General features: G+C 57.3%; 8 protein-coding genes across 13 annotated transcripts in view; 3 read left to right on the forward strand and 5 right to left on the reverse strand.

Moving 5' to 3' along the window:
- The window catches only part of TBC1D10A (TBC1 domain family member 10A), a 25,691-nt gene extending 2,014 nt beyond the window's left edge, over positions 1–23,677 (reverse strand). Inside the window, exons 1-6 of the mRNA XM_079763244.1 lie at positions 23,375–23,677; positions 7,312–7,411; positions 3,301–3,408; positions 1,295–1,401; positions 570–684; positions 425–490 (exon numbers count right to left, since the gene is read on the reverse strand). Coding sequence (XP_079619370.1) covers positions 425–490; positions 570–684; positions 1,295–1,401; positions 3,301–3,408; positions 7,312–7,411; positions 23,375–23,583 — 705 coding nt within the window. The 5' untranslated portion in view covers positions 23,584–23,677. The remainder of the gene's footprint in view (positions 1–424; positions 491–569; positions 685–1,294; positions 1,402–3,300; positions 3,409–7,311; positions 7,412–23,374) is intronic.
- A 7,097-nt stretch (positions 23,678–30,774) lies between these two features.
- Positions 30,775–48,192, reverse strand: SF3A1 (splicing factor 3a subunit 1). Its single transcript, XM_079762910.1, has 16 exons — positions 48,017–48,192; positions 45,772–45,893; positions 42,014–42,221; positions 40,415–40,672; positions 39,373–39,447; positions 38,002–38,152; positions 37,464–37,657; positions 36,512–36,629; positions 36,051–36,236; positions 35,269–35,390; positions 34,922–35,167; positions 34,188–34,395; positions 33,527–33,681; positions 32,362–32,463; positions 32,197–32,268; positions 30,775–31,430 (listed from the first exon to the last, which is right to left on the reverse strand). Exons 1-16 carry the CDS (start codon positions 48,077–48,079, stop codon positions 31,329–31,331), a joined length of 2,382 nt encoding a protein of 793 aa, XP_079619036.1. The 5' UTR covers positions 48,080–48,192; the 3' UTR covers positions 30,775–31,328.
- A 58-nt stretch (positions 48,193–48,250) lies between these two features.
- CCDC157 (coiled-coil domain containing 157) lies at positions 48,251–62,168 on the forward strand. Of its 2 annotated transcripts, XM_079762912.1 has the most exons (12): positions 48,251–48,424; positions 50,754–50,911; positions 52,405–52,663; positions 54,549–54,720; positions 55,438–56,083; positions 56,809–56,886; positions 57,235–57,425; positions 58,517–58,693; positions 58,841–59,009; positions 59,935–60,074; positions 60,685–60,773; positions 60,860–62,168. In XM_079762912.1, exons 3-12 carry the CDS (start codon positions 52,416–52,418, stop codon positions 61,107–61,109), a joined length of 2,160 nt encoding a protein of 719 aa, XP_079619038.1. In that variant the 5' UTR covers positions 48,251–48,424; positions 50,754–50,911; positions 52,405–52,415; the 3' UTR covers positions 61,110–62,168. The 2 variants fall into 2 exon arrangements, with proteins under 2 accessions (XP_079619038.1, XP_079619037.1); XM_079762911.1 differs by lacking the exon at positions 50,754–50,911.
- Positions 57,490–70,426, reverse strand: RNF215 (ring finger protein 215). Of its 4 annotated transcripts, XM_079762921.1 has the most exons (12): positions 70,040–70,426; positions 69,625–69,768; positions 67,506–67,577; positions 67,337–67,422; positions 66,764–66,920; positions 63,924–64,043; positions 63,707–63,850; positions 63,396–63,498; positions 62,199–63,309; positions 60,883–61,003; positions 59,923–59,999; positions 57,490–58,204 (listed from the first exon to the last, which is right to left on the reverse strand). In XM_079762921.1, exons 1-9 carry the CDS (start codon positions 70,328–70,330, stop codon positions 63,287–63,289), a joined length of 1,140 nt encoding a protein of 379 aa, XP_079619047.1. In that variant the 5' UTR covers positions 70,331–70,426; the 3' UTR covers positions 57,490–58,204; positions 59,923–59,999; positions 60,883–61,003; positions 62,199–63,286. The 4 variants fall into 4 exon arrangements, with proteins under 4 accessions (XP_079619047.1, XP_079619048.1, XP_079619046.1 ...); XM_079762922.1 differs by lacking the exons at positions 57,490–58,204; positions 59,923–59,999 and adding an exon at positions 60,172–60,190; XM_079762920.1 differs by lacking the exons at positions 57,490–58,204; positions 59,923–59,999; positions 60,883–61,003; positions 62,199–63,309 and having other exon boundaries at positions 63,323–63,498; positions 63,924–64,040.
- An 11,582-nt stretch (positions 70,427–82,008) lies between these two features.
- Positions 82,009–106,990, forward strand: SEC14L2 (SEC14 like lipid binding 2). The gene is made up of 12 exons (XM_079762918.1): positions 82,009–82,179; positions 85,240–85,315; positions 91,725–91,768; positions 92,651–92,710; positions 92,977–93,165; positions 94,997–95,092; positions 95,284–95,344; positions 95,695–95,778; positions 99,175–99,281; positions 99,365–99,504; positions 99,651–99,820; positions 105,414–106,990. The coding sequence occupies exons 1-12, from the start codon at positions 82,126–82,128 to the stop codon at positions 105,542–105,544; spliced, it is 1,212 nt and encodes a 403-aa protein (XP_079619044.1). The 5' UTR covers positions 82,009–82,125; the 3' UTR covers positions 105,545–106,990.
- Positions 106,991–109,058: 2,068 nt separating this feature from the next.
- MTFP1 (mitochondrial fission process 1) lies at positions 109,059–111,785 on the forward strand. Its single transcript, XM_079762929.1, has 4 exons — positions 109,059–109,175; positions 109,978–110,105; positions 110,510–110,742; positions 111,671–111,785. Exons 1-4 carry the CDS (start codon positions 109,109–109,111, stop codon positions 111,741–111,743), a joined length of 501 nt encoding a protein of 166 aa, XP_079619055.1. The 5' UTR covers positions 109,059–109,108; the 3' UTR covers positions 111,744–111,785.
- Positions 111,786–116,904: 5,119 nt separating this feature from the next.
- Positions 116,905–127,320, reverse strand: LOC307094239 (SEC14-like protein 3). Of its 2 annotated transcripts, XM_079762923.1 has the most exons (12): positions 127,228–127,320; positions 124,990–125,065; positions 124,682–124,725; positions 124,500–124,559; positions 123,261–123,449; positions 121,910–122,005; positions 121,254–121,314; positions 120,199–120,282; positions 119,317–119,423; positions 118,829–118,968; positions 118,558–118,727; positions 116,905–117,456 (listed from the first exon to the last, which is right to left on the reverse strand). In XM_079762923.1, exons 1-12 carry the CDS (start codon positions 127,279–127,281, stop codon positions 117,335–117,337), a joined length of 1,203 nt encoding a protein of 400 aa, XP_079619049.1. In that variant the 5' UTR covers positions 127,282–127,320; the 3' UTR covers positions 116,905–117,334. The 2 variants fall into 2 exon arrangements, with proteins under 2 accessions (XP_079619049.1, XP_079619050.1); XM_079762924.1 differs by lacking the exons at positions 123,261–123,449; positions 124,500–124,559.
- A 4,945-nt stretch (positions 127,321–132,265) lies between these two features.
- The window catches only part of LOC307094236 (SEC14-like protein 4), an 11,235-nt gene continuing 7,237 nt past the window's right edge, over positions 132,266–136,263 (reverse strand). Inside the window, exons 8-12 of the mRNA XM_079762917.1 lie at positions 135,528–135,611; positions 135,101–135,207; positions 134,887–135,026; positions 134,620–134,789; positions 132,266–133,539 (exon numbers count right to left, since the gene is read on the reverse strand). Of these exons, the coding sequence (XP_079619043.1) occupies positions 133,400–133,539; positions 134,620–134,789; positions 134,887–135,026; positions 135,101–135,207; positions 135,528–135,611 (641 nt within the window). The 3' untranslated portion in view covers positions 132,266–133,399. The remainder of the gene's footprint in view (positions 133,540–134,619; positions 134,790–134,886; positions 135,027–135,100; positions 135,208–135,527; positions 135,612–136,263) is intronic.

Below are 136,263 nucleotides of genomic sequence, written 5' to 3' on the forward strand. Positions count from 1 at the left end.
AAGACATGAGTCACAGGAGCAAACAGACGAGGGGGAGCGGGAGGGGGACTGAGTGCCTAGAACATGGCAGGAACAGGAACCTGGGTGAGCATGTGCCAGAGTCCCACTTGTAAGGGTCAAGGAAAGCTCCCTGAGGGCAGAAAGGGGGAGTTATGAGAAGGCAGGGAAGGAAAGGGACAGAGGTTTAAACCTGTGCCAAGGTCAAGGCAGGAAGGCACATGGCACACTGGAGTGGCCAGACAGCTGAAGGCTGAGATGGAAACAAGTGTGGAACCGATGATGCTGGAGCCTGGGAGACCTGGCCCTTGCAGGCCTGGGGACTTAGCTTGAAAGCAACAGAAGGCTGAGAAGGTTTCAAGCAGGGGCAGGAGTGCCTGTGGAGAGAGAGGCTTGGAGACAGGTCCTGGGCCCAGCAAGCACTCACCAGTTTCTCGCTGTAGTAGCCGGGCAGGTACTTCTCACAGATCTGCACCAGGCACCAGAATGCTTGCTGTGGGTGAGAGAGACATAAGGCCTTGCTGCTGGGTGTTCCCTGCCCGCCCGCTCGCCTGCCCAGGGCCTGGTGGTACCTCAGCAGGCATGTGCATGAGCAGAACAGCGGCAATGGGTGCCTGGGCCTGGCAGTAGCCCTCCTCAGGTCGGTACAGCGTGTAGGCCTTCAGCACACGAAATAGGTCCTGCTGACTGTAGAAATGCCAAGCATTGCAGGAATGACAGGTGTGACTCTGCCCCCCACTGCCCTCATCTGGGCCGCACTAGACCAGACCTGTCTCAGAATTTGTACTTCTCTGGAGAGGGGACGTGACCTGGTTGTGGTCACGGAGGGGTCAGTCTCCCATTGCAGCACACAAACTCTCACGTGGCCAGAGGATGGAGGAAGAAAAGGGCTTCCCCACTTGATAGGTGAGAGCAGAGCCTCAGAGAAAGCAGGGGGCACCTCAGCCAGCCCACCTTTATCCCAGGTATCTGTCTTGGTCCCCTGGCCTGCCACCTCACTCCCTACATACCCCTGTTCACCCCACTATCTCTAACACTCTTTCTCCCCACTAAAACCTGTTTCCAGAAGATGATCAGGCCGGGCAAGTTCTAACACTCTGTGGAGTAAATGATGAAAGTTGCCCCAGAGGTAAGAGATGCTAAGAGGACCATCAGACCCAAACCAAAGAAGGAAAACTCTAAAAGTATAGTTTTAGCTCCTGGGCCCCATAATACCCCCAAACTCAGTTTACCTCCTCTGGCTCCTGAGGGACAGGGCCTAAAGCCACTACCAGACCACCACACCCAGCCTGCTTACCCATGCCCTCCCCGGGACACAAACATCTCGTGGAAAGGGAACTGCCGGTGCAGGTCACGCTCGATCACGTCCAGCCACTTGGAGTCCCCAGGGGACATATCCAGCTCCTGGAAGCAAGGTCAAGGGGATATATTAGGAGTTTGGATGGCTAGGATGATACAACTGTCCCAAGTATTGGAGAGCCCCGCGCCAGGAGCAAGGCCACCCAATCCCATCATGGACTGGGCCTTCCGCAGGACAGGTCAGGAAGCCCAAATGAAAAAGCCTGGGAGGGGCAAAGAGGCAAGGGTGGGGAAGGACCCTGGAAACCCTGAGGGGTGATTCTGGCTCCAGGAAGACCTGTGCGGGTAAGAATGTCCATCATAGCCGTAGCTGGAAGTAACGTCTAGGAATTTCATTCAGGACTCACCTTATGTCACATCCTTAAGATGGCAGGCTACCATAAAGGTCCTATCATCATACTGTTCACAGATGAGGGCCAGAGAAAAGCCATCTGCCCAGGCTTTGTGATTAGAAAAATGGTGGCGTTGCATTGGGCCTGGAAGCTAGGTTGACTCAGAGCTGTCAATCCCAACTCTTCTGCTACCTGTCTCCCTGTAGGGAAGGTGTGGTGTGTGTGTGTGTGTGTGTGTGTGTGTGTGTGTGTGTGTGTGTGTAAGAGAGAGAGAGAGAGAGAGAGAGAGAGAGAGAGAGAAGGAAGATTGGAGCTGATCACATGTCTTCCTCTTTGTTTTGGTCAAGAATCCCGTCTCTCCTGCTCTCCCTAGCACTGAGCTCCCACCATCAGCAGCCCGGGGCAGAGGCAGGTGTGCTCACAAACCACTGTTCCAGCCCCTAGGACGGCCTCGGGGACCCACCCTCTGCTTCAGGACATCTTGAAGACCTTTCTTAGCAAATCTACCTTCTTCCACAAGCAACCTTGAAGACCCCACAGGGGTGGCCCTTTCCTCTCGATACACCACTCAACACACACATAATGCACACACAGCTCTGTGCTCTGCTGCTCACACAAGTTGCACTCACAGTTGCTAACAGGAGGTTGGCCAGGATGCCCAAGCTCTCAGATCTCATGCGGTACCTCTGACGGTCAGAAGTAAGCTATGGATTTAGGTGGGGCTCCCCCTCTGTCCAGGATGCAGCTCCCTGAAATTGAAGGTATGTAGCCACATTGGGAGTAAGACCCTGAAATTTAGAGGCTGCTTGAGTGGGGCCAAGTATTGGTATCCAGTCCAATTGCCCTAATTCAGAGCTGCCCCCGGGCAGACACCCCACCAGACTTCCTGACCTCCAGTGCCAAGTGTTGCCTGCAAACATCTCTCACCCTTTCCAAGTAAACAGCAGACACTCCAGGCTGCCCTGCTCTGCCCACCGTTCTCTGGGAACAGTGTTCACTGAAGCAAGAAGTATGTTAACAGCTCTCTCACTGTCTTTCTGTCACCAGTCCCAAGAGCCAGGGAGAAACCCAAATGGGTTTCTGGTAGGTAAACGGGGGTAACCCCAGGAAAGCCAACTGCCTCCCACAGTTTGGAGCAGGCTAGAGGAGCTGCCCAGCCCAGGCAAGCCCAAGAAGCCCCATGAATGGAGGGTGTTCTTATCCTGGCCACTAAATGGCTTCTGACCCCTGATATTAATGTGTCTCTGCCATCCCCAGGCTGATAACCCCACAAGCAACACAGCTGGGGTTGGATGAGACAAGAGAAAGAGTGGAAGATGGGAGGCCAGGCAGACCCCCGAAGGCCCTAAGCACAGGGCCCAAGGCAGTCAGGGCACTGGTCTAAGTGTCCCTTCCTGATAAACAAGAGCTGGGAGGGGCCCACTGAGCCAAAGAAAGCAAACCTGAGTGATTGTCCAGAGAAAAAGCTGGAATGGGCAGTCAAGTACTTGGTGGGTGGTTCTAGCCATTGCTCATAGTGCTGAGGTCTGGGTGAATGCGTGGAGGATCACGGCCATGGGGAACATGCCAAGAGAGGAGGAAGGAAGGACAGGGTGGAGGAAAGGCAACTCACATCAAACTTCCCAGGGTTCTGCTGTAGCTTCACCTTGCCTCCTGACAGGTACTGCCAAGCACGGCCCCGCAGAGAAGGCGGGATGCCCTTCTGGCACCGCAGACGGATCTGAAAGTGAAAAAGAGGCATGTGCCAATGCATCCTCCCAGCAGCTCCCTGGAGGCTTTGTGCCAGCCCAGCCCCTCTGCTGGGCATGGCAGGCCCTCAGTGAGCACATTCGCAAGGGGAGAAAAGAGGACTTTCCTACTATTGCTACAGGCAGATCCAATGATTGGGGGAAGGGGTGGCTGCAATTAACTGTGCTGCCACCAGGTGATGGCAGAGTCCTCACATCCCCCAGTCCAGTGACAGTGCAGGTATTCCTGAGGTCTACCACAAATTCTGAATCCGTATCACCATTTTCGGAATCAAAATGGAACAATACAAGTTGGAGGCGCCCCATAGGATGTCACCAGGAAGGGTCTGCACAGTGCGGGGCACAGCTATAGCCACACGGAGGGTAGCTCATGAAATGACCAAGAATGTGGCTGGGACACTTTCATGGGGGTGTTTAAGTAGCCATGTAGCAGGACACAGCCAGCCTAGAGAGGAGAGATCTCAGCACAACTTAGAAGGAAGATCGGAGCTCATCACAATGGCTTCCTCCTTGTTTTGGTCGAGAGTCCCTGCCTCTCTTCTGCTCTCCCCAACCCTGAGCTCCCTCGATCAGAGGCAGCTAGCCCAGGTGCTAAAATGGCACAGGTCTGCCCCACCACTCAAGACCCGGAGAGGTGAGAGAGGAAGTGTTTGGGGTGGCACATGACTCAGAGCTAGTGTTCAATTCATATCCTGGCTATTTTTATCAGGACAAAAAGGCTTCCACTGCCAAAGCCCACTCTGAAAAGCCATCCTATCTTTCACAAATGGGGAAAATGAGGCAAAGAGTGGGAAGAAGAATAAGGTCATGCTGTCAGAGGTGACCACACCATAGAGGACCCCACTAGCTCCTAGCTATACTACCCAGGCTAGAGGGATCCAGTCCCGTGCACTTTTGACCTCACTGGCCTCTCAGAGCCAGGCCGGAGGCAAGCTCACCCTGGGCTTAGGAATGAATGAGGCTCTGAGGCAGCTTCCCTGACCGTTAATATCAGAATGACACCACCTAGGATTCTATCAGAATGGGGTGAGGGGATCTTTTGGGTTAGGCTTGGCTCTTGGGAACCAAGGTCAGCCGTTGGAAACTAGCTCCGGCTCTTCAGGGCTCGGCTGGACTCTTTGAGGCTAGGCTAGTCTCTTAGGGGCTAGGCTTCGCCCTTCAGGACGAGGGTCAGCTCTTCAGGTCTAGCCTTGGCTCTTGGGGGGTAGGCTCCGCCCTTCAGCACTGGGTTTGGCTCTTGGTTAAAAAAAAAAAAAAAAAAAAGGAATGGGGGTGTGAGGGACCATGCCTAGTAGTCTATCTTCAATAAACGCTGGCTTCCTCTCCACCCCTCCATCCCAGGAGGATGCCTGACACAGGAGCTCCAGGGCCTTGGGATCACACCTACCTTCCCCTCACCTGGAAACCCCCTCAAACAATCCCACTGAAACTCTCAGAGGAGGGGACGCAGAAAGCCGGGCCTTCCTGATGACCAGCACAAACAAGAGAAAACTTTCCAAGGGTCAGAGAGAGTCAAGAACCAGGAAGGAGGCGAGGCTGAGGGCAGTGGGGGAAGAGCAGAGGAACTGGTCACAGGAGCCAAACTGAAGCTTCTGGGACTGCCTGCAAAGTGGGGAGAGAAAGGGAGCGGAAGGGAACTGCCCCAGACTCTGGGAACAGTTTCCTCTGCTGTGGGACAAGGGTCTCCTTAAGGAAGCCACTTGGTCTGGGCAGGTTTCGACAGAGGGATGTAGTGTAGCCCAGAGTCACAGGCCTTCAGGCTCCCCTCGGGGTCATCAGCTGAACCAGCCCCCCATCATCACAGCCCTGTCATACGTGGTCCGCCCCAGAAGCCTCCTGAACACCTTTAGCCCACTCAGGTTCTCACAGAGGCCACACCCTCGCTCAGGCTCAGGGCTGGGGAGCGAGACCCAGCAGTTCAGCTAGCCTTCCCCGTTGTGGCCTCTGGAATCCTCCTCAGCACAGAGGTGATCTCCACTGCCTACCTTAGGGAAGAAGGCAACGATGGGGATCAGTAAGGATAAAGCAGAAGAGAGTGCTCGGGTAAACAGAAAGCCTAACGGGTTCTCATTCTCAGAGCAACGCCTTGGGAAAGGAGGCCGCTGTGACTGCAGTGGGAGACCACTGCCTGCCTGCCGAACTCACAGTGCTCAGCAGAGCCATACGGGGCAGACGGCATTCTAGCCACAGGGCTGGGCCCCCTCCTGGGGACTCCGGAGAAGTCCAGGAGAAGTGCTGGTCTGAACACACTTCCTGAAACAGGTATTGCCCTTCCTGTGCCATGACTTCTTCACCACAGGGAGAGCCCAAGCCTGCAGTCAGGCAGGCAAACCTCCCAGGGCCAGTGTGGCCACAGCCGAGGGGGCAGGCGTAGAGCAGAAGGTTAGGGCCTCTGGGTAGGGGCGGGTGAGGCCTCCTGTGGTGGCTCCTGCTGGGCAGGGGTAGCCCTCAGCCTCTAACCACAGTGTAAGGGAAGCAAAGGGGAAGAGGAAGTGCTGCTGGTTGCTCTGCTGAGAGGAAGTCCCCAAGGCACCCCTCTGGAATCCCCATTTGCGAGGGAGGCTGCAGCAAGAAGTCAGAGCCACTAGTCACCACAACAGACAACGGAGGAGCTGAAGCTCAGGCAAGAGCCTGAGGGGAGAGGAGGCAGGAACACAGACCCCAGAGTCTGCCTTAAAAAATAAAACTTAAAAAAAAGAGAAGAGAAAGAGAGAAAGACATTCTAATAATAAGCAAAAAATGAGTGCCCTAATGCCCACATAGAACAGCAGGCAAGAGCCCAGGCCTAGCTGCACCTCTCTGCCCCCAGGCACGGGGCTGTACAGTCACCACCTCACAGGAGAGCCTGGCAACAGCACTGTCACTCCCACTTGACAAGTGAAACTGAGGCTGTCAGGGCGAAGTCACACAGCTAACCTTGGACATGAAGCGAGGAAGGCAGTGGGGCTGGGCCCCAGCTGTACCTGACCTTTGATCCTGAGCTTTCTGCTAGGCCCTGCAGCTAGCTGGGCCAGCCTGGACCACACCAGTGTGCCAGCTGATGACAGTGAGCCAGGGGCTCACTCTCTGCACTTGGAACTTATGCAGAGACCCCAGCTGTGAGGCTCTGGACAGACCTCCACTAGGCAGAGAGTAACTAGAACCTGCCAATGGGCCAAAATACCAATATACACACACATATAAGAGTGGTGGACATTCCTACCAGACAACAGAGTTGGTGCCTAAAGATAGCCGGACTACCCAGGCCACCCGCATTTTCGTTTTTATAAGACTACTAAACTGTGAGATTTCTTTCTTTTTGCTTTGGCCAGGAGGCAAAAGGAAACTCATCAAATTAATCTAGAGGGTGAAGAAATCCCCTTATTGTGGTGATAAAGAGCATAGGCACTAAAATTATTAGATACCGGGGTTCAAAGTTTAGTTCTGCAGGTCATCTGTAAAGTGGGGATACCACTACTACCAACCTCACTGGACTGTTGTAAGGATTACCCAAGTCAAGTGTCCAGCACACGACAAACATTCAACAAGTTAGCTATGGTAAGTACTATAAAGTCCTCCCCAGACGTAAGCAGCAGTCAGGACTCCCCCAGGAGGGGGTGGAGGAAGGCTGCCTATGAGGGCTTTTAGCTGAGAGCAGCTTTGAAGTTTGATTCCAGGACAAACTGCATGAGTCTGAAGTCATGTGGGAGGACCAAGCGAAGGCTGGGCACTGCCCTCCAAACAGCTTCTGCTCCCACTGCAGACCTGGTAGATGGGGCACGCCTAAGGCAGCTGGCAGCTGGCGAAGCCCCTGCTCCTCTAAGCTAATACAGTTTCTCCCTCTTCCTCCCCCGGCTACTAACTCCCGGCCCAAGGCCCAAGGCTAGGCCCCTCACCTTTTTGTGCTTCTTGGCCATCCACTTGTCCCAGTTGTTGAGCATGTCCAGCCACTTGGACTCCCTCTGCCTCAGCACCTCCAGAGGGACTTCCTCCAGCCTGTGGAGCAGAGGGCAGGGCCGATGAGAGGTGCCAAGAGAAGCAAAGGCCTTGGCTTAGGCCCTAGCCAGCAGTCGTCAGTCCTTTCTTCCCCCTGCCCTCCATCCCTGCCGTCCCCTTTGGGGCTGCTAACTCATGAATGTCCTGACACAGATGGGAGGAAACTCTGCCCCCTCCCTGAAAGGCATAGTCCAGAGAGACATCAGGTTCCAGTGCCTACTCCCCCAGTGTGTCAAGGGGCCAAGGGTCACCATGTCTTTCTGAGGCAGAGGCCGGAGTGCCTGCATTTGTGCACCAAAGCAAAACATTCCTGTTCTAGATCTGTCTTGATAAATGAGCCTCTTCAGAGGGCCTTCTTGCAAAGTGCAGCGCTGGATGAAAAAACTAGTCTAACAAGTACAGAAATAACATGCTCACCTCTTCACTCCAGCAAAACTAGTTACTCATAGTTTCCCCAATTACATCCTGGCCCTTTCCCACCTTCCAAACTTTGCTCATGCCAGTCCTTTTGCTGGAATGCTCTCCAAGTTGTCTCTACCAATCAAAATCCTACACACACATCAAAGCCCCAACAAACACCACCTGTATTTGTACATCCATCTACCAACTGCGCAGCTATCACAGCTGTGTCGGCATTGTGCTAGGGCCAGGGCATCTGGGCAGGCTGTGGGGAAGCACTCATGTGACCAGACCGAAGTCCTGGACCTCATGGCATTAACATCCTACTGGCACTGAATGCTCAGTGGGGAGAAGACCTTAGCATGGAGATCCATCCGCCCCAGGCAGGCAGGCAGACATGCACCAAAGCAGCTGAGGCAGGCTGGGGTAGGAATCCCTGGCTTTGCCAGAGGTACTTCGAGTGAGTGGGTTTCCTCTAAGCAGTGAGTCTCCAGGAGGGGCAATGAGAAAGAGGAGACTAGCATTTTTGTCTGAGTATTTACATATGTTTTACTACTTAACCTATAGAGCACTATCAGTAAAACAACAACAAAATGTATATGTATACCTCTCTATACACACACTCTCTTATTCAAGTTATTTTTAAAGTGGTGGATTATGGATCTTTTAAATTTCCTTTTTGGGCTTCTTTTTTTCCCCCAATTTAAAAAAGTACTTGACAATACTGAGAAGTAAGCTCTCCAGAGAGGACATCTTGCTCAGAGTGAAACAGAAAATCAGTGGAAAAACCCAGACTCAAACCCAAGTCAGATGCTAGCCAAGAGCCTGCACTCAGTCCTGCCTGACCTCCCAGAAAGGAGAGCAGGGGCGAAGGCATGGGGCGACTGGGAGGAGGCTCTCAGGAACAGGACATGGTGAGGCCAGGGCTTGGCCCAGGCCTCAATTCTGATTCTCGCTCTGCCGGAAGGAAACGCACTGCTGACTTTTACTGGTTAGAAGAGCAGAGGGAGGAGCCCTGGCACAGCCGAGGCCTCTCACAAAAGGGCAGGTCCTCTTCTTCGGTGCCAGTTTTCTGGGGAACTGCACACGCCTGCGAAGAGCCTCAGAGCTGAACAGCTGAGGAAGGACGACAACCGGAGGCGAACCTGGCCTCCTAGACACACTGACACTGGCCATCCCGGTCTTAAACCTCTGACCCTCTCACCACCTAGAGGCAAAATCAAGGCATGAGGACACTCCCCTTCCCTCCTTGAGAAAGAAAATCGGAGACCACACCTTCAGATCAGGTCCTGCAACCCCCAAGGGAGCGGAAACCAAAGAACCATGCATCACAAGCCATCCTGCCTTTCACCACCTACAAACCCTCAACTACACAAGTCAGAGGATGAGCCTCCTAGATCACTGAATGAAAGGGAGTGTCCACACTGAGTCAGTCAACAAGAAGTTTGGGCAGTCATGGATGTGGATCGTATCTGATCAAATTCCCCCTTTAGCAGATGAGAAAACTAAGGCTCATAGAGGGCAAGGCTTTCACCTGAGATGACCAGTTTTCAAAGAATTCCCACGTCATACATGCCTGTTTGACACCTCAGGTCCGTCTTTGTTGATAAGCTCTAATTGCAGGGCCTCAGAAATACCCACTTTTCCCAAATGCAGATACACAGGGGAGCACATTCAAGTTCTGGGTTTTTTTCTTTAACTGATGACAGATAACAGCTTTGGCAGTTTCAAAGCCCGAACATCAGACCGCAAACCGGAATTTCAATTGGGTACAAAACAAACGACCATATTTCCTGGATTCTAAGACACTACTGATTTTAAGCTACACCATGGATTTGGCAAGATTTTCTCAGAAATATTAAAAAAAAAAAATCAACCACTACTTTAAATGTACATGTCAATGGAAAGATTCTGTTTTGATTTTTAAAACCTTAAACTGAAAAGATTTTGAGGAATTATGGTCCTTTGAATGCCTTCTCCTCCAACAGCAGAGGAGCTGAACCCACCTGGAGGTGGGGAGAAGGGAGACACTGCAGGTCTGGCTGTACCCAGCTCTCAGCACAGCGCATGCTCTCTAACTGCAGGCAGACTTCTTTATGCACAGGATGCACCCTGAAGAGTTGTAGGCTATCTATTTATTAAAAGTCAGAAGGGTCGTGTATCTTTTAGTCCAATCAGTGAGGCCCTCAAAAGGCATCTGATCAAACTGCTGTCTGATATAGGAATCCCTTCCACAACAGGCAAGTCCCTTGCCTTCTCTGAGCCTCAGTTTCCCTGTAGGATTAGGTGGTCTGCATTGTGAACTGACCCTCGAAGGGTGCCCAGAAAGGAGCCATGAGATGAAGTTGAGGCCAGGCTGTCCCTGCAAACAGCATGATGGGATAGAGGCCTTGAGGTGGCTTCTCCCGATTGTGAGAGGAGAAGGTGAGCCAATTTCTAGTGACTGGGAGCTGACCGTGTGGCCAGTTTAAGGGACCAAATGGTCCATGGGGATGCTTCAGGTCTGAGGGCTTCACTCACCCTTCAGAAAACCCCTCTTACCTTAAGGTGGCCTGAAGGAGTCTGCAACCAAAAGAACCCTAGCAGCCCAGGTTAAAAACTGGGGCCCTAGCCGGTTTGGCTCAGTGGATAGAGCATCCGCCTGCGGACCAAAGGGTCCCGGGTTCGAGTCTGGTCAAGGGCACGTATCTCAGTTACAGGCTCCTCCCCGGCCTGGGCCCAGGTCCGGGCTCCTGCAGGAGGCAACCAATCAATGTGTTTCTCTCAATGTGTTTCTCTCCATCGATATTTCTTTCCCTCTCTCTTCCACTCTCTAAAAATCAATGGAAGAATATCCTCGGGAGAGTATTAAGAAAGAATAATAAAATAAAATGAGCAATTCATTACCGGAACTTGCTCATACTGCTCTGCACTATCCCTCCCTCACTGGACTGGGTGTTAACTTCTGTAGCTCGCACCATGCACCTCGCAGGTGTTCATCAGATGCCTGCCTGGGTTTCGCCATGACATCATTACTTTCATCTGCACTGCATTCGGGGCTACAAGCCACTGCTGCCTATAGAAATTTTATTTGTGCCCCTAATAGTGCAGTGAGGTGGATCCCTCATGGATTAATTACTATTTCCATTTGACCCATGAGAAACTTGACCCAATCAGAGAGGTTGTATGACTTGGGCAAAGTCACAGAGCTAATAAATGGCAGGAACCAGGACTTCCCCTCTGCCACAGTGACTCGTGCACTGCCTCTGACTCCCTTGGGAGGGCTGTGGGGAAAGAAGGCTGTTCTAAAGATGCTGCCGTAGAGCTCTAGCTCTGGGCCCCAAGTCCCTAGAGACAGTCTAACCCCCTCCCCCTGACCGCCCCAGTGAGTGGTGTGCCCATATCTAGCAATGCTCCGTGAGCTCAATATGATGAGTGGATGCAGCTTTCAGGCAGACCCTCCGTTGGAGACAGCAAGCCTGGGCAGTGTTCCATTTGCCAGCCGCCCTCTCCTGAGGGAGAGCGGCACAGAGGAGGCAAAGGGGGGCTGCCAGGAAGCCCCTGGTCCCAGGTTCTGTTGGGCTCTTGGGCTGAGCTAGGCTTAGCGGTGCTGTGCTATGCCATGGCCCAAGGTGTCAGCGCACACCACTGACTCCATTTGCTCTGTAGGCTCTCAGTCCCCTAGCCTTCTCCCCAAACCCAGAGGTTGGGGGCTTCTAGGAGCTCAGAGACTGTTTCCCAAGGCTACTGAGACCCCAAGGTGGGGTTCCTGCTTGCCTTGTCCTTCTAGCTGTCTGCTTTCTGCGCAGGCATACCACAGCCCTTCTGGTTGGCAGGCTCCCCTGACTTGGAGGCAGGTCCCTGTGCCCATGACCCCTTTATGTGGCGGAGGAAGATAAACCTAGGTCCCAAGGAACCAATCTAAGCCCTTCCTCCAAGCTTTACTCTCCAAAGGAAGAAAAACACAGCCCATCAGAAAGCCAAGGTCACGGGCCAAAAGGGTTGATCCTCCTCATCTCAACCACTGCGGAGGCCAAACGGGGTGCGGGGGAGAGTGAACAGATGGGGACTTTGAAGCCTCCCAACCTAGGCTTCCATTGCAGATCCTCCACCTGAGACCATGGGCAAAATACCTGCCCTCCTTAAGTCTTACCTTTATCTTTAAGTGGGACCATTACACACACCTCACATTTTATAGGGCTTCAATGAGGAATAAATATGTAAGAGCCCAGCCTGGTGGGTGGCCAGCGAATAGTATTTGCAGCTTACCTCACACTTTCACATCCCTTTTCTCACCTGACTGGTCCATATACACAGCCACATACGCATGCGCAGGGCAGGATTCTCCTCATTTTACACAAAAGCAATTGAGGCCCCAAAAGATTAAGGAATTTATTTAATGACACACACGCTCTAATTCCTGGCTTGATCCCAGCTCTACCACTTCGTGGCTGTGTAAAGGGGCAGACAGCTCCACTCTCTGAGCCTCGGGTTCCCCTTCTGTAATATGGGGACAATGCCACCTTCTCGAAGGGCAGTGGTGAAGATCACACGAGACAGTAAGAGCTGACACATTCCCAGCACTGGCTGTCTCCTGGCTCTGCCAAGCACTACACAGGCACACAATTCCCCAAGGAAGCCTTCATTATCTCCATTTAACAGACGAGAACACTAAAGCTCAGCAGGGTTGAGTAATGTGCCCAAAGTTACACAACCTGGAAGTGAAAGCTGCCACTTGATCACTAAACTGTCCAATAAAGAGAGAGTGCCCACATATAACACCGCTTCAATACCTGTCACATCCCCTTCCCTTCTCCTGCCCTCCCCAGTAGAGAGCCGCTTCCCTCTGAGCAGAGAAGGGCAGGAGTGAGCAACATGAAAATGTGGAAAACTGAGAGAGAACATGGACAATCACAGATCCAGGGAACAACAGGGTCCCCTCTCCCACCAGGAGCTAGAAAAAGAAGTGAGGATAAACAAAGAGCTGACCTACTTTGCCCACTGGGCAACAACTTCTGGAGTTCATTAACCTAAGACTCGGTAATGACTGACAGTATAAATGGCTTTTGTGCCGGTGCCACAATAACCGATCACAGGAAACTGGAAGGCGAGAGAGGATGTGTTGGTGGTGTGCAAATGGCCACAGTGAGGGCTGGGAGGCCTGTAGCCCAGAGGCTAAGTGATCTGCCCAAGGCCACGCTGTGAGTCAGTATGGAAAAGGAAGATGGTGGGTAGCAGCCTGGTGCTCCCTTCTGTGGTCTGGCAGCCCCTGACTTGGAGGCAGGGCAGTGTCCAGGCTCCCTGTCCGGGTGTGAGAGAGTCTGACTTGCTTCATTCCCCACCCCCACACGTCCCCACTCCCAATGCAAAGTAGTTCTGGGCCTGCCTCCCTTTCCCATACGGCAGTAGTTCTCAACCTTCCTAATGCCGCGACCCTTTAATACAGTTCCTCATGTTGTGGTGACCCCCAACCATAAAATTATTTTCGTTGCTACTTCATAACTGTAATTTTGCTACTGTTATGAATCGTAATGGAAATATCTGTGCTTTCCGATGGTCTTAGGCGACCCTGCTAGCGGTTCTCAACCTGTGCGGAGTTCCCTGGCTTTGCTCTTTCCAGCCGTGGGTCAGTGCACAATGGTAAACAGGTTCTCTTGACCCTTCACTGGCCTCGGTGCCTTGGGCCTCTGCCCAGCTCTCCACTCTGCTCAGCTTCAACACCCTCACCCCCACCCTGAGATTCAGATAGAAGAAATGGTTCCTTTAGGCACCCGCCTTGCTGGCTCATAAAGCAAGGACTCCCCCCTCCCCCACAGCTAGGGAAAGGCACTGACCAAAGCAGAAACCCCCAGACCAGCTCTCCCCGACAACTACAGGAAAGTGTGGGGACTATTTACAACTGAAGACATCCCTTCCCCAAGCCCCCATCCCTACCCGGGAAGAATGCTTGAAATTCCCCATCTGACAACTGGTTTCTCAGATCGAAATCTCACTGTGGGTACCTGCAGCCACCCTGATTCACGTAAGGCCCCTCACGCATCCTTACCAAATGTTTTGACTCACTACTTACATAAGGTCCCTCTTCTGCCCAGACTCCTTCAAGGCCCCCTACTGCCTTCCTTGTCCCACAGAAATTTCAGGCTACTCCTATTCCCTCTAAACATCCCTCTTCTCCGCCCCCCCCCATCCAAGTCCTATCTCTAGATAGCCCTCTCTGAGTTACCTTCCCTCACCCCTACCCCCACTCTTACTCAGTCCCACTCATCTTCTGAGACCTCATGCAGAACTTCCTCTCATCTCTACAAAGCCTTTCCTAACTACTCCAGGGACAAGTCACAATCAGCACCTCACTATATTCCATACACATCTCTCTAGGGGCTGTGTTCCAGGCCCTTGGTCTACAAATATGAGAAAATACATTCCTTGTCCTTGAGAAGGTCAATCTGGCAAAGGAGACAAATGTGTGAGTAAATAACTAGCACACATACAAGCGCTGTCACAGAAGCATGTAGCAGGTGTTAGGGGACTGCAAGGAGCCCCAGGGTGAGAGCAGGATGCTGAGGGAAAGCTTTAAGGGGAGCTGACTTTTGAGATGGTCCTTGAAGGGTGACAGGACATAGCCAGACTGAGAAAGGGGAAAGGGCACTCCAGGCGGAAGACCCGGCCTGAGCAAGCACAGCTAACAGAACAGGGCCCGGCTTGTCCGGGGAATGTGAGCAGTCCAGCAGAGCAGGCGCGGCTTCTCCACCCAACTGTCCACTCTGCTGAGGCAGCATTCCACAAAGTCGTCCCTGGGGCAGGGGCTCTGCCCGCCCCCTTCTCTGCCCCGTGTCCCGGGCCTAGAACAGAGCCTCGCTGGCTCTGTGTTGACAGATTCATTAGCTTTGTGACCTCGGCACTCAGTTTGTTTTCTCTGCAGGGAGACAGGAATATTGTCCTCCACCTTAAGATCAGGTGGGTAAAGCAGACAGTGCCTGATAAAGAGCGCTCCCTCTCTGGCCTGATACCAGCTCTGCATCTTCCTGGAAGCCCAGCACAGGACCGAGCACAGATGTACTTGATGATGGCCTTTTACAACATTATAACTCTAATATCCAATTAACGTAACCGAATGTCTGCTGTAACACTTACCAGGCACTTGCTATGCAGCAGACACGGTGCTCAACACTAACTCACACTATTCCATTCAATCCTGACAGGCCCATGGGAAGGTCCTGTAATTATCACTCTCCTCTGCAGATGAAGAAACTCGAGGTTCAGCCAGCCAGTCAGTAACTATCCGAGGCCCAAGGTGAGCAGAGGGCAGCTCTAGGAGGCGATCCAGCCCTGCTCCGCGCCTGCTCTATCGCTCGACTCCAGAACCGAGTGCTGCCCACCCGGCTGAGTGCACACCACCTCTGCTCCCAGGGAGTTTGGACCTTAGTGGATTCAGAGCCATAAACTGTGTGATGCTTGACAACTCATTTTGCCTTTCTGGAGTTTGGTGTCTGCCTCTGTAAAATGGGGGTCACAATGATAAGTAAGTCTCAGAATTAAACGAATTGAATGAGGTGGTGTCAGTGAAAGCCTGGTCCACCAGGCAGGCTTTCGTATGAAATGGCATTACAGTGATTATGCTGGGAGGATGGACGGGGTCACTCAGAGGCAGGCCAGGAAGGCCAGGATGAAAGTCTACAAAAAACACAGGAGGGTGGTGGGAATTATGAAATAAGCTCTGACTCCTTCCACAAGCGACTGCTACTACCCAGGAGGGCGTAGGCCCCAGGCAGCCTATGGCTGCATGCTTTGAGTGACTCTTTCAAGAGACCCACCTCTGTTCTCACTTCTGCTTTGTCTTCACAGGCCAAGGAGAAAATTAGGGCCCTCGGAGTCAGGGTCACCTGAAGACGCTGTTCCAAATGACTCAATGAGGAACTGATGGGGGATTTCCAACCTGCCCTGGCAGGCCAGAAAGCTCCAGACTACAAGCTGAGTGGTATCGGCTCCTGCTTCACCTCCAAGGCCCAAGGGTGAGTGGGCAGCAGAGCACACGGGACAATCTGGATCTTCACACCCATGCTTCCTTATTCCCTCACCATTATGCCAAGACCTGAAGTGAACCTCTGAGTATAATTCATACTCCAATTTTACGAGTCCCTATGCACCCTGGATCCCTTACTTTGTGGCAGAGACTATGCTTTACTAACGTTGCCTTCCTAGATCCTCATAACACCCCCTTCTCCCAATGCTACCACCTGGCCCATTTACAGACTCAGAGCGGTGACATGGCAAGAGAGTGACAGAGCCAGGACTTGAAGCCAGGTCTGCTGGTGTTCTGAACCCAGGCTCTCCCAGGCCCAAATTTGGGTTCTTTTTTGTGAAACCAAGACAGAGAGGGAAGGCAAAGCAGCAGCATCCTCCAAAAGTCGCTAGCCGGGAATGATCACTTCTGGACACACAGTCTCCAGAGCCCAGAGTGCACTGAGGAGGAACAACCGTTCTCGGCACTGTGTTCCTAGGCCCCTCACTACCCACCTGTTTCTGCCTTGTCTTGGGCTGTGAGCGGCTGTGTGTGGAGAATGGGACAGGAAGCATGTCATCCATTATGATAACTAAGCCAAAAAACCGACTCGAGGAGAAGAATAGATACTGAGGGCTGAGCTGAAGTCTTAAGGCTGGGACAGGGAGGGGGAGGAGAAGCCACAGGTGGCCACTGGCTTTGGTAAAACGAAAAATCGGAAAGGAGTAGTCCTTGGTTCCAGGCCCAGGTCCATCACTTGCTCAGTCTCAGTTTCCTTGTCTACAAACTGGGTCAAATAAAACTCACCCTGCTGATTTCCCATTGCTCCTGCAAGGGTTATGCAATGGGACTGAAAGCACTTTGCAGACCAAAGAACTAGACAAATCAAAGCATCTTTTGGTTTGATTACACTCCCAAAAAATATGAGGGCCACTGGCCCTACATACAGAGAGAGATCCTTTCACAAGAGGAACAGAGCATGCCAGGAGCATTGGCCTCAGTAGGCTGCGCCGTGACAACTCCTTGCATGTGTGTGGTACTGCATAAAAAACTTCTCGAAGCAGTTTTCGTATATTCCAAGGTCAGTTTCAGAATGTTAGAAGCAGAGGAACTATTCAACATCATCCCATTAAAACTGCCTCAGTTTATATCTTTAGAAAGCTTGAGCAATTTTCTCAAGGTCGCATAGCAAGTTGGGGGCCCTCTGAGGCCCTGGATGCAGGTCTCCTGACCCCCTGTTCAGCAGTCTTTGTTTACACTTGCTCCTGACCCAGTTATCTCATTTGATCCTCACAATCCTTCCACACACAGGCCATGCCTTTAACTACGTGTTCGATGTCTGACATCCTGCTAGGATCTAAGTTCTGGGAGGGCAGGACCAGGTCTGTATCCCCTAAGCCTAGCACGTGGTTGCACATACAGTAAGCGCTGAGTGAAAAACAGGGAGCATTAAGCCCATGGTCAGGTGAGGGGACCTGCCTAAGTTGCACACCCACAAAGGTCAATGGTGGAGCCGGCAGATCCCTTTCCCACTACTAGCCTAAGTCCACATTTCCAGCCAGAATCGCTCAACTCTGAGAAATGGCTGGTTGTGCTCCTAAGGGCTGAGGTGTTCGCCTTCTTAGAGGTGCTGGACTTGCTTCCACCCATCCCAGCTGAGGCACCAGCTCCAGGAAAACAATAATGACTCGAGGTGAGGTCAAGCCAACCCTCAGCTATCATCTGTTTCCCCTTGACCAGCTAATACTGTGCCCAAACCCCAAACCTACCCTCCCTGGCTGCACACCTCCCTAAGGTAGGTTTTCCATGCCCTTAGACCTTACTCCTCTCTCCTTGCAGCCTTCCTTGCCATCCAATATGTTTACTGGGCAGAGACCACAAAGCTCAGTACCATTCACCCACCCCCTCCCAACCAGGCCAGCTAACCCACTCTCCTACTGGAGAGAGACAAAGAACCCCTTGATGTGCCCTGGGCATGCCAGCCATGCCAGGCACCTTGGGGAGCCCAGGGCTGTGACAAAGCAGAGTCAACAGCAGCTTGCTGTCCACTATAGAGGAAGATCACAGTCATCCTTCCCTCCCTGTGGCCAGACCGCCCCCAGATGGGTTCTGTGCGAGTCCAGAGCCACTTCAGCCTGTCCCAAGCCTTCCCGGCTCCCTATCAGTCCACACAGCCAGTCAGGCACCAGGCCCTACTGATTTGCTGGCCTCTTCATTCTCATAGCTCCGGACCTCTTCCAGGCCTTTCCATAGCCCCTCTGCGCTGTCCCAAACTCTCCCAACTAGTCTCAAGACCATCTTCCATGCCAGCACCAGAATGACCTTGATGAAACATAGAAGACCTCAGTCTGCTATTCAAAGTTAGGCCTGGTCAGCCCAACCTACTTTCCTAGCCTCCTCTTGCTTCACATGACCCTCCGGCTTCCTGCTCTTCTTGTCATCTCTGCACACATTTCTCAAACTTTGTACATGATTCCCTCCCATCCAATGGAATGCCTTCCCTTGCTCCTTCTGAGCCCTGGATCAAATGCCACTTCTTTTTCTGGGCTCCTATAGGTGGAGCTGGCTGCTTCTTCCTCTATATTCCCAGAGCAACCACATACCTCAAGTATAGCCTTTACTGCTCAACATTAGAATGATTTGTGTGTGGTTCATTTTCCAACAAGGCTGTGAACCTCTTGAGGGCAACAAGGCATAGATATCGTGTTCAGTTCTGTATTCCTTGTCCCTATCACAGGGGCTGGCAGAGTAGGTGCTCAATAGATGTTTTGTAAATAAGCCCACTGCTAAGATGGATAAACTAGCAAAAGTAACCTTGGCTTTCTCTCCCAGGCTCCTGAGTCTGCTTCTATTTCCCTACCTGAAGAACAGTGAAGAGCTAAACCGTGAGAGCCTCTGAGGAGCCAGACAGGGCAGAGAATGGAGCACGGCGGGGTGAGAAGAAGGGAAAGAGGAAGATGAAGTCAAGAAAGCTAACGTTGGCAGCCGCCCTGAAATCGCGGATGGGGGCTTCTAAGCAGGTGAAGCATCGGGAGCACTGGTTTGCCAGTGGAGCAGGCAGGACTCCAGAGCTCGATTGGGGAAGGAGCATGAGCACCTTCTTTCCCCCACCCTAGTGGAAACAGACTGGGTGGCTGGACCCGAGCCAGGCCTCACTGGCCCTCTGGAGGTCCTGTTTCAGACACAGATGCTAGGAGGACAAAACATCAAGCAGGCCCCACCACCTTATCTCTTTCCCACAGCTTAGGATTTCCTAACAGGCGGACACACAGGCACCTTCCCAGGGTAGCAGCTGCTGCGCTGGCCCCCTCCTTCATCAAGTCGAGTCTTGTCTGAGGCTCAGAACACCCACAGGGCCACCAAACCGGATTTTCCTTTGAAGCTAGAGGATGAGAAGGAGGAGAGAAAATGGAGGGCCTGTGGTCTAGTCACAGGCCAGGGCCCACATGTGCAACTGCCTCTTTCCAGATGGGCCACCCAGGGGCCACTCTATTGCCAGCTCTATGCTCTCTGGGGAACTATACTAGTTCAAGAAAATAGGATGCTCTGAGCTTGTAAAGTGGAGAAGGTGGTGGGAAGGCAGGGAGGCAGGCTCTGGTCTGCCGAGAGGGCCCTGGCCATACCCCAACAAAAACCTGGCACAGATCAGACTATAAGGATGCCAATTAAGCCAATGATTGAGCTATGATTTACAAAGTCCCAGGGCTGCCGTAATTGGCTAGGGGTAGTGGGGGACCCAAGGGACGGGAGAACTGAATCAGCAGAAGACAATACTGCTGTTCCAGATGTTCCTCCCCTGGGCCCAATTCAGATCCTTCTCTCCCCTAACAGGAAGCCGACACCCACGGGATCCCAGAGAACATAGCTCCTCGCCTCATCTGGCCTGCTGCACGGAGCAGACAGGGTGGGAAGCTCCAGCCTCAGGCCAGTGCTGGCAGTCACATGGGAAAAGAAGAGGGAGGTCGGTATCTCCCTCGGGCCAGGTGGGCTAGTATCTGTATCTTTCTTTCCCTTCCCGACTACCTCCTCTATCCTACAAAATGGACACCCCCCGCCAAAACACACACACACACACACACACACACACACACACACACACACACACACCACAAAACAGGTCTGCTCTTCCCACCCCCAACGTTATAGGAATAGAATCCTGACTCCTCCCACCCTTCCCCGCTGAGGACACTCTCCTCCCCTTCTGGTCCTTCCTGGGCTTCAACGACCAGCTCCGTTCCCAGCCAAGCCAAAAGCACTCACGCTGCCAGCACCCCAGCACCCGTCCGTGTCCACGCCACCCACAGGGCCCGGCACTGGCTGGCTGCTTCCTTTCCTTTCCCCACTTACTGGCTTCTGCTCAAGAGCGGGTAGTGATCACCGCAGTCCCACCAAAGGTTCCCTGCAGAGGAAGCTCAAAGACGGAGAAGGGAAAGAAGGAGAAAAGGCCTAGGGCTAGGGACCAGTTCTGGGTTCAATTCCTGACGTTGCTCCTAATAGACTGAAGAGATAAGGCTGCAATCACTGCTCTCAGGACTCAGTTTATCAGTCTGTATGAGGACAGCCATCTCCAAGGTCACTTTCAGCTTTCTGACTTGAAATGTCTGTCAGTAAATGTCCTTCTGTAAATAAATATTAACTGAGCATTGACTGTGCTGCAGGCCTGCGGATAAAAGGTGAGTAAGTGTGGTGCCAGCCCTGAAGCGGATCGGTCTAATGAACTGGTCACGACCCACACTCCTCCACTGCTGAGGGAGTCAAAGGTGCTGAGCTGAGCCCGGGAAGGTGAGGGTCGGGAGGTTCCTGCTAGGAACCTTGTGTTCTACCTGTCCAGCACCTGATTTTCCGCTAGGACCATACACCGTATGAACGGACGGATGGTGGAGGCGGTGGGAACTGCCCTGACCTGGGAGTCAGAAACCCTGGCTTCAAGTCCTGGTTCTGCTAATATGCTGCGTAATATCAAGTAAGTGATTTTCCTCTCCGGGCCTCAGTTTCTTCATCTGTATAACGTGTAAGGGTTAAGGATCAATCTTAAGATCCCTTCCAGCTCAAAAAGTCTATAATTTTAAGATGCTCTCATGCCAGGCACCTGAGTGGGATAGCCTCTGACCTCCTTTTCTTCCCATACTCCCAGGCCCCCGACAACTGTCAAAACTGACCGTTTTGAGACAACCTTTGGCCCGGGATGCCTGAAATGGACCTTTAATCTGGAGTCAGAGTCCCGCCATCTCCACTGCAGCCACCAGTGCTAATGTTTCACTTCTCTGGAATAGCACATGGACTCCTAGCCCTCAACCACGAGACTGGGTTCAGGGCGGTCACCCTGAAACTTCGCATAACTTCCCCTCTCCGGCTGTGGGCAGGGACTTACTTTTGGCTTTTCTGGAACCACAATATAAAAAACGCAGGAAACATCAAAGCTTTCAGACACCAGAGATTTTAGGGTGACCAACAGGGTCAAGAAAGCGAGGCAGGGAGAGAGGAGGGGACCTGGGACCCCACCTCAGCCCAGGCCTGCAGACGCCAGCGCTGCAGAGGGAGTCTGCGAAGCCTGGGCCTGTGGTTGGAGGGTGGGGAGACAGATGTCTGGCGGCCTGGATGGGGACTACAGCCAAAGGGAGGTGCTCACTGGGGCCTCTCTGTCTCTGTCTACAAATACCAGAGGGACGCCCTCATTTTCCTCCTCAGTTTTCAGACCCTTAGAAGGGAAAGAAAGAAATCTAACATTTTCAGGGCCACTACTTGCGCCAGGTGCTGTGCTAAACCCCTTCACATACCTGATCGCATTTAACCCAGTCATCTTGGGAGGAGGCGTTCCTGTCGCCCTTCACAGAGTCAACAGGCTCAGAGATTCGGGATCTTGCCCAAGGTCACACAGCCAGGAAGTGTGAGTGCTTCCTCAGTCCCCCGTTCCCCACTACAGCACCCGGCTCTGTACCCTGAGGTCTGCTTACCCGCCTGATAAACACGCAGGAGGCTTTCTCATCTCCTAGAATTCACCAGCAAATCCCAGCTCTTCCCTCCAAGAACCCACAAACACAACTGGAACCTCCTTTCCCACTTCTCAAGACCCCATCCCTCCCGGGGTCCGGGGGCCTGGTGACTGCCCCTCAATTCGAAAATACACCTTCAGTCCCCTTTGGGTTCTCACAAGCCAATCCCCGGGGAACTGGGACAACGCGTCCAAACAGGAAGAGGGGGCTGAGTGAGGGGCGCTCTCTGAGTCCCGGATGGCCTGGGGTGAGCAATCGGGCAGAGGCTGGAGGAAGCAGCGCTCCTCGCCTTAGGGGAGGGGCCTACACGTCTCCAGAGACTGGGGAGCACCCCGGAAGTGACCTTGCCGGGGCTGCCCGTGTGGGGTGGAGTTCTCACACTTCCAGAAGTCGCCAGGGAGGCTGCAGGGGCCGTGGGTGGTCCCAACGGGTCGGAGCGGGGGAGGATGACCCCGGGGAGGAGGGTCCCGGCCGGCCGCAGTGCTGTGGGCCCCCACAGGTGACTTTAGGGGGCTGTCTCTGTTGCAGGGGAGGCTTGTCAGTTCTGTGCAGAACGCTGGTCTCGGGCGACAGGACGGCTGGGGTGGGAGTGGGGGGTCCAGAGTCCATCTTCCCTAAGGGGACGGTCAGCCTGTGCACCCCATCTCTCTTGAGGACGGGGCTCTGGGGGTTCCGTGGGGCCGAGTGCGGCTGCCCTGTTTGCCCAGCATGGAGGGAAGGCAGGTGGTGCTCCACGGCCTCCCACTCCCCAGGCTGACTGCGGCCGGCCGGGGTGCTCTGGGGGTCGGGGCCGGGATCCCGCTGGCTCCCCGCCTGCACCCCTGCGCCCGGTCTGTGTTTTAAGAGGAGGCGCCCATTTCCAGAGGATGCACAGACACGGCCGGCACTGGAGGTGAGGCACTGTCACCCTGTGGGTGCTGAAGGTGAGGCCATCTGCCACCCCCTTGGACAGGAAGAAATCTGCCTCTGCGGGGGGCAGGGGAGCACACTGGGACCCTCCTAGGAGGGGAGGGGGCTGTCTGTCCAGAGGTCTTTGTTTCTGTTCTGGAGCGAGAAGGGGGCAGGACAGTCTGTCCCTCTGACCTCTGCCTAAGATGTCCCGCTGGGGAGGGGGCAGAGAGGTGGGGAGGCAAGGGCGTCTGTGGTCCTGGGGGGGAGGGTGTGTGTGTAGAAAATGTCTGCTGGGGGAGGGGCAGCCATCTGTGAGCCTCTGGGGGGCGGGGGGCAAAGTCAATCAGCCCTAAGGCCCGGCGGCAGCAGTGATGCTGGGACAAGTGTCTGTCCTGAATCTGGGAGGAGGACCCAGTCGGCCCTCCCCGGGGGGCGGGTGGTTTGTGGGGGAAGGCGGGAGAAGGGGGGGTGGGATTAGCCTGTGGGTCAACCGGTCGGAAGTGGGTTCCCGGTGAGGGCCCGGGGCAGAATGGGGGTGGGGCGGGGGGGAGAAGGGGTCCGTAGTTCCTGGTTGGGAGAGGGACGTGTCGGTCGGTCCAGAGGGCGCTCGGTCCGCGTGGAGCCCACCCCCCGCCTTCCCCCGCGGGACCCGCACCCGGCCCGGCCCTCGGCCCCCGGCCCCCGGCCCCCGGCGCTACTCACGCGCCCTCGGCGCCCTGCGCGCCCACGATGAAGCCGAACTTGTCGATGCGGCGCTCGGCGAAGCCGTTGGCCTCTGAGTCGGAGCCGAGGGAGCTGAGCTCGTCGGTGGCTGCCGCGTCGGGGCCCGGGGCCAGGTTCTCGCGGGTCCCCGACAGGCTCCCCCCGGCCCCGGGCGACCGCGGCCCGTTCTCGCCAGGGCTCTTCGCCATCACGGCCGCGCCCGCCGCCTCAGCCTCAGCGGACACCTCGCCACCTCAGCCGCCCGAGCCGCCCGAGCCGCCCAGCGCCCAGCCGCCGCCGCCGCCCCGCCCACGCCCCGCACCCATTGGCCGCGGCAAGGCCGGAGGCGGGCCCTCCGGAGCCCTCCTCCCACACCCAATGGGCGACGCGGACCCCGGGGCCCGCCCACCTCCCCCAGGACGGCGCCAACAGGCCCGACGTGAGGAGGCGGGGCAGCCCCACTTCCCCCCCGGGGCTGCCAATCACCGGAGCTCACCTGAAAGCGTTCCTCTGGCCTTTCCGGGTTGGCCGGAGCCGGCTCTGTCTGTCACCTGTGAGGCCATTCCGGCCGGGGCGGCGGGCGTCCGCTGAGGATTCCGCATCTTCCCCCCGGCTCCTCGCGAGACACCGCCCCCCCCCCCCCCCCCAGGACGTGGGTGAGGATCATCTCATCTGCTCCTTTAGGAGGGGCTCTGAGGAGATTCAGGATGGGTTCGGGGACTGGCCAGGAACATGGAAGTGCGGCAGCCCCTTCCCCCTGCTCACTGCTTCGGGGGCTTTAAGTGAGCTCGTGGGAGACCTTTGGAGAAGAAGAACCAGCCCTGGCCGGTTCGGCTCAGTGGATAGAGCGTTGCCCACGGACTGAAGGGTCCCGGGTTCGTTTCGGGTCAAGGGCACGTTCCTCGGTTGCAGGTTCAATCCCCGGCCCCAGTCGCAGGGGTGCTTGGGGGAGGCAACCAGATCATGTGTCTCTCTCACATGGATGTTTCTCTCTCTCTCTCTCTCTCTCTCTCTCTCTCCCCCCCTCCTTTCCACTCTCTCTAAAAACATCAATGGAAAAATATCCGGTGAGGATTAACCAACAAACAAGAATAATAACCAGAGGGACATCTGTAACTGTGTCAGCAATAAAAAATTAAATTAAAAAGAGAATAACCAAAGCTTATTGAGCCGTGCCCTGCCCACTTTCTCGTATAATCTTCCCACACTTACACATAACTTTGAGATATAATCAACATACTGTAAAAGTTACCCGTTTAAAGTGTACAATTCGGTGGTTTTAAGCCTATAGAGTTGTGCGACCATCACCATAATCTAATTTTAAACCATTTTCATCACTCCAAAAAGAAATTCCTATCCACTAGCAGTCACTCCCCCAGCCTTCCTCCCCCAGCCCCTGGCAACCACGAATCTGCTTACTGTCCCCATAGATTTGCCTTTTCCTGGATATTTCATATAAATGGAACTATATATGCCCTTTGTGTGGCTTATTTCATTTAGCATATAGTGTTTTCAATTTCCATTCATGTTGTAGCCTATACCACTACTTTATTCTTTTTTTATGGCTGAATAATATTCCCTTGAATGGATAGACCTCATTTTGTTTATCCATTTGTCAGTGATGGTCATTTGGGTTGTTTCTATTTTGGGGGCTATTTTGAATAATGCTGCTATGAACATTGAGGTACAAACTTTTGTGGGAAAATATTTTTGTTTCTCTTGGCTAAATATCCAGGAGTGGGAATTTCTGGGCCCCCTGGGAACTCTGTTTAAACCTTTTGAGGAACTGGCAAGCCGTTTTCCAAATTGTTCAACCATCTTTCTATATATATAAAAGCCTAATATGTAAAGTATCCCCTCAGGAGTTTGACCAACTGGGAGTTTGATGGCTCGCTATGACATGCGCTGACCACCAGGGGGCGGCGCGGAATGGAGGAAGGCCCCGGCCAGCGGCCAGCGGCCAGTGGCCAGCAGTGGCTAGGGACCCTACCTGTGCACAAATTTTGTGCACTGGGCCTTTAGTCTCTTATAACCTTTTAGCAACAAGGTAGATACTATTATTAGTCCCCTTTTTCAGTTAAGAAAACTGAGGTGCAGGGAAGTGACATCATCAGCCTAGGGTCTCAGAACTAGCTGTGGCAGAGCCAGGATTTGAACCTAGCTCTTACCAACCGCTTATATTGGGAGGCATGAGCCCATTGTATCGACACGGACTTAGCTCCCAGCAGCCTCCTTCTGACCCCAGGGGTTGTCAGCACTTGGAGCCATAATGATAGTTCCTCACTGAAGTCCAGTACCATGTTGTCATCCGACAACCTACTATAGAGCTGTAAGGGAGACAGGCCCAGAGCCGGGAGGGGGCCGAAAGAGCCAGACCTGAGCTGCAGGGCCTGGGACAGGCTGGCTGCTCAGGGGCCCGAAGCGAGCCCCAAGAGGCGGGTCTTAAGACTGCGGTGATCTCACCAGTCATTTCCTTGATGCCGTGTGGCCCAGACATTCTTGAAGCCTTTGCTGTACGGTCTTCACATTCCATAGGCTTCTGGTTTTCCATAAACAGGGCAACAGCAGACATGGGAGTGGGCACAGGCTATTTTGGTCTTAAATTCTCAGTCTGGGAGGATGTTCCCTCCTCTCCAGTGGCTCCAGACAAGAGTGATGGGCTCTCAGTCCCAGCTCCCAGGAGGGGCAGAGTGGGCCTCACATCGGGATGTGGGCCTCTCCCAAGAAAGGGAGAGAGGAGCCAGATACACCTGGAGCAGATATGAAGCCCCAAGGCTGGCAAAGTATCTACAACCCTTTAACTCCATAATTCTGGTCCTGGGGTCATTTCCCAAACATGTTCAGTTCTGTAAAGGCACATGTATACAGTGATGTCCACCCCAAGGGTATTTGGGATGGGGGTGAAGGGTTAGAGGGACCTGGGTGTCCCTTTCTGGGAGACTGGATAGATGTTTCTCAAGTAAAGGCCTTCTAATTTTCTGACGTTAAGACCACCCAGGATTCAAATCTCTGCTCTGTCACTGTGTGACCTTGAGCAAATCATTTCTTTTTGAGCCCATTTCATCTGCAAAATGGAAATACTGGAAAAAATACCTCCTTAGAAGAGCTGTTCTGAGACTTGACTGGGATAATGTGTGCTAAGCATCTGGCGCACGGAGATACCCAGTAAATGGGAGCCAGGAGTGGTGGCATTTGTAGCTTGCAAAGCACTTGCCAATTCATTATTGTCTTGTCTGTTCCCAGCACAGTCTGTGGCTGCAGCAGGGGAGTTTACCTAATTTAACCAACAGCACATGGCTTGGGAGTCTTCGTTTCATGGATGTCCCTTCTCAATAACTGGATGTTCCTATGCAAAATTGTTTAACTTCTCAGAACCTGTTTCCTCTTCTGAAAAGCAGGAATGCCAATAATTACTTGGTGAAGTCAGCGAGCTATGTCGCTGAAGCCTCCAGCACACAGTGGACACTCAATAAAATGTTAGGTTTCTTCACTTCTAAACTCCAGAGCTCTTCAACGTATTTGCTATTACTCCAGGGAACAAAAGAGATGAAGTCCTGGCTCACCAGAGTTTATATTCCAGGGAAGGAGGGAGAACATGAACAAGCATAGAACATTTGTCAGTGTGAAAAGGGGGGGGGGGGGAAGGTAGGGTAAGGTATAGAGAATGCTGGGGGCAGAAGTGGGACTTGTGGGGGGAGATGGAAATGAGGAAGCCGCCCTTTGAGGACCTGGGAGAATAGTGTGAAGGAAGTAGGGCAGCAAGTGCAAAGCCCTTGAAAGGGAAGCAGGCTCAGATGGTGTGGTTAGACCGTAGTGAGAAAGGAATGAATGAAAGATCGGGTTCTTTGAGGATGAGACACTTGAGCAGGGCTACAGGGATAAATTGATAGCCTGGAATCTCATCCAACTGCAGCCATTCCTGAAAGTTCAGCGTGAGGTGCTCACACAGGCCCCCGTGCAGTTCCCTCTGGAAGTGGAGCTTGCACATGCTCAGGAAACCTGTCCGCTATCCAGATGCGATAGCCTTTATTTGTAATGACAGCGATGGTTCAGAAGTAGTCAGCCGGCTGGTCCCCAACAGCCGGTGACGAGTAGGCAAACCATGAAGCCTCTCTGTCCCTACACTGAGGGTAACAGTTAAGCATCTTTTGGTCCAAGTGGCAGAGAACCCAACTCAAATGGGCTTAACCGCAAACTGCATTTTAGTGGGTGCCATAATGGGTGCGTTTTAATGGGTCTTTAGGAAGTTCAAAGGTGAGGAAGCTTCAGGAGCAGTGTGATTCAGAGGTTGCCACCAGGGCTATCAGCCTCGTTGTTGTTTTTCTCCTCCTTTTCGTTCTTCCTATGGCTGCTTCCCCCTCACCTTAGAGCCCCTCGTGGCAGCAGCTCTAGGCTCACGTCTTTTTCACACATCCACACGATGAATGACTCTCCTGATACCTTCCGCTCAATTGTGAATCCTGGGTGGTCTTATGTAAGAAAGTTAGAAGGCCTTTACTTGAGAAACATCTATCCTCTTTTTTTTTTTTTTGTTAATCCTCACCCGGAGATATTTTTCCCCATTGATTTTACAGTGGAAGGAAGGGGGAGGGGAGAGAGAGAGAGAGAGAAACATTGATGTGAGAGACACATTGATTGGTTGCCTCCCGCACACACCCCAACTGGGGCCAGGGTTCAAACCTACAACCCAGGTGCATGCCCTTGACCAGGAATCGAACCTACAACCTGACCCTTTGGTGCAAGGGCCAACACTCTAACTAACCATTGAGCAACTCTGGCCAGGGCGGCAGCATTCTTTTTCTTTTCTAAACATGTGGATAGAGCGTTGGCCTGTGGACTGAAGAGTCCCGGTTCAATTCCGGTCAAGGGCACATACCTGGTTTGAAGGCTCAATCCCTGGCCCTGGTCAGGGTGTGTGCGGGGAAACAACCAATTGATGTGTCTCTCCCCCTCCCTTCCACTCTCTCTAAAAATCAATGGAAAAATATCCTCGGGTAAGGATTGACAACAAAAAAATCTTTAATATACTAGAGTGTATACTCTTAAACATAAGCTATATTGCACTACTTTTGCTTTTTGAATTATAGGGATAAATGAAATATTACATAAGGATTGCTATATACTACACCACATATTTCCATTCAAGTATATGTCCTAACATAATCTAATATAACCTTTATATATATTCTCTAATGCAATGCTGTAATTTTAAAAAGTGAAATGGGTCTAATCATTAGTGGCCTCCTCTGGGCTACAGAAGTGCTCATTTTGAGCAGCTACTGCAATGGAAAGTGAAATTCCTTAACGGCTACGACTCCTGAAGCAAGTCGTTAAAATCACCAAGTTGTGCCTAGTTTTCCTAGCAGTGCCACACCAGGAACATCTGTCCCCAATAACAGTCCCGCCTGGCGGAGCAGTGAGGGCAGCGTGGTCACCAGGAATGGAAGAGCTTTGGCCTTCCAGAGCCCTCATCACTGGCTGCTTGACCGCGGATCTACCTCATCCAAACAGCGCGGCAGATAATCCTCAGAAGATGGAGACGAGCAAAGCTGTGCAAGCAAGGAGCTGCCTACATGCTGCAGGACCTAAGCAAGAAATGCACAGTGCTGGGCCTGTGGCCTCTGACGGACACAAGGCTGCCTTGTGGTCAATGGGCCTTCTGCGGCTGAGCCAGGACAGATGCCCATTCAGGAGCTCTGGGAAGCTGGGTTTGGGCCCCCGAGGGCCACTCAAAGGTCCCATTCACTCACATTCCTCCCAGCAGCATTCCAGGCCTTGTCACAGCCTCAGTCCCGGGGTGCCTGCGGGACCTGCCAATCTGTGGAGGCGTGTCCATCTCCAGAGCCAATCGCAGGAAGAAAGGCGCGAGCTTGGAGTGTGGGACTCCCCCAGGTCTCCTGATCCCTTCCCTCTTGGAGTGAGAGCCAGGGGGATTTTTGGTGTTGGCCACGGAGAAGCAACTAGCAGTGGGCTCAAACTACAGAGCCCACTTCAGAAAGCCAAGTTTTAGCCTAGGCTCCTGGAGAAAACTTGCAGCAACCAGGCAGGAGGCAAATGTCAAAAAGGGTGAGGAGTAACATCCCACAGACCAAGTTAAAAACTTGGTCCAGCAGTTTGTAATGGAGCCATATAACTGGCACTGTAGAAGGGCCACCTGAGCCTTAGGTTGGAGTTTGGGAGCTCTGAACTTGGGGGGTGGGGAGTAGGGTGTTGACTAAAATACTGGTTCTATGACCTTGGAAATGGCCTCACCCCTCTGAGGCCTAGAGATGACCTCATGGGGCAGCTAGGAGGATCAAACAGAGGAACTGCAAAGAAAAGGCTTTGGGAACTCGTGGGGAACACACACACGAGATGTTCAGAATGAAACCAGCTTTATATTTAAAACCAGGAAAGTTATCAACAGGCTTTCACCTGCCTCCCTCAGATCACGTACAGCAGCACCTCCTCCCTGTGATAGCGCAATTCCAAAAATAACAGCCTGCATCTGGCCCTTCCTAGGGGGCAAGGACTGTGACAAGTATTTTGCGCACATTTTCATCTCTTTACTGTGTGACTGTGGGTATACGACTTACCCTCTCTGTGCCTCAGTTTTTACCTCAAGGGTAAAAACAGGAATACTCAGTAGTCAGAGATTCGGAACATGAGGATTCAACGTGCCGTTGCTGACTTTGAAGATGGAGAGGGCCAAGTCCCAAGAAATGCAGGTAGCCTTGGGCCTCAGAGCTGAGTCACCCCCAGCTGACAGATAGCAAGGAAACAGGGACTTCATCCTACAACCACAAGGAACTGAATTCATCCAGGAAGAAGGAGCTAAGGAGCTTGGAGCAGATTCTTCCCCGAGCCTCCAGAGGGAATGCAGCCCAGCCAATACCTGGATCTCAGCCCTGTGAGACCCAAAGCAGAGAACCCAGTCACACCATGTCTGGACTTGTGACTTACAGACTGTGAGCTAATAGGTAAGTGCTGTTTAAACACACACACACACACACACACACACACACACAAACAGGAATACTCACATCAGTATTACATGAGTTAAAATTGATAAAGTGTTTAGGACAACAGGGGGTAAATTGGTTCAACTTTATAGTCCTTGGAATAGTTCATGGCCTCAGCACAGTTAAATACATTTTTTTAAAAAACCTCATGTCCCTGTGCTCACTCAGCATAAGCCACCGGCCCAAGGTCAAGAGCCAATGAGGTGAGGGGTGATTCCACGCCTGCAGGAAACCGCTACCCTCGAGTCTCATCTGCATGTGTCTCACCGCTGTCCCCTGACCCAGGAACTGCATCTCACCCATCCTTGTTCTCCTGTGCTCGTGGCTATTGAAGACATCTGTGTTAGTCTGTTAAATCACAGGGCTGTGCCTTTACAGAGTCCGAATGCTTTAAAAGGATAATAAAAATATATCTTCCCATGAGTCATCAAAGACTGGATGGTGTCAATAAGTTAGTCAAAAACCCAGTGCTCGCCCCTCCTTCCCTCTCCCCCCTGCCTTGAGTCTGGACAGGGTGCAGGTGGCCAAGAGACAAGTCTTATGACACTGGTTTCACAAGGGTCCAAGGGGTTTATTAGACAGCCTGTGGCAAAACACAAAATGATTAATGACAATTACAAGCACATTCTATCAGCCAAGCGCCAATTGGCACTATGACACCATCCCCAGAACATTCCTGGGTTCACATTTCCTAAAGGGCTGCCAGAAGAAACGAATCCCTTCAAATCAAGACTCGAACACAAAGGAATTCCAGAGACCACCGGGGAGGAGGGCGGTGTAGGAAGCCCTCTTACCCATGTGGGAGGGGGGAGGGGAGGAAACCGCAGGACAAGTTAAATTTCCAAACTAAGAGGGAAACCAATGTACAAGGCAGGGTCTCCAGAGTCTGGGCAGGGGGTGAGGGACAGGAGAGGCAAAACGGCTGTGGCTGGGACCTGACAGGTTCCTCTCCTCTACTTCTTTCTCCCGCCTCTCTCCTTGAGGGCCAGGTGGATGATGGCGCCGTTCGCCATGTTGTAGTAAGCCAGCGAGTTGGAGTCCTTGATGAAGATGCCCTGGAACACAGACGGTGTGCTTAGCATGGGCAATGTGGCCTTGAGCACACTGCGCAGCCTCACTCCCAATGTCTGTTCACATTCTGAACTTAGTGAACACAGGAGCCTGAAGGCAGGCCGGGGGCAAGGAGGGATGCAGGCGCAGGGCAGGTCTCTGGTTCCTCCCAGAATGCTTTGCTTTTCCTTCCTTCCTTCCTACCAAGCCATGTTCTTCCCTTCTGTCAACTCTCCAAGAAGCTGGCCCTGACCACCCCCACAGAATTTTAAATCCCAAGACCTTTAGAGATCAACTAGTCCAACAGCCACATATGCAGAGCAGGAAACTGAGGCCCAGAGTGGAGATTTGTCAAAGTCCGAAGTGGGGCAACAGAGCAGCCCTGGAGACCTGGTGGGCACCAGGCCTAGCGGGACTATCACCTCCGTCCACGCACAAAGCCAGGCTACTTGAAACCACACTGACTGGGTGGCTCCACCCCTGGACCAGAAGCCCACTAGAGCACCCCAAAGAACTGTCCCCAGAGGTCCACCTTGTCATTGAGGCAGAGGGTTTTTGGACCCCACACAGGTTCTATTGCGACCCACTAAAGCCTCACCTTGTCAGGCTAACCTGCCCAGCACTCCCTCCCAGCCAGCATCATTCCTTCTAGGATGGACTCAGATGGCCACATCCAGGCATCTCCCCGCTCCTTTGGTTCCACAGGGGACTTAGCTTCTGGGGTGACAGAAGCATTGTGACCCAAGGGGCAGGACCAGACACCCGACTCACCTCATACTGCAGCTTCTGTTTCCCTGCAGGCATGCCCGTGGCTTCGTGAATTTTCACCTTGATAACAGAGACCTGTGGGGCAAGGAGAGGACATTTACCCCTTTGCTAAGGTCAGCTGAAGGAAGCTGCCCCTTGACCCCTTGGTTCCCCTGCAGCAACTCCTACCTGGTCAGTGAGCGGGAGGGTGAAGACCAGCACCTGTCCGTTCAGTTTCCATTCCGTCTTATCCTGCATGTTGGGCACTTGAACCTTGATGGACACTGGACCCTGCAAAACAGGAGGTGGCCGTTATGCCTGGGATCCCTGAGCCGATCAGGAACTATGCTCTCCTATTCCTGGGCCAGTAGACAGTGTCACCTCTCCATCTGGGCTCCTGGACACTAGTCCCTGATGCCACTGGTGACATGGCACAAGATTTGGTTTCTCTTCTTTAAAATGATCTCTATCCTGCCTCCTGGTGAGTCTGGAGCTGAAGAAGTGGCATGAAAATGCTCTGCAAACCCCAAGAATTACCACGGGGGGAAGAATATGAACTGTGAAATCAGAAAACCTGGGTTTCAACTGGCCTCCCCGCTAACTAGTTAACTAGGTCTCTTTGAACTTCAATGCCATGTCTATTCGGCAGCTAATCACAACCACTGCACGGTACTGTTGTGAGCACTAAAGGGACAAGTGCGCGTACAGTATGTCGCTTTACCCTGGCACTTGAGCCCTCAAGAGATGGGAAACACTATTGGGAAAAAAATGGAAGAGAAAAAGATTTGTCAAATGCACTGGGAAATGGGGCTGGGACTGTTCCTGTCTCCTAGTGGAGCTTAACAACTTTCCTAGGGACTGAAGTGCCAAGATTCCCACCTCCCCTTATTTCTAGCACCCCAACAGGATCCCCTCAACAGGCAGACCTCCTAAGGGATGAAACTGGAGGAGAAGGCCACAAAGAAATTAAGAACTGCACCCAGGATTTCCTATAGGGCAGCGATTTTCAACTGGTGTGCTGCTAGAATTTTTAAAACATGCAATACCTGACATCTTTTCCCTCAGATTGTCAAATAAAAAAATGACAACACCAACACAACAACAGCTGTCTGTTGTGAATGAATCAAAATTATACCTATTTTTTTTGGTCGGGTTGGCAAAAAATATACATTTTTGGTGTGCAGCAGAATGTCAGTAATTGTTTGTGTGTGCCATGGCTGACCCAGGCCCTGGAAGCCAACACCATGGGAGCAGAATGGGGGGGGGAGGGGGGGGCAGGCAGTGTTTGCTTGCGGCGGGACTGGACTCCCATTTGGACGCTCGCGGCCACGGGCAGCGCTCTGGGATCACATACCTTGTTTCTGCGAAGGAACTCCTCCTCGGGCATGAGGCTGTCCTCTGTCTTCAGTTTCTTGGAGGCAGGTTCATCTTCCATGGGCGGCGGAGGGTGGACAGGGGGCATTGGGGCTGGGGCTGGGACAGGGGCCACAGGTGGAGCGGGCACGAAGGCTGGAAGGACAGGAATAGGCAGCTGTGTGAGTGGGGGGAGAGCCCAGGAATCAGGGCTGGTGAGACCTTAGAGGGGAGATTGCAAAGGTTTCCTGTTTCTCCCAGTGAGAGGTGTGAAGGGCCGCTCCTTGCTGAGTCTGGCAGCCAGCCGGCTTCCTGGCCAGGGGACCGGGGACGCTGCCCAGATTGGGCAGCCGGGCACTGGAAAAGGGGCAGGACTGATGGATGGAGGGGGTGCCTGCCAGCAGTAATCACTGTGAGGCCTTTGCGCCTTTAGGGCCTGACTCCTCTGGCTGCACAAACCCCAGCTCTGTGGCATCAGACCATCTCCCCCAAGAGTCGTGGCTCCCAGCTCCTGGCTCAGGGAACTCACACAGGGAAGCCATGGCTTTCTTCTGGGCTAGACCCCGGGCCTGACCAGCTAGCACCCCACCAGCCACTGCTCTGCTCAGTGCTTGGCCTGTAGTCCTGACCAAATGGCCTAGAAAGCAACATGAGACACTGACCTGTTGGCACAATCATAGGCGGTGGGCGGGGTGCCATGATCGGAGGGGCTGAGGGAGGCATTGGCACCACGTTGATCCTGGGCGCGTGGATAATAGGCGGCATGGGAGCGATCACCGAGCCTGGGGGCAGTCGGACCACTGAAGCCATCGGGGGCCGGGGCATGACGGGCACTGCGGACACAACTGTGGTGCGGACAGGAGGCGGCATCTGTGGGGAGAAGGGACCCCAAGGTCACAGGAAGCCAAGGCGGGACTCACAGCTGGCAACTGGTCACCTGCAGACTTTAAGGATGGGGCTCCAACTCAGGGCCCTGGGGCTGAGAGATCGCAGCCTCACCCCAGGCTCTGACGGAAACTTCGCCGAGAGAGGCCAGGGACAGCACTCTTTCCACTTGGGACTCAACCAGCCACTCATGGAGACACTGAGAGCCAAAGAGGCTGACCTTGACGGAGCCTCCTGGAGACGAGCCAGCGCTCCTCAAAGGCCCATTAAGCCCTGCAGCCCCTCTGCCCCAAGCCTGCTTTGCATCTGCCACTTGCCTCCCTCCGATCTAATCCTCCCACACAGACAGAAGGTCAGGCTAGAGGCTCTCACTTCCAATTAAAGGGTTCTCTGTATCTGACCCACTCAGCACGCAGGCCCTGCAGTCAGGCAGTTGCCCTTCTCAGCCAGTAGTCTCCAACCCCAAGAACCACGCTCTACAAGACCAGTGACAAGGTGGCTGCTGGCTTACTGCCGGGGGCCGGGGCACGGAGGTGATGGGCGGGGCTGAGCTGGGGATGTTGGTGGCTGAGGATGGAGGCGGTGGCTGCTGAGGGATCTCATTGGGCTTGCTGGGGCCGATCTTCTCTTTGGTATCGTCTTCTGGTACCAGGCCCTTAGCCTTGTGGATGGCCTCGATCTGCTCCTGGAGGGTGATGTTGGCCTGCGCGGCCTGCTGGGTTCGAGCCATGCTGCCTGAGTGGCCATCCCAGGTCACCTGCGAGGGAAAGCAACACCACAGCTTGTCAGGTCACCTAGAACTGAGGCCAGTGTGGGGGTCTGAGGGCAGGGAAGGCTCTAGGAGAATCCAAACTGCACCTTTTCCTCTGGCTTCTGGATCTCCTCCTCGCCGATCTTCTTACCAATGGCTGTTTCCTCTACACCGAAGATGTCGGTACGTCGCTCGGCCAACTGTTTCAAGCTGCTCTCTATGTCCAGACCTAGACAGAGACGGGACAGAAAGGGACTCTAAACCACGTGCCCTTCTGACAAGGCAGCAGCTCTCCGGGTGCAGGGTGGAGGCTGGGCCCATGGGACAAGGCTGACTGAGTCCCACCCCAGCATGCCTGTCCTCTGAGCTAGGGGAAGGCTGCCCAATCAGCTCTAAAGAAGCCTGTAAACCAGAGCTTGTCCAACTCCTTGACGAAGAAAAGGCAATTGAGAGAACAGGGTCACGTGAGTAGCAAGTAGCAGAGTCAAGACGGAAAGCTTGGTCTCCTCCCTCTGGGACAGTTCCCCCGTTGCTGCTTCTCACACAGCAGTCACAGGAGTGCTGTGTGAGTCTCATTCTAAGACAGCCCCAGAATGAGCACCCCTCCCCGCTGGTCAGATCTGGCTCTGGGATGTCAATGGGCACACGCCATCCCTGGCAGGTGCCTGTCTTTGGAGGAGTCCTATCGCTAGTCATTCTGCAAAATGGGGGGCTCTTTTGTGGCATCACAGGCTGTGCGTAACCTTGAAAGCTTTTGTGGAGCTCAACTGCTGCTTTCTATGTTTGCTTACAGCAAGTTAACTGTAGTTCAGAGATTCCCATGGGTCAAAGTGAGTCAGGGCTGAGTCAGAGAAGGGGTGTGGACTGGGTGGGGGCACCCCCACCTCACCTGGAGCGTACACCTCGTCGTCGCTCTGCTTCTCGCGGATGGAGCGATCTCGCTGCTCCAGCCAGCGGGGGTCGAGCAGCCCGATGCGCATGTGTTCCTGCATTTTGCTGGCAGGGATCTTCTCCCCCGTGATGGGGGACACAAGGTACTCATCCGGAGCAGGGGCTGGAGGCAGGGGCTTGGAAGCTAAAAGGGAAGAGATGCTGAGTGAGCACCCTGGGTGGCAGCCTGGGTGAAGAGGGTGTTGCTTCATTCGTGCATCACTCATCCCTGACACAGCCATTCAGTGCCACACGGCACCTGGCGCTGGGGGAATTGTCAGGGCGCCAGAGATGGCTACTCCCTGGGACCCACGGTGAGGCCTGGGATGGAGGGGCTATCGGTGCCTTTAACCAGCCACCTCGAGCCATTCTAGAACCGGGCAGGGCTGAGGAACGTGAGGGCGGGAAAGCAGGTCCTACCTTTGGGGTCATAGTCCTTCCTGACAATGACCTGGTCTGGAGTCGGGGGCAGAGGCGGCGGCATGGGTGTCTCTGGGGGTGGGGGCACTTTCTGCCCTTCTTCTTCATCATCTGAGCCCTGAAACGCAAAGCGGTGGCGGGATTTAGAGGGGCCGAGAAGCCGCCGCTCTACAGCCGAACCCTGAGGCTCTCAGGATGGCAAGGTGCCTAGGCCTGCAGCCAGTGGCCATGTGCTAAGCCTCCCGGGCAGCGAGGCCAGCCGGCAGCCAGCCAAGCTGCTTCGTCGCAGCATGAATGGGAATGCTGGGGGCCGTGGTGCTAACGCTCTGCCCAGGCATTTCCAGCAGCTGGCACCAGGCAGTCCCAGGAGGCCAAGGGCACTTAACATGCCAGGAAGGGTGCGGGGAGCAAGGCAGCGCTCGAGGGTTGCTGCTCCGAGTAATGCTGGGAGGGAGAGAGAAAGTCAATTCCCACAGACACAGGGCCTTTCTTCTCCGGCCGCACGCAGATTCTTTCCGAGGGAAGGAGAGCGGCTTGGCCTGGAGCCTCTGTGCCTGCTCGGGAGGCCTGGCTCCGAGGGTGGAGGTGGCCGAAAGGAAGCACAGGCTGCACTTTGGAAAGCTCGTTTGGGCCGAAGCTCGAATGCATCAAAGCTGAGGTGTGGAGGGTTCCCTAACAGAGCTGGCCTGGGGTGGTGAGGAACAGGGCCTCTGGGGGAAGGCCGCAGACCAGGGCCGGCCCAGCGCTCAGGCCCTTGCTTGTGAATGCCTCTTTGTTGCCCAGGCTGGAAGGGCTCTGTGCTGCGGGGTTCGGGCAGCTGCCTTATTCAGGACCCACGCCTCCTTCGAGCCTCACAAGGGGCTGGATCTCGGACTCTGGTGGAGAGCACCCCCCTCTCCTTGGGCTCCAGGGAAAGGTCAGCCTCAGGCCTGCCCAGGGCCCAGGGGCGCACCTCGTCCATGTCTTGCACTTGGGTATCCTGGTCCAGCTGGGAAGGAGGCTCTTCCGCCTTCTCCTGCTTCTCGTCCTCTTCGTCAGACTCAACCTCCATCTCCACCTCCTCGCTCTCCCCAAACTTCTCATAGCGCTCCTGGATGAGGATCCGCGCGCCCAGCTCCTCCGGGGTCGTAGGGGGAGGGAAGTTCCCTGGGGGAGGGGGAGACGGAGTCAAAGGGAGGCCTCCTCAGATGTTCCCTATAAAGGCCCATCTATCCTCTCTGCACGCTGTGAGCTCTCCGAGGGCTGGGGCTGATGTCTCTCCCATCTCCAGAGCCCACCGGAGTCTGACACAGTGAGTATTTGCTGAATTAAGTTTAGCTGGGACAGTGTGGCAGAACTGAAGGACTCCGGGAGCAGAGGGGAAAGGGACACTGACACAGCCCTCCGAGGAAGTCCGCTGTTCCCTGGGAACGCCCGCACAAGGTATCCCAGGAGGGCTCTGAAGGCCCGGCTTCCCATCTGGCCACAGACCTACCTCCTCGCAGACCTACCTTGCTCGTTGGGCTGGAAGTCCACCGTCTCCACCACCACAAAGTCATGCCAGTCGATCTGCGCGTAGGCCACCCGCTCCTTCTCCTTCTCCTCCTCTTCCTTCTTCCTCTCACGCTCCTGGAATTTGGCCCACTCCACGCGGTAACACACCTGAAGAGCCAGGACACAGAAGGAGCTGAGCGGAATCAGGGTCTGCTCCTGATGGGCCTTGAACAAGCCAGAACCTCCTGCAGGACAGGGAGGAGGCTGCCGTGCCTACAAAGGGGGACTTTGGGGAGCAAACTATGGCACTTGTGTCTAGTTTCAGCCAGGCCCAGAGTTCAGACAGGATGACAACTCTAAAAGCCACAGAAACCGTCTGCCGAGGCCCCCAGGCCAGCCATTTGTCACAACTTCGGAGTTTTTTGCTCGAGGTAGCGAGGAGCTGTGTTCAGGGGAAGGCTGCATGACAACAGAGTGCTCCAGAGAAGCAGCCTGAGAGCCTGAGAAACAAGACTTCATGCGGCCATCCAAAACAGCCATGTTTGTTGAAATATGTATAACACTGCTCTAAAAATTAAACAAATGTCTACTATCTCCTCTCATGAACAGCAGCAGCAGGAGATGGCAAATGTCCGAAGTCTCCTCGATCCATGTCATTCTGACTCCGGGAACCTATTCAGGTGCTTGATGACATGAAGCTGAAGATACTTACGTGATGGTGTCTTGCAATGTGTAGGCACAAAGCACTACAGTGCATAATCACATCACATGAAGAAATGACCACTGCTACCCACAGAACAACGTACTCGTCTACGAAATGATTAAGCTCCTGGTCTAAGCGTAAAAAGACCTGGCCACAAAAGGCAGTGTCCTGAAGAGATGCCTTCTGTCCTCAACTCTGAAAACCTGGGCTACAACAGGCACCTGCTCGGGAGTTGGCTTCTCTGAGGGTGGGAAGAGGGAGGCCTGGTGACGCTGAGAGCAGAGCAGGGGGTTGGGGCATAGAACCCGGTTCCTTTGGCCTTGGTAGCGGAAGGCCTCTCCCCACCACTCCTGTGCCTAGAACATAACAAGGCACTGCCCCGGAGATTACTCACAAACATGAAACACAACCCACATGTAACTTCCACATCAGTAACTGGTTAAGAAAAAATGAGTTTAGCCGAAACCGGTTTGGCTCAGTGGATAGAGCATCAGTTTGCGGACTGAAAGGTCCCAGGTTCGATTCCGGTCAAGGGCACATGCCTGGGTTGCGCGTTCGATCCCCAGTGAGGAGCGTGCAGGAGGCAGCCAACCAATGATTTTTCTCTCATCACTGATGTTTCTCTCTCTTCCTCTCCCTCTTCCTTCCTCTCTGAAATGAGTATATATTTTTAAAATGAGTTTACCTGGTCCAAAACTTCTCGGGGGTTCTCGGCCTCTTTCTTGAGCTTTGTAAATAAGCCTTTAGGCGGAATCAAGATCTGAAACACAGAAGTTATTAAAGCAACAGTCAGCACAGCACAACCCGGGACAAAGAGGGGGCCTCCTGGGCTGTGGAAAGGTGCGGAAGGGAGAGCATGGGATTCTGGATCCCAATCCCAGCTCCACTTGGCTCTGTGGTTTTGGGCAAGTTATTTAACTTCTGTAGCTTGGTTTCCTTCTACAAAATGGTGGCACCACCACTTAAGTTGGCATGATCAACTTAAAAGGCTGCTGTAAGAATCAGCAGGAAAGTATGCAAGACCATGGCAGATCACCCAGCACACGGTCAGTCTGTACAGCTACTTGTTAGCTGACAGACCATGAGTAAGTGACTTCACCTCTTTGAGCCTGCTCCTGCTTTTTAAAAAAGGAAGAAAACACTTTTACCTCATGGGTTCTTGTGAGAATTAAATTAGGTAATAGGAGACAATTATTATAGGCTTGCTTCTTTCCCGTGCCCTATGCTAGGCACCAAAAACTGTAAATGTACTTAAAAGCAGCTAGCATGCCCGGCAGGCATGGCTCAGTGGTTGAGCATTGACCTATGAACCAGGTGGTCACAGTTCAATTCCCAGTCAGGGCACATGCCCGGGTTGTAGGCTCCATCTCCAGTAGGGGGTGTGCAGGAGGCAGCCAATCTGAAATCAGTAAGAATATATATATATATATATATATATATATATATATATATATATATATTTTAAAAAGCAGCTAGCTAACACCACTTGGCCTTGTCATAGCAGGCACTCACCTAATGCAGTTATCAATCACGCATTTCAATTTTCTTTAGAAACAGCAGTCAATGTTGCATTTAAAAGGGAAAACCGAATATAAAGCAAGATTTCACAGGGAAATAAAATGTTAACATCCACCCAGGGGCCCCACAGAGGAACACTGTCCTGTAGACGGTGAGTGGATAGCGTGCTTCCTGGGCCCAGCACCCCGGCCTGCACCCTGACCAGGCACCTTGGTGTACTGTTCCACCAGCTTCGTGAAGTAGTTGAAGAGGCTGTGCTGTGGGCGGAGGAAGTCAAACTGGTAGTTGCGTTGCTCTTTCTGCATCAGCTGAGTCAGAAACTGGCGCCCGTTCCTGGCCACAAACTGAGCCGTCAGCTTCACCACGTCCAGGTCAAAGGCTGAGATGGAGGGGGGGTCTGCGATGAACTCGAACTCAGGAGGGGGCTCTTTGGGCACGATGGTCTCCTGGATCACCTGGGCTTGGACCTAAGATGCAGAAGACGTGTGAGCATGAGGCACAGGAGTGGACTGGCTCCGGGCGGGGAGGGGTGGGGGGGGGCCTCTCAGCTTCTGTTCACGGTGTGTACACCTCTGGCACCTGGTGTGAGAGTCCTGACTCACAAGAGCAGCCATTTCTTGGCCAACTGTGGCCTCAACAACCTGAAAGGCTTCCAGTGAGATCCTGCCCCTCTTTATCTCTGCTGCTGCCCTGAAATCGACGACTAAAACTGGGGAGCAGGAGACCTGATAGGAACAGGGCTCATAAATCCCAACCGAACCCTAACTGGTTTGGCTCAGTGGATAGAGTGTTGGCCTTCGGACTGAAGGGTCCCAGGTTCGATTCCAGTCAAGGGCATGTACCTTGGTTGCGGGCACATCCCCAGTAGGGAGTGTGTAGGAGGCAGCTGATCAATGTTTCTAACTCTCTATCCCTCTCCCTTCCTCTCTGTAAAAAATCAATAAAATATATTTTAAAAATAAAAAATAAATAAATCCCAACCGAGGGCGAGAGGATGCAGGAGGCCCTGTGTGCGCGCAGAGGACCCCACTGGAAGGACTTCCACATTTGTTCCTCCTCTGGTCTCCACAGGAACCGTGGGTGGAGAGGACGGGTGCCGTGAATCCTTTTCATAGAGGAAGGAACTGAGATAGCAGCCTGAGGCCCTAGGGGTGTAAATTGCAGAGCCTACGTCCGCCTCTCCCTCCCCGTGTAAATCGAGGCACCTTTGCCAGAGCAAAGGAGCAGAGAAAGAAAGGGGCCAGTCTAGGCCTACAAAGGAAGCAAAATGTGCCAGCCCTTCCTGTCCCCAGTGACAATCCTAATCACCCCTAGTGCTGGGCCTAGTGCTGAGGGGTATTAGGGCAGGCCAGGTTTTAGGGGGGTGGGGCGCGCGACTGGGAAAGTGAGACAGAATGATGGCGTAAGAAGGGCCCACAAGCCTGGGCCAAGGCAAAGAGAAGAGGCTGAAAGCATGCACTTGAAGTCCTGACTCTGGCCTTGAGTAAAGCACACTTCCTGAGCCTCAGCTCTCTCATCTGTAAAAGGATCACTTTGCTGGCCTCCTCATGCAGCCCGTGAGGTGCCAGTGAGACAAGACCCCTAAAGCACTGAGCACAGAGCTTGACGAGCAGTGCTAAAGAAATGCCAGCTGTCAGCAGGACTCGCTCTCTGAGCCTGTGTCTGCCTCTGTGAGATGGGGGAGGGACCCTCACGTCTCTCCCTGGGTGGCTGTGAGGTTTGGATAGCGAGTTCATTACTCTCCTCTCCCTCCCAATCCCGGCCTCCCTCTCAGGCCTGGGGAAGTGAGGGGAGGGGTTGGCTCCAACCTTCTGGGGCAGCTGCTGCTGGGTGGCTTGCTGCTGCTGCTGCATGACCTTGGGGATGGCGGCTGAGGGCTCCTGAGCCTTCCCCTCCTTGAACTCGCTGACCTTGTGGCGGTAGTAAGCATGGTAAGGGTCATTGGGGTTCAGAAAGTTGAACTTGGGATTGTTGATCTCGTTCTGTCGTATCCTAGCTTCAAATTCAGGTCCATTTCTAGAAGGAGGGAAAAAGAATTAATACCACGACCACTGCAACTGCTGAGACCCAGAACACGGCCCGTTCAAGCCACCTTCTTGCCCACCCATCACTCAAACTGGTCCATCTCTCAGCACCGCAGAGGTCTTCCTGAGACCCCTGCCATCAGCACCAGGGCCATCTGCCTCCTCCGGCCTGACGCAGGCCTCCTCTACCACAGGGTCTCCCAGCTCATCACCTCCGCAGCTCCTCTGTCAGTCTCGCCATTTCCAAAATCCATCTGGACTATTACCTTTTTTTTTTTTTTTAGTTAAGATTTATTTACTTTTTAAAAATGTACTTACAAAGGAAGGCATATATTACTACTTCAAGTAAAAATCAATATGACTTTACTAATAAAAGGCAGGCTTAAAATTAAACTGTTTTGCATACTCACAACTGTAAACCTACTTTTGCCCCACCCTGTATGTAACACCCGTGTCAGTCAGAAAGTGCACTAACCTTAACCCTTTGCACTCGCTTGCTTTTTTCTCGATTCCTGCTACCGATGCTAACCGTGTTGAGTCACACTCAACATCCGAGTGCAAAAGGTTAAAGACACAAGATATGGACATGTTCAAGTTTTGGGTTCACTACTGACTCAACAAGCTACCACACTTCTCTTTGTCTCGATTTCCCACGTGTGAAATGTCGCTAACGCTGCCTTCTCTATCTTGAACTATTAAGATCAAATTTATTAAGGAGATGCCCAAGTCTTCGTGAGCAGAGTGGCCTGCAAATGCGAGTGCTGTCACTTCTATAAAAACTGGAAGAGCTGCTCCTTAAACAGAGATGCCCTGGGTATTAGGAGGTGACTGGACTTCCTCCACCGCTCCTCCAGCCGGAGCCCAGCTCTCACAGATGCCCCCAACACACCGGGGGCAGCTCCAGGGGCTGGGGGGCAGCCAGGTTGCTCCACTTCAGACTTTCACACCCTGGTCCTGTCAGCTGAAGATAGGGGGGCAGACAGGGAGCGGGTGGTGCTGTGCTCCAGATGAGCCACCATAATCTGTGCCGGGGGGGGGGGGGGGGGGGAGGAGGGGGGGGAAGGGGGCCAACACCCAGGCCAGCTCCTCCACACGTTCTGGTCACACTCTGCAGCGTGACTGACACCATGAGGTAGGTCTCAATCTGACGGTGAGTTAGTACAACTGGAACCTCATGCTTGAGGAAGCAGCTGTTGTCCCACTCCTTCCATGAGGCAAGCTAACATGAGGAGGAGTGTGTACACACTGCCAAAACCTGGCCACCACACCCAGCTAATGCCGGGGCAGATAACGGGCTGCTGGAAAGAGGGGCTCGGATTGCCTCCTCTATCGCGGCCTCTGAAGCCATAACCTCCCCACATCTGGGAACAATCTGACAGATTACAACAATGAAAAGGCAGCTCTTCTGTTGCTTTAAGTTAGTCTAATGTTAAAATTGTGTTCTCTCACAAAAGATTTCAACAGAAAAATACAGGATTCTGACTCAACCCAGCTGGTGGGACTTTTAAGGGTAATTTCCACTTCAGTTCCTTGAAAGGAAAATGCAGAGAAGGGAGACCTAACCTACAAAAAAACACACACTTCTTTTGGAAAACCACATTGGTTAGTGATTTTTACGGTATGCTCTGCTTCATCAGTCAATACGTGTGAAACGAAGGGTCCTACGAGTCTACTGTGTTCCAGATTGAAATGCTAGTCCGTCCCTTCATTGCAATGTCAACAGAAGCATGTGCAGAGTTTTAGAAATGCCTACGAGGCAACCATTGTAGCCAACAACAGATCTAGAGATGTGGGTGTATAGACTTATTATTTTTAAGGGAACTTGGATACACTCTGATTTCCGTGGCAGAAGAGGGTGACACAAAATTATTGGAAAGCTACTTGGCAAAATGTTTAAGAAATCTTTAAAAATCCTCCTTCAGCCAGTAATGTACCACACTATTTCCTCTAAAGAAACTACCTAAATGGGAAAGAAAGTGCTCAGAGCCTTCCCCGCAGCTTCACTTGCCAAACTGAAATGTTGGAAACAAATTCGAAGGAAAAGATAGAGACGGCGAGCCAAGGAAGGCCCATTGCCTCAACTCGGTGCATCGTCTCCAGAGCGGCCCACGCAGCACCAGACCACAAAGCAACATGGGAAAATGCTTCTAACAAGCTCAAAGGGAAAAGCAGGATGTGAAAGTCCCTCTGCTGGTGTTACAAGGATCTAAAAAAGGACGCCGAGGGCCAGAAGGAAACAGGAAAAGGTGAAAACAGCTGGCAGAAACTATTCTGGTAGTGAGGTCGTGTCGATGCTTCCTCCAACACCCCTTTCCCGTTTGTTTTTAAAATATGAGGGGAGAAGGGGAAGCCTGAGTGTTGCCATGAGACATTATAAACATTTATCACAGATCCACCGCCTGCTGACCTAAACCTGACATGGGCTGGTAATGTTCAGTCCAGCACAGAACAGTGTTAACCCAATACCCAGGTGAATCAAAGCCCTGAAATGTGCTGAGACCAATCTGCACGGCACCTCCCGTACAGAAAGCCTCCCTTCCGTTTCATTTCACTAGGAGGATGGGAAAGGAATACATCTGTGAAGGAGACATTGCGATGGGGATGCTGCGTGGCCCCCGGGGGAGCGAATGCCCTGACTGAGGGCAGCCGTCTGCTCAGGACCAGCTGCTGCTTCCATGCAAGGAGCTGTCCAGATTTATTGTGCAATCTCCTCATTTTTAAGTAATTTGAGTACAAAAAAAATTGCAAAGACAAAAGATCTGTAGGCTGGATGGGGCCTGCTGGCTGCTGAAGGAATACCTACTTTAAAGACCCTAAACTAGGGGACGTGTTGGTCTCTGGGGTCACGTGGCCATCAAGAGGATCCCATGTGAGGACGTGTGAGTGTGTGTATGATGGGGAGGGACACGAGGAACTCAGACTGCCTTCCATGCCACCTGAGAAGACAGCTGACACCTGCATGAGGTACCCGAACGGTTCCGTCCCCCCATCTCACGCCTGCCTCACAACAGCCCCGAGGAGGCGTCTCATTCCCTCTGCAGAGGGGTCATCGGAGGCTCTGAGGAATGTGGTCCTCGCACAGTGAGGATGACCAACCCCTTTTTGTCTCCCTCAGGCCAGTGGCTCAGACAGACACACATACATCCGTGACAGAGCGCTTTCCAGACATTTCCTCAGGCCTGTTTTGGAAACACAGGTTCCTGGTGACTCTGGGGCTTGTGACTCACACTCCGCCACTGCCATGCTGTGTCAGATGCCAGTCCTGACCACGACCTACCTCACCGCCATGCTGTGGTTTTGGATCAGCCAATGGGCCTACACTGAGAGCGCCTCTCTGTAGGGGTCAAGCCTGTGGCCTCCGTGTCCCTGGCAGGTGAATTAACTGCTCAGATGACTTGTGCTTTCAAAGGTGCATTGACCATTCATGTCAGCGAGTCCCACCCGACAGCCCTCCCTGAAACCCAGTGTTAACCTGTGCGGATTCAGAGCTCTTGGCGCTAAAACCCACTTGTAAGCCACACGAGCAGAAGCGGCTAGGTTACCTGGCCACAAAGCTGGCAGTCTTGTCCACGATATTCCTGACCTCCGGAGGCGGGTAAATGATCCCCACCACGGGCTTGGAAGGGGTAGAATCCTCCTTTGAAGATGCTTCCTCTTCTGTGGGCTGGGAAAAAAGAAAACAAAGTCTTGGAGTTCCTGGTTTGGGGCTGGACATACCTGAGAGCATCAGACTCTCCCGCGGACTTCCTTGGGGCCAGAACCTTCTTCTCCAGAAGGGGGGCTCCTTTACCGGCACTGTGCTTGCGAGGGACCCTCCTGGGGAATCAGTAAAAGCAGCAGCAGCTTTTCTGGCTCCACCAGCTAGACCAGCGGTCGCCAACCTTTCGGACCCCACGGACCACCGGCTGGAGACCTCTGAGCTAGACTGTGTCCATGACACCAGGGATCTGCATTTCTACTAAACGCCCAGGTGATTCAGATGCAGGTCTCGGACCACATTGAGAAGCCACGTTCCAGAATCCAGAACATGGATCCATGTTCCAGAGCAAGCGGCGTGCCTGGCATGGGATACTTAATGATTGTTTGAATAAATTTTAAAAAAGGAACTCCTTCGGGGCAGCTCCTTCTGCCTTTAAATGCCTTTCCTCTCTGCATCCACTCCACAGTCTTAACTATGGAGTGTGAATGCTCAAATGTTTTGTGAAACTGCACTGGAACACTCAACATTAACTCTCGGTAAGTTCTAATCGTCTTTCCTCGCTGGTCTTTCTTTAGTAAACGAAGGGTCAGGTCTCTCATCTCAGAAAAATAGTTTCTCCCCTGCCCTCATGTTCCTTTCTCCTACTGCCTTCTCCCCCACCCCTCTTCCTCTGCTAAACATCCCGAGTTCTCTCAGCCTTGCGTTCCCACTTCCTCACCCCCCACTTGGTCCCCATCCATTTCAAGTGCCCTTGCCAAAGTCAAAAACAGCTGCCTACGGCCAAGTACAGCGGTCACCGGGCTGTGTGAGCAATGCCCCCCCTTCACAAAACTCTCCGCCCAACTCCCAGGCCCCATTCTCACCCGTCTTTCCTTCTTGCTCACCATGCCCCCCGAGAAACCTGCTCTATAACATTAGGCACCCCCCCAAAATCCTGTTCTTGGTTCTCTTCACAGTATTCACACGGTCCTCAGGCACTCACAGTCACCTCCTCTGCTTCCTACCACCTCCAGCCTAAACAATCCCACCCACACGGATGCCCGGGGCCACTCTGCACCCCGGAGCTTCAGATCAACTGCTTCCCAGGCACTTCTGTCATCTCTAACCGCTTTCCTCGTGAATGGCCAAACAGGCACCTGGTCAACCAGGCCAGAAACGTGGTCCTCCTCCTCCTCCCTCAGCCTCCAAATTCAGTGACAACAGAGTAGGTGGCATACACTTTTCTAAGCACTTTGCATATATTATCTTGTATCACCCTTACGAGAGCCCTATGAGGTAAGTAAGTAACTTAATTATCCCCATTTCACAGATGACAAAACTGAGGACTAGAGAGCTTAACTGGCCCATCGAGCAATACACAGTTGTGGAATATTCATGGGTACCTGGCCCCTTACTAGCTTATGAGCTAGCTCTCCGCGGCAGCAGCTGTGCCTCATTCATCCCAGTAACCTGGGACCCAGGCTCGGTATCTGGCTTAGACTAAGTCCTGAGTAGATGCAGGAGAATTAACATTCAAAGCTGTAACCCTGCAGGCTGGGAAATTAGAAATTACGGAGCAATTTACTGGGGGCCGGTGGGCCCAATTGCCACAGGAGATGCACGGGATCTGTGTTTTCCCCAAACTTTAATGAATCACCTTGGGGTCTTGTTAAAATGCAGATTTCTATTACAGGAGCTGGGGTGTATTTCTTTTTTTTAACATTTTAATTTTTTTAATTTAATGTTTCAATTACAGTCTGCATTCAATATTATTTGCTATATAGCATAGCGGCTAGATAATCATATACTTTACAAAGTGCCCCCCCCCCCATATTTCCACCTGGCACCATACATAGTTATTGCAATCTCACTGACTATATTTCCTATGCTGTGCTTTACAGAGACTCCGCATTTCTAATAAACTCCCAGCGGATGCTGAAGCTGCCGGTCCGCAGGCCACACTTTAGAGAACCACGGTTCCAGCGCGCTGCCTCCTGGGACTTGTAGTTCCTCCAAGGCCTCCTAAGCGGCCGCTACTTGCAGCAAAAGTGAGGCGCGCCGTGGCCTAGGCCCGGGCTGCCGGTCCCGGTGAGGGGGGGGCACGATACCTGTTTGGGCTCGGTGGCCACGGGAGGCGGCGGAGGCACCGCCTGCACGGGTCCCGCCGGCATGACTGCGACGCTCAGGGCTGCCAGTCCGCCTCGGTGTGGGTGAGCGGTGCGGCCTCAGAGCGGCTTCCCCGCGGCGGCGCTACAACAAGTCCGCAAGATGGCGGCAGCCGAGCGAGCCGTCACCCGGGAGGCGAGGCTGGCGTACTTCCGGTCCCGCCCCCTTTGCGCAGACGTAATTTCCGCTCCACCCCCACCGGAGTGGCGGGTGCCCGACGCCGTTGCCATGGCAGCGGTCGGGGCGCCGGGATAGGGTTTGCTGGGGTTCCCTGGAGCTGCGGGCGCGCCGGGGGGGCAGTTCCATGAGCCGACCCAAAGCAGGGGCCGAAGCTGCGACACCAGAGACCGGTAAGAAGTTCTGCATCCCCCGCCGGACGCTCCCCGCCCGCACCCCACGGCCCTAGCCCCCCCTCCCCCCCCCCCCCCCCCCCCCCCGCTCCTTTACTCCAAGCCGGTCCCTCGCAGCTCCAACCCGCCTTCCTAGTCCCCAGCTCCCTCCCATCGGCCTCTCACTTTGGAGAGCCCCTCCCCTCGGGCCTGCCTCCTCAAAGCCCCCCCACCTTACCCCCTCAGCCCCCTCTTTCGCTTCAGACCCACCTCCTCCACACCCCCTTCCCGAGTCCCAGGCTCTAATGACAGCTGGGCCCTTTTCCCCGTGGACCTGCCTTGTCTAGGTTCCACCCCCTGCCTCCATAGTCCCTCCTGCAAGCCCCACGGGCCATCTCCAGTAGGGGCTGCTTCCTTTATTTTTTTAATTTATCTTTATTGTTGAAAATATTACAGATGTCCCCGTTGTCCCCGCCCCTCACCATGGGGCCGCTTCTTTGGGCTCCACCCCTCACTCCCACAGGTGCCTCCCTGCAGGCCACTCTCTTGCTTCCCAGATCCCCCAGGAATCCCATCTTTTTGCTTCGACCCCTGGGATCCTCCCCTCCCTGTCCTCTCTCCTCTCCTGCCCAACCCTTGCATGCGGGGCGGCTCTGAGCGCTTGCCTGGACTTTGGCTTCCTCATCTGTGAAATGGGGCCGTGATAGGAAGGGGTGCCTGCTCGAGTCTTCCCTTACATATACCCCGTAAGTAGTTCACGTCAGTGTCATGCATGTAGAATAATAACGATAGCTGGGATTTCTTGAACGTGACCACGAGCCAGACTCTGAGCCAAACATCACAGGCGTTACGTCATTTATTTCTTATAGCAACTTATGGGGTGGCGTGGGAACCCCAACCCAGGCCACTCTCGGCCCTCTACTCGAGCAGTTAACTTATTCCTTGGTCGTCACTCCATGTCTTCACTGTCCCCAGGGATCCAGGCAGTTAGCAATCCTGAGTCAGAGACTGACAGCCGCCACAGACGTGGTTTGAGGGTTTCAAAAGTGCATGTTTACCGCGGTGACCTCAAATCTCGGTGGGCGCGCCCCTCCAGAGCTGGGCAGGCTGGCAGCTACAGAAATTTGAAAGCCTGTGCCCAATGATCCTTCCCCTGACACATACCTACGTGGTTTTCAAACTGCGCTCCTATCTGCACATCTCCCATGTTCCTAGTAGTCGGACACAGGTACACGGAGCTGTTCTTCCTTGTTCTTTGACATTTGCACTGCTATCAGAACCGGAATCTGACACGCATTGGGATCTCGGCAAGCTCCTGAATTCCAGGGCCTCCTCCCAGGGTGGCGTGGCTGGCTCGCCGTCTGTCCGCCCTCTTCGGGAAGGAGAACCAGGACGTGTGTCTGTTTTTCTCTGTTGGTTTCTGCCTCGTTCTTTGGGGACATACAATCTCATGAGCGGCAGTATCTCATGGGAGGCAATCACCGAAGCAACACACGTGTGAGGCCTGTGGGCCTGTGTGTGTTTGCGTGCCTACGCGAGTGTTGGGGGGCGGATACTCTGTGCCCTGTGGGTGGGGCGGACACAGCTGACACACCCAGGACTTGCCCCCTGCAGAGACCCTCTTGACATAGATCGTGGTTCCTCCCTGCACCCCATGCCCAGCACATAGTAGGTACTCAGTCATCGCGTGCTGAATAAACACACAGGATCTGGCCCTCCACACCTACCCTGTCCAAGACGGTAGTCGCCAGCCCATGTGGGGGTGCATTTGAAAACAGTGGTTGGTCCAATTGGATATGTACTTTTAAGTGTCAGATGGATATTGGATTTTTGAGACTTGATGCAAAAAAAAACTTAATTTTATATTTCATGTTTGAGTGATACTATTTTGGGCATATTGGGTTAAATATACTGTTAAGTTTAATTTACCTGTTTCACTTTACTGTTTTTCGTGTGGCCGGTAGGAAATGGAAAACCCCATATGTGACTCGCATCCTATTTCCTCTGCACAGAGCTGCCCCAGAGCAGCCTGGCCGGAGATCCCAGCTCCCTGCGTGACCCTGGCTAACCCCTCACTTTCCAGAGCCTGCGTTTTGTCGCCTGTGCACGGCTGCAGATCTGGAAAGTGGCGCACAGTAGGTCCTGTGGTCGGAGCTGGCACAGTTGCAGGGTGCTGTCTGTGCTCAGGCCCAAGCCAGGCAACCCTACCCGACCTTTCCCCACTTTATCCCTCCAGCCTGGAACACCCGCCTCTTCTCCTGGGACAGCTTCCTCCGGGCCCCCCAGGAAGCTCTCCCCGAATCGGCCCCCCCACACACACACACGCACTCTGGCCTTCATTCATTCCCAGGACTGAAGAGCTGCGTGGGGCCAGTCCTGCGCTGGAGACAGGAAATCAGGCACCCGGATGAGCCTCTGACCCCGAGCCCCAGAGCCTACAGGCTGGTCTGAGACGGGGGCAGGCACCTGTGCAGACGTCCCGCTTCTCGGGCAGGCACCCGCACCGAGGTGAGAACAGGGCATACTCCCCTGCGAGGCTGGAGGCTCAGCCCTCAAACGACCCCACCCCGTGGTGCCTCTGCGCCTCCCAGCACCCGTGGGCACAGGGGGGCCCTCAGGCCCCTCCGCCCAGGTGGCTAAGTCATATCCCAGGGAACTCAAAGGAGAGTCCCTGTGCTCCCGGGTAGAGAGACTGCACCCACAGATAATTACTCAACTAGGGATTCAGTGCCAGTGAGATGTGTGCCGAGATGGAAAAGAACAGGATACTTGGAGAAGGGGTACGGGGGACCTCACCTGGCCTGGGACCTGAGGGAGATGGCTTATCTCGAGGAAGTTGGGGGAAAGGACACATGCTGAGTGGTGAGATGCTGAGGTAGGGGCAGGTCACAGGGGTTGGAAATGGGGGCAGTGTTCTGACCTTTATGCTGTAGAAAGCCATTCAAGGGCCCTGGGTGGGGGGATGGGGGCGGGTTTGAGGGAGTGAAGGGGGCGAGTTGCCTTTTTAAATGATCACTTTGGCTGCCATATCCCCAGGGAGCAAGGCGGTGCCAGGCAGAGGAAAGAAGGAGATGGAGCATGGAGCAGTGATGATGGACAGAAGTGGGGGTTCTCAGTGTGGTCTGGACGTAGGATTGGCAGCTCTCCGTGCTGGATGTGGGGTTAAAGGAAGGGTCTGGAGGAAGGGCCCAGGTGCACTCATCAGGGGTGCCACCTTCTGAGATGAGGGAGGTGGAAATAGTAGGGGTACCGGTTAAAAGTGCGATTAGCTATTAACCGGTTAAAAATGCGGATTTTGTAATCAAAGAAAACATGATACTTTCAAGAGAAACATCAAAAGTGCTTTGTTCAAAGTGATGTCCATCGCTAGCTACACATTTCCCCATCTTTCAGGTCATTTGTGGATACCGTCCCAATAGAACTTTTCTTGTTTTGAGGCAGACCATTCAGAGACCCAAGTTTCCACTTTGTACATTTTGAAGTGCCGCTCAGAAAGATCAGGGCTCAGCATCCATGGGGCTGCCCAGCTGTGAACAGAGCGCTGGCTCTGACAGCACCTGCCGGGGGCACGCGAGAACAGTGGCACTTGCCCGCCTTCTGAGTCGTGGGCCGTGAACACAGTTCACCCAAATCACAGGTCCACAGACTCTGAAGATGGACAAGAAGCGTTCTGTGTGGGCCGCAGGGACAGAGGGGAGATGGAGCAGGCAGACAGCTGCCCCAGACAAGGATGGCCCGTGCTGTTGTTGCGCTAACAATGTAATCACCATAGTCCTAACTACTATCGATGGGGAGCTTTTATTGGCGTCTTAGCTGAACCAAGCGCTTTACTAGTAGACACCTGTAAAGGCCTCCGAGGGCCTGGTGACCTGGGGTTGGTGAGCAGGCTCCTCCCCAGGGCCTGGGCCCCGGAGCGGCTGGGCAGCCAGGGCCCTGAGGAGGGTTCCTCTAGCCGCAGCCACGTGGCTCTGGCTGATGGGGCTGCTCTCTGCCCGTCCCAGGAGCCCTGAGGATGGCTCACCTGCTGGGCAGTCAGGCCTGCATGGACAGCCTGCGCAAGGACCTCACCGACCTGCAGGGCACCATCGTAGACGTCTTTTCCCGAGCTGGACCCGTGCGCTTCCCCTCCTGGAAGTTTCCTGACCACGTGGCCTGTGACCTGGACATGGTGGCCCTGCTAGAGCACTATGACCACGTGCCGGGGGACCCGGAGTTCACACAGCTGTCTCACGCCGTGCTCTTGGAGCTGGTCATTGACAGGTGAGGGTCCTGACCAACCTGCTGTTCTTGGGGTGCTGATACCCGCCCCGTAAGCCAGTAGCAGCCATGGGACCCCCCTGGTAGCAACGTTGGTAGCAACCATCACCTCTGAGTACCGTTGGGGGCCAGGTCAGCTCAGGGCCCTCACGGTGATCCCCCCTGTGCCGTGTGCTGTGCTGTCCTCTCCCGCCCGCCCTCGGGGAGTTGCTGGCTGCCCTGCTGGGCTCTGTGGCTCCCCAGCTCTGACCACGGCCTCTCTGGCTGCTTCCAGCTGCCTCCTCGGGGTTTCCGTGTGTCGGGGACTCCACAGCTGCCGTTCAGAGTTTCTGTCCCAGCATCCTGTGGGCTGTGCCGTGGGGCCAGACATGGGATGTGTTTTCCAAACCCTGGCCCTGCTGGGAAGAGGCCGGTGGATCCTCCACCCCCACCCCCACCCCCACCCCACACACTTCTGTGCTCTTACTAACATTCGCATGGTCCTTAGCTTTCCCTTCCCGGTCCCCTGCTCCAAAACCTTGCACGCTAATGAAGTCATGGGGGCCCGTCAAGCAGGGACCCCAGCAGCTGGGGGATGCCGGCCTGGGACCAGGCAGCCAGGGCACCCACGCCGAGGCCGGGAGAAGCCCTTGGTGTCCATTTGGAGCCGGTGAGGGGCCGAACGTGTGCGCACAGAGCACCCCTTCCCTCCGCCGCGGCCACTCCTCGCTGGTCTGGCTCAGCCCCCCTCGTCCCTCCAGGTCCAGTGTACGCGTCCCCCTCTGTGACGCTGTCCTCCCACCCCTTCCCTCCTCCCTCTGCCCAGCCCCTGCTGAGTTAGTCAGAGCCTCCCTGGGCTTCCATGTGTGAGCATAGCTCCTGCAGAGGCCGCGGGGTCTGAGACCAGAGCAGCCGGGGGCCCTGTCACCAGCTCGGGGTGTAGCATGGGGAGGTGCTCAGCTCACGTCGAGGGGGTGATGGGTACGGATGAGGTCGTGCAGTTCGCAGTATCCACGGAGAGGGTCTCCTCCCTGGCTGAGCAGACAGATCGCTCTGCAAGGCCGCGCCACACCCTCCTTCCGAGTGCGTTCCCACCCCAGCGCCGCTCACCTGTGCAGCGGGCACACTGACCCCATTCCTAGGAGGACAGCTCGGCCCCGAGAGAGGCAGGGCCTGGAGACAGTTGACACCTCCTGCCCTGGGCCTTCTCTGCCCAAGGCCAGTGGGTTTGGGGTGACCCCCTGCACCTGCAGCAACAGGAGGTCACTCACCTGCCTGGTGTGTTTTGTAAAAGAGCTTGGTTCCCAGGCAAATACAAACATCCCCCAACACCCATCTTCCTTAAAGTAAGCGTGACTCTGATCTTGACCTCAGAGGTCAGGATAGAGACCTAGCTCGCTTCACTCCAAGTCTCCATGGTCACAGAAGCAGCTTGCCCTTCAGAGCCCCCCCAAACCCCCAACTAGAATCAGGAAATTGCAGGGCACCCACCCTGCATGCTCACCCGGCGGCTGTGGGCAAGCTCCTCCCGCTCAGGACTCGGCTCTGTCCCCTGTAAGGTGAAGGCTCGAACCCTGTGCCCTGTGATGTGAGGCAGCCACTTGCCTAGCACTCCGAGCACTCAGGATGCCACTGAGGCCAGGCCCGGCCCCCAGAGCTTCCTCCCAGAGCAACACGCTGGGACACTGCCGGGCGGGCAGCGCTGCTCCAAGGAGGCCCCAAGCTCGGCCTCCGGGAGGGCTTCCCGGAGGAGGTGGCCCGTGGGTTGGGTTTGCAGCTGGCCTGGCAGAGCATGTTCTGAGACGCGCCAGGCCCTGATGCCTGGGCCAGTTCCCCGGAGCCAGAGGCTGCGACTGTACGGCAGGAGGGCGCGCTGGCACCGGTGCTGACCCCCTGCCCCTGCCCACAGGCTCCTCCTGCTGCTTCAGAGCTGTGCCAGCTACTTGGACACCCTCAGTTCGGAGCAGACAGTGCCCCCCGCCCGGGCTGTGGGGCCCTGCATGTCCGTGGGGCTCACGGTACGGCGCTTCTGGAACAGCCTGCTGAAGCTGGGCACGCTCTACCAGCAGATGCTCTCCCAGGTGGGTCCGCTACCCCCATGCCCAACGGCGGTCACCCTCACACCAGCCCACCTGCCCCCGCTTCCTGGCCCGGCACGCCGTACGTGCCCCGGGCCCACTCCTGGCTCCACCCGGCTGAGGGAGAGTGTCCACTCCAGAGCCGCCCAGTCAAGGCCTTGTGTTACAGCACAGGCCTCGGGGACACGTCTGGGCTGCCGGGCTCTGCTCTTTACCCTGCGGGATTTGGACAAACGCTGCCTCCTCTGAGCCTCAGTTTGTTCACCTGTGCAATGGGAGCGGCGGCCCCCACCTCCCAGGGCGTTGTTGGGTGACAGTGTTCACATGAGCACCATTGTTAAGGGTTAGCCCGTCATCCTCACAACCACCCAGTGGGAAGCACCGCTGTCGCCCTGATGGGAGCGGAACGAAACCGAGGGGTCCCCTAGGAAAGAGCCCAGCACCCGGCCCCGTGCCTGTCACTGTCGCTCTCCCAGTGTCACGGAGAGAACTGCCTGGAGCCGGCGGGGGGGGGGGGGGGCAGCAAAGAGGAGGCGTGGGCTTAGTGACTCGCGGCAGCGGAAGGACAGAGAAAGGTTCTCTTTCGTTCACGTTGGTGTCCAGCAACAGCTGAGGGCCTGAGCCTCGGGCGACGCTGTCACAGAAACCCCCAGGGAAGCGGTCCCCTCCCAGGCCTGTCACCCCCCCTTACCTGCTTTCCCTTTCTTTTCCTGAACGCAGAAAAGGGCAGCCCAAGGGGAGACCCCCATCTCCAAGCCCACAGCCAAGGGCGAGCCCGCCAGGAGCCCCGAGTTTGTGACCGCCAAGTTCATCAAGCCCCCCTCCCCAATTCCAGGCCTGCCCCCCACCTGCCAGGAACCCGGCAGCCTCTCCGTGCGCGTCTCCCTGCACTCTCCGGCCAGGACCACGGAGAGCACCCGGAGCGTCCACTCGCAGACGGTGGAGACGGCCCTGGTGCCCTGCGACGCGTGCGCCAGCGTGCAGGGCAGCCTGCGGGAGGTGGGCAGGGCGGTCGTCGGCCTGTGCCAGAGCCAGAACCTGCCCTCGTCCTTGGGCCACTTTCAGCAGCTGGTGCAGAACACCATGGGGCTCAAGCCGCTGCCGGCTGCCACGGTGGGCCACTGGGCGGCAGAGCAGAGCAGAGACCTGGCCCGCCTCAGCAAGCACGTGGGAGCCCTCACGCAGCTGGTGGGGCCCCTCCGGGCGCAGCTGGAGGAGGCGGAGGAGCAGAAGGGCGGACTGAGGGAGCAGGTGGGCCAGCTGGAGCAGGCGCTGCAGCAGGAGCAGGGGCAGCGGCGGCGGCAGGCGGACGAGGCCCAGCAGCAGCTGGCCCAGTGGGAGCGTGACAAACAGCAACTGCTCGCAGGTCTGTGCCCAGAGACTGGGCCTGCGTGCCACTTCCTCGGGGGAGCCCTCCCTGCAGGCTCTGCTGCAGCCTTAGTGTGGGCTCTTCCCGTCGCAGGCCCTGCACCGGGGCTGCTGGACAAGTAGTTGGGGTGGAAGGAGCCATAGAGCAGGGCAGGAAGGCAGCCAAAAAGGTACAGTCAGGAGGCCAGTGCCACCCAGGCAACTGGAGCGTGAGCCCACTGGGACCCCTGAGGCCAGGGCTGAGCAGGCGCCCCAGAGCTGGCCCCTCCGAGGGGCGAGGGCGCGGGGCACTCACCCACCCGCTCCTTCTGGTCGCCGAAGGTGACTCCTGGGGAGTTTGCTCCCCTGGCACCTCTAGCCAGCAGGGTGGCCTCTGGGTTTGGCAAAAGCCATTAGGCAAAGACACAGCCACTGGCACTGGAAGTCAGCCAGTGCCTGCTAATGTGAGGCCGGAGGGGGCTGGGCAAATCCCTGGTCTCTCTGAGCCCCGCGTGGCCTCCGTGGAGGACACAGGCCCAGGGAGGGAGAGACATGGCCGCCAGCCCGCAGGGAGCAGGGCGGACAGGGACCAGGCTCCCTGGACCACCCGGGGCTCCCCCTCCAGCCCAGGTGGCACCTCCACAGGGCGATGGCTGCCACCACTCTCTAGGGGACCCTGGGCACGCAGGCCACCAGCCAGGCTCCTGAAGGGACCTCTGAGGGGACTCTCTCTTGGCTGCATAGAAACAGGCGAGCTCAAGAGGAAGGTGGCCGCCCTGGAGGGGGAGCTGAAGCAGCAGCAGGAGTCCACGCAGGCCGTGGGTGAGGAGCCCTGACACGTGCCCCGTGCCCCGTGCCATGTGCCCCGTGCTCGGTGGTGCAGCACGAGCGCCCTCCATCTCTGTCCCCTGGGCTCCTGGGCAAAGGTGAAGGGAACAGCACGGGCCTGAGCGACCACCCTGCTGGGTAATGACCCGGACTGGGGTGCCACTTCTGTTTCCAGAACCCACCTCGGGTGGGGTTCAAGCACCATGTTGTGGCCAGTACACAGCCCCAGGGACGTGCTGTGACACACTCACCCCCGGTCCTAGCCTGGGTCCGAGGCCATGCAGGGACCCGCACCCAGGGCTCCCCTGCCCCGTCCTTTCCTGTTCCCGCTCGATCCCGCAGAGGCAAAGGCCCAGCAGCTGCAGGAGGAGGCCGAGCGCAGGGCGGAAGCCGAGAGGCAGGTGCGGCAGCTGGAGGAGCAGGTGCAGCTGCTGGCCGGGAGGCTGGACGGGGCCAGCCAGCAGATTCGCTGGGCCAGCACCGAGCTGGACAAGGAGAAGGCCCGTGTCGACAGCATGGTCCGCCACCAGGAGGTGAGGCCGGGGGCTTCGCCAGCGCCCTGGGTGCCTGCGTTGTAGGCTTCAGGGAGAGGGCTCCACGGGTGGGGGTGGGGATTTATCTGTGTAAGGTGCCTGCCCCCCACACAGACCCAGGTTTTGGGTTGACTCACCTCTGTGGAGGATCTGCGCCTCCCCTCAGCCAGGCACTGGGGGAACGGTGACCCAGGGACAGACACGGCCGAAGGAGGCCAAGCAGTTGTGCCACCACAGCCCTCTGCCAGGTGGCTAAGCGGGCAGGCAAAGTGCTGCTGGGATCCAGGGACAGATAGTCACGTCTGTGCTAATCCAGGAGGGCTTCTGGGAGGAGGTGGCCTTTGCGCTGTACTCCAATTGCTGGTGGTTAATTCATCAGCAACAGGAAGGATAGGGAGGACAGAGGAACCGGAGCACAGGATACAGCTGTGCCCTGGGCAATGGGGTCTTGCAGGAGCCCCACTGGGGTGCCTTTCTCAGTGCCCTGCAAGAACAGTCACGGGCGCCACGCATCAGGTGGCTTCTGTGAGCCAGGCGCTGGGCCAACCTCTGCAGCCCCCTCGTTCTTCCTCCTCATCACGACAGTAGGTGGCAGGTGCTCGTCATCCCCATTTTATGGGGGAAGAAACTGAGACTCGGTGAGACGAAGGAAATTGACCAAGGCCACACAGTTAGCCAGAGCTCGGCCCAGGACTCAGAAATGACCGGGGCTGGTTCTTTGTGCTTTGCGCTCAGTGGGTGTCAGGAAATGTGGGTTCCAAGTGACATGGGCTGGAGATCTAAAGAAAAGAAGAAAACATTTTCTAAAATTCCTGGGGGGAGGCCGATAGCCGACTGCTTTCTAAGTGGGCAAGGTCTGCAAACCGGGGGTCTGGCTCTGACTGGGTGGATGTGTCACCCCTTGCCCTCTTCCCTCTGCCCCTTGCCTCTCACATGTGTGCACAGCCCCCCCACCCCCCCCACACACAGACTAACTTGGCTCAAAGGGAGGGCTGGGGGCAGAGGTCACAGACACTGTAGTCTCCTTAGTCCCACGTGGTTCGGCCGAGCCCCATGGGCCTCACGGCCGCCCGCCTGCCACCCCGGCTCAGTCGCTGCAGGCCAAGCAGCGAGCCCTGCTGCAGCAGCTGGACAGCCTGGACCAGGAGCGCGAGGAGCTCCAGGGCAGCCTGGCCGAGGCCGAGGCCCAGCGGGCCCACGTGGAGGAGCGGCTGCAGAGCGTGCAGAGCGAGAGGGAGCAGGGGCAGTGCCAGCTCCAGGCCCAGCAGGTGGGCGCGGGCGGGGGGAGGGGGAGGAGCCCCCGGTAGCTGGGTGCCTGCAGGCCTGTCCCACGTCTGGGGAGTAGAAGGGGTGGGTGTCCCCAGGGGAGCCAGGAAGTGTTCCCCGGGCCAGCTCTCAGCCTCCCTCTGTCCCAGGAGCTGCTGCAGAGCCTGCACGGGGAGAAGCAAGGCCTGGAGCAGGCGGCGACAGATCTGCGGCTGACCGTCGCGGGGCTGGAACGGGAGCTCGAGGCGCTGAGGGAGCGGGAGCGGCTGCTGGTGGCCTTCCCGGACCTGCACAGGCCCGCCGAGACCCAGATCCAGAGTAAGGGCCTGGGGATGGTGCCAGGGCACGCTGGACCCAGGGCGGCAGGACCCGGGGGTCTGCGACTCCCCAGCTTGTGTAGACGGGGACATGGAAGCCAGAGGTGAGGTAACTGCCCGGGGTCACACAGCCGCATCCAAACACGGTCTGGCTGCCTGTGTAGACTGCTCATCACCACGTGTCACGTGCCAGTCCTCGCTCGATGTCCGAGCATCTCCCAGACCACACCATGCGGCCTGCTCCAGGGCACAGCCCCCACTGTCCAGGGTCCCGGACCCCATGGCCCAGGAGTGCTAGGGGCCCGTTTCAGCAGAGGACCTGGGTCCTGGCCCGGCCCCTGCAGCCCTCCCTCTAAGCCCCAGGGGTGGATCCATTCACAGCCCCAGGAAGATCCATGCAGTTTAACTGACCACGACAAGTCGTCATCCCGAGCGCTGACCTATCGCTACATGCCGGACCCCCTGTTGCCCTCTCCGCTGCCCTGCCAGGCAGGGAGCAGCCGCTACAAATCCAGAACCAAAGAGGGCAGGGGCTCGCCCGGTTATTTCAGCCCCAAGGAAGCGTGACTCCCCGAGGGATGGGAAAGCGCCTTGTTGCTGAATTCCTGGCTCATGCCCAAGAGCGGCTGCGGGGCTTTGGGCAATGCGTTGTCTCTCTGGCCTTCCAGAAACAGGCTTGTCTATTTGCTCGGTCTTCACCCAGCTCTCAGATCCTATAATGTAGTCTCCTGGCGGGGGATTGCGGGGGGTGGGGGGGGTGGGAAGCCAGGCCTCAGGAGAGGGAGGATGATGGGAGGCTGTGCACGACCCTGCCCGGCTCCCCTGTGCCTGCTGGGCCACCGACCATGCCTGCCCTCCGGGGCCTGTCCTGCTGGGCACCAGAGGCAGCCCTGGCGGGTGAGGTCCTAGGTTACCTGTCCCCACAGGCTCCGGCAACGTCGTGGACGACATGGAGAGGCAGGTGCAGGCCAACGACATCCGCATCCGGGTCCTGCAGGAGGAGAACGGGCGGCTCCAGTCCATGCTGTCCAAGATTCGGGAGGTGGCCCAGCAGGGGGGCCTCAAGGTGGGCAGCCTGGGCCCTCACCTGAGAGCTGGCTCTTGAGGGCTTGGAGAGGCCCTGGCCCCACGCTGGGAACCTGTTGAGAGCCCCCCCGCACTGCAGGCGGCTTCAGGCCACTGCTGGGAAACATCCCGCATGTGTTAGGATGGGAGGTGTGACAGTGCCTTCTAGCTCCAAGTCCTCCCCTCCGGCCCTTCATACTCTTATTCCAAGTGCACTCAGGAGCCTCATCAGAAAGCAAACCTGGCCGAAACCGGTTTGGCTCAGTGGATAGAACGTCGGCCTGCGACTCAAGGGTCCCAGGTTCGATTCCGGTCAAGGGCATGTACCTTGGTTGCGGGCACATCCCCAGTAGGGGGTGTGCAGGAGGCAGCTGATCGATGTTTCTCTCTCATCGATGTTTCTAACTCTCTATCCCTCTCTCTTCCTCTCTGTAAAAAATCAATAAAAAATATATTTAAAAAAAAAAGAAAGCAAACCTGGAGGCTCCCCAAGCCCTGCCCCTCAGAGGAAGGGCCATGGGCACAGGCCGGGCCCTCCCTCGCCCTCTGGCTGTGCCACCCTCTGAACAGGAGAAGGACCTGGGTCTTTCTGAGCTTGGCTCTCTTTGCAGCTGATCCCGCAGGACCAGCTCTGGGCCCGTCCCAGCCAGGGAGTCCAGGGAGCAGCACCCCCCGTCCCGGCCCAGAGAGTGTCCCCAGGGTGAGTGAGGCTTCGCCAGAGGAGGGGCTGACGGGCGGGCTGGTCCCTCTTGCTCACAGGGGCTCGTGCCATCTGGTCGTCCTCAGGCCTCTGGGCAGGTGGCACTCACCTGGCAGCAGGGCAGCTAGTGCGGGCAAGATCCTGCCGGGCCAGCGCCGGGCATCGCCATCTTCGCAGTCCAGTGGCCGATCCAGCAAGTCCTCCCTGGAGGATGTGACCTACTCGACCACCTGTGCCCAGAACCCCATCCAGGTGTTGGCCAGGCTAAGGAGGAGACTGTCACCAAGCCGGGGGCCGGCCAGCCCCGCCCACCAGTTCCGGGAGCCGCCCGTGTAGCCTGCAGTGGGTGGGGCTAAAGGGCAGGTAGCTGGCAGCCCACCCAACGTAATAAAGCCCTCGCCATCACCCACAGCGACCGGCCTCCCAGCCGTCTGAGCCAGGGCACAGCCTGCCCTCCCCGTCCTGGGCAGGGACCACGAGGCCCCGGCCATGGAGGTCATCGCCTGCAGAGGCCTGGCGTACCGTGGGCCTCAGGAAATGGGGGCTCCTGTCGCAGTGGGAGGAGAGGGCACACCGAGGGCAGAAAGGAGCTCCTAGCCCTGGGCCAGGTGACAGGCAGTCGTTTGATCCCCATAGCAAGGGCCAGAGGGGACTCGGTGACACCCCAGCAAAGGGCGGGTCCGTGGAGGGGTGTGCAGGGGTGGAGAGCAGCTGGAGGTGGGTCCGACGGGGGTACGTGAGCTAAGAAAGGAGTCTGAGGCTGGGGTCCCTGCTCTGGACTCGGCAGGGGGCAATGACACCTTCCCTAGCCCCAGGTCTGAACTTGGGGCCTCCCAGCCCGGCTCTGAGGACATTAAGACTCCTTTCTTTGAGGAGTCCCTTCAGGAAATGTAAGTCACAAAGGCTTTCTCTGGATCCGGAGATTGGATCCCCAGGAGGCCACTGAAAGCAGGGCAGGGCCCCACCCAGCCAGGGATGGGGCACCCAGCCAGCCCCGGCTCCCCCAGGCCTAACCCTCGCGGCCCGGCACTGTGCCACCAGCCAGGCCAGCCCACTGCAGTCCAGTTTCCTCAGGGGCCTCCAGCCTGCCCCGAGCCACGCCTGTGAGGGGCAGGCCCGAGACCTTGCTGAGGACTTAGGGTGCGCGCTCCCAGCTTCCTGACATTCCCCCTGGTGAGGAGGCCCGCAGGCGGGGCACCCCGTTTACAGAGAAGGGCCCCGAGGGGCCACGTGTGTAGCTGAACTGGCACGGCCAGGGTCTGTGCAGCCCGGGGCCCTGAGGGAGGCGGGGGCTCCCTGCGGCGGGAGGCCTGGGCCCCGGTGCAGGGGAAGGACCGTCACAGCCGGCCCCTCAGCTCCCAGCTCCCAGCTCTGATTCACAAGTCCCGGCCGGTGTGCAGGGTCTTCGAAGCTGAAATAAAGTACCTGCCAGGCTGCGTTCCGTCCGGCTCCGGGGAAGCATCCAGGCTCCTCTGGTCCTGGCGGAATGCGGACCCCGAGGTCTGGTTCCACGCCGATGGCTGTCAGCCGGGCTGCGCAGGCTCAGAGGCGCCGGCCCTCCTTGCCGCGTGGCCCCTCCGTCTCCAAGTCCGCGGCAAAGAACTCCTCACGTGGTCGGTGAAGCCCACTCGGACGTCTCCCTCTCGGGGACACTTCATCACGGGAGTCAAGGCCATTCACGTCCTAGTTCCAGGACTGGGCAGGCGTGTCCACGGGGCTGTCTTACCGCCCACCTCCCTCAGGCAGGAGCCCACGGTTTGGTTTTTAAATCTTAAAACATCCACACGTTTTCTTACGTTAAAATATATCCGTGTTTATTTTAATATTAAACCACCTCCCCTGCCCCAAGTCGTCTAAAAAAATGGATGCCCGTGGAAGATGCACCACATTTATCCGGGGCTTCAAGGGTCCTGGGCACTGACCCGCCGCCCACGGAGCGGCGCGGGCCCGGATGGCTTCTGCGGTCCCCGGTCTCCCCGGCAGGAGGGGCCCCTGGACGGCCGTGAGCCCTTGGCGCCTAGCGCCCAAGGCCCGCGGGCAGGAGGCCTCTGGGTTTCACATCCCAGCCTCGACCAAGAGTGTCCTGGAAGATGGTCTGCGCCTCCCCCGACCCACCCCCCAATAAATAAGCACAAAAGTGGCCACTGCAGCCTTGGCCCCGGGGTGTCCTGACGGTCAGCAGAGAGCTCCCCCCGCCCCCACCTCTCCCCAGGCCCCTGCCCCGGGTCCGGGGGGCTGCCTGCCGAGAAGGCGGACACCCAGGATTGTACACACAGGCCCCAAGGGGCCTCTCTCCCTCACTTCCAGCAGGTCTGGGCCGGCGCCGTCGGCCTGGGGGCTGTGGATGTGGTGGGGTGCCTTGCTCAGCAGGGAAGGCCCCATCTTTCCTCCCACCCTCAGGGTTTCCTGTCCTGCCCATCCCGCCGTCCTGTTCCAAGAGCCCAGGCCGAGGGCCAGAGTGCAGGTGGGAGGCGGGGGTCCCATCTCCCCGTGCAGAGCGCCAGCTGGGGCAGCTAATCCTCTGAGTAGCGGTTCCCTGCAGGGAGGAGGGGGGAGAGCAGGGAGGGCGGCGTCAGGTGGGACCAGGGGGAGCCAGCCAAGGGCCCCGCCCGTGGTGCTCACCCAGGACGTTGAACTTGCACAGCGGGCAGGTCTGCTGGAGCATCAGCCAGGGGTCCACGCAGTCTCGGTGAAACTCATGCTTGCAGGGCAGCACCCGGAGCCACTGGGGAGGGCAGGAAGGGCTCAGGCCCCAGCCGCAGGCCTCCAGGGGGTGCCTGGCCCCCTGTCCTCGCCCAGGCCGGGAACTGAAACCCCAGTGGCCCTCCACCCCCCATTCTGCTTTCGGCGGTGCTGGTGGGGGTGGTTCCGAGGTCTCGGTGGAGTGGGGCAGTCACAGGTCAGCCGGTGGCTGGCCTCTGCCGGGCCCTCACCTGCTTGTTGCAGAAGTAGTCCAAACACACGGCGCAGGTCTCGGCGCCAGGCTCCGGGGGGCCCTGCGCCGCCCTGCCCAGCCTGCAGCGCCGCGTCTTGAGGGATGCCAGCCTGCGCACCACGCGGCGCTTGAGCAGGTCCACCTGGCGGGGAGGACACGCACCGTTGGGCAGGCCCGAGGGCCGGGGGCCCGGGACGCCCTGGGCTGGCTCCCACCTGGCCTCCGGGCTCCTGCTGGCTGTGCCGGGTCGCCTGCCGCTGGGCCTGGACCACGAGGCCGGTGCACAGGAGCATGGCCACCAGCAGGATGGCGTTCCACAGCTGCTGCAGGGGCTTCTGGGGAGGGAGCAGGGTGTCAGGGACACGGGGCCCCTGCCCTCTCCCCCCAGTAAATCCACCCCAAGGACCAGGCAGGTGCGGTCCCTCAGCACCGGCTCCCGGCTCCCGGCTCCCTCTCCTGACGCCTCCGTCCCAGGGTCTGCCCAGCTGACTGCTCCGTCCACACATGAGGGCCCCTCCTTGTCCCCAGCCCCAGCCCAGGCCCCTCCTGAGCAGCTAACCCGTTGCTGTGGCAACTCGTGCAAGTGTCTTCCTGGCCAGGACTCCCCACCCCCAACCTGCACTGCTGCTCTGCTTTCTAGCCGCCATCACCCACCCACCTCTGTCCGGGCTCCCGGGGGCTGTTGCCTCCCTCTCCTTGGGCTCCCATGTCCCTCCTCTCAGCCCACCCCTCCACTGCTCCAGCCTCCCCCCCTCCGCCCCATTTCCCACCACAGCCACAGCCGCAGACCTGGTCACCCCACACCCCTCCTGGCCACCCTTCCCCCATGAGAAACCCAAACCCCTCGGCCTGCCTCAGGGCCCTCCACTCCCCAGCCCCTCCCTCTGGAGCGTCCCTCGCTCCCTGCCTTCATACACTGCTCCCCTCTGGGGAGCCCCTCCTCCCTGCGCCTTCCCTGGGCCTCTGTCTGGACGCCCCTTGCTCCGGAGGCTCTGCCTGAGCACCAGGCTGGGCGGCGCTCCCCCTCGCCTCGCCGGCCCAGCTCTCCGCACCCCCACGCTGCACCTGTGCTTCCTTGCTGCTGCCCCCCCCCCCCCCCGGAGGGAGGACACCTACGACGCGCCTCACTGAGTCTCTGAGCGGCTCCTGGGGTGGGGGCGCTCAGAGTTCCTGGGGGAACTTCACGCCCTGAACTCCCACCATGTGCCGTGTGGCAGCCCGGCTGGCTACTACGCAGCGGGTTCAGGAAACGAGGCGACATCGCACGCCAGACCCAGCCTGCTCCCCAGCGGGCGCACCTCGCCCACACGGGCACATCTCACGGCCTGAGGGCGTGTGAGGACTAATAATAAACACGGTCACTTAGAAGCTCTGCATTCTCAGTAGCTCTCGGCCACCATGTTCTTCCCCAGCCAACGCTGAAGTTCAACGACCATCCTCGGGGGCAGAGGGCCGAGGAGTTGTCTGTGGTTACAAGAGGCCACGCTCTGGACGGACTGGTGCTGCCAGTGTTGTTGCCTTTGCTCAGGGCAGAGGCACTGGGGGGCCGCTGCTGAGGGCACCTGTGAGTCCCAGTCCCCGCTGTCCTGCCCTTCCACCACCCCTCCCCCGCCCCGGTTTCTGTGTCCCCGTCATCCCTCATTCGTGGTGGGGTGGTGGCACCTGCTCCAAGGAGCTCCCCACACGCCTCAGCGAAGCTCGGTGCCCTCACTGTGCCCGGAGGGCCTGTGCCCACAGCAGCCCAGCGCTCACCCCGCAGTGACGGCCTCTGGCCTCTCTCCTCCCCGGATGGGGCCCCGGGAGTCGGGTTGGCGCTGCCCTGCGGCCGTGCCCCTGCCACCTGAGCTAGGCTGGCACATGGCAGGACTCACTGAGTGGCCGTAAAGGGTAAGCTCTCGGGACAGAACCCGGAGCCCCGTGGGCCGAGCTCTGCTGTAGGCCCACCGCCCAGCCTGCCCAGGCTCAGTGCATCTGGGGAGCCTCCGGGTGAAGAGGGAAGGCGGGGTGTCTGATACACAGGTGCTGCAGCTCTGGCTCCCAGGGGCCCTGGGGTGGGGCTGGGAGCCGGCCCCAGCAGCCCTGCAGGCATCTCGGCTCCACGGCCATCCAGCTCCTGCACGGCCCGCCCTGGCCAGCAGCACGGCCGCTCGGCCGTGCCCTCTGTACCAGCCAGACCGAACTGCAGGCTGTTACCCACCTCCAGGCCCCTCGGACCCGCTCCAGCCTGCCCCTCTCCCAGCTCTAGCCTTTGTGCCCAAACTTCTTCCCGGCCTCTCACTAACACCCCTCCCCCCAATACCTACCTCCTCCCCCCCCCCCCCCAAGATCTGTGTAGGCTGCCCTCCAGGGGAGACCCAGGGGCTCCCTCCCCTTCCAGAAAGCCCTTCCATCCCCCCCATCAGGGCCTGCTTCCGCAGAGGTGCTTCGTGTTGCTCAAACGTGAATTAGCCTGGGCTGCCAGGGCCGCGTCTGGGTGAGAGGCCTCTTCCCGCTTGTCTCTGAGACCTCACAGGGCAGCGCCCAGGCCACAGCCCTCTGTGCCCGCCACAGCCCTCTGCATAGAGCCCTGAATGCCTTCGGATCTCAAAAGCCACGTGGTGACCCTACTCAGGCCCTTGTAACAATGAAGACATTCCAAGTAGCATCAGCAGCCCATTTGCTCAGCGCCCGCCATGAGCTTCGTGCACGCAGTGCCCTGCCAATCCTGTGTCCCGTGCCGTCCTTGTCACAGAGAGGAGCGTGAGACCAGAGAGCTTAAACACGCGGCCTGCGGCCACTCGGCTGAGATTTCCGAGCCAGGACCCGAACCCACGTCTGGCTGACCTGAGCTGCCCCGCACGGCCCACGTCCTCAGGCGCCTGCTGGAGGCTGCACCCCCGGAGGCTGGGGCCTGCCCCGCGCAGACAGGGACCTGAGAAAGGCTTGCGGGCAGAATCCCTCTGAACCCTCTCGACGCGGAGCACCGGGAGATCCAGAGAAAATCAGACGTGGCCCGGCCTCCAGGAGACACAGCCTGTGCGCGGTCCTGCCCGAGCCTCCCCTCCCCAGCACGCACCTGCTCCTGGGCCCGGCTCCCTCCCAGGCACACCAGGTCCTGCCATCCGCCGTAGCCATCCTTGGAGAGGCCGCAGGTCGTCCACAGGGTCAGCTTCCACTCGATGTTGGCCGACAGGGACGCCCCACTCGTGATCTCCGCTGTGGCCTGGGTCCTCCTGGGAGGGAAGCCGCCGAGGAGCTGGACAGGAGGGCTCTGGGGAGGTGAGCCACCCCCCCTCCCCCATCGCCCCCCAGTTACCATTCTGCTTTGGGCCCCAGGCCTTCCCCAGATGTAGGTTTCCCCAGTTCTCATACCAGCCAGGCCGGGGAAGCCCACGAGCCCAGGGAGGAGCCTGCCAATCAGATCCCCAGCTTCCTCCTTGCGAGAGCCAGTGCCCCCCACCCACAGAGCGGCCTCCTCGCTGCAGGCCCTGGCACCTCCTGCAGGTCTCCTCGCCCATCTTCCTGCTTAGCCGTAAGGACAATAGGAAAGGCCCTGTTCCCAAGACCCGCCCCCGCCCCCCAAGCCCATGGCCAAGCCGGGGACCCTCAACACCCAGCCTCCCAGGTTGGAGCTCAAACCCCGACTCACTGCAGCAGGGCCTCCAGCAGTTTGGTGACGTTGGGAGAATAATGGAGGACGATGACGGGCCTGAGCAGAAGCTGGGAGATGTCTAGCTGTAGGGGCACAGGGAGGTCGGATGGCCTTGGTCCCCCACCCCACCCCCAGCCCGAGAGCCCCAAAGCCTCCTCCGGCTTACCTCTCGGACCACGTTGTGGTTCAAGATGAGGAGGAGCAGGGCAGAGGCCCCCAGGAGGAGCGCCCTCCGCATCTGCGGGACAGAGACCAGGCTGGCCCACGCCCAGCGACGCCCTGCCCACGCCCAGCGACGCCCTGCCCACGCCCAGCCACGCCCTGCCCACGCCCCAGCGATGCCGCCCTGCCCACGCCCCAGCGATGCCCTGCCCACGCCCCAGAGACACCCTGCCCACGCCCCAGCGATGCCCTGCCCACGCCCCAGAGACACCCTGCCCATGCCCAGCAATGCCCTGCCCACGCCCTGCCCACGCCCAGTGACACCCTGCCCACGCCCAGCAACGCCCTGCCCACGCCCAGCAATGCCCTGCCCACGCCCCGCGACGCCCTGCCCACGCCCCGCGACGCCCTGCCCACGCCCCGCGACGCCCTGCCCACGCCCCAGCGACGCCCTGCCCACGCCCCAGCGACGCCGCCCTGCCCACGCCCCAGAATGCCCTGCCCACGCCCCAGCGACGCCGCCCGGCCCACGCCCCGCGACGCCCTGCCCACGCCCCGCGACGCCCTGCCCACGCCCCAGCGACGCCCTGCCCACGCCCCAGCGATGCCGCCCTGCCCACGCCCCAGCGATGCCCTGCCCACGCCCCAGAGACACCCTGCCCATGCCCAGCAATGCCCTGCCCACGCCCTGCCCACGCCCAGTGACACCCTGCCCACGCCCAGCAACGCCCTGCCCACGCCCCGCGACGCCCTGCCCACGCCCAGCGACGCCCTGCCCACGCCCCGCGACGCCCTGCCCACGCCCCAGCGACGCCCTGCCCACGCCCAGCGACGCCCTGCCCACGCCCCGCGACGCCCTGCCCACGCCCAGCGACGCCCTGCCCACGCCCCGCGACGCCCTGCCCACGCCCCGCGACGCCCTGCCCACGCCCAGCGACGCCCTGCCCACGCCCCGCGACGCCCTGCCCACGCCCAGTGACACCCTGCCCACGCCCAGCAACGCCCTGCCCACGCCCCGCGACGCCCTGCCCACGCCCAGCGACGCCCTGCCCACGCCCCGCGACGCCCTGCCCACGCCCAGTGACACCCTGCCCACGCCCAGCAACGCCCTGCCCACGCCCCGCGACGCCCTGCCCACGCCCAGCGACGCCCTGCCCACGCCCCGCGACGCCCTGCCCACGCCCAGCGACGCCCTGCCCACGCCCCGCGACGCCCTGCCCACGCCCCAGCGACGCCCTGCCCACACCCAGCGACGCCCTGCCCACGCCCCAGCGACGCCCTGCCCACACCCAGCGACGCCCTGCCCACGCCCCGCGACGCCCTGCCCACGCCCCAGCGACGCCCTGCCCACGCCCCAGCGATGCCGCCCTGCCCACGCCCCCGCGACGCCCTGCCCACGCCCCAGCGACGCCCTGCCCACGCCCCAGCGATGCCGCCCTGCCCACGCCCCCGCGACGCCCTGCCCACGCCCCCGCGACGCCCTGCCCACGCCCCAGAATGCCCTGCCCACGCCCCAGCGACGCCGCCCTGCCCACGCCCCCGCGACGCCCTGCCCACGCCCCAGCGATGCCCTGCCCACGCCCCAGAGACACCCTGCCCATGCCCAGCAATGCCCTGCCCACGCCCCAGAGACACCCTGCCCACGCCCAGCAACGCCCTGCCCACGCCCAGCGAAGCCCTGCCCACGCCCAGCAACGCCCTGCCCACGCCCAGCGAAGCCCTGCCCATGCCTGTCGCCAGTTATTCTCAGCTCCTAGCCCGGAGGAGGCATCCTTTCCTCTTTCGCTCCTTGAGGTCAAGGGCAGAAACCCTTATTCTTCCTGCCGTTCCCCCAGATGCCCTGTGGGACCCAGACAGTGCTGTGCCCTCCTCCACCCGCCTCGGGAACTCCCCATTGGATAGTCTCAGAGCCTGGGGGCGTCCTGACTCTCTCTGACTCCCCCCCCACCACCACCACCTGTTTCTACACAACACCGACTCCATTTAACACACCGGGGTCTCTAGCCCCACCCAGGCCTAGGGGTTTTCTGGAAGCTCCTTCGGGTCCCACTGGGCAGTCTGGCTCCAGCAAGTGCCTCGAAGCCCCCTCCTCCCGCCCCCTCCCCCACATACACCCCCTGCACCTGCTGGACCAGCGCCTTGGGGTAGGCCCGCGGGCCGCTGCTCTGACTCTCCTGCGGGAACTGGGCTGCTTGCTCCTTGCCCACGTAGGCCACTGCGATCCAGCCTCCCCTGGGCACCTCCTTCTCAGCGTCCACGTTGTCCATCTGTGGGGCACCGGGCCACGGGCAGAGGGAGGAGAGGAGGTTAGGAGAGTCAGACGCACAGAGGATGCCAGGCCGGGGTTTGGGGACGAGTTTGGAAGGGAAGGCATCTGGGTCTCAGGTTTTAGAAGCCGGAATGCGGGGGGCCTGGGAGGGCTGGGGGTGGCGGGGGCTCCGGGCTGCCAGGGGGGCGCTGGGCTGCCAGGGATGAAGGCCGGATCTGGGCGCGGGGTCCGCGTCCCGGGGCCGGGCCAGGTGGCGGGGCGGCGCTCACCAGCAGCAGCCGGCCGCGCAGCGGGGGCGCCGGGTCGGCCTCGGGGCCGATCCTGACGCCCTCCAGGACCAGGGCGTCCTGCCGCGGCAGCCGCACGTCCACCCGCACGGCGCGGGCCCCTCCCCGCCCCGCCCGGGCCGCGGGTTCGCTGCCGTCGGCCGCGGCGCCCGGCCCGGCCAGGCCCAGCCAGAGCGGCAGCAGGGGCAGCAGCAGCAGCAGCGGCGACGGCGACGGCGGCGGCGGAGGGGGTGGCGGCGGCGGCCTCAGCGCGGGGCGGGCGGCGGGGCCCATGGCGGGACCCGGCAAACAGCTGAGACCGGGGGCACCGGGGGGCCCTGGGCGCCTGGGCAGCGGAGCGAGCGAGGCCTTGGCCGGCCGGGGCGGGGCGAGCGCCTGGAGGGGGCGTGGCCGAGGCCGGACGGGGCGGGGCGTCGGAAGGGGGCGGGGCCGAGGCCGGACGGGGCGGGGCGCAGGGAGAGGGGTGGCCTCTCGGCGGCTCGGGCGCCCCCTGGCGGCCGCGGAGAACTCTGGCGCAGGTGGCCTGGGAGACCAGCAGAGCGGAGCCCAGGTCTTGGCGGCAGAAGCGGGCGGTCAGAGGGGAGGCGCTCACAGCCTGTTGGATTGTCAAGAAGCCGAGCTAGGACAGAGGAAAGCAAGAGAGATGGTTGGAAGGGGTGACCTGTGTGTGTTTGGGGGTGGAGGGGGGTGGGGAGCGGAGACTGATCAGGGCTGGAGAAGGGTAGGAAGGAGGGATGTCTAGGTCCTGGAGGCTGGAGTGGCCTGATGGTCCCACCCTGTGGCCTGAGTCAAATGGAATCCCTCTCTTCCCTGGGCCCCTGTCTCTCCCCCAGACCCAACTCCAGGAGGCGGAGAACCCGGGATTGACATGGGAGGCAGATGGAGGAGACTGAGGCCAGGGTCCTGGGGTGGCAGAGAGAGGGGCTGGGGATGCTTGTCTAGACAGAGCGCCTCCATGGGGTGGAGAGGCTGGGTCCCCAAGGAAGTCGCTTTCCTGGGCGGTGAGGTGGGCGCGACAAAAGACCAGCACTGTCTCTCCCCAACAAGTGACGTCTGATGCCTGCTCAATGTGAACGTTCCACCGACTGTCCTGACACTCATCTTTTTCTCCACGGGTTGCAGCCGCTGAGAGCTGGCTGAAAGCCTTGTAAAAAGTAAACAGTGGTAGAAGGCCGAAGGCCAGCTGAGCCACGACACGCTTTTCCCCAACATTCCATCATGAAAAATATCAAACATACGGGAAGAGCGAAGGGATGCCACGGTGAACACTGGTATAACCACCAATGCTGAATTCTCAAGATGCTTCAGAAGAAGAAGAAGATGGAGAGAATAAGACAGCCTGATATGATTGCCCTGGCTGGTTTGGCTCAGTGGTTGGAGCGTTGGCCCGTGGACTGAAAGGTCCCAGGTTTTGAATCTTAATGCAAGCTTGATCCCTGGCTCTGGGATGAGCAATCAGTGTGTCTCTTACATCAATGTGTCTCTCTCTCCCACCCCCTCCCACTCTGCCTAAAAACCAATGGAAAAAATATCTTTGGGTGAGGAATTAACAACAACAAAAGACTGTTTGATATTATGATATTAGCCCCAAGACAGATTCCAGCAGGCATGGCTCAGTGGTTGAGCGTCGACCTACGAACCAGGAGGTCAGGGCACATGCCTGAGTTGTGGGCTTGATCCCTAGTGTGAGGCGTGGAGGAGACAGCTAATCAATGATTCTCTCTCATCATTGATGTTTCTATTTCCCTCTTGCTCTCTCTTCCTCTCTGAAATCAATTAAAAAATATATATTTTTAAAAATAGACAGACAAATGGGGCATCAAACAGAAGCCAGAACCAGACCCACACGCATAAACATGGGTATGTCAGAGGCAGCAACACAGTTGGGAGGAGGGGAGAGAAGGAAGTATGATGGACTATTTGATAAATTGCGCTAAGAAAATAGGTTAACCATAAGAGAAGACATGAAATTGGACCCCTACTGCATATCACACACAAGATATCAAATTCAGGTGAATTAGAGACCTAAATGTGAAAAGTCTTACTTTAAACATTTTTAGAAAGAGACATAGGAGAATATCTTGATTACTTTAAGGGCAGGAGAGATTTCTTAATCCAGAGAAGCAGATTGTAAAGGAAAAGACTGAAAAACTTCATTAACAATAAAATGAAAAATTGTCCGTCAAAACCCGCAACCTTTTGGTGCATGGGACGATGCTCCGATCAACTGAGCCACCCGGCCAGGGCCCGTGACTGTTTTTATAACTGGCAATTTGTACTTCTTCATCTCTTTCAACTTTTCCGCCCATCCCCCCACCTGCCTCCCATCTGGCAAGCATCAATTTGCTCTCTGTATCTCTGACTTTGTTCCTGTTTTGTTTGTTCATTTATTTTGTTTTGTTTTGTTTTTGGATTCCACATGTAAGTGAAATCATATGGTATCTGTCTTTCTCACCATGGATATTGTAGCAATGCTGAGCACAAAAAAAAAAGCCAGTTTCAAAATAAGGCACGCTATGCAAGCTCAAAACCACCACGACTTATAAGACTAACGCACACAAAAAATCAGTTGTGTCGTATACACCAGCAATAAACAATCCCAAAGGAAATTCAGACAGCAATTCCACGTACAGGAATATCCCAAAGCGTGAAATACCTGGGAAGAGATTGAGACAAGGAGGTGAAAGACTTGTGCCCTGAAAACTACAGAACGTTGCTGACATTCGTGAACGAAGGCCTAAATAAGTGGAAAAGACACCCCTCTTAATGAACTGGTAGATTTAGTTTTGTTAAAACAGCAGTACTACCCAAGCAATGTACAGATTCCACACAATTCCTACCAGAATTCTAAGGACCTTTTTTTAAAAAAAATATTTTTTTCTTATTGATTTCAGAGAGGAAGGGAGCGAGCTAGAAACATCCAGGATGAGAGAGACTCATTGATCAGCTGCCTCCTGGACCGAGCCGGCAACCTGGGCACGTGCCCTTGACTGGAATCGAACTTGGGACCCTTCCGTCCGCAGGCTGATGCTCTATCCACGGAGCCAAGCTGGCGAGGGCCCCGTGTCATCCTTTATGCTTTGTGCGAGGTCCTCACGTCCGTGGGGATGTAGAAAATCACTCCTCAGGAGTTGGAGGCCCCTGCGTGTCCATGGAGAGTCTTGCTTCTCCGACTCTGTGAATGTCCCAGCCCGTCTGTCAGCCCCGAGGACACGGCTGGCGGCCAGGACACACCCTGTAATTAGCCGGTCTGTGGCTTCCCCATGTGGCTACTCCCACTGCTTGTCCCCTACCTCCCCACCCTCCCACCCAGGCAGGGGGTTCCTCACTGCCCCCCCCAACACACACACACACACACACACACACACACACACACACACCTCAACCAGACGAAGACCCTTGCCAGCAGCTGTTCCCATGGGCCTAGAATGTGCTTCTGTTTCCCCACAAACATACACATCCTAGCCCCCCATCAGCGGGAGCTGGGAGCCCTTGTGAACTTGGGGAGTAACCAGAGCTCTTACCCTGTGGTTACCTCCTGCAGGGCAACCCTGGGTTATCCTGGAAGAGACCAGTTCTTGAGAATGTAGTCTCCACGTGGGAGGGTGTAGCCCTCCCCGGCCTTCTGCTTGGGGTGGGGTGGGGTGGGGTGGGGTGGGGGGCTGGTGGAGGAGCCCAAAGTTGCCGCTGGAGGGAGTGTGTAAGCTCAGGGACAGAGCAGCGAAGCACCAGAGATTGGCTGCAGGGAGATGAGGGCTTGGGAGCAGAGCATCTGAGGCCGGGGCGCCTGAAGGACCCCAGGGGGAAGGAAGGGATCCCAGCTGGAGAAGAGGGGGGCCCCCGGGCCTGGTGCTGACCCCCAGGTTCCCAGATGGACAGACAGAATGCTCAGCCGGCCCTGACCGGTTTGGCTCAGTGGATAGAGCGTCGGCCTGCGGACTCAAGGGTCCCGGGTTCGATTCTGGTCAAGGGCATGTACCTTGGTTGTGGGCACATCCCCAGTAGGGGGTGTGCAGGAGGCAGCTGATAGATGTTTCTCTCTCATCGATGTTTCTAACTCGCCCTCTCCCTTCCTCTCTGTAAAAAATCAATAAAATATATTTAAAAAAAAAAAAAAAAGAAAGAATGCTCAGCCAGAGGAGCCAACCCCCCGGGTCCCTCCCAGCTTGCTTCGCCTCTGAGGCCTGGCGGGGAGCTGGCAGGGGGCAGGGCTGCCACCCCCACCACGTACCTCTAGGCCAGCCAATTGCCTTTGCCCGGCCTGTGTCCACCTGTGAAGTGGGAGCCTCCAAGATTTAGGGGAGGGGGCCTTCCCGTAGACATGCTGTGACTCCGAGTGGCTGGGGTCTCGGCGTCCAGGCTCTGGGCCAGACCGGGAACCGTTTGGAGGTCCCCACTGCCCCCCTCTCTCCCGAAGGAGCACCTATAAAGGAATGAAACTGTTAACCCAAGGGCGAGGCCATGGGGTGTGTTACCCCAAATGGGAACAGGGTAGGGGCGATGGAATGGTTCAGACTCAATACCAGGAACAGGGGGTGTGAGAGGGCCATGGATTCCCTGGGCATGAGATGGACTCTTCCGCGTGGTACCCGGCTGTGCTCAGCAGACAAGGCATTCATTCGGTGAGCCCCCGGATGGTGGTGCTGGCAGGGGGATGAGGGCAGGGAAATCGAGAGCAGGTGCCTGCGGCCCTGAGCTTGAACCTTGGCCTCCCGAGATGCCAGGGGCCCATGCACTCAAGTGGCCACCAGGTGGCAGGCTAGTCCACGGGGACGGGGCCACACTGGGGCCTGGCGTTGGTTTCTGCTGTTTTTCCAGAGACTTGAGGCAGGCAGAGCCTAGCTCACAGCAATGTACCCGGCTAGGGGGCTATATTACAGAACCTTGGGGGTTCCTGAGTCCCCCTTCACTGTGGGCATGAGCCCAGGACATATAACAAATTGTCTTCAAGAGATCTTAGCCCGGCTGGCGTGGCTCCGAGGTTGAGCATCCAGCTATGAACCAGGAGGAAAAGGTTTGATTCCCCATCAGGGCGCATGCCCGGTGTTAAAGACTTGATCCTCAGTGGGGGGCGTGCAGGAGGCAGCTGATCCATGATTCTCTCTCATCGTGGATGTTTCTATCTTTCTCTCCCCTCTCCCTTCCTCTCTCTGAAATCAATACAAAAATATTTTTTTAAAAATAAATCTGGATTCTACCTTGAATGCAGGGAGTTGGGGTAGAAAGGACCCCACTCTTCCTGAGGGAGAGCATGAGCCAGCTGGTGTCAGAGCTGGGGCCGGGCTCCAGCCCCTCCCCCCTCCTCCTCCCCTCCCCTCCCTTCCTCTCCCTTCCCCTCCCTAACCCTCTGGGGGAGTTCTTTTATATTTTTTATTTTGTTTCTGTGACAGTTTACAGTCAATATTATTATTTTGCATTGGTTTCAGGTGTACAGCGGAGTGGTTAGACTTTACAAAGTGTTCCACGCCCCCCCCACGCCCCCCGATATTCCCAGGGCCCACCTGAAAATGTGCATAATCACTACAACACTATTCACTGTATTCCCTATGCCGCCCTTTACATCCCATGACTACTTCGCAGTCGCCCATCTGCCCTTCTCAGTCCCTTCGCCCGTTTCCACCCAGCCCCCCAGCCCCCTGGGGGTGTTGGCGAGTCCCAGCTCCCCGCCCCCCCGCCTCTGTGCTCACAGGTAACTAACTGGGCCACCTCGTTCTAAAGGGATTGGACCCCAGGAGACAACTGGAGACGGGTGAGAAAGGGCTTAGGGATTAGACGAGGATATCTGGGAAGGGAAGGGACTTAATGGGAGGGCGGCAGGGGGGGTGGGGGGGATGGTTCGGGCGTGGGAAGCGGGGCGGGGAGAGGATTGGTGTCCCCACAAAGCCAGGTGGACTGCGGAAGTGAGGAGGAAGTGGCCCTGGGAGGAGCCCAGGGAGCTCAGTTTCTCCGGTTCTGTTGTGTCTTCAGAAGCGACACCTGAGCGTGTTAACAACCCCGCACAGGTGTGGCCCATCACTTTCCCAGCCGCGACTTCACTCGGGGTTCTCACGAGGGCCTTGGGAGGGAGGCGGGGATTACATTTCTCCCCAAATGACTAGCCTCGTTCCATTGGAGGCCCCAGAAGGAAGGCCAGCCACCACCCCTGTTCCCCGCCCCGTTCTGGCGCGTCCCCAGCTCAGGGGCCTCGGGATAGCCTCTCCCCTTCGCTCACAGATCCTTCTAGACGCCTCCTGGTTCTTTATCTGGCCCCCACAGCCCAGTCTCAACCTGGGCATGCTCGTAGGGAGGACTGGACATGCCCCAGCACTCGAAGTTCCACGGGGGCAGTTTTATTTTATTTCTATATTTAAAAAAAATTTTTTTTTTCTGCCCTGACTGGTTTGGCTCAGTGGATAGGGCATCAGCCTTCGGACTGAAGGGCCCCGCGTTCGGTTCCGGACGGGGGCATGTACCTTGGTTGCGGGCACATCCCCAGTGGGAGGTGTGCAGGAGGCAGCTGATCGATGTTTCTGACTCTCTGTCCCTCTCCCTTCCTCTCTGTAAAAAAATCAATAAAATATATTTTTTTAAAAAAATTTTAATTTATAGATTAGTGAGGGAGAGAGAGAAAAAACCTCGATGTGTTGTTCCACTTATTGATGCATTCATTCGTTGCTTCTTGTATGCGCCCTGACCGGGGATCGAACCTGCAGCCTTGGCGTATGGGGACTGAGCTCTAACCAGCGGAGGTCCCCGGCCAGGGCGACAGGAGGTGAGTCCTTTACTCCGTGATCAGCACCGTGCGCAGGTAAACATGCGCTGAATGAATGGATGGGTGAATAAATGATTGGAAAGGCCTCCTGCCCCCTCTCATCTGGCTGACTCCTGCTCAGCCATCCGTTCTCTGGGGAACCTGGGATGCCCCCACCCTCTAACTGGGTGGCGCCCCTCCATCTGCATTGTACTGGGGCGGGGGAGGGTGACGGGGGGCGGGGGAGGGTATAGGAGCTGCCTGGCCTGTAGTCCCTGTAACCAGGAACTCCTTGAGGGCAGGGCCTATTGGCTTCATCCTCAGAGGCGCCCCCATGCCTGGCACCATGGACACTACAAAACAGCACAAGCAGGAGCAGAAGAATGAAAGCTGCTCTGTGTCCCAGGTCTGGTCAGGAGCCAGAGCCCGGGCTACCGGGGGATGGGGGGCGGGGCAGGGACAGGAGGGAGCCCATCGCTTCCTCATTCTACTGCCCAGGCCCTGCCCTACAGTTCCAGGTAGTTCTGATTTCTTCCTTCCTCCCCCACTTGGTGGGGAAAGGACTGGAGGCCCTGCAGCCCCACGCGGCAGGGCGGGGAGGAGGCAGGGAGGAGGCAGGGCGGCGAGGAGGTTCAAGGCAGGGCTTTACTGCATGGCCGCCGGCCGGCCCACGGGCTGTCCTGGCCTCGTGGCGGTCGAGTGTTCCGCAAATATTTGCAGAGGGGTTTAAAAGTCTGCTCCCTCCAACCAGCCATTCCCCGTGCCAATCTCCACACCAGCCCTTTCCCGCTGACACCGCAGAATCGGAGGCCAGGCCACCCCCCCACGGCAGCCTTTGATCTCCAGGTCAACGCCCTTGTTGTAGAGGAGAGGCGTCCAAGGCCTAGAGGTCAAGGGCAAACAGCCCCGAGGAGGCCCCACGTGCACATCACGGATTGGTCGCTGAAGTGCATTCGCTCAAGAACTCGGCCGAGCACCCAGGCTCCGGACTCCCCGTCCAGTGCTCCTGTCTGTGTCTGGAGCCGCTTCCCGGGTGAATCCCAACCCCAGGGCGCCGACTCCCACGACTAGAACCGTCAGCCTCGGTTCCTCCGAGGTCTCTGGGCTCCCGTGGCCTGCTTTCGGCTGCTCGCACCCCCGTGCCCGGCCAGGTACACCGGGAACAGCACAACCATCCCAGATCTGCCACGGGGCGGGGCCTGGGTCTCCTCGCGGGCCGGCCGGACCCCTGAGGCTGAGCTCTTCCTGTTGGGCCAGGCGGTTGCTTGACAGACACCCCTGTAACCCACAGTGTCAGGGTCCAGGTCAGGAGACACAGGCCACTGGGTGGCAGAGGTCACGCTGGGTCGGGTAGAGTGGGGAGAGGTTCTGAGAGGCGTTGGATCCGGGCTTGGCGGGCCAGGGAGGATCTGGCAGGAGGAAACCGGTGAGGGGCAGCAGGGACTTCTCTCACTGAAATGAACGTGTGTGAAGGGAAGTGAGTGGCAGTCGAGGCCACAAGGGATGCTGGGAAGGGACGGGGGGGGGGGGGCGGGTAGGTCCTGAATGCGAATCCGGGAACTAGGGAGCCATTGCAGAGTCTTGAGCAGGGGAGCAACATATCTAGCAGGGAGGCCGAGGTGCTGGGCAGGGGTTGGGGGATAAAGAAAAGGTGAGGCTGGAGGGGAGGGACTCTCTCTCTCTCTCTCTCTCTCTCTCTCTCTCTCTCTCTCTTAGTAACCAGCCCGGAGGAGTTTACCAGGTGATTATTCCAGGATTTATCTGATCAGATTAACTAACTGGCTGCTCCCCAGGGGGCGGGCGACAGATACATTTCAGTGGAGGAAGGAGAAGGGAGCCGCAGGACCTGGGGAGGGAAGACAGGGAGGAAGGGTAACCTGGGCCTTTATCACGGGGTAACTCCAGACTCCTGGGGGGGGGGGGGGGGCGCGTGCAGGGGGGAGGTTGGAGCTGATTCCTGCCCCGGGGGGTGGTGGGGGAGGATGCTTTCCTTCCTGGGCAGCCTCTGCAGGCAGCTCCCAGGTGAGTCCATCCCCTGGCCCACGGGCACCCGGCCACCTATGGCCCAGACACCTGGAACATGGATTCCCGGCTCTGCACGCACTCGCACCCTCAGGTTCCTCCGTCAATCACCTGTCCTTCCTGACCTGGAGGGTCACCAGGGGCTTAAATGAAAAGCCAGATCTGGCCAAAACTGGTTTGGCTCAGTGGATAGAGCCGCCGGCCTGCGGACTGAAGGGTCCCGGGTTCAATTCCGGTCAGGGGCATGTACCTTGGTTGCGGGCACATCCCCAGTAGGGGGTGTGCAGGAGGCAGCTGATCAATGTTTCTCTCTCATCGATGTTTCTGACTCTCTATCCCTCTCTCTTCCTCTCTGTAAAAAATCAATAAAATATATTAAAAAAAAAAAAGAACAGCAACCCTGCAAGATCATTTAAGAAAAGAAAAGAAAAGAAAAGAAAAGAAAAGAAACAAAAGAAAAGAAAAGAAAAGAAAAGAAAAGCTAGATCTGAAAAGGCCTTGTCAAACAGTGAAGTGCTGAAACCACATACGGGTCGTTCTTCTATTTCCCTTTGGGTAGGCGGGACACTGAAATGAATATCTTGCCGCTGGAAGGTCTTAGGTACAGGTCCCGGCCACATATCCAGCAAGGAAGGCAACTAGGCCCTGTCCTAAGCCAGAAGCTGATGATTCCTTTATTTATTTATATATAATTTATTTTTTTATTGATTTCAGAGGGGAAGGGAGAGGGAGAGAGAGATAGAAACATCAATGATGAGAGAGAATCACCGATCAGCTGCCTCCTGCATGCCCCACACTGGGGATCGAGCCTGCCACCCGGGCATGTGCCCTTGACCGGAAATCGAACCATGACCTGCCGGTTCATAGGCCGATGCCCAACCACGGAGCCACACCAGCCGGGCCAGCATTACATTTATTGAACAGCCTAGATGTGTGCTAGATACTCTGCTGGGGGTCGCGGGCTTGTGGGGGTTCCGAGGTGAGCAGAACAGGGCCCGATGCCCCGGGACCTGATGGCCTAGCCGGGTAAAGGCCGTAAGCAGGGCCACATCGAGGTCCTGCCGGTCCCCCCCACCCCCCCACCCCCCGGCCTACTCCTCTCCCCGCCTCTCCGGTTCCGGCCACGTTGTCCCACAACTTTGCTCAAGCCTTTGTGTCCCCATGGAATGAATGGAACGTTCTGTTTTCCTCCCGCCCCACATTTTCAGTCCCAGTTCCAATGCCACGCCTTCCCGGAAGCTTCCGAGGGGATTCTTCCAATCCCAAACGAATGGTCCCTCCTTTAGGCGACTTCCCAGTCACCTGCCACCTCTCCGTGGGACGTACACCTGGCTCCTGCATTGTAGGTGAGGGTGCTTGGGTGTCTTATCTTGGGAAGGGCAGGGTGGTATCTGATTCATTCAGTGTCCTCAGAACAATGCCTAAGGCCCGGTACACAGTGGGTGGGAAGACTGGCCCGAGGCATGTGGCCGTAGGTCGGTCGGTAGGAGGGGGGAGGGCTGTGGGGCTCTGAGAGGAGGAAACGGGGCTCATTCTACGGAGGAAAGGGGCTGTGACTGGGGTACGGCAGGACAGTCAGACCTGTAGCTACACACGGGAACCCCCAGCTCCGACCCCTGGCTCTAAGGACGGAAGGGGGTGAGGAACCAGATAAACGGATAGCAAAGCTTCATGTCACTGGGCCATGACTTATCCTTTTTTATTTATTTTAAAATGGATTTCAGAGAGGAAGGGAGAGAGAGACAGAAACAGCAATGATGAGAGAGAATCATTGGTCGGCCACCTCCTGCACACCCCGCACTGGAGATCGAGCCCGAAACCTGGGCGTGTGCCCCCACCGGGAATCGAGCCCTGACCTCCGGGGCCAGTGGTCGGCAAACTCATTAGTCCACAGAGCCAACCAAATACCAACAGTACAACGATGGACATTTCTTTGGAGAGCCGAAAACCGACTGCTGCGCACGGGCCACGAAGTTCCATCGCACTGTACGCGCACGCCCGCACGTGGGATTTTGTGGAAGAGCCACACTCAAGGGGCCACAGAGCCGCATGTGGCTCGCGAGCCGCGGTTTGCCGACCGCTGTCCTGGGCCGTAGGTTCAACGCTCAACCACTGAGCCACAACGGCTGGCCGGGCGGCCTATGACTTTCTCCCTTCTTGTCCACCCTGCACCCTCCCCACCCCTCACCCCCCAACCCCCGGCCCCCACCCCCCACCCCCCCACCGGCGGAGGGAGCCTGGCCAGCCAGGCAGGCGGCAGGGGGAGGCTGTGCCGGGCAGCCCGGGGAGTGGTCCCAGGGGAGAGCTGGGTGCGAGGCCCTGCACTTAGCTCCCTGTATCCTCTCCTGCCGACTGCCAGTCCAGATCACCTGCCTCCCCTGAGCGAATGGAGACGCTCGGATTCCGACAGGTGACGTGGCTAGCTGACTAGGCCTCGTCGACGTGGAGGATTTAGAACTCGAACCCGGCCTTGGCAGCATTCTCCCATGCTGGCGGGGGTGCGAGCAACTTAGGAACAGCTCTCCAAGTGCCGGGAAGGGACAGAGCCTGGGTGGGAAGAGCTACCAAGACGAGGTACTTCCTCGCCCCCTGGGCCTGCCTGACCCGCGGGAGGAGTGGGGCCAATGAGGACCAGCCACCCCCGCCCCTGGCCCAGGTCAGCCAAGGAGGCCAGTCCCAGTGGTGAGGAGTAGGCTGTCCACACCGGCAGGCCCTACGCTGGGTTGGCCGTCGTCTCTGTCCAAAACCCAGGGCAGAACACAAGGGCGAGGGCCCCAGAGAGACGGCCCGTGAATACCACCGTTCCCCCAGAGTCAGGGTGACGGCTAGGCTTAGGGGACCTGATCCCTCCGCCCCCTCCCCTAGTGGCACCCCAGGCAAGCTCCCTGCGTCTGGGGGAGAGAAGTCCTGTGCTATGGAGGTCTGATCTTAGAAGAGCCCATTAGACAGAACTTCGATGGGGAAACTGAGGCCCAGGGAGCTCAGGTGTCTCGCCCCAGGCCCCGCCGTGAGCTGACGATCAATCTGGGACTGGAATCCAGACTTCCTGCTCCTCCGATGCCCTCTGGCCTGGGCTTGGCCGGGGCGCTCCCGCTGGCCTCCTGCCCGCGTCTCCGACCTCAGGAGGGCGAAGGGGAGTCAGAGCATCCTCCCCCTGCTCCGCCCCTAGGGATCCTTTAAAAGGCGGGGCTTGGCGGCCGGCCAGCGGCCCCGGCTAAAGGCTGGGACGTTGGTGACTCCGACAGCAGAGAGCCAGTCCGAGCTCCATCCGCTGCAGCAGCAGCCACCGCCTGCCCGAGCCCGAGCCCGAGCCAAGATGAGCGGAAGAGTCGGCGACCTGAGCCCCAAGCAGGAGGAGGCCCTGGCCAAGGTGAGCCCCATCCTGGCCCGGCCCCGGCCCCGGCGGTGGCCCCTTCCCTCCCGGGAGACGGCAGCGAGCCCGGGAGGTCTGGGCGCGGGGTGAGCGACCGTCCTCGGTCCTGGGCGGGCAGGCGGCGGCAGGAGCAGCAGCCGGAGACACCTGGGGCCCGCCGCCCCCCTCCCGTGCCCGCCCGCCGAGGGGCACGGGGAAGTTTGCGCACCCCGGCCGGCCGGTCCCAGCCCCGAGCGAGCCCTCCGAGGTACCACCTGGGGAGACGTGGTTGCTTGGAAGCCCGTGGAGGCAGCGCGGGGCACAAAGGCGACATTCATCTCGGGACTGGCAGCCGGGCGGGCGCTGGCAGCAGGGCCCCAGGTTTCCTTGCATTTCCGGGAGGATTTCCTGCGGCTGGGCAGGGGCACCGATGGGAAGGGCCCTGGACAGCTCCTAGGGTGGCCCCTGCCCCCGGTCCACGTCCCCCGGCGACCTCGGGCCAGCCCGCCCGTCCGTCCTGCGTCCGTCTGCCTGCCCCCTGATGAGCTGGAAAGGAGGTTGGACCAGATGCTGTGCAGGGAGGTCTGGGATCCCCGCGGTGACTCAGGGGTTGGGGTTCGTGGGAGCGGAGGCCAGTCCCGCTGAGCTGTGGGGCCATCCCGCCCCTCTCCCGCCTGGGACTCCGTCTGAGGCTCTCTCTCTCCAGGCGAGGAGGTCAGCCTGGCTTTGCCCTGGCACCTGGGCAGGGGAGGAGGCACCCCCTCCCCACCCCCTGAATCTCCACTTCCCTGTCGCCCTTGGGGAGAGGGGAGGTTAGCTGTTCTTCTTCTTCTTTTTTTTTTTTTTTAATATGTTTTTATTGATGTCAGAGAGGAAGGGAGAGGGAAAGAGACATAGAAACATCAGTGATGAGAGAGAATCATGGATCGGCTGCCTCCTGCACGCCCCACACTGGGGATCAAGCCTGCAACCCCTGGGCACGTGCCCTTAACCGGAATCGAACCCGGGACCCTTCAGTCCACAGGCTGACGCTCTATCCACCGAGCCAAACAGGCTAGGGCAGTGGTCGGCAAACCGCGGCTCGCGAGCCACATGCGGCTCTTTGGCCCCGTGAGTTTTTAGCAAAGGCCAGCTTAGGAGGACCCTCATTAAGTTAATAACAATGTACCTACCTATAGAGTTTAAGTTTAAAAAATTTGGCTCTCAAAAGAAATGTCAGTCGTGGTACTGTTGATATTTGGCTCTGTTGACTAATGAGTTTGCCGACCCCTGGGCTTAGGGCGAGGTTGGCTGTTCTTGGAGCCAGGGCCGATTGGGTCTGGTCTCGAGGTTTGCAGGCTCCGTGGCTGGGAAAGGTGAGGGCAGTGGTCGGCGAACTCATTCATCCACAGAGTCAACTATCAACAGCACAACGATTGACATTTCTTTGGAGAGCCACATTTTTTAAACTTAAACGTCTTCTAACGCCACTTCTTCAACATAGACTCGCCCAGGCCGTGGTATTTTGTGGAAGAGCCACACTAGAGGGGCCAAAGAGCCGCATGCGGCTCGCGAGCCGCAGTTTGCCGACCACGGGGTGAGGGGAACAGAGGCCGAGGCACGGGCCAGGAAGGCTTTGCGCAGGCCGGGCCGCCCCATCCCAGGGAGGCTGGAAAGGAGGGTTCTGGGTTGTACTGCTGACGGGCAGGGGGAGCCAGGCAGATAAGGGACGCGATCAGGTGGTGATTTCACTGGAACCCGGGGGCTAGGGAGGGTCCTTGGTCAGTGGTGGCTTCATGCCCGGGCTTCTGGCAGTTGTTGGGGGATGGATGGTGTGAGTCCTGGCTGACCTGGGCCAGGGGCAGAGGTGGCTGGTCCTCGTTGGCCCCTCTGCGGCTGCCCCGGGGGTCAGTGACGGGGAGAGGTGAGTGGCTGGGAGCATTGGGCCGGGCAGGGCCTGGCCGCAGGGGTGCTCCCGTACGGGGTGGTGAACCGTTGGAAGTGGGTGTGGCCAGCGCTCGGGGTCACTGTCCACGTTCCCCGTGTGACACTCCCTGCACCTTCCCACCCTCATGGCTTCCCCCTGGACCGTTCCCTCCACCTGGAGAGCCCTCCTCCCTCCTCCCACGGCCTTTGATGTCCTTCAAGACCAGCTCAAATGCCAATTTTTAAAAAATATTTTTTTATTGATTTCAGAGAGGAAGGGAGAGGGAGAGAGAGAGAGACAGAAACATCCATGTTGAGAGACAATCACTGATCGGCTGCCTCCTGCACGCCCCGCCGCCCCCCCGACCCCCATGGGGAATCAAGCCCGAAACCCGGGCATGTACCCTGACCAGGACTCGAACCTCGACCTCCTGGTTCATAGGTCAGCGCTCAACCACTGAGCCACGCCACCGGGCTCAAATGCCATTGAAAAAAAAAATATGAAGTCATGTGAGACCACCCTGTTCCTGGCCCCGGTCAGAATCAAACTCCCCCTTCCCTCTCCTCTGCCAAGAACATTGCTCTCCCTCCATTACTAAGTGGGGTTTGAGGGGTTTAGGGGGGGGAGGGGGCGTGGAAAACCATGAAAGAGCGCATGCTCAGGCCTCTGACAGACCCGGGTTTGCGTCCAGCTCTGCTGTTTAACCTCAGGCCTGTTTCTTAACCTCTCTGAGCTCCGATTCCCTCATCTGTAAAATGGGGACAGTGATACCTCTAGGGAGTCTGAGTGAGGCAGGAATAAGGTAAGTGCCGAGTTCAGCGCTGGGCACGTGGGAATACCTGGTCAGTGACTACGGCGTGTCCCATAGTGTCTACCACCTCCGTTCGCTGAGAAGACGCCCGCCGGCCCACCCCATGGAGGGGGGCGGGCACGCAGCCAGGCAGGCGCAGTGTCTTCCTCCCTTCCCACCCCCTCCTGCTGCCCGGCTCCCACTCGCATGACAGACAGAGTGCCCCGCGCAGCCCCAAAGCTCAGCCAGCGTCTGCAGAGTTGACTTGTGGCGAAGGGGGGCGGGGGAGGGGGGCGGGGAGGTCAGCAAAGCCCCGGTGGGGAGTCCTGGGCAGAGGGCAGCTGGCGGGACCTGTCACTCACCCCGCCGCCTCTCCCTACAGTTTCGGGAGAATGTCCGGGATGTGCTGCCCACCCTGCCGGACCCAGACGACCATTTTCTGCTGCGCTGGCTGCGAGGTGAGGGGAGAGGGGCTGCGGGAGCTGGGGCAGGGCTCGTTCTGGGTCACACAACAGCACCCTCTGGAAACCCCGGGCCTGGTAATCCGAGGACCCGGAGTAGCCAACCCTTAGGGGCAAAAGGGCCCCTGGCAATTACATAACCTCACCCTCCTCCTGGAGAGATAACGCCGAGGCTCAGAGAGGTGAAGTAACCCGCCCCACGTCACACGGTGCTTGAGCTGCAGGCCAAGAGTGGGCACGAGAGCCCGGGTTGGCTGAGTCCCAGCCCAGTCCTCTCCCCAGCCACGCTGCCGACGGGCTCGGGGAAACAGGCCGAGGAAAAGGCCGAGAAAGGCCCCCGGCACGTGGGACGTCGGAGGCAGAGGCAGGTTTAGAACCAGGGTCCCGGCTCCCGGGAGAGGCTGGGCCCCTCCATGGCCTGTTGCGGGGCAGGCCTGCTGCTGAGACCTGCAGTGCAGGCAGCTTGAAGGTGGGGACCATGGGGAAACTGGGCCTGAGCCAGGTGGGCAAGACCTCCCTCAAGCCACCGCCAGGCACCAGAGTCCCGAGTGCCAATTCTACTCCTGCTCCAGCCTGGCTGTGGCCCCTGGGCCGGGGGTGAGCCTCTGCCCTCGCCCCCTGTCCGGGACAGCAGGACGAGACAGGGCTCCCTGCCCGTTGTAAGATGTGACGTGGCAGAGCTCTGGGCATGGGGTGCCACGTCCACGTTTCTGTTCGCATCGGGGTCAAACTCAACCCCTGCCCGAACGCCTGACATCCTTCTGTGCTTGACCCTCTCCTCTCCTGAGATTCCAGTCACCTGCCTTTCTCTCTGGTTCTTGTGACATTCCCCACCCCCTTTTTTTAAAATATTTTTTTATTGATGTCAGAGAGGAAAGGAAAGGGAGAGAGAGAGAGAGAGAGAGAGAGAGAGAGAGAGAGAGAGAGAGAGAGAGAAACATCACTGATGAGAGAGAATCATGGATCGGCTGCCTCCTGTTCGCCGGAAACCTCGGCATGTGCCCTGACCGGGAATCGAACCGGGACCTCCTGGTTCATAGGTCAATGCTCAATCACTGAGCCACACCGGTTTGGTGCACTTTTTTTCCCCCTTCTTTATAGAAACTTTATTACTAGACATAAAAATAATAGAGAATAAATTCCACTTTCTTAGATTAGCAGAGATTAAGCTGTGATGTGGAGCCATAGTTCAAAAATTAAAGTACAAATCATGCCTGATTGTTTATCTATAGACACAGGACGGTCAGAGTGCCCCACGCACCCCAGATGCTCAGTCAGTGTCTGCAGAGTTCGCACGCACACACACACACACACGCACACACGCACACACGCACATGCACAGAGTCTCGGGGCTGGTGAGGAGCTGGGTTTCCCTTTTCCGTGCAGACAGGGAACAGACTGGCACCCATGTTCTGAGAAACTACTTGCAGGCGCCCCAAGGCAGGTGCAGCCAGGAGAGCCACGTGGGGCTCTGCACCTCTGGAAGTGCCACTTGCCCTTTCCCCCCCAAACAATCTACAAACCCACCACCCCCGCCCAGCCGGAAGGCTGGAGGGTATTTGGGCCCAGCAGTTGACTGAAGCTACAAGTGGGTGGGTGGAGAGAGTGAGTAACCAGCAGGGCCTTAAAGGGCCAGCTGTCAGATCATCAAACCAACTACCCAACTGCTGTTAGGTGGAGAAGTGTGGTTTCAGAGAGCTGTGAACAGCAAGGCGGCTCTCTCTCTCTCTCTCTCTCTCTCTCTCTCTCTCTCTCTTTAAAATACACTTTTATTGATTTCAGAGAGAGGAAGGGAGAGGGAGATAAAAGCATCAATGATGAGAGAGAATCATTGATCGGCTGCCTCCTGCACGCTCCCCCCCTGGGGATCGAGTCCGCAACCCAGGCATGTGCCCTTGACTGGAATCGAACCCGGGGCCCTTTAATCCACAGGCTGATGCTCTATCCACTGAGCCAAGCCGGCTAGGGCGCTCTCTTTGATCTAAGAGGAGGTCAGCCTGGGTTCCTGCCGCTGGTCTCCCAGGCACCCCCCTCCCCCGCTCCCCTGGCCTGGGATCACCTCTCTAACTTTGCAGGACCATGGCAGAGTGGGGCCACCCTCCTGTGCCAGATGAGAAAACTGAGGCTCAGAGAGGGGAGGACACTCACCTGAAGGCACACAGCTCATGTGAAGCAGAATCAGGGCAGAAACCAGGGTCCCCTCCAGGAAGCCACGGCTGCCCCCAACGCCACGCCCCCCTCGGCGCTCATTTGTGCCTCCCCTTTCCCGGGCAGGAGCTCAGGCTGGCCAGACTCTGCTATGAATTTCAATTAGGGATTTTGTTGTCTCTCTCTCTCTCTCTCTCTCTCTCTCTCTCTCTCTCTTTTTTAGAAACCTTTCCTTTTCCCCCTTTGGTTCTAAGGAAGCATCTGCAAGGTGCATGCCGTGGAATGGCTTCTTCTAACCCAGGTGTGAGCTGGGGCTCCATCCTCCCCCCGCTCCCCACCAGGCAGACTCAGTGTCCTCCTGGCCGCGGGCCCTGAGAGCAGACACACGCGTCTCCAGGGCCTCTCCCTGCAGGAGGCTGGGCTCCGGGCACTCCAGCGAGGAGAGTCAGGTGGCGAGATAAACACAAGGAAGTGGTGGAACCCTCGAAGGGGGCAGCGCAGGTCTGAGTCGCCTCATTTTCCAGGCCTAGCGAGGGGTCACATGAGAAACCGGGATGGTGGCTCCTGGGTGGGCTTCTCAGGCAGGGCCCTCCCTGAGCCACGCTTTTTACACTTCTTCCTTTATTTTTATTAGCTTTTTGACATTTGTTTGTTTATTTGTTTGTTTGGTTGGTTTTTGGTTAATCCTCACCCGAGGATACTTTTCCATTGATTTTTTTAAAATATATTTTATTGATTTTTTACAGAGAGGAAGAGAGAGGGATAGAGAGTTAGAAACATCGATGAGAGAGAAACATCGATCAGCTGCCTCTTGCACACCCCTTACTGGGGATGTGCCCGCAACCCAGGTACATGCCCTTGACCGGAATCGAACCTGGGACCTTTCAGTCCGCAGGCCGACGCTCCATCCACTGAGCCAAACCGGTTTTGGCTCCATTGATATTTTTGAAGAGCGTGGAAGGGAGACGGAGAGACACCGAGAGAGAAACATCCATGTGAGAGAGACGCATCAATTGGTTGCCTCCCACACGCACCCCGACCAGGGCGGGGAATCGAGCCCTGCAACCGAGGTACGTGCCCTGGACCGGAATCGAACCCGGGACCCTGCAGTCCTTGGGCCGGCGCTCTATCCACTGAGCCACACCGGCCAGGGCCCAAGTCACCCTCTGAGCTGCCCCTGCCCAGGGCAGCAGGAGCCCCCGGAGGGGCCTGACTCAGCAGGTGTGGGGAGGGACCAGGCCCGGTGCTGCCGGAGCCAAGGGGCAGCTGAGGGAGGGCCCGCGAAGCCCCTGGAAGTTGGACCCGGGCAGATAAGGGTTCCCTGAGAGCCACCCTGAGATAAGGGGGCTCACAGTCCACCGCCACTCCTGTTCGCTGGGAAGATAAGGTCTCTTCGCACAGTGAGGGGTGTCCCTCCTCCGAGGATTCCCCACTTCCACATGCTGCCCATCACGATAGCAGGCTGCCTCGCGTCTGCCACGTGTTTCTAGCTCATTAGGTGATCCCGTCGGGGAAGTGCAGCCTCTTGTTCAAGGTCGGGCAGGGATGGGGGGAGGCTGAGATGCAACCCTGGGTTCTGCTCCTCTCAGAACCGCCCCCTGCTGCCACGCTGGCACATGATGGGCCGTCCACAGCGAGGACTGTGCCGTTCTGCACACGTGTGTCCAGCGCCGAGGAAAGGCGGGGCGCGGGTCAGGCCTCTCGGGGCATCCTGAGTGCCCTGAATTTCACGAGAACAGTCAGGGAATATGCTTGGGCACCCCTGCGAGCAGCGCTTAAAGGGCCAGAGAGCAGCCCGGCCGGTGTGGCTCAGTGGTTGAGCGTCAACCTATGAACCAGGAGGTCACGGTTCGATTCCCGGTCAGGGCACATGCCCGGGTTGTGGGCTTGATCCCCAGTGTGGGGCGTGCAGGAGGCAGCCGGTCAATGAGTCTCTCTCATCATTGATGTTTCTGTTTCTCTCTCCCTCTCTCTTACTCTCTGAAACCAGTAAAATATATATATTTTTTAAAGAAAAGGACCATCCCTGGTCAGTTTTGCTCAGTGGATAGAGCATCGGCCTGCAAATTGAAGGGTCCCAGGTTTGATTCCGATCAAGGGCACATGCCCGGGTTGCAGGCTCGATCCCCAGTGGAGGGCGTGCAGGAGGCAGCAGATCAATGATTCTCTCTCATCATTGATGTTTCTATCTCTCTCTTTCCCTCTCTCTTCCTCTCTGAAATCAATAACCATATATTTAAAAAAATAAAATAAAAGGCCAGAGGACAACCTCTGTGGCCCAGGCTCCAGGGCCGTCCAGCAGATGTTGGGGTTGGTCAGATCCACAGAGGACACACAGCTGGGAGGGACCGTTCATAGGTCAGATGACAGAATTGGTCGGAATCTGTATCTCCCAGACTCTTTAAACGAAGGATGGAATGAAGCTGACGGGCAACAAGATGAAACCGGATCGGGGTGGAGCCAGAAAACCACCTCGCCACATCGGGGTGAAGGATTAGCGGCAGGACGGCTGAGAAGGATTCGGGGGTTCCGCTGACTCTGAGTTCGCCCTGCATGAAGAGTGGGACCATTGCCAAGAAGGGTCCTTGGGCTTTTACTGGAGAAGGGCAGGCAGCACCTGGCGCCGTGCTCAGCTCGGGACAACGCAATGGAAGGGGGGCTCTGAGTGATGTGGGTGAACTTGAGCCCGAGCTGTGAGGAATGGCGGAAGGACCCGCGGATGGGCAGCGATGGGCAGCGTTAGGGCAGAGGAGGGGACTCGGGGGGCAGCACCGTAGTTGCCAGTCTCGGGAAGGTTGTCACGTGGCTGACAGCCGCTCCCTAAGCCAGTGATGGGCAACCTTTTGAGCTTGGCGTGTCAAACGTCGCCAAAAAACTGAGCATAACTCGGGTAGTGTGTCACTTTGAGGAAAAAACATGATTTCGCAAATGTTTCATCCTCAGGAGCAGCAAATGTTTCATCCTCGGCTGCTGAGGCAGCCGCATGTCATCAGAAATGGCTACGCGTGTCAGTGCTGACACGCGTGTCATAGGTTCGCCATCACTGCCCTAAGCATCGCCGTGTGGATCTTCACTCGGTACCGCAGGGAGGACTGAGTGCAAATGGCCACTCGGACCGTCTGGGAGCAGGTGGCTGTGGGGGTCAGGGAGGTCTTTGTGTTCGAGCTTTAGCAGGACAACTTTGGGGGGGTTCGTGCATAAGATAAAGCTGGCCTCGGGGAACTTTAATGTGACATTTCCCAGGAACCCTGGCAGGAGGGCCCCCTGTGAGGGAGGCGTCTGTCCCTGGAAGACACGGCCAGGTGGACGGGGACCTCACCAACCCCTCCATCCTACTGGGATGTTCTGCCAGCTCTACCCCACATGATGGGGCAGCTATGCTCATCTTTTTTTTTTTTTTTAATATATTTTATTGATTTTTTACAGAGAGGAAGAGAGAGGGATAGAGAGTTAGAAACATCGATGAGAGAGAAACATCGATCAGCTGCCTCTTGCACACCCCCCACTGGGGATGTGCCCACAACCAAGGTACATGCCCTTGACCAGAATCGAACCTGGGACCCTTGAGTCAGCAGGCCGACGCTCTATCCACTGAGCCAAACCGGTTTCGGCTGCTCATCTTTTTTAAAACAATATTTTTAAATTGGTTTCAGAGAGGAAGTCGGGGGGAGCGGGGGGAGAGAGAGATGAAACATCAGTGATGAGAGAGAACCATGGATCGGCTGCCTCCTGCACGCCCCACGCTGGGGATCGAGCCTGCAACCTGGGCCTGGGCCCTGACCGGCAATCGAACCGTGACCTCCCGGTTCATAGGTCAACGCTCAACCACTGAGCCACGCCGGCCGGCCAGCTCACCTTTGAACTGTGTCAAGTGCTCAGGATTGGGTGTTAGACTGTGGGAGAGATTAGCTTGGTGTCAGGGGAAGGCTACCTGATAAGGGAGTCCAGGGTCCACTTTCTCCGAGAGGAGATAAGACCCTCCACCTGATTGCACCCACTGGGGCTCACCTCTTTTGACCCTGAAGTTGCAAGCCTGCTCCCACGGGGCCCCGAACCTTGACCTGCTCTCCAGGGTCTGTGGGTTCTCTAGACGCCTCCAGCGAAGGTCCTCACGTGAGCTCCCACCTGCGGGGGGATCTGAGAGCCAGCTGGGGTGTGGACGGAGAGGAGCTGGCCCCGGAATGGGAACAGGGACGGGCTGTGTGTCCCCCGACACGCAGGCGGCTGGCCTAACCCTGACCACGTTTCCCTGTTACAGCAAGAAGCTTCGACCTGCAGAAGTCCGAGGCCATGCTACGGAAGGTGAGGCCCCACATTTACCTCCGGATCCCGTGGCGGCCTCCGTTTCTGCCCGCCGGAAGCGCACTGGGCTCGAACGCCTTTCGCCCGCCCCGCCCACCTCCGTCGCGGCCTGTGGCGTGGCGTGACAGCTCTGAGTGTCAGCCAACCGCGGCCGCCTGATCCCTCTGGGAAAAGTGCATTCCCCTCCCTGGAGCCACGGAGCCTTCCTGGGCCTGGGCTGGCCGGGGATGCGTGTTCTGCCGAGACCCCTACAAGAGGCAGGGCCTTTCTTTGCGTTCCTGCCCGTGGCTTTCTCATGACGCACCCCTTCATGCTGTCACCCCCGCCTAGATGTCTATGAAGAGGTCCCCCTGTCCTGCTTTCCCTTTTTTTTTTAAAAAAAAAAAAGGAAATATTTTTATTGCTTTCCGAGAGGAAGGGAGAGGGAGAGAGAGGTCCATGATGAGAGAGAACCATTGATTGGCTGCCTCCTGCACGTCCCATACTGGGGATCGAGCCTGCAACCCGCAACCCGGGCATGTGCCCTGACCGGGAATCGAACGGGTGACCTCTCGCTGGCTGGGTCGCCGCGCCGCCACTGAGCCACACCGGGCTGGGCTCCCTTTTTTAAAGCCCTGATTGTGCCCTAACCGGTGTGGCTCAGTGGATAGAGCGTTGGCCTACGGACTGAAGGGTCCCAGGTTCGATTCTGGTCAAGGGCATGTACCTTGGTTGCGGGCACATCCCCAGTGGGGGGTGTGCAAGAGGCAGCTGATCGATGTTTCTCTCTCATCGATGTTTCTGACTCTCTATCCCTGTCCCTTCCTCTCTGCAAAAACCAATAAAATATATTTTAAAAAATAAAATAAAATGAAAAATAAAGCCCCGATTGTGTGTTTGCAGCACGTGGAGTTCCGAAAGCAGAAGGACATCGACAACGTCCTAACCTGGCAGCCACCAGAGGTGAGGACAGAGGGTCCCGGCCCACCCCGCGGTGAGGTCATGAGGCCCAGCACCTGTGTCCTGGGTCTGTGGGGGGCCCGGAACCCCAGAAGAAAGCTCTGACCGTGCCAAGTGGGCCCCAATGGTCCCCAGGATGGGTGCCCATTGGCCCCCGGGGGCAGGCTGCGGAGGAAGAGCCTGGGGAGCCCAGAGGGAGGCCGTGGGGTACGGGGAAGGTGCCCGCCCCCGCCTGCTGACCAGGCGGCCTTCTCCGTGTCTTTGCCCAGGTGGTCCGGCTGTACCTGTCCGGGGGCATGTGTGGCTACGACAAGGAGGGCTCTCCCGTCTGGTACGACATCGTCGGGCCCCTGGATGCCAGGGGGCTGCTCCTCTCGGCCACCAAACAGGACCTGCTGAAGACCAAGATGCGGGACTGCGAGCGGCTGGTGCAGGAGTGTCACAGCCAGACGGAAAAGGCGAGTAGACTCGGCGCGGCTGGAATCGAGCCTATCTCGGGAAAGGCGGTCGGTCGGCCACGCAGCAGCAGGGACGTCCCTCGGGGACTTACCCACAGCTCCAGGGCTGAGGCCTGGGCCTCGGGATGGCATGGGCCAGTGACATTTCAAACTCTTCGGGACTGACACATGTTGCCAAATTTTAACTTTTCCCTGGAAGGACTTAAAAATAATTTTTTTTAAATACATTTTATTGATTTTTTTTTACAGAGAGGAAGGTAGAGGGATAGTTAGAAACATCGATGAGAGAGAAACATCGATCAGCTGCCTCCTACACACCCCTTCCTGGGGATGTGCCTGCAACCAAGGTACATGCCCTTGACCGGAATCGAACCTGGGACCCTTCAGTCCGCAGGCCGACGCTCTATCCACTGAGCCAAACCGGTTAGGGCCAAAAAAGAAATTTTGCCAGGTACCATGACCATCCTTCACCCCCAAAACCATAGGAACGGCAAAAATCTCAGGATAAAGGGCAGTCCTTTCAATGGGATAGGTGTCGCTTTCCAGAGAACGTAACGGCATTCCTGGGGTTCTTCTCATTTACCTGGGCTCCTGTGAGATCTTGGTCCGCAGACAAGTGTTTGGGCGTCGTGGGTGCGGATGAGTGAAGGGAGATTCCATGTTGCCCTAACTCTGTATTTAAAAAAAACACACACACGGATGTCTGAGTTCCTCGCCGAGGAGAGTGCTGGAGAGCAAGCTGGAGCTGCCCCCGTGATCTCTCCTCCCTCCTTCCCCTCCGGCAGCTGTCAAGATCCAAGGACAGGGTGCAATCAGCTAGTCACCCACACACACAGTCACTGAAGGCTGGTGTGAGCAGGGACCCCGCGGGCTGGGGAGGCGAAGAGGCACGAGGTTGGAATGCGCCCTGGAGGGCTTAGGCTGGACAGAGAGCCCCTCTGCGCACGCGAGAACTGGCCGCACACAGCCGCACGGGCCGAGAGCTCCGTGGTGCTGCCCACGGGGGAGCAGGGAGGCCGCCAGGTCAAGCTGGAGAACCCGGGGGCCCTCAGATGCCATCTGGATCCTCCCGGGGTTTACTGGATGAGAACACGGATAACCAGGCAGGCAGGGGGCGGGGGGACGGGAGGGGGGCTGCCTGGGCCACAGAGGGGTCCTGGGATGCTTATCTCCATTGGGAAATCCCGGATCAGGAGCCCACGCTGCAAAGGTGAATTCGACCAAGTCCCTGGAAGAGCTCTAGGCCTCGTTTTGTTTCGTTTTGTTTTTAAATACATTTTTATTGATTGCAGAGAGGTAGGGAGAGGGAGAGAGAGAAACAGCAATGATGAGAGAGAACCACGGATCGGCTGCCTCCTGCACGCCCCCACACTGGGGATCGAGCCGCCACCTGGGCATGTGGCCCAGACCGGGAATCGAACCGTGACCTCCTGGTTCACAGGTGGACGCTCAACCGCTGAGCCACGCGGGCCGGGCAAGAGCTCTAGGCCTTTTAGGAAGGGAGACACCAAGGCCGCTTGACCTGGGGAAGAGGCGAGGCCTCCCTCAGCCAAGCGCTGTGGATCAGAGGGTGCGAGGCAGCACCGTCCCAGGCCGGAGGGACCGCGCTGAGCAAAGGCCTTGCACGCCAAGGCACAGGCAGCTGCAGAGGGGCCGGCAGGGGATGCGGCCGAAGAGGGAGCGGGGAGCAGCTCCGTAGGGCCCTGCCGTATCGCCGTATCCCCGTATCCGGCGGCACGATGAGCACGTGATGCGATCAGCGTTCGCCCTGAGCCCGGTGGGCTCCTGCGGCGGGAGCCTGCCGTGACGTTCTGCTCCCTGTGCCCTGCAGATGGGGAAGAAGGTAGATAGCATCACCATGATCTATGACTGCGAGGGCCTTGGCCTCAAGCACCTCTGGAAGCCGGCTATAGAGACCTACGGAGAGGTGAGGGGCAGGACTGGGGAGGTGGGGATGGGGGGGGCGGGGCGGGGTAGAGAGTAGGGGAGTGGGTCCCTCTGCTGGGATGCCCTGTGGGTGGGCGAGGCGATGGGGGCACGGGCTGGCCTGGAGGAGGCGGGGCCTCTCACGCGGGCCCGGAGGTCTGCGCCCACAGACGCGCTGCTTTGTCCCCACAGTTTCTGTGCATGGTCGAGGACAATTATCCCGAAACACTGAAGCGCCTCTTTGTCATTAAAGGTAAGCGGGGACCTCCGCGGGAGGAAGTCGCGGGCAGATTCGGGAGAGTGACACCTAGGGAGCCGGAGCGGGGAAGCGGAGGGCCCTGGACTTTCCCGTCCACCCAGCGGTTAGGATGCACCGGTGCCTCCCGGCCAGCCAGCCGGAGGAGACCCACTGGACTCTGCCCGCCGTGCAGAGGGCGAAGCTGGAAATGAAAGAGGTGCCCGTGCTGAGCCTCACGCCCTAGGCGGCCACCTGGGCTCCAGGGCGCTAGGGCAGGTGCAGGCGGACACGGGGCGCCCCGGTCGACGCTGTTGGGGACCGAGCGGGCGCTGCCCCCGGCCTCACGCTGCCGGCCTCTGTTCCAGCTCCCAAGCTGTTTCCCGTGGCCTACAATCTGGTCAAACCTTTCCTGAGCGAGGAAACGCGCAAGAAGATCATGGTCCTGGGAGGTGAGTAGCCGGACTCTCTCAGCTCCGCAGGTGGCCTGCGGGCCCCCGCCTGGGATGGCTTTAGAGGGAGGGCCACCCGCCACCAGGGCGGACGGTTCCGCTGCTGCTCTGGTGGCGGTGAGGCCCGGGAGCAGGCTGGGGCTGGGCTAGGGTCTTCATGTCTGTTTTCTTTCTTTTAAGTGTATTTTATTTAGTTATTGTTAACCCTCACCCGAGGATATTTTTCCATTGACTTTTAGAGAGAGGGGGAGGGAAAGAGAGAGAGAAACATCGATGGGCTGCGTCCAGCACAGGCCCCAACCAGAGCCGAGGGACATGCCCTTGACCGGAATCGAACCCGGGACCCTTGAGTCCGTGGGCAGACACTCTATCCACGGGGCCAAACCGGCTAGGGCTTCATATCTGCTTCCATAAGAGCCTTTCTCTCAGACAATCTAGGAGAAGGTGCTGAGCCCAGCATCGTAGATTCAAAGATGAATGGCATGCCGGGCACTGCCATCTAGGAGCTAACCGTGCAGCAGGAGAGAGGAGAGCTGTGAGAGGAAGCGATGATACCCGCTAGAGAAGGCGCTCGCGATGGCCCAGAGAAAGTGCCACAGGTCACAGGAGCAGAGGTTGCCTTTAGCTGGGGGGCCACTCGCTGAAAGCACTTAACCAGGTGCCAGGCCCCGGACGAGGTGCCAAGGCCATTAAGGTGGATTGGACCCGGTCCCTTGCAGCGCCCCAGGCCTCTGGGGGCAGGGAGTCACCGAGCCCACTTGATCTAGGGAGGAGGTGAGGCCTCCCGAGCACCGTGGGGTAAGAGGAGCCGGATGAAGCAAGGCAGGGCGCTTCCCGGCAGAGGGAACGGCATTGAACAAAGGCCTCGCGCTCGCCCCGTGGCACCGGCCGCCGTAGAGTGCCGGGCAGGGGATGAGGCTGAAGAGGGAGCCGGGAGCCAGAGCAGGTCACGGAGAACCCGGGCTGAGGGGCTGGGCCGTGACGCTGCAGGCCCCGGAGCCGGCGGGGAGTTCTGAGCAGGGGAGCACGGGTCAGATCTCCCACGGAGACACCGCGCACTGGGGAGATGGTGAAGGGCAGATACCAGTTGGCCTCCGTGGCCACAACCCAGGCAGCAGGTGTTGCAAGCCGGGGCGGGGGCGGGGGCGGCAGAGACAGCGAGGAGCGGAGGGCGGACCAAGGGCTTCTCAAAGGAGGAAGAGAAACCAAGAATGACGTCCTCGTGTCTGGCATGAGTTGTCCGCCTGGTGCGGCCACTCTGACGCAATGAGGTCAATGGAGGAAGACGGGGGAAGAATGAGCTCGAGGCTGAGTTTCAAGAGAGTGCGAGAGCCCGGCCGGTGCGGCTCAGTGGGTGAGCGTTAACCTAGGAACCAGGAGGTCCTGGTTCGAATCCCGGTCAAGGGCACCTGCCCGGGTTGCGGGCTCGATCCCCAGTGTGGGGCGTGCAGGAGGCAGCCGATCCGTGATTCTCTCTCATCATGGATGTTTCTATCTCTCTCTCCCTCTCCCTTCCTCTCTGAAATCAATAAAAAAAAAAAAAACATTAAAAAAACAAAAAAGAGTGTAGATATACAGACATTGGGGATACTTGAGCCTGAAGCTGAGGTGAGAACTCCAGCCTGGGGATGTGGGAGCCGTCCAATGCAGGCAGCAGCGAGGACCTTGAGAACAGAAGACTGCCCCCCAGGAGAGCAGAGGCTGAGCGCCGGGGGGCAGCCGAGCTCGAGGGCGGGCAGAGGGAGAGGGGCCCAGCAGGGAGACTGAGATGCGATCGGTCGATCGGTCGTGGAGGTGGACAGAGAAACAGGTGGGCAGGGGTTGGGTTCGTAAGGAGGCAGGGCGCACGTCAGGGCGCACGTCAGGGCGCAGGGGAACCAGCAGCCAGGGCCCAGCCAGGAGCCCGTTTGGCTGGAGCAGGACGACGGCGTGTGTGGTGGGGGAAGGGGCTAGAAGGGCAGCTCGGGACGAGGTCGATCACGGGAGACTCGAGGCCACCGCTGGACGTGGGCGTGGGCGTGGGGAACGGGGATCCGGGCGGTTTCCCAATGTTCACCTTTAGGCAACACGTTGCAAGTGGAGAATTTCCAAGTGTGCGGCCAGCGAGGCCTGGGCGCGGAGTGCGGCGGTCTGGAAAGCCCGGGGCTTCTCGGTTCTGGTCTCGGCTCTGCCTCTTGTGGCCTCAGTGCCTCTCCCTGCGAGATGGGAAGAATTCCCCCGCCCCGATCCCACCTCTGCCCTGAGCTGGGGGAAGACCTACAACGTCCCTGCCTAGGCTCCGGTGGTTTTTGGCTTCTGGGCTGCCGCCCCCCCCCCCCCCCCTGTGAGCATGAGACAGTTAGGGTTCCTGGCAGCAGGGCGGTGGAGGAGGTGCAGTCTGTTCTCCCACCCACACCTAAAACCCTCTCAACCAAACCCGCCGCGGGCCACGGCACAGGCTCTTCGCCGGGGGAGGGAAGACAGCTACGCGGGCCGGTTGCTGGAGCTCAGCAGCACAGGTGACATCGCCCCGAGACCACCCACCGGGGTTGCACGGACTCGGGCCCCGGACGGCCTCTGTGGGTGTCCAGCCGGCGTCGTCGGTGGCAGAGTCCTCCGGGCTGTACCCCGTGACCTGGGGCTGCTGCCTTTCTGTGGCTTCTGGCGTCAGCAGGGAAAGGTTGCCGCTGTCAAAATATTGTTCTTGGCTGGTGTTCGCTGCGGACTTTGGGATGGCGGAGACGTGGTCTGCGGCATCGGTTGCGCTAGAGTCAAACTCTCCTAGTCAGGAAAGGGCTCGGTTACCAAAAAAAAAAAAAAAGAGCCAAATCATTGGCAGCTAAATGGTCTAAAAACAAAAAAACAAAAATCAGGAGCAGATGTGAAATCCTGGCTGGGGTTGAGCCAAGAGAACCCATGTTCAGGGGTCGCCCTACAGTGATGCGTGCATTCGTTCAGTCACAACTGAGCACGCTGTGTGTAGCGAAAGTGGGGGGAGGGGGTGGGGGCGAGGTGCATGGTGTGCCTGCACATGCTGTTCCCTCTGCAGGGCGTGCCCTTCCCTCCTTGCTTTGTCCTCTCCCGGGTGCACTACAGATGTGTGCATCCCCTACCCTGGGAGGGATGAGCCACGCTCCCACATGCAGGGCCCTTTAAGTACCCTCTCAAGGTCACCTCACTCCCACCAGAACCTGGCCAGAGGCAATGGGGACCCAGGTCCCCTCACTCCTGGGCAGGGCAGGGCAGGACAGGGCAATCCTCAGGGCCAGGGCTGCCCCTGAACAGGGGAACGTGCTGTGGGCACGTGGGTGCTCCGAATGCCTGTGTTTTGGGGGGCGGATGGTTGTTGACTTTTTCCTGCCTCTTTTGTGTAGACTGTGGTGACCCTTCTCTCTCCTTCCTTCCCTCCCCTGCCAGCAAACTGGAAGGAAGTTTTGCTGAAATATATCAGCGCCGACCAGGTGCCCATGGAGTATGGGGGCACCATGACCGATCCCGATGGGAACCCCAAGTGCAAATCCAAGGTACGGGCCCCCCGGGGGCTGGAGGTGACCGGGGAGGCCGGCCCCCGGTGCACACCCCGGCTCACGGCACGCTCCGTCTCCAGATTAACTACGGGGGCGACATCCCCAAGACCTACTACGTGCGCGACCAGCTGAAGCAGCAATACGAGCACAGCGTACAGATCTCCCGCGCCTCCTCCCACCAAGTGGAGTACGAGATCCTCTTCCCGGGCTGCGTCCTCAGGTAGGCAGATTCCGGATCCTTCCAGGAGGCCCGAGCCCGGCAGCCACAGGCGCGGGTGGCCCGGCTCCGGTGGGGAGCAGCCCCAGGGCGGGACCCCCCCGAGATTCCCTAATTGCGTCTTGAAAGCACGGCTGTCCCGCACGCAGGTGGCAGTTCTCGTCGGAAGGCTCGGACATCGGTTTTGGAATCTTCCTGAAGACCAAGATGGGTGAGCGGCAGAAGGCGGGGGAGATGACGGAGGTGCTGCCCAACCAGAGGTACAATGCCCACCTGGTGCCCGAGGACGGGACCCTCACCTGCAGCACCCCTGGCATCTGTAAGTGTCCCTGTCCTGGCCTGAAACTCCTGCCCTTGACACCTGCCTGGGAGGCCCCTCTCTCTCCAGACACGGAGGCTCTCGGGCTGTTAGAACTGCAGGCGGAACTCCCATCCGCGCGACCCTCCCCTGCGCAGGTGGGGAGACGTAGGACTTGCTCAATAGCGGGCTTAGTGGCTGGTTAATAGCAGGGTGGGACTCTCGCCCGGTCCTACCGGGTAGCAGTGAGTCACAGAGCTGGGTGATGACAGGGGACCGTTTCCTGTCTGGTCCAGGTCTAACTGGGGTTGTGACTGCGATCAGACATCCCCACAGAGAGGCAGGGCTGGCTGGCGGGGTGTAGGGGTCACAGGGTGAGCAGGGTCCGGGAAAGCCCAGCCTCGACCCCTCGGAGCGTCACTCGTCTCCAGGTCGCACAGCAGGTGGACGGGAAGTTGAACGCAGGAGGCGTAAGGATGGCAGGTGGGCATTTGAAAAGGTATTGCACCTCGCTCAGCTTGGCAATATCGATGAAAATCCCCTTGGACTCAGCAATTCTACGTCTAGAAATGTAAGCCTACAGAACTGTAGACACAAAGACACAAAGATGTAGGGTGTGCTTAGCAACCTGGAAACGGGCAGTACATCTAATGGCCTCAGTAAGGTCTTGTTAAATAAATTATGGTCCATCCACACAGTGGGGTATAACAGACCCATTCATGAGAATAAGCGGATGCGTAAGATGTCTCGTACATGTTAAAAAAAAAAATAAAGCGTGAAGCATAGCATATACGGTGCACACTCACGTGGGTTACTAAAAAGTGTGTACGTAGGAAAGAATTCTGGGGAATCTATGCTCACGGTAGTTCTCTCTGGCCTGGTAGGAAGCTTAGAGAGAAGCGTTCATTTTTTACCACCACGGCAGGTTCTCGAATAACGTCGTTTTGTTCAATGTTGTTTCATGATAATGTTGGGAAGGAAAAAAAAAATTAATTCCCAGCCGGGGCCACTGTCTGTGTGGCGTTTGCATGCTGTCCTCCTGTCTATGTGCATTTCTCGGGATTTTCCCACATTGCAAAGGTGGACACGTGAGGCCAGTGGTGTGTCTCAATTGTGCCAGGAGAACGAGTGTGTGTGCCCTTCATTGGAATGGAGTTGGCTCACACCATGTGCCCCGGGCTGGGGAGAGGCTCTGGTCTCCAGTGACCCTGGACTGAAATGAACTGCTTGGAAGATCATGATCTTACTTTATTTTTATTAATCTTTTAAAAATATATACATGCATCTATATTTTTTATTGATTTCACAGAAGGGAGAGGGAGAGAGGAATACAAACATCAATGATGAGAGAGAATCACTGATTGGCTGCCTCCTGCATGCCCCCTACTGGGGATCAGGCCTGCAACCCGGGCACGTGCCCTGACGGGGAATCAAACCGTGACCTCCTGGTTCGTAGGTTGATGCTCAACCACTGAGCCACGCCAGTCAGGCTATTAATCTTTCTTAAATGTGTGTATAGCTCACATTTATTTCAATGTTTATTTAATATTACAAGTGGCTGGGGTATTTAATTTAGAATGTTGATGTTTTTTTGTGTGTGTGACCAGAAACATGCTGTAGAAACTACACTGAATGGCCAGATGATTATGATCTCTGAACGCATAATAATCTGGCCACTCAGTGTATATCCTATAGAATAAAAGGCTAATATGCAAATTGTCCCCTCGACCAGGAGTTCGACCAGCAGGCAGGCCGGCCAACTGCCCATGTCCCCTCCCCCTGGCCAGGCTGGCCAGACCCCACCCATGCACAAATTCATGCACCGGGGCTCTAATATATATATAAACACTGAGTGGCCAGATTATTATGCGTTCAGAGATCATAATCATCTGGCCACTCAGTGTATATCAACGTGTCTACGGCAGAACTGGTTTCCTGATACGTTGTGTCAGAGCTCAGGGGTTAGGCGTGGAAAACCAGTGAGTTAAACCTGACAGCTAACTAGTCCTCACGCAAGCGACTCAACCCTCCCGGGCTTCCATTTCCTGATGGCCACAGTGGGGATCCGGTTCCCTGCCTCAGAGGGGCCCATGATGGTTACATGTGATGCGGTCTCGGTAGCACTTAGCGTGATGCCTGGCACACAGCAGGCCCTCCACACGCCTCAGCCACCGTTGTCGGCATCGGGGCAGGACCCGGGGGAGAAGGGCCGTCCTGGAGACAGAGCTGCAGGTGGGAGGAGCCCTGGGCTCCCTCTCCATAGCAGCGCCAGCAGGGTCTCCGCCCGGCAGCTCTCCTGGCCTCTGTGCTTGTCTACACTAGCACCCCAACCTCAGATTCTGTATCCTCGCCCACATCCCGGGCAGCTCCAGTCTCTGCCGCCACCTCCTCGCAGATGCTCTGTGATGCAGCTCCCCAGGGAGGAGAGCATTCTTGTCAGTGAGCAGCTGGGTCCCGGGGGGAGAAGGCATAGACTGTACGTGCGCTTCAGCAAGAACAGGCTCAGCACCGGCCCGGATACGGCCATCCACAGAGCATATGTCATCGTGTACATATACGCTTGACTTTCTTTCTTTTTAAAAAAAACAAAACAAAAAAACCCCACAGGTTTTTATTGATTTTATTTTGTTTTAAAAATATTTTTATTGATTTCAGAGAGGAAGGGAGAGGGGGAGAGAGACAGAAACATCAATGATGGGAGAGAGAATCACTGACCGGCTGCCTCCTGCACACCCCCTACTGGGGATCGAGCCTGCAACCCGGGCATGTGCCCTGACCGGGAATCAAACCGTGACCTCCTGGTTCATAAGCAAATGCTCAACCACGGAGCCACACCGGCCAGGCCGTTTTTATTGATTTTAGAGAGAGAGGAAGGGAGAGGGAGAGGGAGAGAAACACTGATGAGAGAGACAAACATCAGTGGGCGGCCTCCTGGTTCATAGGTGGACGCTCAACCACGGAGCCACGCCAGGTGGGCTCTCTGAGTGTTTTGAGCAAGTGCCCCTAAACAGTTAAGTTTTCCTCTTCTCCTTAGAACTCGGGGAGTGAGCCAGAGCAAGAAATCTTAATCTGGGGTTCAGGGACTCCCCAGAGCAGTCATTATAAATCTTAAAGAACAAACACCTCCCCCTTTGTAACAATAGTGCCTTATTGTCCCCTTGACTATCCTGAAATATAATAACTCACACAGATAATTTTTTAAAAATCAGTATCACCTCCTTATTTGGAGATTAAAGGAAGCTAATTTAGAATACAGGGTGTCCCCCAAATGCAGACACACACTTGGGATAAGGATTCATTCCAATGGGTTAAATCTGTACAGAAACAGCCACCGAGCTGTCGGTGGTTCAGTGTGTACACATTTGTGTGTGTGTGTGTGTGGGGGGGGGTACCCTGTATCTATTTCTCAGTACATAAACGAGAGGGCATGATTATAGCCAATCTCTTCAGATGGGCACCTTTCCCAGTGGGAACCTCTGCCCGGAGGGTCCGTGATGGGCCCCAGAGGATGTGAGATTGTGTGAAAATTTCATCTCCTGATGAAAGCATCCGATTCTCAAGGGGGTCAGTCCCCCAGCAGAAGTTAAGGAGCCCTCCCCTGGAGGATCTCTGGGGGCTCTCCGAGTCTGTGACTACAAGATCAGTGTGCAGATGAACCATGCAATTCAGGAACCCCACTTCCCTCGGGCCCGGGCCGCAGAGCAGCCCCTCCCTTGCTTCTGAGGCAGAACATCACGCGAGGCAGAGCCATCTGGGCGGTGCTTGGTCCGAGAACGCGAAGCCTCCTCTGGTGCATCGGAGCCTGGTTGCTAAGGCTTTGTCACCCAGGGCAGAGAGGAAGCACCCCTCTTTCCAGAGGGATTATGGGCCCTGAGAGGCCTCTGGCAAAGAGAGAACCAGTGACTCATGTTCACTTCACACCTCGGAGATGGAGGGTGGTGTATCTACCCTCAGTCTAAGCTACGCATCCGATCTAGGGGCGGGGGAGGGGCCGGGTGAGGTATGGGGATGAAATACACAGTTTGTCTGTCTGTTGTCTGTCTGTTGTCTGTTTGTGCTGGGAAGAGAGAGAGAAGGCCAGGATAGGGAAGGGGCAGGGCTAATTGTTTTGTTTCCATACTCTGCTCTCTCGAAGGGGTATTTGACCGAAATGGAACAGACTCCCCAAAAAAAGGGGGTTGGGTTAAAAGCAGTCTGCCCTATTTCCTCTCCCCGGAGGAAACCACTCCTAACAGGTCTTATCTATTCCCCTATCGAAGAGTCCTGTCCCTTCAGAACCATCACATGTCGCCATAATACGCAGGACACGCACACACACGTATCCATTCACGCCTGTCATTCAGTGTATGTTGGAATTTTTGAAATTGTAACACTTGTCACAGGGTTTGAGAAACATTCCTTGCATACAAGAGCAGGCGTGTTCAGGATGGTATGGCCCCACGCGAAAGCCTCCCTTCCGGCACAGGCACCCGAGCAGTATCACCCAGGAGCATTGGGAGGGCAGGCAGACAGAGAAGCAAAGCCCGAATTTATTTTCCTATCTATATGAACCCAAATGTTACCAACTCTTCGCCATGTTCTGCAACTTTTTTTTTTTTTTGGCCAAAGGATAAACTGTGGACATTTCCCCCGGGCACTTCTTAGGAGGCTAACTTCTTTCCTTTACCATCAGAACAGCATTTCATCATATGGATTGCAATATAAACCGTTTAGGCAATTCTCCTTAGAACATTGGAGCTCTCCCAAGCGTTTCGTCTCCCAAACAGGGGTGCAATGCACACCTCTGCCCGTGTATATTCCCGGGGGACACACTCCTGCTTCAGAACGTTTGCCCCGTTTGCCTTCTGTCAGAAACGGGCCAGGGCTTTCCGGGCTCAAGTCAGGCAGCCATTCGGACCAGAGGGAAATTCCAGTTCTGTCACTTCCTCGCCGTGTGACACAGTGACCTCCTTTTTTATAGGGTGTAAGACAGGACTCATGCTGAACTCATGGTTATTTTGAGGAAATAGTGAAATAGCACCGATAGATGACTAGCCCAGTGCTGAGTCACACAAAGAGCAATCCTTACCATTCCTCTGATCATTGTAACCACGACTGCTGCTATGCATGCTGCTCCTCACTTTTATGGATCTCAGAGGGAGAGGGAGACAGACAGAGACAGAAACATCCATAATGAGAGAGACTCATCGACAGGCTGCCTCCTGCACAACCCCCACTGGGGATCCAGCCCGCAACCCGGGCATGGGCCCCGTCCGGGAATCGAACCAAGACCTCCAGGTTCCTAGGTCGATGCTCAAACCACTGGGCCGTGCAGTCAAGGCCCAGTTCAAGCTCTAACGCCTCTAAAAAGGCCTTTCGCATAATTTCACTCTACAGGGCGCTCTCTTTCCAAGCTTTTACAGAAGCGGTTCTCGCTCACGCATCTGGCACTTGGCAGGTCCTATGGAACACTTTGTCCATCCGGGTAGACGCCTTTGCAGGAGGTGAAGGGCCACTGCTTATGCTACCATCATCCTCAGTGCCTACCACATGGCCTCGCTCAGTCACCAAAGCTCGCTGTCCCCCCGCCCTTGGCCGGGATCTCCTGAATGTCCTGTTTTCTGCCTCCCCTCAGATGTCCTGCGGTTTGACAACACCTACAGCTTCATTCACGCCAAGAAGGTCAGCTTCACCGTGGAGGTCCTGCTTCCAGACAAAGCTTCAGAAGAGAAGATCAAACAGCTGGGGGCGGCCACCCCAATGTAATGCCGCCTCCCACCGCAGGCCTGGCTCCCTCAGTGTCTCCCTGTCCGTATCTATCCCCCGTCACAGTCATATTTCCAGCACCCTGATGCCCAAAGGGACTGGGGCTAGAAGAAAGACCTCAGCTTGAATCTGGGGAGTTTTCATTTCAGGATTAGGAAGAGGGAGCAGAGCAGGAGGGGGGTCTCCTGGCCTTTCCAGTGACTAAGGCGTCCCCAGGGGCTGGGCACTGTGATGGGATCTGTTTGTCCGGAAAACTGTGCCTACAGCACCCACCTGTGACAGCTGAGACAAGGAAGGGGGTCCCATGGGGTGGCAGCAGGGAAGAAACTGGAAAAGGGGAGAGACTGAAACGTAACATTTCAGCTAACATTTCAGCAAGGCCAGCAGCAGGGGAGAGGAACTTGCAACCAAATGAATCCGTAAGCCTAGATCATAATGAGCAGCAGCAAGGAGTTGCTGGAGTTGCGCTGGGGGTCAGAGGCGCTTCTAAACTCTCTATCACTGAGGCTGGGGTTTTGGGGCTCCCCCCGCCCCGCCCCATCTCAGGAGGTGGCCCACAGTCGGCATAGAGCTTCCCACTCAGGGGTACACAGCAGGTCTTCCCCTCACCTTGAGAACTTCAGCAACTCCGGGGTCCCTACGGCTGCCGATTTAATTACTAATGATTGTCATTGATTCAGAGCTTCCCGGGACAGCGAGCTTTGGGACCCAGCCACTGTCCTCCAATGCAAACAAAGCACAGGGAATTACCTCCAGGGATCCCAGCTCTGGGGAGGGAAGGGAGGCTCGGGGTGGGCGAGAGCCCTGAGGTTTCCAGCCTCCCATGGAGTAACTCTTCATGTGAGCACCCCACACAAAAGTGGCAGGTGGGGTCCAGACAGAACTCAGTGAGGGCATTTGCCAGTCTGAGCCTTCCACGGCGCCCGCCGACCCGCTCCCTGACGGACCTGAGCAAAGCCTTGGCAGCTCCCATCTCCGGGAGAGGCGGATGGTGGGTGCCAGGGGTTCCTAGTGCATGGCGGGGAGGCTGCCCGGGCAGGCGGCCAAAGGCAGGGCCAGTATCTGGGAGAGCCAGGGGCTGGGGGCCGCCCCCACCACAAACAGCCTCGCAGGCCCTGGGCCCCTCCACCCACGGCGACCAGCAGGGATGGCCATGGGGCCGCTCAGTGACCAGGAGCTGGAAGGCAAAGACCCTTCGAGCAACCATAGCACTTATATCCAATCCCACGTCCTGCAAACGCAAACCAGGCCCTGGGCTGCACAGAGGCACAGAGCACGAGAAGGCAGCCCAGCCTGGGGAGCTGGTCTGGCCAAGCGGGAGGGAGCAGGAGGGGGGGTCCCAGCCAGAACCTTCAGGAGGACATCCCGACCTTGGTTTACAACGCTCTGTTAGGAAAATTAACCGATGAATAAAGCAACGTTCAATGCACAGAGAGTGGAAGTCCATGCCTACCGCCTCGTTCTTCGCTGCTCGCTCACCACCACCCAGAGCCCCGAGCTTAGCGACATCTTTCCGCCAGTAGGCGGGGCGCATGCGCAGAAACCACCCTCGGCTCTTCTCTGGCGTGCGCTTTCTGGCGCCCCGCGGCCAACTCGCCTCCTGATTGGCCCGCCCGGTGGGCTGTCTTCCGCCATCTTTGCTAAGGGCACTAAGGATGCTCTGGTCGCCTTCACGGTCAGGGCGGAAGCCCCGCCCCACTCCGGTTTCTAAGTGTGCGCCGGGCGCCAGGCGGTTCTGGCGCGCCGACACACGTGGGTCTGGCGAGCGCCCGGTGCCCGCGGTGGGCCCGAGTAGGGAGGGAGGGAGGGAGGCGGGGGAGAAACGGTCACGTGGCGTTAGGGACCGTCTCCTAATTCTGCGCCCGCACTGCTAGTGATGGGGAGGCAGAAAACAGGACGTTCAGGGGCCTGGGTACCCCTTTGAGCGCCGAGCCCGGCTTCCCGAGAGGTCACCGCTGACCTGGCTGCCGAACACGACCCCACAGAGACAGCGACGCCCAGGGCAGAAAATGGGACCCTCCGTAGGGAGTCAGTAGTCTTCATTTTTCCCCATGTTATTTAGTGATAATAAAAGCTAATGCTTTAAAGAACGCCTACTGGGTACCACACACCTGTGTACTTACAAAGAAATAATAGGTGCACAGCGCGTGGAAGAGAGCCTGGTACAAGTGAGCACACAGTAAATATTAGTCTTTTTTTTTTCTTTCTTTCTTTCTTTCTTTTTTTTTACAGCAGTGGCTAACAGGTAATAGGACTGCCTGTCTTTAATGGCTGTGTCTTTGCTTGCTCTACCCCCCCCCCCAACCCCCCAAAAGATTCACGAAGCTGCACTCATTGCTCACATGGGTAAACTGAGGTTCCGCAGGGGAAGAGTTCCCTCCTTAGTCATCACTACCCCCCCACCAGCCCCCTCATTCTATTCTGCTCATTTCCCTGAAGTCTTGCACCACAATCCTGGTTCCCTGGCCTCATGATTCATTCATTCATTCATTCATTCATTCATTCAAGGTCCTGTCCCCAAGAGGTTTCTGTCTAGTTTTCATACTGATCCAGTGTAGATGTCAGTGCTGACAGATGATCATGGCAACGTGTCGGGAAGGGACTTCAGAGCCCAAGTATCCATCTCGCCAGGGTGCCCCCCACTCACTCTCCCAGGCTCACGGACTGAGGTTTTAAGAGCACAGGATCTGCCCTGGCTGGGTGGCTCAGTGGATAGAGCATCGGCCTGCGGACTCAAGGGTCCCAGGTTCGATTCCGGTCGGGGGCATGTACCTTGGTTGCGGGCACATACCCAGTAGGGGGTGTGCAGGAGGCAGCTGATCGATGTTTCTCTCTATCGATGTTTCTAACTCTCTATCCCTCTCTCTTCCTCTCCGTAAAAAATCAATAAAATAAAAAAAAAGAGAGAGAGAGCACAGGATCTGAAGCCAATCCCAGCATAGCAGCTGTACACCCGGGAAAGTGCCCCGTCTTCTCTGAGCCTCTGTTTCCTCATCTGTAAAGTGGGGGTCACAGGTTGAGGGGAGGGTTTAAGGAAGCAATCTGTCCGGAGTCTTTTCCCGGTAAAGTCTTCCGCTGTTAGTCTTTGTCCAACAGTCTGGCCAGTAGTAAACACAGCCAAAGACGACTGTTATTCGTCGTCGTCCCAGGAGGGAACGCCGGGGTGCACCCCGGTTAAGAAATGAATCCAGTGAGGCTCCAAGAAGGACAGAAGCTTGAGGTCACACGGCGGTGACGTGGAGCTGGGAAGGACGGGATCTTCCATTGGAACGCCGGCCTCTTTGGCTCCCAAACGGCAGTCAGTCCTGGGAGAGGATCGCGCCAGCCCTCCAAACCCCTGGAAAACGTGACGAAAACCTGTCACATCCCAGCCTGGGAGAGGGGCTTTGGTGCGCGGGGGAATTTACAGACGCTCCCTGCTTTTGGTGACGGCGGCGGCACCACCTGTCCTTCAGTCGGGGACCTTCAGTCGGTCCCGCCACCTTGGACCGGAGGGCTTGGGGCAGCTGAAGCGGCCGTGGTGGCTGGACCGGCGGCCGGGGCCGGGGCGTCCGCGGAAGGGCCATGTCCGAGCCGTCCCCGCAGGGTGCTGAGCGCGACCTTTTCCGGGACACGTGGGTGCGATACTTGGGTGAGAGCGTGGGGCAGGGGTCACGAGGGGCACGGCGACTCCCCCACCCTGTAGCTGGGGAAGCAGGGCTCACTGTTTGCCGGTTCTGGGTCCTGGAGAAGGCGGGAGGATCTTAGTTCTCATTCTGCCCAGACCAGAGATTGGGCTCAGAGAGGGTTAGGTGCTTGCCCAAGGTCACACAGCTCCGGTTGGCCCAGCCCTGCCTTTGGGGGTTGGGGGGAGCGGCTGGGTGGGCGCGGTGGGTCTCTGCTGGTCCTGTCTCCCAGATTGAAGCTCAGACCCTACTGGGAGAAATGGGGTGAGCAGGTTGCCTTCTCTGACATGCCGGGGCACCGTCTGGAGCCCGAGTTCCTGGACCCCTATCCCAGCTTCCCGCTGGCTCTGTCCGAGCTCAGCTTCCTCCTGGGCACAAAGGGACGGACACAGGGCCTCTCTCCCCAGGTGGTAGTTGTGAGGGTAGAATGCCGAACGGCACAGAAAGGCCTGGCACCTGGTGAGTGCCCTCAGGTCAGTCCGTGGCTGCCTGTTCCCCCATTCGCGCAGAAGCTTCCAGAATCCAGACTGGGAAGGAAGGCGAGTGAGTGACCATGGTGACGGCACTCAGCTCTCCCACGGTGGCCCTAGCGTGGAGGTAGGCATCCTGGGTGGCCGTTTTCTAGGTTCAGAGAGACCCGATCCCTTGTCCAAGGTCATCGTGGATCCAGCTCCTGTGGTGCAGGCTGGGGCTGGAACCAGCCGGCCGGAGTGCCCCCTGGTGGAGCAGTCGCTGCTTCCCCGGGATTAAACGGCCCCTCCCGTCCAGGCTACGCCAATGAGGTGGGGGAGGCCTTCCGCTCCATGGTGCCCGCGGCGGTGGTGTGGCTGAGCTATGGGGTGTCCAGCTCCTACGTGCTGGCTGATGCCATTGACAAGGGCAAGAAGGCAGGGGAGGTGAGTGCGAGCCTGCCCCTCGACCCCCCCACCCCAGGCCATTACCCTGTGGAGGGTTAGTCCATAGCCTTGCATGGGATACCCTCACTGTGGGGACCGTCCCTACCCAGTCCTGTTTGTAGGATAGTGTACCCCCCCCCCCAGCCCTGCATGTGACATTTCTTTATACCCCAGTCCTGCATGTGGGCAAGTCTACCCCCAGCACGAAATGTGGTATATGGTATAGTCCAGAACCCAATACTCAATACTAGCGGGGTTTGTCCCAGCTCCCCTCCTTCCCCCCGCAGCCCCCTCCCCCGCCCTGCACTCCCCCTCCCCCTACTTCCCTCTCCCTGGTTCAGCCTCATGCCACAGGGTCTCCTGGCTCGGCCGCTGCTGAGTTCAGTTTCTCTTGTGCCCACCAGGTGCCAAGCCCTGAAGCCGGCCGCAGCACCAGGGTGACCGTGGCTGTGGTGGACACCTTCGTGTGGCAGGCTCTGGCCTCTGTGGCCATCCCAGGCTTCACCATCAACCGGGTGTGCGCGGCCTCTCTCTACGTCCTGGGCACTGCCACCCGCTGGCCTCTGGCTGCCCGCAAGTGGACCACCACTGCCCTGGGGCTGCTGGTCATCCCCGTCATCATCCACCCCATAGACAGGTGGGCGCTGCTCCCGGCCTCAGGGTCACTCGCTCTGCAGACGGAGAGAAGCCCTGGGAGGCAGGGGTGGGCCAAAGGCGGGGCTGGCCCTCGGGGCTCCAGAGGCAGAAAGGACAGGCTTTGCTCTTGGCAGATGATCTGGCAGGCATTTTGGCCGTGAAGGCAGAGGCCGGCGGTGCCTGGAGGATATAGGACACAGGACAAGTAAATTCCCAGAAAAAAAAAAAACACAAAACAAAAACACTGTAGTGTTACAAAACAACCAGAGGCAGGCGGGAGCAGGTGCACCCTGGAGGGTTTTAGGGACAGAAGTAGGAATTGTTTTTGTGAAACTGAAAATTCGTTAATCTGCTTTCAGGCATGACTGGATCTAGGCTCCCAAATGGTGTCATTAGGGGGTCTGGGTCTCCCCACCTTGCTGCCCTTTTCTCCACCCCACCCCCCCCATGTTGGCTTCACTCACTTTTCCCTATTTGGGAGCAGAGATGGCCCCCAGTAGCTCCCAACTTGCATCCCAACAGCTTAGCAAGCCCCATAGGAATCTTCTTAGTAGTGACAGCAAAAAATCCCAAGGAAGGCTGTCATTGGCCCATTGTAAACTGGGTATCCACCCCTGAGCCAGTTGCCCTTTCCTGATTGGCCAGGCTTGGATCATGTGCTTGCACTTCGAACCAGCGATGGGGCCGGACCAACACGGGGTGGGAGGAGTCTTTCTCCAACGGACCCTAGCGGACCCTGAGGCCACGAGGGAGTCTTTTACCCTCTCTGTGCCTCAGTTGTCCTGACTGAATGAAGAAGGGGGTGATTGAGGGCTGCCACTTGGGTGGCACTTGTGCCCTGCCTCCAGAGAGCCCCTTCCCCTCGCCCTGACCTCCTGCCTCCCATCCCCCCACTGGTCACTTGCTCATCCCCCTCCCTCGCCCCACAGGTCAGTGGACTTCCTCCTGGACTCCAGCCTGCGCAAGCTCTACCCCTCAGTGGAGAAGCCCAGCTCCTCCTGACCACAGCCTGGCCCCTGGCCCGGGGGTTGGCCCACTCCCTGCTTTCCAACCTCCTCCTCCTGCCAGGGGATGGATTCGGTGCGTGGCTCCTTGGGGTCCAAGGCCCTGGCAGCTGAGTGGGTGTGAACTGCGTGAAAACAGCGACAAAGGCCTCGAGGAGCAGCCGCCGCAGCGACTCGGGGGCGAGAAGCCCTGAACCCCGGAATTCGTGATACCGCGTGGCCGTGGGACCGGGTGGGCCCAGCCTTGTCTTTCTGACCGGAAAGGAACATCCTCCCGTGGAGGAGAAGGGGACTGAGCCCGGAGAGGGCAAGGAACGGGGCCAAGATCACTTGGCAAGCTGGGGACCCAGGTCTCCCAGCGGCTCAGCCCAGTCAGCCCGGGGCAGCGTGGCTGGACAGAGGAGCAGCCGGCACTGGGAGAAACACGGGCGAGCCGCGGTGGGGGACCCTGAGACCTGAGCCTCTGGCCAGCCCATCCCCGGGGCAGGGGCTGCTGGGGCCTGGCTGGGAGGCAGGACAGCCCTGGTCTAATAAATCCTCAAGAAGTGTAGTTTTCTTCTTTACCGTTGGGGATGAGCAGGGAGGTGGTGGTTGGTGGGGAGCAGGGCTGGGGGCCCTCCGAGGCGGAGGCTGACTGCTCGGGCCAGGTATCACGCCCCGTGGCCAGCACCGGGCCTTTCTGGTCCCTCCCCGCCCACCAGCGCCCCCTGCAGGTGCCTGGGCGTCCACCTCGGTGTGCAGCCTCCTTCTGCACCCACGCCTCTGGGAGGGGAGGCCTCCCAGCCTGCAGGGTCACAGATCAGACCCAGCCCTGGTCTGCTCTCCCCTCTCCAGAGGCAGCCGCACAGGGAGACGGCCAGGGCCTGGGCTGCAGCCCCTGCTTGTCCGGAAGCCTGGCTCCGGGTTCCCGCCCACCTGTGGCCGCTGCCCCAGCACCTGCTGCTCGGCTCAGGCCCTGGTCTCTCTTCCCTGGCTGCTCCCTCTCACTCCAGTCGCTTCGGTCCCCAATTCTCTACCCCCGCGTCTCCTCTCTCTCCCCTCCAGGCCAGCGTGAGGGCAGTGGCCTCTGGCTTGCCCCCGCTCCAAGCTTCCTTATCTGGCCAACTCCTTCTGAAAATGTCCAGAGCCAAGCCCAGGCTCCTGTGGTGGCTCTCAGAGGCCCTGCCTCATGATCTGGACAACCTCACCCCCATGTTTACTTCAGCTATTCTGTCCTTTTTGGTCCCTTGGATCTGGGGGTCCTTTCTCTTCTTTAAAAATATACTTGTATTGATTTCAGAGAGGGAGAGAGAGATAGAAACACCAATGATGAGCGAGAACCATTGATCGGCTGCCTCCTGCATGCACCCACTAGGGATCAAGCTCACAACCCAGGCATGTGCCCTGTCCCAGAATCGATCCCTGACCTCCAGGTTCATAGGTCGATGCTCAGCCACTGGGCCACCCCGGAGGGCCAGGCTGGAGGTTCTCTTGACTGGGCTTTCTCACACCCTGTTCCCTCCAATCGGGACACTCCCTTCCAGCTGTTCCCCACACCCTTCCCACAGGTGCACCCTCTCTCCTGACTACAGCCCACTCCTTCCTCAGTTTACCCCCTCAAGGTGGTCTCTGACCCCTAGTGCTGGCTTGGAAGCCTCCTCTGGGGTCCCATCAGCTCAACACTTCCTGCATGGCCTGGGAGGCTGCAGCAGAGCCCTGCTGGGATTGGGGGGAGGTGTCTTTCCCCACCCACAGGTCTTTGCCCTAGAGCATGCTGGGAGTCAGGTCCCTCCGGGGCCACTTTCAGGCAATGCTCAGCATCACCACAAGGAGGCAGCATCTCCCAAGGTGCCCATGTCTGCTGGTTCAAACTGCTCCCAGGGTTACTGAGAGCAGCACCTACTCCCTATGAGTGAACTGCTCCTAGAATGGGCCAGGCCCTGTGCGAAGTGCTTCCTGTGATGTGTGTGGCTCATTTACTCCTGGTAACCACATCCCGGGTAGGTCCTTGTTTCCTGGAGTCAGAGTCACTGGCACAAACTCACACAGAACGTCCCATTGACCTTGACCTTCCCACTTCCTCGCCTTACCTTTCCCCCAGCCCAGTACTGATTCCCTGACTATTGCCTTCCAGCCCGCAGCTTTCTACCTCGGCGTCGGGGACAGAGCTGACTCACAGGCTGTGTGACCAAAGACAAGTTACCCAACCTCTCTGAGCTTTGGTCTCCTCATGCACAACTCTACGTAATGACCTCCCGAAGCTGCCATGAGGATTACGGGAGAAATGGCTCACAAAGGCATTCAGCCAGGGCAGGGCTCACAGGGCGAGCTCCATAAACATTGTCTGTCCCTTATTTTTATTTCTTTTTATTTCTCTTAATTTATTTTTATTGATTTCAGAGAGGAAGGGACAGGAAAAGAGAGAAACATCAGTGATGAGAGAGAATCACTGATTAGCTTGCTCCTGCACAACCCCTACTAGGGATCAAGCCAGCAACCAGGTCCTGCCCTTGACCCAAACCTCCCACCTGAACCCACAGCGCCCCCTAGTGACAACACCTTTCTCCCAGCATCCAGACCTACATCTGGGGCTCAGACCTACATCCGGGTCCCAGACCATCACGGCGGGGCCGAGAAGATTATCCCCGGGCATAGGCCTCAAACAGAATCCAGTCTTGTATCAGGGGTGTAGTTCTCCACCTGTAACCCAGACCATCATAACATAACCCAGATGTCCATGTGAGGTACCAGACCTCCCCCCGGGGCCCAGACATTGCTCCCTCTCAGAACTCATTCCTCTATCCAGGGCTCAGACCTACATCCGGGTCCCAGACCATCATGGTGGGGCCGAGAAGATTATCCCGGGGCCCAGGATTCTAACACAGAATCCAGTCTTGTATCAGAGTTGTAGTTCTCCATCTGTAACCCAGACCATCATTCCATAACCCAGATGTCCAGGTGAGGTACCAGATCGCCCCCGGGGGCCCAGACCTACCTCCCTGGCCCAAACTGCCCTCCTGGGTCCCAGACCTCCATTCGGGGCTCAGACCAACGAAATGACACCCACAGAGCACCTGAATGGAGCTCTGACGAGGTGCCAGGCAACTCTGATCAGCATCATGTTGTGCAACCTCCATAGGAGCCTATGATAATGCCGCCGCCACCATCATCCTACGGGTGGACATTACGTCCTGCCCGGCCGCCGTGGCTCGGTGGTTAAGCACCGACCTATGAACCAGGAGGTCACGGTTGGATTCCCAGTCAGGGCACATGCCTAGCAGGCCTGGCCCTCGGCTCTTCCCAAGGAGCCTCTGGTGGCACCAGCCACGCCCTTTGCTTCCCCTCTGCCCACGTCTGGGTAACTTGCTCCCCCTGGCGGTAGCTGTGCCAGGACCTGGGGCTCAAGCCATTCAGCGTGTCTGTGTCCCTGGCTCACAGCACAGAGTTTAGGTGGGGTGTCAGGGGCTGTGCTTCCCAGAGGCCGTGCCAGGGCGGGCAGGACGCTGGGCTTCGCGGCACCAGCCCTGCCTGGCCTTCTGTGAGTTTCCTTGGACGAGTGGCTGAAGCATTGTGTGTTCCCCCCACTTGCTCCGGCTGCCCAACGGGCATAACACCTCCTCTACCCACAGACGTGGATTGGAGACGGTGACACCCAGGCCTCTTCTACTAGAAGGTCTAGAACAGACCAGTCACTCCTCCTCTCCTTCTTTGCACAAGCAGGGCCTTAGAGAAGTGGTGTTGTGGGGCAATTCAGAGCAATGTCTCTGGAGTAAAGAAAAAGCAAACAAAACAACACCTTGGGTTTGGGAGCCGCTCCTGAACAGCTGTGTGATGTCGGGGGAGTGACTTCCCCTCTCGGAGCCTTTGTTCCCTTGTCCATCAGGGGGCCACGATGAACAGCCCCGGGGGAGGCACGAGAGGGAAATGAGCTACACTCATAAAGCGCTTGGCACTCTGTGTGGTACATAGAGAGCACTCGCTGAACGATAGCTCTGACATCATCATCATCATCATCATCATCATCATCATCATCATCATCATTATCATCATTGCCAGCAGCTGCTAGAGTCAGATCTGACTTCCTTTGTTTCTAGGAAAGTTCCTTTGTTTAAAACACAAGCTGTGCCAAAACCGGTTTGGCTCAGTGGATAGAGCGTCGGCCTGTGGACTGAAGGGTCCCGGGTTCGATTCCGGTCAAGGGCATGTACCTTGGTTGCGGGCACATTCCCAGTAGGGGGTGTGCAAGAGGCAGCTGATCGATGTTTCTCTCTCATCGATGTTTCTAACTCTCTATCCCTCTCTCTTCCTCTCTGTAAGAAATCAATAAAATATATTTTAAAAAAAAGATTATTAAAACACAAGCTGTAAGTTCCAAGGGAAAGAAACGAGGGTGGGAGTGATGGGCGGGGGAAGCTCTGCGCCCTGAATCAGGTAGAGTCTTCATGGGAGCATCTCCTACCTACCCAAGGGGGCAGCCACTGCCAGACTTCTGGGGGCTGATTGCCTGAGTCTCCAGGATAGCCCATCCCCCTCCAGGACTCTGTTCCTGTCCAAGGTGCTGAAATCTTCCCGGGTAGGCAGGCTCCTTCTTGTCATGCCCGTCCATGATCACCGGCTCCCTATCTCCATTCAACTTCACAAGGATACACTGCGAAGTTGTACCCCTTACATATACACACTGAGTGGCCAGATTATTATGATCTCTGAACGCATAATAATCAGGCCACTCAGTGAATATGTGTGTGTGTGTGTATGTGTGTGTGTGTGTGTGTGTGTGTATGAGGCCCAGTGCATGAATTCGTGCATGGGTGGGGTCCGGCCAGCCTGGCCAGGGGGAGGGGACATGGGCGGTTGGCCGGCCTGCCTGCTGGTTGAACTCCTGGTCGTGGGGACAATTTGCCTATTAGCCTTTTATTATATAGGATATACACTGAGTGGCCAGATTACTATGTGTTCAGAGATCATAATAATCTGGCCACTCAGTGAATGCTATATAGGAAGTAGAAGTAAAAAAAAAAAAAAATTAGATACATCTCCAACCCAAATTGCTCATAGTTCTTTTCTGTTTAATATATTTTTTATTGATTTCAGAGAGGAAGGGAGAGGAAGAGAGAGATAAAAATATCAATGATGAGAGAGAATCACTGATTGGCTGCCTCCTGCACGTCCCCTACTGGGGATCGAGTCTACAACCTAGCCATGTGCGGTGACCCAGAATTGAACCGTGACCTCCTGGTCCCTAGGTCGACATCAACCACTGAGCCACGCCGGCCAGGCTCATAGTTCTTAGGGAAGGAATACAAGCATCGTAGGAGAGGCGAGGGCAAAGGGTAGGAGATTTCTTTTCCTCCTTCTGGGGTTTCAGTGGCCTCTACCTCTTGCTTTGACCCCTTGCTTCTTTCTCTTCTGGAACACTGGCCTCCTCCAAGGCAGTGTCTCTCATACCTTTCCTGATGGGACCACAGCATCTGAACCTTCCCCAACGTGGCTCCTTCTCTACGCACTACTGTCAGAGTCAGGGGAACTAGTGATCCGTGTCTGGCGGGAGGACAGGATAGACAGGATAGGAAAAAGCAGAGGGTCAGAGGTCTCTGAGCAGTGACGCAGCACCTAGACAGGGGTGAGCTCCTCGTCGTATTTCTGCATGCCCTTGTCTGGGAGCAGGACCTCCACCGTGAAGCTGATCTTCTTGGTGTGGACAAAGCTGTAGGTGTTGTCGAAGCGCAGGACATCTGGGGGCACAGAGGGACAGACAGGTGGTCGGGAGCCTGGCTTTACACTCCTGTGTCCCTACCCCCCGCCGTGGGGGGAGGACTGGCTGTGTTTCCCCTTCCTGTGTTTGCCAGGCTGAGCCCAGTTCCCACCACTACTGTTTCCTTCCCCATGGGAACTGCCGCCCCGGAGCAGGGCCTGTAAACAGACGCTGACCGCCTCCTGGCCTGTGTCCAGCCTGGCTTTAGTTGCACAGACTGGCAGCGGGAACAATGGCCACCGCCTGCCATTGTCTTCACACCTGGACGCTCGCGTCATGGGGGCCGGCGCGGGGGGGGGGGGGCATCGGGGAGTGTCAGGGGCCTCCCAGCCCCTGGGGCTCTGGGACAGGCCTGCACATGCCCTCTGCCTCCCCATGGGCACCCCAACAAGCAGGGGCTTGTCATCTCTGCTTCACAGGTGAGCAAACCAAGGGTCCAGACAGGAGAGACTTTCGCCCCAGGTTACACGGCTAGCACGAGGCTGGGGCGGCCTCCTGGCCCCACACGCAGGCAGCCGTGTGGCTCCGGACGCGCTGACTTACTTCGCTGAGCCCAGCTTCCTCCTGGGGAGAGTTGCACCTGTCCCATCATCCCTGGCCTGTGTCCCGTGGACCAAGGTTTCTCAACCCCTGTAGGGTCCCTGGGTCTCTTGGCTCCGGGTGCACACAAGTGTGGACCAAATGAGCAGCTTTCAACCCTGGCCAGTTTGGCTCAGTGGATAGAGCGTCACGTCAGCCCGTGGACCAAAGGGTCCTGGGTTCGATTCTGGTCAAGGGTGCGTACCTTGGTTGCAGGCTCCTCCCAGGCCCGGGCCTTGGTAGGGGCCCGTGCAGGAGGCAACCAACCAACCAATCGATGTGTTTCTCTCACATCCATGTTTCTCTCTAGAGAATCAATGGGAAAATACCCTCGGGTGAGGATTAACCGAATGAGCAGCTTTGTGAATGAATGGCACTAACCTAGACTGTGTGTGCCTGGGGCAGGGGGCAGTGCCCCCGTTTCCTTCTCTACCCCCTGGGACACATGACTTCAGCTTTCAGGAGCTGAGTGGGGGTGGGGGTACGGGAAGGGCGCGCTTACAGACGCCAGCCTCCGAGCAGGTGAGGCTCCCGTCCTCGGGCACCATGTGGGCGTTGTAGCGCTGGCTGGGCAGCACCTCCGTCATCTCCCCTGCTCGCTGCCGCTCCCCCATCTTGGTCTTCAGGAAAATCCCGAAGCCGATGTCCGCCCCATCCGAATAGAACTGCCACCTGGATATGGATGGGGGACGAGGGACGAGTTACCGCTCCGTCTGAGGGGTCCCCGAGGGGCTAGTACCCAGCCAGAGGGGGGCTCAGTGGCCTATCCCTACCTGAGGACACAGCCCGGGAACAGGATCTCATACTCCACCTGGTGCGAGGAGCCGCGGCTGATCTGCACCGAGTGCTCATATTGCGTCTTTACCTGGTCCCTCACGTACATGGACTTGGGGATCTCCCCACCGTAGTTGATCTGCGGACATGGGATGGGATGGGCTGGCTCCCGGCTTCCAGCCATTGTTCATGCTGGTGCATCGGCCTGAGATGCTTTCACCATTTCCTGGAATATTCTGCTCATCCTGTCCTCCCCCGCCCCACCCCTGACCCTCCAGGCTGGGTCAGGGCCTCCTCTGGGAACTTCCTTTCCCAGCTCATCCCTCTGGGCCAAAATGTCCTCCCTGCTGAAAGGCAGGGCTGGGCCTGTGTAGCTCCACACCTCGCTCACAGGGGTCTCTCCACAAGCATTTGTGGAGTGAATGCGTGGATGAGAAAGCAACCCAGCTCTGCTCCCCTCCCCTCCCTGGCCCAGGGCTCTCTGTACCTTAGTTAAACATTTGGGGTTCCCATCTGGGTCAGTCATGGTCCCCCCAAACTGGACAGGCAGTTCCTCAGGACTGATGCATTTCAGCAAACCTTCTTTCCAGTTGTCTGGGGTCAGAGGCGTTGAAGGACAGTTATTGGGCATGAAGGGAATCTGCCCCCCTCCCCCACTCCCACCAGGAGGACCTGAGCTAGGCTCCCAGGGCCAGTTTCCCAGCCTCCCAGGACTCAGGCTGCAGGAAGAGTCTTCCTGCGTCATGTTGCTATGGAAACATGTTTCCCCTTGGCTGATGGGTTTGCACATTTTTGAGAGTCTCCCAGTCACTGAATTAAGAGTTGTTTAATTGTCTCACAGAAATGTATCTTCTAGAAGTGTATCTTGTTTTTTACTATTCACACCACTTTATAATCACCTTTTTAAAAAGCTTAATGACATTTCCCATGACATCAAATCATTTTTCATGGCTGCCCAGTAATTTATCAAATGCATGCATTATTTACTTATCCAGTCCCTTCTTGTTGAGCCTCCCTTCTCTGAATCACGTCTCCTTTTCCTGCTCCTTTCCCTCATCTTCCTAAACCCAAATTGCCTTTAGAAGTACTGAGATGATGAGAGTTGAAAGGACACTGAGGCCCGTAGCCCAGAGGTTGACTAGCAACCAACTGAAACCAATAAGGAGGAAGGCGTGAAAGCCTTAGTCACCAATCACAGGGAAGAAGGCAGAGGTAACCGGGTAGACTCTGCAGTGCAAGACCCACCTCACCCTTGAGAAAGAGAAGTCTCTGCCTCTAGGTGATGTGTGGATCTCTGGGTGGAGTGATGGACCCACCTCACTCCAAAGCTCATGCACAAAGCTCAGGGGATGCAACCAGAGTTACTTACTTCCCAACACTATAATTTTTCTGCGAGTGTCTTCACTGAGGAAGGGCTTCATGAGGTTGTAGCCCACAGGGAACAGTTTGGTGGCTGGAGAGATACAAGCAAAGACAATGGGGAGAAAAGAGTTCCATTGGCCCACCGTCTCCATAACAGTCATAGCCAACAATGTGGAGGAATCATGAATCACCTTGGCAAACTTCAATGCCCTGCACCTGGCAAACCATCCAGCCAACTGGTCAACCAACCAACAAGCAACAACTAACCAACCATTCAATCAATCATCCAGTCTATCAACCAACCAGCCAACAAATGTCCAATAAATTCACTGTCTAATCAGCCCACCAATCGCCCACCGACCAATCAGCCAACCTATCTAATAGTCAAACAACCAATTAACACACCAGCTACTCAGCAAACCAACAAGCCAATTAAACACCAGTTAACTGTCTAGCCAATCAACTAAACAACCAGCCAACTAACCAATCAACCAGCCAACCATCAAACATCCATCCATCCTTCCCTCCACCCACTCAAATGACAACCACCCAAATACCCACGAAGCATCCATATGGCCCCAGGCTTCAAGAAGTGGAAAACCCAGTAAGGAAAACAGGATGAATACACACAAGACAACTGGTGGCCCCAGAAGGCAGCAGACAAGAAAGGCCAGAGGCAGTTTAAGAAGGGAGAGATGAATGAGGCAGGAGAGCTGGGGGGTGGGGGGTGGGGGTGGGGGGAGGGGAGGGTCCTGAAAAAGCTGGGGCTGCAGCTGCCTCCTTGTGCATAAGGCCAACCACAGAAGCTTCCATGTAGGGAGCCCTTACTCTGTTCCCGGCACTCTAAGTCAGTGGTCGGCAAACTGTGGCTCGCGAGCCACATGCAGCTCGAGAGCCGAGGTTTGCCGCTCTGTTGACTAATGAATGAGTTTGCCGACCACTGCTCTAAGTGATTTGCAAGCAGCCCAGCAACCAACCTGTCTCCCTGCCACCCAGGGAAGGAGGCTCTATTCTCATCCCCAGGGTGCAGAAGAGGAAAAAGAGAAGTCGCTGGCCACACACCTTTCAAAATGAACAGGCTCTTCAGCGTCTCCGGATAATTCTCTTCAAGGAGGCTAAAGAACTGTGGAACGAAGAAAGACCCCCTCAGAGCCCGCACCTCATCTTCCCCGACCCCCACGGCCTTTGCAATCCAGAGACCTGCGGAGGGTTCCCCTGCTTTCCATCACCTCTACTGGCCCCTGGAGGGCAACGTCTCACCTCAGACTATGGCAACCATATCATAATAATCACTTTAAAGTAAGATTACAGTAATGGTAGTATCGTAATCATCATGACTACTACTTATTAAATGGTCAGCGTTTGCAAGCACAGCGTATACACTTTACATATTAACTCGCCGGAGTATCCGTGTATCCCTCCAAACTGCAGACTATCGTTATCCCCAATAACGTGCTCAATTCACAGAACTGGGGGTGACGGGGCTGGGAAGGCCTTGGAGGAGACTGGCCCCATGTGGTCTCAATACAGTGTTGTCCCCGAGGCCTGTTCTGTGGGGCCTCCTAGGAAGCATGTCTCTGGGTCCTGAGTCACGTGATGGGGCCCCTGAAGGCTACCACCTTTTACCAAATCCCAGCTGTGAGTGAGCATCCAGGTCACAGCAAGCCGAGCTGGTCATTAAACCATGCAGGGGGTGCCGGGGGCTTTCTCCTCCTCACCTCCTGGTACACATCCACCACAGGTTTCCAGAAGTGCTTCAGTCCCAGGCCCTCGCAGTCAAATATCATCACAATGGTATCAATCCTCTTCCCCAGCTGCAAGGATGAGAGCAAGGACCAGTACCCAGGTTTAGGGTGCAGGCTCAGGACTTGGGGCACAGTGACGCTAGCATATGACACCTCAGGGTTTCTCCCAGCCCCCTACTCTGTCCTCAGATGAATGAATGAACAAGACAGTGCATACATTTATCCATCCATCCATCCATCCATCCATCCATCCACCCACCCACTCATCCATCCATCCATCCACCCATCCATCCACCCACCCACTCATCCATCCACCCACTCATCCATCCATCCATCCATCCATCCATCCATCCATCCATCCATCCACCCATCCATCCACCCACCCACCCACTCATCCATCCATCCATCCATCCATCCATCCATCCATCCATCCATCCATCCATTAACTGATCCATCCATTTATCCATCCATCCATCCATCCACCCATCCATCTATCCATCCATCCATCCATCCACCCATCCATCCATTAACTGATCCATCCATTTATCCATCCACCCATCCATCCATCCACCCATCCATCTAGCTATCCATCTATCCACCCATCCATCCATTAACTGACCCATCCATTCACCCATCCATTCATACTGCCATTCATTCATTCATTCATTCATTCCTCCATTTGTCCAGATGATATTTACTAAGCACCTATTTTGTGCCAGATACTGAGAGCATAACACAAAATGCTCAATAACCCACACTGCTGTCTTCAAAGAGTTCAGTCTGGTTTGGGAGATGGACAAGCCACCAGGTCACCATGGTCCTGAGATGCGTGCTGGGGTGGGACAGCGTGGGAGCTGTGGGAACACACGTTAGCCCAGACGAGGGCCTCAGAGAAGGTGACATCTAAGGTTGAGACCTGAAGCTTAGATAGGAGAGAGCCGGGGGCAGCGTGGCAGGCCAGCGTGTGTGCTGGGGTTAGTCTGATCCAGACAGACGAAACAGCAGGGGCCAGGCGTCAGCAGGAGTGACAGTAAGTGGCATGGTGAAGAAAGATGGAGGCCCTGTATGCTAGGCCACATACTTGCATCATCTCACTGCATCTTTGCAACCATTGCTTATGATGAACCATTTTCTAGGTGAGGAAACCGACTCAGAGAGGTGAAGTGACTATTCGAGGCTGCACAGCTGGGAAGGAGCAGAGCTGGTGTTTGACCCCAGAGCCCTCTGACCATAATGGTAGAACAGGTAGGTGCTACGCCCAGGACCATGTGTCCTGGCAGCCTCACCTTCCCCAGCTGCCCGCCCCGCCCAGCCCAGGCCTCACCCGCTCCGTCTGCAGGTCGCACTCATGCAGGATGCGCTCGCGGTCCCTCATCTTGGCCTTGAGCAGGTCCTGCTTGGTGACTGAGAAGAGCAGGCCTTTGGGGTCCAGAGGCCCAACGATGTCGTACCACACGGGGCAGCCGTCACGGTCATAGCCACACAAGCCCCCGGGCATGTATTTCTGGACCACCTGGGACCACATGGAGAGATACAAGAAACTTGGCATGATACACCTCCCCGGAGACCCCCAGGCTAGGTGGACCTGCGTGCCCCAAGCCTAGACACACTTGTGTCCAGGTGAGAAAACCGAGGGCCTGCATGAGAGGACCCACCCACCCACTCATCCACCCATCCATCCATCCATCCATCCATTAACTGATCCATCCACCCATCCATCCATCCACCCACCCAGCAGGTACACAGCAAAGCCAGGGCCTGGCCCGAGGCCTCTGGGCTCCTTAGTGCTGCCCCTGACATCTCCCACGTCCCTTTTCATGGAGGGACGAGTCTTGGGAAACATGGGTTCTGAAGGTCGACCGACCTGCTTCAAATACAGACATGCCCTGCTCTGCATCCCTGAGCAAGTACCCCGCCCCGCCCTGAGCACCATTCCACCTCCTCTGCTGTCAAGTGCTTTGGATAGTTCCTCCCTCGGGGGATTGTTGGGGACAGTCCCCATTTCATGTCGGCAAAGCGCAGCGGCTGGTCTAGAGCTCTTACTCCATCCAGGAAGCTATGGCCATTGCTTTACTAGGGTGTCAGCGGGGGGCTGTCCTCCCAGTGCCTTGGTGAGCTCACTGTCCTTCCCACCCGGACAGGGTTCTCTGAGCGAGGCCCCAGGGGTGAGGGCGCAGGGGCACAGGCTCACTGTGGTGGTCCAGGGACTCACAGGCCTGAGCTCAAATCCCAGCCCCACCTCGGGGTGGTGGGCCTTTGGGTAAGCTGCTTAATCTTGGCTGGGCCTCAGTGTGCTCGTCTGTAAAATGGGACTATAGGACCCACCCCATAGGGTTGTGATGATCCAACGAACTCTCGCAGGTAAAGGCTTGACCCCCAGGCCTGGACCTCCTAAGCCCCCGGGGCCTGTTCAAAACGGTTACAGGAGAGGTACCTTCAGGCCCAAGAGGTTCCTACAGGCTCTTCAGGCTCCCGCCCTTCACTCATGTCCCCAGTGACCCCCGAGGCGGCTTGGTCGTAAGTTTGGGAAAGACTGGGGTGTGAGGGGGAGGTGCCGGCTCACCTCTGGAGGCTGCCAGTCGAGGATGTGGTCAATGTCCATGGCCTTCCGGAACTCCATGTGCTGAAAGGGAGAACAGCGGTAAGGCTCCCAACACCCCGCGGGAGGGGCGGCAGGGGCTGGAGGCGTGCGTGGCCTCCCACGAAGCCCCTCCCCAAATGTCCAGAGGAGGCAGGGGGTCACACCTTGCGGAGCATGGCCTCTGCTTTCTCCAGGTCGAAGTTCCGAGCTGTGGGGAGATGGAGGAAGGAGTGAGTGGGGAAAAGATTGCCTTGCAGGTGCCCGGTCCTGGGCCTGGCCAGTGGCAGCTGCGGAGGGCACTGGGGCCTGGGTGGGACCTTCTTCCCTGCCCCCCGCCCTCCCCTGAACCTGGGCGTGTGGAGCAGGGGAGGTGCTTGGAGCCTGAGGGCCGTGCACCCACCGTCCTGGAGCCGTTGGGACCAGGTCCCCCTTGCCGCCCCCTCACCTCGCGCTTTCCCGCCTCTGCCCTCACCTCGGAGCCAGCGCAGAAGGAAATAGTCATCAGGGTTGGGCAGGGCAGGCAGCACGTCCTGGACGTTTTCTCGGAACTGGGAAGGGAGATGCGGGTTAAGGTGGTTTTCACGCTGAGCCTTGGGCCCCCCCAGACTCAGCGATTGGTTTCCTCAACCCATCTCTTCCCCGTGCTTCCGGCCCACGGTGATGGAAGGGTGGGCGGGCAGAGGAATAGAAGGGACATAGGTCACTGGATGGGTGGTTGGATGGGTAGGTAGGTGAACGGAAGGAAGGCTTTATGGGTGGGTAAATGGATAGAAAGAAGGATGGATGGATGGAGAGTGGGTGGGTGAATGGAAAAAAAAGGAAGGAGAATCAGTGAATGAGTGGGTGGAGAAAAGGAGAGATGGGTGGGTGAGTAGAAGGAAGGAGAATTTGGTGGGTGAATGGATGGAAGGAGGGATGGACAAATGGGTGGTGGGGTGGGAGGATGGATGGAAGAAAGGATAAATGGATGGGTAAGTGGATTGGAGTATGGATATACAGCAGTCACCCCTTACCCACAGGGGATACGTTCTAAGACCCTCAGTGGACAGCTGAAGCCATAGATAGTCCTAAGCACTATATATACTATGTTTTTTCCTAGTCATACATACCTATGATAAAGTGTAATTTATAAATTAGGCACAGTAAGAGACTACCAACAATAACTAACAAGAAAACAGAACAATTATAACAATACTAGAGGCCTGGCGCACGAATTTGTGCACAGGTGGGATCACTCGGCCTGGCCGGTGATTGGGGCTGATTGGGGCCATCTCTCGGTGTGTGTGTGTGGGGCCGGGGGGGGGGGGGGGACTGGGGAGGGGGGAAGGAATCGTGGGAGGTTGGCCGGCCACAGGAGGTTGGCTGTGGGAGCACACTGACCACCAAGGGGAAGCTCCTGCATTGAGCGTCTGCCCCCTGGTGGTCAATGCACATCATAGTAACCGGTCAACTGGTCGGTTGTTAGCTTAGGCTTTTATATATATAGATCCTGCAATGAAAGTTATGTGAAGGGGTCTGTCCTTTTCTCTCTCGGATAGCTGAACTGATAACTGAGATACAGCTACTAATGACTAACAGGTAGGGAGGACGGATACGCTGGGACAAAAGTGATTCACGTCTTGGGTGAGACGGACCAGGAAGGCAGATTTCATCACACTGCCCAGGACAGTGCGGAATTTAAAACTTACAAATTGTTTATTTCTGAAAATTTCCACTTAATATTTTCAGACTGCAATTGACAGTGGTAACTGGAAACATGGAAAGCAACACGGTGGATAAGGGGAGACTCCTGTATTCTTCATTGCTTCTATGTTTTAGCCCACCAAGACTCCTGCCTTTTTGTTGTTGTTTGTTAATCCTCACCAGAGGATATATTTCCATTGATTTTTTTAGAGAGAGTGGAAGGGAGAGACACAGAGAGAGAGAGAAACACCGATGTGAGAGAGATACGTTGATTGGTTGCTCACTCTCCACTGAGCCAAACTGGCTAGGGCTCCTTTTTATAAAGTCCCATCTTCGCCCTAACCAGTTTGGCTCGGTGGATAGAGCATCAAGGGTCCTGGGTTCGATCCCGGTCAAGGGCATGTATCTTGGTTGCAGGCACATACCCAGTGGGGAGTGTGCAGGAGGCAACTGATCAATGTGTCTCTCTCATCAATGTTTCTAACTCTCTATCCCTCTCCCTTCCTCTCTGTAAAAAATCAATAAAATATATTTAAAAAAAAAAAAAAAGTCCCGTCTTCTACCAAACCACGGTTAAGGATCCTGTATCCTCTCCCCCGCTGAGCGTGGGAGTGACGCGCCCTGCTCTGTCCCCCTGGCTCTCTCACACAGGTCACCCCTCAGGGTCCTGGGAGGGGTGGGAACCGTCGGAGGACAGACCGCCAGCACCCTTCAGCCCCCACCTGAGGGGCCTGGGAGGGTGCGGGGAGGGGTAGCTTTCAGAGAAAGCTCTGGGTCTGGCTCCTGACCGAGAAGAGGTCAGGCTGGAGCCGGTCCCCACGCTGCTGACCGGACGTGGTGCTGGTCCCTCACCCCCTTCCCCGGGAAAGGGCTGATGTCACCGTGGACCTGACCTTGGGAGAGTGACAGCAGAGAGACCGTGTCAAGGACACGCTGAGCCAACGGAGTAAGGCAGGGTGGAGCCACCGCCCCCCCTCTGCCCCCCAGCCCTTCTCCTCCCTGGGGCTGCAGGGCAAGGGACTCTCACCTTGGCCAGCGTCTCTGCCTGCTTGGGGCTCAGGTCTCCCACTCGGCCGCTCATGGTGCTGGAGGAGGCTGGAGGAGCAGGGACCACTGTGGGCAGCGGCCAAGCCTGGTCTGGGGCCCTGAGCCAGCCGGCCTTTTGCCCCCTTTCCTGGGTGTGGCTTCAGGCGCCTCCTCCTCCTCCTCCTCGGACAACCGTCGAGTGGCACCTTACATAATTGGGATTAGGCGAGGTCCGGTGTTTGGCTCGGGGCCAGGTCTGAGGGGCAGGCAGGCGTGGAGGCTGGGAGGGGACGAGGCTGGCCTCCCGGGGCGTGGGAATCGAGGCTTGGGCCCTTACAGACCCCCCCATCCGTGCTCCCAGGCCTGCAGGGGCCAATGTCCCGGAGAAAGAGGGGGACTTCAGGGAGCGTGGGACCCGCACGCTTTCTCTTCCAGCCTCAGTTTCCCCATGTCCCTGATGAAGAGACTCCGCACGCAGGGCCCTGCAGGTCACCACCAGCCCCGCTCTGACAGGGAGGAGTCAGGGACAGTTGGTTCCCTTTGTCTGGGTAGGAAGCGCACGTGCTTTTGGGACAAGGAGAGACAGGCTGGGGCAGGAAGACAGAATCCGAGGGTCCTTGCTCACGGCTTGTTCTCTCCAAAGGGCTGAAGGGCCGATGCTGCGGTTCCTGGTGTCTTTCAAACCCCACCGCGCCGTGCTGGCCCTGCGCCTCAACGTGGGGAGGGGCTGGGCGCTCCCCACCCTGTAGCCCTCTCTTCTCTTCCCTGAGGTCTCGTCCAGAACCCCGCATCCCTGGCCCCTAACGCAGAGGTGGGGCAGGTGGGTGGCCGTGGGGCGGGGAGGTGATTCTTGGGATTTTAAACCGAGGGTGCAGCTCCCGCTCTCCCTGACCAGGGAGGGGTGTCCGCCATCGGTGCGAGGTGATGGAAAAGCCCGGAAGGTTCCCTGCCCTTTGATTTCTGTCACGCTGCCTGATCGTCTACCATCACACGTGCCTGCAAGGCCTGGCCCTGCTCCCCACTCGCCCATAAGATGTTCTTTTAAAAAAGAATGTTTGGCCCCGGCCGGCTTGGCTCAGTGGATAGAGTGTCGGCCTGCGGACTGAAGGGTCCCAGGTTCGATTCTGGTCGGGGGCATGTGCCTGGGTTGCGGGCTCGATCCCCAGTGGGGGGTGTGCAGGAGGCAGCCAATGGATGATTCTCTCTCATCATTGATGTTTCGATCTCTCTCTCTCTCTCCCTCTCCCTTCCTCTCTGAAATCAATAAAATAAAAAAGAATGTTTGTATTGATTTTTTAGAGAGAGAGGGAGAGAAGATAGAAACATCAATGAGAGAGAAGCCCCCTCCTGGGGATTGAGCCCACAACCCGGGCGGATGCTCTGACCGGGAATCGAACCAGGAACCTTCCTGGTGCATGAGGCGACGCTCAATCCGCTGAGCCCCGCCAGCCAGGCTAGAGACCTCCCTTTTACAATGACCTCTTAGAGGGTCAGGGCCTCATTTATAGGATAGGAGGGTGGAGGGGGCGGTCAACGCTTGCCCTGAACTCCTTACGGGGTTGGAGGGAAGATCTAACAAGAGCCGTGTAGACTGTCCAGGGTTGTACACGTCTCAGGGATCATTCTCCTTCAGCCGCCAGAAGCAGAGGCCACATGGTCAACGACTGCCCCTCAGGAGCGCATCAGCTTGAGCCCTGGCTGGTGTGGCTCAGTGGATAGAGCGTCCGCCTGTGGACTGAAGGGTCCCAGGTTCAATTCCAGGTCAGGGCACAGGCCTGGGTTGTGGGCTCGATCCCCAGTGGGGGGCTTGCAGGAAACAGCCGATCCATGATTCTCTCTCATCATGGATGTTTCTATCGCTCTCTCCCTCTCCCTTCCTCTCTGAGATCAATAAAAAAAATATTTAAAATAAAATAAAATGAAGGAAGGCCTCAGCTTGAGACCACAGCACGTCCACGTGGCCACATCTTCCAGGCCTTGAGGGTTCCACGTGGGCTGACAGCACCTCTGGGCTGGCCTCGGCCCCAGGAGCTGGGCTCGCCCAGGTCCCCCACCCCTCGGGCATCCTGGGTCCTCCCTCCCCCACCTCTGGGCTCTCTCGGGCCCTTTAGGCTGGCGGGTGTGGGGTAGTGCTGGACACCGCCCTTGCTCTGGGCCCTGGTAGAGGTGGGTCCAGAGGAGGACGGGCCCGCGGTGGCAGCTCCCTCTGCGTGGGGTGCCTGCCGCACACACTCAGGGGCGGTTAGATAACCCTCCACACGCCGGCCCTCCCCACTTCACATTCCAGCCTCTTCCTGCACGGCGGCCCCACACCCACTTCCTGCGGGCGGCGGCAGCAGAGATTGGGTTCCCGCCACCCTCTCCCAGCCCTAATCCTGCCGTTTCTCACCCGTCTCCTTTCTCGCCCTAATCCCTCTCACGGGAGGTGCCCCAGCTACTTCTGGGGACCTCAGAGGCTGGGCAGGGAGATCCAGGGGAAGGGTTTGGGGGTCCTCTCAGAGACACACCTACAAAGTGCTTTTCCAGGTTCATAGGTTGATGCTCTCAACCACTGAGCCAAGCCGGGGCGGATGGGGCGGGGGGGGGGGGGGGCGGGAGGGCTCAGAAAGTTTCTCCCTCTCTCGGACCTTCCACTTCGTGGACCATCTGACTCTGGACCCATAGCCAAGCCCTGCCTTCCCTGGGAGGACTCACCCTTGTGCCTGAAACCTAGCGCTCAATAAAGGGTCTAACGCAGGCGTCCTCAAACTACGGCCCGCGGGCCACATGCGGGTGTTCTTGCCGTTTTGTTTTTTTACTTCAAAATAAGATATGTGCAGTGTGCACAGGAATTTGTTCATAGTTTTTTTTAAACTATAGTCCGGCCCTCCAGCGGTCTGAGGGACAGTGAACTGGCCCCCTGTTTAAACAGTTTGAGGACCCCTGGTCTACAGCAAGCATGTCAAACTCAAAGGCTGACACGGGCCCCATAAACAAGGCCTGTGGCCCGCGGGCCACGCATTTGACATGCTTGGTCTAAATCCATGGTCGGCAAACCGCGGCTCGAGAGCCACATGCGGCTCTTTGGCCCCTTGAGTGTGGCTCTCCCACAAAATACCACGAGTCTATTTTGAAGAAGTGGCGTTAGAAGAAGTTTAAGTTTAAAAAATTTGGCTCTCCAAAGACATGTCAATCGTTGTCCTGTTGATAGTTGGCTCTGTGGACTCATGAGTTTGCGGACCGCTGCTCTAAATCATCGTGGTGGGGCCCCCACGCTGCAGGGTGTCTGGAGGCCGCAGGATTAGTCTCCCTCCCCCGAAGCAAAGACCCTGGCAGAGGAGAACACCCCCCACCCCCACCCCCACCCATGGAAGACATCTTCTCAAGTAAGTCCCCAGATTGTGTTTAGCTCCTAGTTTGCCAGGCTCTCGGGGGCCATGGCGACAACCAGGACATGAGCCGACACCTGCAGGAGGTAGACAGGGCTGCCCAGGCCGCACCCGGAACCGCTCCTTCTGGCCGGTCACTGGGAAATGGGAGAGGGCTGCCGCTCGGACCTTCCTGCCGGCCTTCCCCCAGCTGGGTCACACCAGAACCAGTCGGGTGAGCACAGACGGGGCCCAGGGGGTGCTCGAGCCTAGCCAACGGTCTGAGCATGGCTGGGAAGAGGCAAGTGTGTGCAGGGGAGGGGGGAATGAGGGCTCAGACCACAGTAAGGGGAGGCAGGGGGTGGCCTAAAAAGCGGGGAGGGGAAGGGAATTCGGGGGGGCACCTCACCAGAGTCCCAGTGATGCTCTGTGTAGCGCCTGGGGGGACAGTCTATGTTCCATCTTTACCTTTTTCGCTTCCTTTGTTTATTTATTGATCTCTCTCTATATAAAAGCCTCAGTGACAGGCCAACCTCTCGACCAGAAGCTATGACACGCACTGACCACCCAGGGGCAGACGCTCAACACAGGGGCTGCCGAGCTTCGGTGACTTGGCAGCTGTGGTTTTTGGGTGACACACCTGGAACCAGAGAGAAGGGAGCCTGATTCCAGGGCATGTCACCCCATAAACGCCCTCTCACAATCTGGGACCCCTCGGGGGAGGTCAGAGAGCAGGATTCGGCCCCATCCCCGCAGGCCAGGCCGAGGGACCCCACCGGTGCACGAATCCGTGCACCAGGCCTCTAGTGTATGTATGTGTGTGTGTGTGTATATATATATATATATATATATATTGATCTCAAAGAGGAAGAGAGAGGGAGAGAGAGAAACACCAATGATAAGAGAGAATCATTGATCGGCTGCCTCCTGCATGTCCCCCACTGGGGATCAAGCCTGCAACCCCGAGCATGTGCCCTTGACCGGAATTGAACCTGGGACCCTTCCGTCTGCAGGCTGACACTCTATCCACTGAGCCACACCGGCCAGGGCTTGTCTGTTTTCTTGACAGGTGAGGCCAAGTATTTCCAAACACCTCCTCTTGAGTAAGAGTTTTGACCTGTGGCCTCTGGCCAAGATCTTGCCATTCTTTCCTGAATAACAACAGACTCTGTTGCATAACCTGCGTCGTGACAGGGTTTCACGAACGACGAAGGGTCCCCAGTCGCTCCCAAATAACACACATCGGTCCGCTGTGACCAGTGCCACCCGAGAGCCTGCCTGGCTTTCCTCCAGCCTCAGACCCCACAGCCTCCCCTACCCCATGCCTGTCCGAGAGGCCCCCCACCCCCCACACACACACACATGCTTCATCTCTCCCTTCCGGGGTCCCTCCCATGGGCAAAGCACATCCCCCTCTCCCCCCCTGCACACCTGTGGTGACATGCTCACTCAGTGACGGGTCATCAGTCACTTCTGCCCCTTTGAACACAGGCACCTTCCCTGCCAGTGGGGTCCGGCCAGCCCAGGAGCCTGGTGCCCCCAGGGGCCTGCAGTGCCTGGCGCTGGACAGACGCTCGATAAACGTTGGTGAATAAACGGATGAACAAGGAAACAAACTTGGGCCAGCCAGTGCCTCTCAGAGCTACTTCCTTTTTTGAAAAAATATATTTTTATTGATTTCAGAGAGGAAGGGAGAGAGAGAGAGAGAGAGAGAGAGAGAGAGAGAGAGAGAGAGAGAGAGAAACATCCAGGATGAGAGAGAATCATGGATGGGCTGCCTCCTGCATGCCCCACACTGGGGATCGAGCCCCCAACCCAGGCCTGTGCCCTGACTGGGAATCGAACCGTGACCTCCTGGTTTCTAGGTCAATGCTCAACCGCTGAGCCACCGCGGCCGGGCTAAACCCCTTCCTTGCTTTTAGGCGGGGGATTGTGAAGGTGGAGGTCACCTCTAGTGAGCCTCTGTCATAGCAACAGGCAGGCCCAGCAAAACCTGGCAAAGGGTCCTTCCAACCCCGGTCAGGGGGCCCTCCCTAGCCTGCCAAGGGCAGTGGGAATGGCTCTGGGGTGCCGAGGGGCCCGGCGTTCTCCAGATGTGGCTGCATCTGGGAGGCTGTACGGAGGGTGACCCCGTAGGGCCGCCAGGTGGTGGGAAAGCCCGCTCTGAGGGGTGGGAGCAGCCCTGGGACACGCTGTCCTGTGGCTTCCGCCTGGCAGCCAGCCCCGGGCCATCTCCCCGATGCTGGCACAGCCGTCTCCTCTCTTACCAAACCACTCACACGCCCTGGCAGACGGGGCGCGCCTCACGCACGGGCGCTGGCATTTGGTGTCATCTAACTGGTCTGCTTCTCAGAGCGTCAGAGCTCCTGTGCAGACTCTCAAGCCTCCAGCTGGCCCTGCCCGTCCCCGCCGAGCCCCTTCCTGCAGAGGACGCGGCCTCCCTGCTCTTCGGGCCTGAAGCTGTGCTCCCTGCCAGGCGGGGGGGCTCCGGCCGCCAAGCCCGGGCGCCGGGTGTGCGTGATCCCGGGGCAGGTGGGAGTGGTCAGGATCCTTCCTCAGTGGCTGCTGGTTCATCCTCGGGTTCTCATCCCCGTCCTTTGCAGACAGGAGATAAGACGCCCGTCGGAATCCTCAGGGTGGTCTACGCACTGGGCGTCCCCTTGCTGCTTGGCCACGGTGCCAGCTGTGCCAGGAGGAGCGGGGAGGGCGAGGTGAGGTGAGTTCCCTCTGGGTCACCTCCAGCACCGCCCTGCCTGGGGGGGGCAGGGGACAGGGCGTGGGGTGCTGAGGGGGATGGAGAACCCAGGCGCAGAGGCGGCAGGGTCTTCATTGAGCCGGGGATGGTTTTGTCGCCTCGAGACCCTGGATTTTCTCCTGGGAGGCCCTGTCGGGGAGCAGCACCTCCACCGTGTAGCTGACCTTCTTGGCGTGCACCAGGCTGTAGGTGTTGTCGAAGCGCAGGACGTCTGCAAGGACGGAGAAGTACGTCATCAGGGTCAGGGTTAGGGTTAGGGTTAGGGTTAGGGTCAGGGTCAGGGTCAGGGTCAGGGTTAGGGTTAGGGTTAGGGTTAGGGTGCAGGCCCGCTGCCCTGGGGCAGTGGTCGGCAAACTCATTCATCCACAGAGCCAAATATCAACAGTACAGCGATTGACATTTCTTTGGAGAGCCAAATTGTTTAAACTTAAACTTCTTCTAACGCCACTTCTTCAAAATAGACTCGCCCAGGCCGTGGTATTTTTGTGGAAGAGCCACACTCAAGGGGCCAAAGAGCCGCATGTGGCTCGCGAGCCGCAGTTTGCTGACCACTGCCCTGGGGAACTGGCCACCCAGGACTATGGATGGGGCTGGAGGGTCAGCCACTGCCCAGCCCCCCGCCCCTTGCTCACAGCCATCCATCTCTTTGGATGATGCTTGTGCTCCTTAAAGAATTAAGAACAGCCCTGGCTGGTTTGGCTCAGTGGATAAAGCGTCGGCCTGCGGACTGAAGGGTCCCAGGTTCGATTCCGGCCAAGGGCACGTGCCTGGGTTGTAGGCTTGATCCCCAGTAGGGGGCATGTGGGGGGCAGCCAATCAATGATTCTCTCTCATCATCGATGTTTCTATCTCTCTCGCACTCTCCCTTCCTCTCTGAAATCAATAAAAATACTTAAAAAAAAAAAAAAAAACTAAGACATGAAAACATGACATTCAACTTTACCTTTAAAATAAATATTATAAAAAAAAAAAAAAAGAAGAACAGCCCGGCTGGCGTGGTTCAGTGGTTGAGCAGCAACCTATGAACCAGGAGGTCACGGTTCAATTCCCCGTCAGGTCACAGGCCCGGGTTGCGGGCTCAGTCCCCCGTGGGGAGTGTGCAAGAGGCGGCTGATCAATGATTCTCTCATCATTGATGTTTCCATCTCTCTCTCCCTCTCCTTTCCTCCCTGAAATCAATAAAATAAATAAATAAGTAAAAGGCAAAGAGAGAAGCCAGACTGGCCACACGTGTCAGCCCAGCCCTTCGCCAGGAGGAAGAATACGACCCCGGTGACCCCACGGCTCTTACAGACGCCGGCCTGCAGGCAGGTGAGGCTCCCGTCCTCGGGCACCAGGTGGGCGTTGTAGCGCTCGCTGGGCAGCACCTCCGCCATCTCCCCTACCCGCTGCCGCTCCCCCTTCCTGGTCTTCAGGAAAATCCCGAAGCCGATGTCCGCCCCGTCTGATTCAAACTGCCACCTGCAGGGGACAGGGCCCCGCTGATGGCCACCTGGTGGATGTCAGGGCTCCAGGTTCCTCCCGGCGGTGCCCAGGTGTGCGTGGCCACCGTCCCTACCTGAGCACACAGCCCGGGAACAGAATCTCCAGCTCCACCTGCAGGGAGGAGCCGCGGCCCACGGTCGCCGTGTGCTCGTACTGCACCCTCACCTGGTTGTGCTGGTAGTAGCTCTTGGGCACTTCGCCTCCGTAGTTGATCTGAGGGTGAGGGTGGGTGAGTGGGATCGCCACCCTTACCATCCCTCCCCCCCATCCTCTGGGCACCCCCATACCTTGGTCAGGCACTTGGGGTTGCCATCGGGGTCGGTCGCGGTCCCCCCAAACTCCACAGGGAGCTGGTCGGGGCTGATGAACTTTGGCAGCTCTTGTTTCCAGTTGCCTGAGGGAGCAAGAGGGGGGCTTGACAGAAGGCAGAGGGGGCCAGGCCCTGGGAGGGACCCTGATGTGCCCTTGGCTTGCTCCCCGGGGTGCCTACTCAAGGGAGCACCCGAGAGCGTGACATGGCCACCCAGGCCGGCGTCCAGGCCCAACGCCTTGTCTGAGTGTGCAAAGGCCAATGGAGCCAGGCCAAGGTCAATGCCAATGGAGTCAGGCCAAGGTCAATGCCTGGGTAAAGAGGATGAGCCAGAGAGAAATGGGGACTTGAGCACAGACCTCTGCTTCCTGGGCAGATGGGGAGATGGGGGCCACGTCACTCACCTCCCAGAATCACTATCTTCCGTCGAGTCTCCTCACTCATGAACGACTTGACCAAGTTGAAGGCCACAGGGAACAGCTTGGGGGCTGAGACACAGGAAACTCCCTTGGGAAACTGACCCAGAGAGGACTTGGGGATCGATGTAAAGTCCCACGCGAGGGCGTGGGCCGGACGGGAATTAGACAGTTCTGGATTCTGACTCTTCGTGCTGTGTGACCTTCAGCTAGTTACTCACCCTCTCTGAGTGTTAGTGCTACTAACTGTAATTACATAAAACGGAGGTTCCGCTTACGAGTGCATGCACAACCCTTGGCACAGGGCCTGGCTCTCCGTCCATGGCTGGCTCCCCTGTTCCGCTGCAGGAGTGTGGATTCCCCAGGGGTCGCCTCTTCTTTTGCACACCCAAGGTGTTCCCAGGTTGCCTTGGGATCCCCTTGGGTGCAAGTAGGTGGGGCATCTGCCTTAGGCCTCGTGTCCCACCTGCATCCCCCACACTTACTAGGACCTTTCTGTGGGTCAGGCTCTGTTCTACGCCTTCTCCACAGACTGTCTCATTTAACCTCACAGCTGTCTCGTGGGGAAGGTGCCATTGCATCCCCATTTTACAGAATGGGAAAACCGAGGCAACATGAGGTTCAACAGGCTTGCTCAAAGTCACAGAGCTAGCTAGATTGGAAGCCAAATCATCTGACCCAGAGCCCATACGGTGACCGTCCCCGCCCCCCCCCCCATACGGTT

The sequence above is a fragment of the Cnephaeus nilssonii genome (assembly GCF_951640355.1).
Source record: "Cnephaeus nilssonii genome assembly, chromosome: 22".
NCBI classification, from domain to species: Eukaryota; Metazoa; Chordata; class Mammalia; order Chiroptera; family Vespertilionidae; genus Cnephaeus; species Cnephaeus nilssonii.

Coding starts and splice junctions, on each gene's coding strand:
- SF3A1 (XM_079762910.1), bottom strand. CDS start 48,079: ATGCCGGCGGGACCCGTGCAGGCGGTGCCTCCGCCGCCTCCCGTGGCC. Junction 38,153..39,372: donor CCCGAGAAGTTTTGGACCAG/GTAAACTCATTT, acceptor CTGGCTCTTCAG/GTGTGTTACCGCGTGGAGTG. Junction 35,391..36,050: donor CGACGAGGTGTACGCTCCAG/GTGAGGTGGGGG, acceptor GTCTCTGTCTAG/GTCTGGACATAGAGAGCAGC.
- RNF215 (XM_079762919.1), bottom strand. CDS start 70,330: ATGGGCCCCGCCGCCCGCCCCGCGCTGAGGCCGCCGCCGCCACCCCCT. Junction 66,921..67,336: donor CTGCTGGAGGCCCTGCTGCA/GTGAGTCGGGGT, acceptor CTTCCCTCCCAG/GAGGACCCAGGCCACAGCGG. Junction 64,044..66,763: donor GGAGCCGGGCCCAGGAGCAG/GTGCGTGCTGGG, acceptor CTCCCTCCCCAG/AAGCCCCTGCAGCAGCTGTG.
- LOC307094239 (XM_079762923.1), bottom strand. CDS start 127,281: ATGAGCGGCCGAGTGGGAGACCTGAGCCCCAAGCAGGCAGAGACGCTG. Junction 122,006..123,260: donor GCGACCTGCAGACGGAGCGG/GTGAGGCCTGGG, acceptor TCATCCTTGCAG/CTGGGGAAGAGGATTGATAC. Junction 118,969..119,316: donor ACCCCAAATGTTTAACTAAG/GTACAGAGAGCC, acceptor CCATGTCCGCAG/ATCAACTACGGTGGGGAGAT.
- MTFP1 (XM_079762929.1), top strand. CDS start 109,109: ATGTCCGAGCCGTCCCCGCAGGGTGCTGAGCGCGACCTTTTCCGGGAC. Junction 110,106..110,509: donor AGGGCAAGAAGGCAGGGGAG/GTGAGTGCGAGC, acceptor TGTGCCCACCAG/GTGCCAAGCCCTGAAGCCGG. Junction 110,743..111,670: donor ATCATCCACCCCATAGACAG/GTGGGCGCTGCT, acceptor CTCGCCCCACAG/GTCAGTGGACTTCCTCCTGG.
- SEC14L2 (XM_079762918.1), top strand. CDS start 82,126: ATGAGCGGAAGAGTCGGCGACCTGAGCCCCAAGCAGGAGGAGGCCCTG. Junction 85,316..91,724: donor TCTGCTGCGCTGGCTGCGAG/GTGAGGGGAGAG, acceptor TCCCTGTTACAG/CAAGAAGCTTCGACCTGCAG. Junction 95,345..95,694: donor GCGCCTCTTTGTCATTAAAG/GTAAGCGGGGAC, acceptor CCTCTGTTCCAG/CTCCCAAGCTGTTTCCCGTG.
- CCDC157 (XM_079762911.1), top strand. CDS start 48,379: ATGAGCCGACCCAAAGCAGGGGCCGAAGCTGCGACACCAGAGACCG. Junction 56,084..56,808: donor CAAACAGCAACTGCTCGCAG/GTCTGTGCCCAG, acceptor TTGGCTGCATAG/AAACAGGCGAGCTCAAGAGG. Junction 59,010..59,934: donor CGCCGAGACCCAGATCCAGA/GTAAGGGCCTGG, acceptor CTGTCCCCACAG/GCTCCGGCAACGTCGTGGAC.